Genomic DNA, 136307 nt, shown 5'->3' with positions numbered 1-136307 from the left:
TCCAAATATAAATTCCTTAGTTTTTGGCTATCTACAGGTTGAGGCACTCCATAAGATGGACGATTCTTACTTTGGGGAGGGTTTAACTCTACTTGGTGAAAGGTTTGTAAGGGAAAATTTATTACTTCTTGTTTTACTTTCTTGTCTGTTTAGTAAATTGTGTGGTTAACTCATTTAAAATTTATGTTTTTCCTCCAATATATTTTAGCCTTTTGCCTTGTCTCTGTTCATGTACTTTCTTAATTGTTGATTTTTAAATGTCTTGTGCTTTTAACATTTAAAGGAGAAATGATGCTAATCTCGTAATTTTTATATTCTTCTATAGGCTGTTCCAAGTAACGTGGTTGGAGAATACTGGTTTCATATATGACCGAAATAATTTAAGCAAAGTTTGTGCTCCACCTCTTTTCCTTATGTAATTTTTTTCATCCTTATATTTGTTGATTTATTAATTCTGAATTCATTATGGAAGCATAACGGGCAAATTAAATTCTAGTAAAAGCTAAAAACTTATGTAAGATATTCCTCTTAATCAGAATTGGCTTAATTCTGAAGCATAATGCAGAGCTGAAAGTTGAATATCAGATGAAGTATGATGTGAACGAAGTTAGCTGAGCATGTGCAGTCTACTATATGCATGTGTGGGTCAAAGTCTTCTGCGTGCATTTCCAATTGATAAATTTATGCTTCTCAGGACACAGCATGGGAGTATTGGGGGCCAATAAAGACTTGATGGATAAGCAGTAGTTTTAGGATTGCATCTGAAATCTATAGTTATGTGACATCATCAATTTGGTTGCCAGAAGACTGATATAGGATTAACCCAGGCATCTTGGTGATGCTTTTGATTAGGAACTATTGTATATTGGGGACATATTTGTACTTTGGCTTAGACGATATATTTTGGTAGGGAGGCGGAGAAGTGGGAGAATGGATAAGGGTGGACATTGGAAGGAGGAAAATGGGAAGTTGATTATCACTTTCTCTTCTTGTTGGTATAGTGGGAAAGGAAGGGGATGGATGATGTGTTTCCATCTGGGCCCACCATGTTCCATCCAGTTGCAGCAAAAATAGGAGGAAAGCAGGAGATAAAATGACATGAATAAGTGGTTTGAATGGTGTCAAGGTAATCGCTATGAATAGTTACAAGATACTTTTTCATCCTTCCCAACAAAAGTTTGTATAAGAAAAACAACCCCTTCCTCATTTTTTTTCTAATTTTTTTTTTCCATCCTTCCTATTCATTCCTCTTACTTTTCTAGCCCCCCTACCAAAAAGACCCTAAAATTGGAGGTGTTTCAGGCATCTTTTAGATGTTCAGCTGGTATATCCATTAAGATTGCATTGCCTGATCATGCTGGTGTGATGAGATATAGCAACCCTCTATTCCGATAAGATTTGTTCTCTCCTTGGGTTAACATGAATAATTTTGGTTCTTTTCCGGATGGTTTAATTGTGAAAATCACAACCTACCATCTTGAAAAATTGATGTCTTCTACATTGCAATTTCTTCTGTGGTGATATTGATTTGCTGTCTAAAAGTAGAAAGTGTGATCCATTTCTTTATCTATATTGGATTAATAATACTTATAAAAAAATCTATATTGGATTAATGTCATTCCATACCACTAACATTTTAAATGTCGCCTTTTCTTGCAATGCTCTTTTTGACTAAGGTGCATGCTTTTTGGTGTGCCCATTGATATTGATAGTCCAGATCTGTAACAAGCTTTATACTTTTATGGTTAATGCAGTTTGAGAAATTTACTCATCAAATGCAAGATGGTTGGGGTCTGGCAACTGATGGAGAGGTCTTGTTTGGAAGTGATGGGACTTCAACATTGTATCTTATCGACCCTCAATCATTTAAAGGTTTCTCTTCTATACATCATTTAATGTCAATTCCATTTCTTCAAACCCCCCCTCCCACACCCCCCCGCCCCTGCCCCCACCCCAAAATAAAAAATAAAATAAAATAAAAGAAATGGGTTTAGGATGGGACTTCCAACATTGTATCTTATTGACCCTCAATCATTTAAAGGTTTCTCTTCTATACATCATTTAATGTCAATTCCATTTCTTCAAACCCCCCCTCCCCACCCCCACCCTGCCCCCACCCCCAAAATAAAAATAAAATAAAATAAAATAAAAGAAATGGGTGAGTGTATTGATTACAAACCTTCAGTTTTTCACTCCCTTCCATGAACTTATTTATTCCTCCAAAATGTGGTGGTAGATTTTTGTTCAATTGTAGCTTTCTTTTTTTTTTTTTTCATTCAAGAAATTTATGCTTAATACTACTGAATTTAATTTGATTTCTTTAATACAGTCATAGGAAAAAAAAAGGTCATATATAATGGTCATGAAGTACACAACCTTAACGAACTGGAGTTTATAGATAAAGAAGTTTGGGCGAATGTTTGGCAGGTATGTCCTTGCACATCAATTGACCATGAACATTTTTTTCTGTACTGTTTGGGGGCTTTTTCGTAGTGGAGATTGTTGTGCATATTTAAGTGGGTATTGGCATGATAATTGGTTGGGGGCATAGGAACTTTCACAGAAAAGTGGTGTTCGTTTGATCAGAAGCTGTTCTAAGCTACAATAACAATACAGTATATGAAGGCCCCTGCTACTGTTATCTCCTATATTTGGAATGTGAGATGCTCCTCCCTTTCCAGAAGCATCTTTGACCATTTAAACCCTGTTTCCTTGCATGGACCAAGGTGCAACTTCTCATTGCAATATATTTTTATGGATATCATGTTTGCACTACCGTGGTTTTCTGAGTGGATTTCATTGAAGCTTCAGATACTTAGCTACCACTGGCTTCGTGATCCACAATGCACATAATACCCTTGCTCGTGAGATTAAATTACATTCTTGGCACGAAAAGTTTATTGTTTGTCTTGTATTACCTTGTGACTTCATATTCTTATGTGTAGACTGATTGCATTGCTAGAGTTTCACCTGAGGATGGTACTGTGCTTGGATGGATTCTCCTTCAAACTTTAAGGTTTTGCTTTGCAACTCCGTGCCTTTTTGATGAAGTGGCTGATGTTTATACTGAAGAATTAGATAAATTAACCTATATTTTTTTTTCTAAAAAGTTGCACTTCTTTTTCTTTTTTTTTTTTTCTTCATACAGGGGAAAATTGGTAGCAGCTGGGAATCATGTAAGCATTTGAAAAAAAAAAAATAAATAAATCTAAAAGGCTTTGTTTTTATCAAAAAACTACCTTAACTATTATAGTGTGGCTTGTGATGATATAATTTAGGCCGTGTTTGGTTCCTTGAAAGAAAGGAAGAAACTGCTTAAAATGGCTTCCCTTTTAAGTGTTTTCTTTTGCTTCCTTTCGTTCTTTCTTAGAACCAAATGTTTATTTGAAAAAAATCATTGTTTCTTTCGCTTGCCTAACCTAATTCATTTATTTGAAAATCTTAATCCTTCTAGGGTATTGATGTTTTGAATGGCATAGCTTGGGATAGTGAGGAGAAGCGTATTTTTGGTAAGCTCCCATATTTAACATGCCTTTTCTAAAAGTATACGTCTTGCATGTGGCCTATGTCCTGTTTGAGAAATTCGATGCTTCATTAGCAATCGGGATAGGGAGCTAACCAAGGTAGACTGATTTTATGACCAAATTAGCCCCCCACGTTTTCCCAGATTTGTGTGATCCTAAATAATTATGTTTTAAACTGGCTATTTGTAGTTAGATTGCTGACTGTACAGGAATGGTGATAGGAGGTAACACAAATCTTTGGCAGAACTCATTATTGAAAATTGACTTGCAACGTGAGGGTGTCTAAGAGTTTATATGCATGTATTAAGATTATACTTAAGCTAAGTGCTACACTTAGCATCGTAAAATATTACCACGCTCAGCAGCCGACATTCATGGTGGCCCGGTAGGTCGACCGCCGTGACTCAACCAAAAAGTTACAACCCATTTGATCTCATACTCAACGAATTGCGTCAAATCCTATACTCGACGTGGTGGCTAGCTTTGATACCAAATGATACAAGCTTTGAGTAGAACTTACACCTTGAAAACCGGCTTGTAAGGGGAGGGTTTCTATAAAAGCTTATATACACATGGTTAAGATTGTACTTAATCATGTGAAACACTTAGGATCGTAACATGAGGGCTTTGGAACATATTTTGCATCCTTCTAAGTTCACTTTTCTTCTTCTATTAATCAATTCTACTCACAAATAATAATATTCTTTAATTTCTCTCCTTTGCAATTCTTCCATATCTAGCGGTTTTTCTCTCTTTGCAATTTCATTCATGCGCGGATAGATATGAACAGAACCTGCTCTGAAGTCAAGTACTTTCGAAAGAATAATGATGCATCTAATAAGACTTGTTTTAGACCATATCTTGGGATTATGGTTCTGAATTATTCACCTACCTGTATCTGAATAATATTTTCTTTTGTTGCAGTAACCGGAAAACTGTGGCCAAAGCTTTATGAGATCCAGTTGGATCCAGCAAAGAAACAATATACAAGCGGATACATCGAGCAGTTTTGCTTGCGGAAGCCAGTCCATTTTGCAAAGCCATAGCCAAATACTGGAAGGTCTTCTTGACATGCTACTTCTGAACTTCTTAAAGATCCTGCAATTTTGAATAGATATGGAGCATTTCTTCTATAAATTTCATCAATGTTCAGGAAATTTGTACAGGAAACAGAAGCCATTTAGGGGAAGAGGGCATTGTTTGGAACGAATTACAGTAGTAGTAAAAAGGGTGTAACTGATCTTTTTGAGAGAATTATTTGGGTGATCACAAACAACTATACTGAAAAAGGATTCCAATTAGGGGAAGAAAAAAAAATTTCGTCATGAGGGTCAGTTGATTCAACCGATAAAGTTTCATATTGATCTTAAAAGTAGAATTCGTCCTATAGATTTGTTTAGGGATCTCAATCCGTAATTGCATAGGTCCAAGCAGACCTGAGTTTATTATTGGTCGTTGATAGAAGATTATTTCCTTCTTAATGACCAATAATTCACCAATTGTACTAAAATTTTATATTTTTGGTTTTTCCTAATTTTTGTTTTATTGTTCTTTTGGGTTTTTGAATACAAAGATTTTCTTGAAACCGGGTTACAAGAAATTATTTTAACTCAGTCTATTTAATTCAAAAGATATGAGAATCACATGTTTTATTATAAATATATTTGAGAATTACATCCATTGTATACATACTGAGTTGAAGAAAAATTCGGATTTAATTTGGAAAAAAATTGTGCCTCTGAGAATGAGTGGGGGTAAGTTTGCTCTCGACATTGGTTTCTTTTAAAGCTCAAAGGTTCGAGTGTTGATTGGCTCTGTAAAGTAATTAAACAAAAACAAAAGAGAGAACACTAAAGAATGAAGACACGCGGTTCTATTAATTACATCTAATCACTTTGTATATAAATGAAATTATTTATCTCTAAGAGTTAGCTCAATTGGTTGAGGTCACGCTTAATAAAGCGGAGGTTACTAGTTTATATTCTCCTCCTCTTATTGTGTGAACATGTAAAAAAAAAACAAACTACATGCAAATAAAAATTATTAAAATAGTTTTCTTTCTTATTATATCTTCAATAATAAGTAAGAGAATTAGAGAATTAGTACATAATAATAATAATAATAATAAGTAAGACTGTAAGAGAAAAAGATGGGTGGACGTGGATGAAATGAAATTCTTGAATATTTGGAATAAATTTAAAAGAAGTCTTGAAGCCTGGCCCATTGAAGTCCATCTTTCTCTGGTGGAACCAAAGTAATAGGGCCCAATGGCCCCCAATTTATTTCAAAATGGTTGTATACTTTGTAATTTGTATTAACTTCTCCACAGTTCGAAATTGCGGGCTCCTCCCTCGGTAGCCTCACTAGCACTGCCTGCGCCAAAACAAGGCTGTAGTAGTAAGCAAGTTTCACATCTTCATATCCTTTTCATTATGCGTTCTCTTACTTTGTTTCCCTTTAAATAATTGTTGGTTGGGGTGACTGGTTTTTGTAAGATATTATGTCTAACACGTGTTCGATGAATGGTCAAAATGAAGTTCTAGCGCTTATAGGTTGAGGCTGGATTTGGGTTTGGGTCCTAAAGGTTGTTTTTAACTATATATATAAAGGACGGCTGAATCATAATGGTGTACAAATATTTACAGAAGCTTGTCCATGGTGCAAAGTGTTTAGAAACCAAGCAAAATGGAGCTTTGTATGTGAAGGTGATGCTATATCACTGTTCAGAAGTATCCCATCAAGAGCCTTTACCTTGTGATTGGTATGAGAAGACATTCCCAAAGATAGCGAAATTGAGCCACTTGTTGAGAAATGTGGATTGGGTTGATGGGGGGCTGGTTGATGTCAGTGATAATTCGATTTTCTTTGATGGCCAAATTGAACAAAAAATGAAAACTTTCAAGTCCCTGGCTAGGATCTTTATTGGGTCTCCTTCAGTTCAGCAAACGGTTCAAAAAAATGTGACGGCCTTTTCGGCCGCGAGTACCAACTGCAGCCCGTTTGTTTGTTTCAGTTCACCGAGTGAAAGAGAGCCTATGATTGTGAATTCACTTACCCATGTGTCCAACTTTCTGAACATTTCCGCACAGCAAAGAAAGCTGGTTCGTCACACGGTATGCCCCCAGGTCACCCAACAGCGGATATGGACAGGTGCACTTGAGGAGATCCTAAATGGATTGAAATACGAGTTGGATTTGTTATCTTGTCGATGCTCTAGCAAAGGGATCAAAATGGGTCAGCAGATAGTTTCTAGCTGTCTAAAATTCTTGGCTGACACAGCCATTTCCTCTGACCATGACTCCACTTCATGGATGCGGCTTGTGCCTGTAAAAGTTGTTGACTCGTCTGCTTCACATAAGTGGGAAGATGTTCTTGAGATGTTCACTGACCTCATTGAGTGTTTGAAAAGTGAAAGGGAATTGTGTTTTCTTGTGGCGAAGCTTGAGATCATGAAAGAGGGATTGTCTCAAATCAGGGATGTATTGATTGATAAAAGTATTGGATACAAGGAAGCTCGACATCAAGAAAGCCTAGTACACAAGAAGCTCTCTAAGACGTTGGGTTACTCATCCAAGTGCTTGTTTACACTTCTATTATACTACCTCTATGGACAAGTTAGAGATATTGAAGTGGATCTATGTGGTGGAATTTATAGCATTGGTGAGAATAGGTTTTGCTTATGCATGGGAAGAATTTTGACTACAAAAGAGGATAAGAGTGTCTGGAGTGGGGTGAGGCAGTTGGACAGGGCTCTTGGGCTTTTCAAGTTTGTGTGGGAAGCCGCAGGCATGAAAGGAATTCTGGAGCTCCAAGGCCATTTATGGTGTGTTGGGGCTGAAGGCAGAATGCTTACATATAGAGGAAATATGTTCTTTGTACATGGGATCAGTGTTTGACCAAAAAGTACCTAATCAAAGAATGTTCAAATTTGAAAGCTATTTGATGGTGATTATACACTACATGCAAGTCACTTCCAGGTACTTTCTCAAGCTACTTCACTCTATATATTACTCATTTCAAATGAGTTGAAATGGAGCAATTCATGTATCTTTTAACTAGGACGAATTTTGCAAAATTTATTGCCGTTATGTTATTCTGAATCTGCCCTCTCTTTCCTTGAGCGTTTCAACTTGTAGTACTAGCTACAGAGTATTGCACAGGGTTTCCTCATATAAGGTTTCCGAAAAAGAAATGGTACTGGGTTTCCTCATAATCTGCCCTCGGTCCTTACAGGAGGGATGCTAAAGTTCTTTAAGGGGGATGGAGCTCAATCGTAGTCATTGATTTTTGGTGGAGGAAGAGTTGGTGTTGCAGCCTATTGATGATATTGACTGAAAAAAACCAAGCTTGTTTTGTGGTGCTATATATGATATGATACTATTGTGCGGGGAAACAAAAACAAAATCTTAACGGCAAAATGTATTTTAAATGAAATGGAGAGGATCATATTCCATCTTCCCCGAATGGTCCAAAGCCGGATTCTCATACTGTACTTGAAAAAGGCTCCTCTGCTTGATAGGTTGGTTCCAAACCTCAAATCTTCAGAAGTGTTTCTTGCAGTAACGAAAATGTACCAACTTTAAAATTAATGTCTTCTCAGCCTCAGGGGCCAGGGGTCTTTAAATTTCAGCTTTGCACCACATTTTTCCTTTGTACATTATAGACGTTAAAATGGCACACTCATGGAACAATGGATATGAACAAGCTAACGGTGCAAATGAGTTATTTCAAAATAACTTGGTAAATTAATGCCGACTCTAGAATTTTAAAATTGGTTCACCCCATCACCAAAAGAAAATCATTTTTAACTACAATGGTCAAAATATATTCACTTCAATATACCTTTAGCATTTACACAAATAAATCTTTTTAACTTGTTGTCCATTCAATCCAATAAAAACTAAGTTGGAAAAAAATCGTTTGTAAGTATTAGTTGCAATCTCATATGTAAATAGAATGATCTAACTTTTACTACAAGTCCTTTACAAATTTGATGTGGCAGTTCATAATTAGTAAAATGATTAAACAAAAAGTCTGACTTGTTAATTGTTATATAAGTTCGTAAGAAGATTGTGTAATTGACAACTTGAATTGGACTCAAACCATGTTGGATAAAAGATAATTAACCCCTTTTTCTACTACAATACTATCCTAACATGGATGTAGAAGTCTCTAGCTCTGATTGTTCATATTTTAAAGGCTTCTTTTGTTATTTTTGATTTTTGGCTTTGTTTTTACTTCTAAAAAAAAAATATTAATAAAAATTCAAACGCAAAAAGCTCTTAAAAACACAGAAACAAAGCCCAAAATATATTTACACAAGTGAATCCTACAGATATCAATCCGCCAAAAAATCGTTCACTGTGAAGATATACATGCATGATGCATGGCTTCCCTCAACAAATCAATTCTACGACTTTAAGATCTCAAAATGTGATTAGCTTAAATGAAGGAAATAGAGAAAGACACAAAGATTAAGGTGGTTCGGCATATAACCTACATCCACACACTAAAACCTCAATAGGCTACATATTTTCTTGATTATATGATCTTAGTACACAGCTCTATTTATTGAGTTTTACATGTGATTTGAAATATTTGAAATACAAAGATATTCCTTAAATCAAGATTAACAAATATTATATAAATCTTTTGATGTAGGGAATACAAAATCAACATCTATTCTAAAGGATTTATATCCTTAACATGCCCTCGCAAGATGAACGGTCCGTTAGCGATCGTTGATCTTGATCATATCGAGTGGCTAGAGTTGATGACGCCTGGTTTGAAATATTGGCTACTCTTGAACTTGAACTTTGGCAACTGTGGCTGGGATTTGAACATCGGCAACTTTTGTCTGGAATTTTGACATCGGCAACTTTTGACTGTCGCCGGAATGAGCCAAGTATGGGCTTGAAATGGGCCACAATGCGACAAAACATCTACCTCTTTGGGCTTTTTTGTTTTTTTTTTTTTAACTCACAGATTTTTTTTTCACGAAGAGAAGCTTCTTCCTCTCTTTTTTTTTCTTTCTTTTTCGACCTTTCCCTTTTTTTTTTTTGGGAAGCAATGGATCTCATAGATCATTTTCTTCTTTAATACATGTTAAAATCAGAGAGAAAATGATTAGTGGAGAAAAATGAATTAAAGAAAAAAAGAAAATTGTAATCCAGGATCTAACAATTAGCGTTAGCCTGTTAGCTCCGATCGCCCTTTCCCCTTTTTTTTGGGCAAGCATGGATCTCATAGATTGTTTTCTTCTCTGATACATGTTAAAATCAGAGAGAAAACGATTAGAGGAGAAAAAAGAATTAAAGAAAAAAAGAAAATTACAATTTAAGATCTAACAATTGGCGTTAGCCTGTTAGCTCTGATACCATATAAGATCTCAAAATGTGGAATAATATAAAATGAAGGAAATAGAGAAAAATAAAAAGATTAAGATGCTTTGGCATATAGCCTACATCCACACACTAAAGCATCAATAGGCTACATATTTCCTTGATTATATGATCTTAGTACATAACTCTATTGATAGAGTTTTACATGTGATTTGAAATATTTCAAATATAAATATATCCATTAAATTAGAATTAACAAATATTATATAAATCCCTTGGCGTAGGGAATACAAAATCAACATCAATCCTTAACAATATTATATATCCTTAACAGTAGCCTACAAAAGCTTAAGCTCTTTCCGCCGGCCGTTTCATGCAGCTCACAGCCTCCATTACCATAATCACCTCCCTCCAATCATGTCCTTGAGCGATAGTATCAGCAGAAAGCTCTTTAAGCATACCTCATTCTTAGGACTTCCATTATGGGTTTTGATTATACTCAGCGCATTCTTCGTTGTTCTCATTCTGATCTTCATATCTCTCTGCTTCATCTGTCGTCGTCGTCGCCGGAAATCCTACAAAGACAACTACATTTGCTTACCAAATCCTATCCCCTGCAAGCCTCGTCGTTACGACAGTTACAGCATGTCGTCCCTCGATAGGAGGCTACTTCCACGTAACATATACGAGGCTGAGATGAGCCATGGGAGGAGGTCTTCGGAAGGTCATATAGCTGGGACAACAACTCAACAGCATTTTATTGTGACTGATGACGTGGAATCAATTCTTAGGTACTTGCCAGTGGCCAAGGATGTTTGGAGGGGGAGCAAGTTTAGTCTAAAGGAGATTGAGATGGCGACGAACAGCTTGGCAAAAGAAAATTTGATCGGAAGTGGGGATTATGGGGTTGTTTATCGTGGCATTTTGTTGGATAATACGCGAGTGGCAGTGAAGAAGCTAGTGCGCGGCAGGTACTTACCCAGTTGTTGTTGTTGATGATAATTGATTGATTCTATGAACACTAATAAATTAGTTGATTTACAAGTTTACAGTTAATGTGAATGTTAAGCTACTAAAACAGAATAAAGACTTAATTATGTATATTATTCGTTGTTCTGCTTTTCAGTTTAACATTTGTTGATCTTGGAGAAAGCGTGTAGACTAAGAGGCAGAGTTGGTTTGTGGGAGTTACAGAAAAACTGAACTAAAATGACAATAAGGTGTTAAAATGGATCCTGAATAAATATGTATCTTGTAATTAACTTCTATGTTAGTTTATTTCTGTGTTCTTCAAGACATGGTACGTACCAAAACTACACAAGAAACATACTTCAGAATCCTGATTCCTATACCATCTCTTCCTGCCCTTCTTGCTCTTCGGTTCAATTGAAATTCAAATAAAGCAAACATGACTGCCACACAGATCCAAATTGTAAGACCCCTAATGTATGGAGGCCTTGCCTGTTGGGTTAGACTTGGATGCAGATTTGTTCAGTTCATAATTTTGATGCTGAAAATGATTTGGACTATAACAGATACAGCCTGAAACAGATTAAAGTATAAATAGGTTTCCAAGGAGCTATATGCTCAGAGTCTTCAACCAAATGTTATTTGTGAATCTTAGTTAACCATATAATTAGTAATATCTTTCAATGAAACTAATAACCATCAGTTGCCAAGCTGAGGACTTCATAGCAGAAGTGGAGGCATTTGGGCAAGTTAGGCACAAGAATCTGGTCAAGCTGCTTGGATACTGTATTGAAGGAGCCTACAGGTATCAAGTATTTTATTTTTTATTTATTTATTTTTGAACTCTAGTATTCTGAGATTCTTTTTGAAATTATTAACAGATTTAGATATTCAAGCACTTAATGTTGCTTTCCTTTCTGTTAGGATGCTTGTATATGAGTATGTAGATAATGGTAATCTGTACCAGTGGCTTCATGGAAGCCCGGAAATCAGTCCTCTAACATGGAGTATAAGGAAAAATATTATCCAAGGAATTGCAAAAGGGTGAGATGTCATATCCTAGATCTTTGATATATCTTACTTTAGTCTTTGTTATGAGTTTGTTGTCATATAAGCTGAAAAGGACCTGCTTCTGCAGATTGGCCTATCTTCATGAGGACCTTGAACCAAACGTTCTTCATGGATGCCTAAAATCTAGCAATATACTGTTTGATCAGCAATGGAATCCGAAGATAACCGATTTTGGCCTTGCTAAGCTTTTTGATCCAGAGTGGAGTCACCTAATTATGGAAACTTTAGGGTCAGTTTCTTTGCCCAGTGAATTCTTCATGATTGTTCATTTTTCTTGAATATCAAGACACATGAATGTGAAAATGGTGCTTTTCTTTATTTTTTAAGTGATTAATGTTAAAATTGCCAAAGCCTCCAGTTATGTAGCTCCAGAATCTCCTTCAACTGATGCATTCACCGAGGAGACTGATGTTTATAGCTTCGGGATACTTGTAATGGAGATCGTCTCTGGATTGATCCCAGTAGATAGCCGTCAACCCCAAGTACAGCTACCTAACTTTGGAAGCTGCTTTTCTTATAATTTTTTTACATGCAATAGCAATTTTTGTTTTTCATTTTTTTCCAAGCCCTTCTCATTTTCTAGATTATGAATATGTTGGGATTTTTGAATTGCAGCCATATTTGATTGAGTGGTTTAAGTCCGCGGTTGCGAATCGTGAAATTTCTTGTGTGGTGGATCCTAAGTTGCCAGAAATGCCTTCTTCAAAGGCACTCAAACGGATTATTTTGGTTGCTCTTCACTGTGTAGATCCTAACATAAATCATAGGCCTAAAATGGGAGATGTGGTTCACATGCTTGAGCAATGTGACATGCTACTCAATAATGTAAGAACAATCTGTTTCCTCTGAAACTCATGTCCTTATTTTTTCTTCTGACAATTCCAATTTCCCTGTTTTTATATCAAGGATTGCCGGATTAGGAGAGAAACTTCTAGCCATGATCACCCAGAAGAAAGTTTGGTTGCTGCTAACAGAACAAACAGAGGTGAAGGCAGCAAGAAATCACTACCAGCACTAAATGATGTTGGAAACGAAAGCACAAATCATGAAGGTCAATGAGTTGAAGGTACTGCTTTTTCGAGACAAGTATCACGATCGTATTTCCTCAGTTCATAAGCTTCAACCATAAAATATTTGTTCATTTTGAATTACCTTTTTACCAAGATAAATCCTCATAATAGAAGGCACTCCTGATCATTTATAAATGAATTGGGAATTTTTGCTCTAATCCAGTTTTATGAATTTATAATGTTAATTGTAGCCATAGATGATTAGTTGGTGTATTTTTCGTATTCCTCCATAATCCTATTGCAAAAACTATCCATAATTAATGTTTCTTAATTGCAAAACCCAGTGTACATGACGCCATTGTTCTTTCTCTTGTATGTTTTTCAGACTGGCTGTAGACTGTAGTAGTGAAGTATTTCTGGATCCATAAAGTTTCTGTTTATTTAGAATAATACAGAAATTGTAACAGAATCTGTTAATTTCACGCTTTTTGATAACGCAAGAAAGGCAAACAGGCATCAGAGCATTATTCCAAAAACGCTTCTGTTTTTTCTTGGAGCAATTACACCAGAGTAAACAGGTTTCGTTTAGGCAAGTGCTCCAATCCAGATGCTTCACCATTGCAGGGAGGACACTAAGCATAAGTTGAATAAATGTTATGAAAGCTCATTTGATGCTACTTTTCTGATAGAGCCAATTAAGATCTGCAAATCAGGCATTATCACTTTCTACATTTCTCGTTTCTCATTCACATACCTTTTGTGACTTGTTTAGGATATGTGCATGTTCTACCTTGATATTCAGGGAATTTCCTTTTGGGCAAGTATATTATGGGAAGTTGTGGAACATGGGTATCATAAGCTGCTTGGTTTGTATATTGCAATCAGTTTCTTGGCTTGCACTCACACACACATAGATGATAGATGACCTGCTGTCTGTATGAGAAAAAGGCTTACACATTTTCAACTTTCATTTCCTTTTAACTTGCTTGGATGTAGAACAAGGAACAAAGCTCAAATAAGAATAAAAATAGGAAAATCACTTTCATTTGATTCTTTTTTTTTTTTTTTTTTTTTTTTAGAACCGAGTTATTTCCAAATTTATTACAATCTTAGACGAAGGCATTAGGCAGTGGTAGCAGAACATGCCTTCAACTGAACATGTTCAATGGGCAGCTTATCCTCAGGAAAGTGACAAACAACACCTTTTTGCTCAGGCAACAAATTGCACGGCTTAGGAGTCACATTGCTTGTCACCCCTGCAATATTAGAACAGTTCCATTGTAATGCCTTAGGCGTCTGAGACAAAGTAATATTAACATTAGAAATGCATATTCCTGTAAAAACATCATTAGTGATTCCATCAAATTTTGCTGAAACATTAACATTCTCTGCCACCACATCTCTATAATTAATTCCATGAATCTCTGGAAGGGCTTTTGGATCGAATCCATTGTCAGGGTGCTTGTTATAATCACCCGATATCCAGAAAACATATTTGGTTGTCTTCATGGTCAATCTTCTCACATATATGTCCTTCACAAAACCTCCTCTGCCAATAGCAGTCTTGATTCTAAGACCTGCTTCCATATTAAAGGCTGTGATGTCTTCAATTCTAACATCTTGAATTCCACCAGACATTTCACTGCCTAGAGAAATGATAGCATTGTCGGGTGAAATGCAAGTAAGTCTTCTGATGACAAGCTGCTTTGAGGGCATTCCAAATCTGATTCCATATTGATCATAGCCACTTTTCACGAAAATGCAGTCATCCCCTGGTTCTATGAAGCAGTCCTCAATACGAGTGTTTGTGCATGAATCTGGAAAAACAAAGCCAAAAAACAGAAGTAATACATAGAGCTCAGATTGTTTCATTTGCATTAATCTGTGAAATTGACATGTTCTGATGAGTATCAATGAGAGCAGTTAGTCCAAGAGGCAAACAAACCTGGCTGTATCCCATGAGTGTTAGGAGAGTCAATTGGTGCAAGGATCGTCAGCCCTTGGATTAGTATATCACTGCAATCAGAGCCACAAGAATATGAGACTATGATCATTTGTGCATTAGAGATAAACTTAATAGAAGAAGCATGCTCAAACCTGCTATATACTGGATGGACAAACGAGTATGGAGAGTTGATTAGTATAAGATTAGATATCTGGATTTGATTAGAGTACATAAGCTCGATCATGCATGGTCGGGTCACATTCAATAATCCGCCACTAGGATACTTTGTCCACCAAGTTGCACCCTGCCCATCAATTGTGCCATTGTTGCCTAATGGTTCATTCAGATGGTCAACCAAAATGATGATATATAATAACATGTAATTCTGAAAAATCAATGGGTGGGATCAATTTGTAATTACCGGTGATTACGACGTCTGTGAGATTTGTACCAAAAATAAGACTAGTGAACCGTCTAATTGTTGTCCCATAAGAAGGAAGTGGAGGAAGTTGAGGAAATTCTGATTCATCCTATCCATTTGATCGTGCAAGTGATATACATTATATATAGTATCAGAAATAATATAATCAACGAAGATATAGCGATGTGGGACAAAAGTCATACTAACCGTAGATCCGAGAAGAAGAGCATCCTTGTGGAGAAAAAGAGTGAAATGGCTTGTGAGATTAAAGCTCCCAGTTAACCATTTTCCCGGAGGAACAATAAGCAGTGCCCCACCATCTGATGCATGCTTGCTGAGGCTATCAATTGCGGCCTTGAAAGCTTTGGTGTTTGATGTTTTTCCATCACCGACCGCTCCAAATTCCGTCAAAACAGCGCTGTGCTTTCGACAATTTATTGCCGGATATTGCAAGGTGGACGAAAGCTTAACCGTACATTCTGCCACTCCCAATATAAGAATTGCTGAGATGGTCTGGATAAGCTGCTCATCAAAGAAAATCCTTTAAATTCTTCCTTGTAAGACAATCACTCAAATCACACAAGTAAAAGTAGCTAGAATTAAATATATCTAAAAAGTCAAAAATGTTTTACCAGGCAAACCCCAAACACCCAACAGAGCTTTATATATATATTAAAACCCAAAGACCCATCACAAACAAGTTTTGTATACATACAAAAGTTAATTAAGACCGAAAGACCCATGATCAGAAATCAGCAAAAGCAGTCTGTTTTGTGAGATTAACAAGATTCGAACCATATTATTCATCAGAAAAACAGAGCATCGAGGGAAACCATACATGGGATGTTCGAAATCTCAGACACGGCTCCATGGTCTGAGGAGAATACTTACAACTGTTTTGCATTGCAGATCGGAGAGGGAATTTATAGTCTGAGATGAATATGGATAATCGACGTCAACTCTTTTCTTCATCCAATGAGAATCAACTAAACGCGTTGAACGTTTCAAACATGCCAATAGCCGTGAAGTCAAGTAAATACAAGTGGCAAGATTAGCGGAAAATAAGTGGGTGAGAAATTAAGACGCCAAAAGATTTAGTACATAAAAATTCATTAGCGTCACATAAAAGGAAAAAAACAAAAAAAACTTTTCTTAATTCTCTAAAAAGTCTTCAACATCTTATTAACTATATTTTTATTTATATTATTAAAAGGGAGAAAAATTTTGAAAAAAAAAAAAAAAAACATGTGAAAAAAAATAGAAAAGAAATTTGGAAAAAGAAAAAAAAGAACATGCGAGAGTAAAAGTAGAAAAAGATTTGAAAAAAAGAAAAAACAGATAAGCGAGACAAAAAAAAAATAAAACGGCTCCCTTAAAAAGTATTGCTACATTTAACATTTTTTTTTAACTCTTCTAATCAAATATTTTTTTTACTTTTTTTTTTTTTTTGCTAATTTAATGTAGGGTTTTTATAAACATTTGAAGAATAATTTTAAATAAAAGTACCATTTGACTTTTCTATTGTGAATGATCTTAAACTTGTGTTAAGAAGTTTAAAAAGTAATTTTAATACATAATTGTAACTAATAAAAATATTAGTAAAAAGTTATTTCTAATTTTCTAGTCTCTCTTCCTGAAGTCGCTGCCCTCTTTCTCTAAGAAGCTAAGTCAAAAGAGACATTAAAGTGCGATGAAAGGAGAACCACAAAATCAACAAAGAACAAAGCCACGCTTGACTTGAGAAATACAAGTCATCCTTCCACACTACAATTAAATAGCACCAAAAAAAAAAAAAAAAGCAATTTTTCTTTTTCTTTTTTCCCAAGCCCTTGTCATATTCTAGATTATGAACATGTTTGGATTTTTGCACTGCTTGAGCAATGTGACATGCTCCTCAATAATGCAAGAACAATATTCTGTTTCTTCTGAAACTGATCATGTCCTTATTTTTTGTTCTTCAATTCTGACAATCTAGGGTAGAAACTTGTAGCCATAATCACCTAGAAGAAAATCACAACCAGTACTAAATAATGTTGGAATTAAAAGCACTAATCATGAAGGTCAATGGGGTTGAAGGTACTGCTTTTTCGAGACAAGTATCACGATCGATGATAATATATATTTCCTCAGTTCACAGGCTTAAGCCTTAAAATATTTGTTCATTTTGAATTACCCTTTTTACCAAAATAAATCTTCATAATATTCCATGTACATCATTTATAAATGAATTGGAAATTTTTGCTCTAATCAAGTTTTATGAATTTATAATGTTAATTGTGGCTCTAGTTTATTATATTGGAGTAGGTGCATTTTCTACCTTGATATTCAGAACACTTTCTTCACTTTTCAGTCACAAAAAATTTGAAACTCTTTTCTTCTTCATATCATATCAATCAATTCTTATTATAATTCAAACAAAACATAAATAAGAAACTTAAACATTTCCCTTTCTCTAGCTTGGTTGTAGAAAAAGGAACATCACTAAAAGAAGAACAAAAATTGGTTCCATTTTTTAGAGAACCGAATTATTTGAAACACAAAGTTCCAAGTACATTACAGTACTCTTACACAGGCATTAGGCACCAGTAGTAGAACAAGTCTTCAACTGAATATCATCAATGGGCAATCGATTCACGGGGAAGGGACAAATAACACTTTTTTTCACGGGCAACAAACTACATGGCTGAGGAGTCACATTGCTTGTCACCCCTGCAATATTAGTGCAGTTCCATTGCAATTCCTTTGGCTTGGCAGTCAAAGTAATAGTCGCATTAGAAATGCATATTCCTGTAAAAGGATCATTATCGATTCCATCAAGTCTTGCTGCATAAGTAACATTCTCCGCCACCACGTCTCTATAATTAATTCCTTCAATATGTGGAATGGCATTTGGATCGAATCCAGCGTCAGGGTGTTGACTATAAGCGCCTGACATCCAAAAAACATACTTCATTGTCTTGAAGTTCATTCTTCTCGCGTAGATGTCCTTCACATAACCTCCTCTTCCCCTAGCTGTCTTGATTCTAATACCTGACTGTGTTTCAATGGCTGTGATGTCTTCAGCTCTAACATCTTGAATTCCACCAGACATTTCACTGCCTAGAGCAATGGTAGCACTATCAGGGGAAATGCAAGTAAGCCTTCTGATGACAAGCTGCTTTGTGGGCATTCCATATTTTATTCCATATTGATCCCAACCACTTTTCACAGCAATGCAATCATCCCCCGATACTATAAAGCAGTCCTCAATACGAGTGTTTGTGCATGAATCTGGAAAACAAAGCCCCCCAAAAAAGAAGATAAAGTAAAATATGGGCTCAGATTATATAGTTTGTATTAATGGAATGGACATCCTCATTGCACGTGATTTGAATTAACAATTAGTCCAAGAGAAAAACAAACCTGGGTCTACCCCATCAGTGTTAGGAGAGTCAATTGGCGCAAGAATCGTCAGCCATTGGATTAGTACATTACTGCAATCAGAGCCACAAAAATATGAGAAGATCTTGCTAGGTGCTATGATGATCATGTGTGCAATAAGATAAAACTTAATATATAAAAGGAGCATGCATGCTCAAACCTGCTATATATCGGATGGACAAACCACGATGGAGAGTTGATTAGTGTAAGATTAGATATCTGGATTTGATTAGAGTGCATAAGCTCAATCATGTATGGTCGGGTCACATTCAAGAATCCGCCGCTACGGTACTTCTTCCACCAAGTTGCACCTTGGCCGTCAATCGTGCCATTGTTGCCTAATGGTTCATTCAGATGGTCAACCAAAATGATGATATATGCTAAACATGTAATTCTGAAAGGAAAAATCAATCTGTAATTACCGGTGATTACGACATCTGTGAGATTTGTACCAAAAATAAGACTACTGAACCGTCCACCAGGTGCATCCCTTCCTGTCCCATAAGAAGGCAGTGGAGGAATTTGAGGCCATTCTGACTCATCCTGTCCATTTGATCATCCACGTACCCATATGGTGAGTGATAGTATGAGAAACACAGAAGATCCATCTCCAGCATAAAAACTAATCATTTCAAGTAACTGAATAATACCCACATGACATTCCCACGGTAGACAAAATTTATGGTTACCTGAGATGCAAGAATGACAGCACCCTTCTGGAGAAAAAGAGTGAAATGGCTGCTTGTGATATTAAAGCTCCCAGTTAACCATTTTCCGGGAGGTACAATCAGCTGCGCCCCACCATCCGATGCATACTTGCTCAGGCTCTGAATTGCAGCCTTGAAAGCCTTGGTGTTTGATGTTTTTCCATCGCCAACCGCTCCAAAATCCGTCAAAACCGCGCTGTGCTTTCGACAGTTTATTGCCCGGTACTGCAAGGAAACCATAGCTGGTTTGCATTCTGCGGTTCTTAAACTTAGTACTCCCAATACAAGAATTGTTGAGATGGTCTGAATAACCTGTTTTCAAAAGAAAACCAGTTTTTGTGTCGACTTTAAATTCCTTTTTGTAAGACAATCATAGAAGCAAATGCTAGAAAATAAATCCAAAAAGTTAAAAAAATGTTTTACTGTACAGAAAACAGATCTTTTATTTATCTAATTAAAACCCAACGAAAACAAAAAAGAAGTTTGTAAACAACTTATATTAAAACCAACAAGTTTAATTTATATACAAAAGCTAGAAATTAAGTAGTCTGTTTGTGAGCGTCCAGGGAAACCATACATGGAATGTTCTGAATCTTAGACACGGCTCCATGGTCTGAGAAGAGAATATTTAAAGTTGTGTTTGCATTGAAGAACGAGGAGGGAATTTATAGAGATGTGACGGAACCTACATTTGGAAATTGGAAGCTTTTCTGCTCAAATGTTGGAGATAAAAATGGATGATTGTTGGGAACTGTTTTCTTCGACTGTTTTCTACATCCATTGAGAATTAACTAACTTCTTGAATGTTTCAAACATGCCAAATATAGCGGTGAAGTTAAGTAAATAGAAGTGGTGTATGAGAATAAACATGTTAACACATGTAGGTGTTGTTGAGTATGGTTTTTAAACTAACTAGCATATAACACGCACTATAAGCAAGTTACTATTCTTTGCTATAAAGAACTAAAGACGAAGGTGAAGGAAGCTCTAGTGGCCCCAAGGATAAGGAGAAAAGAAAACCAGTCGATTCATATTATTTTTTAGCTAATTTTGTTTGGGTCTGTTGTTGGAAAGTCTAACCATCTTTAACTTTGTTTCCTTTAACCTATTTCCCATATTACTTCGAAAAATAAAATAAAATTCAGTGGAGCATGATCATCGAAAAACATGCTCAATTGACATTGGTAAAAATGAAGCCGAGTAAGCCTTCGAAGCAATGAAGCCAAGTTCAAGCAACCTTAAAGGGCCTTCTCAAATTTACAAACATGATGAGAAAAATTAGGATGGAGACAAAGCCCGACAGTTGAACCATGTATACGGACTTACAAAGTACAACATGCAAAAAAAAAAAAAAAAAAGTACTAGGTTTTTTATTTTTTTTATAGCAAATCTCAATGTCAAAACATATAATTTGGGTTGTAATTGAGAGTAGTTGACTTAGAGTTGAGTCTCGTTTGAAATCAGAATTGAATGTATTCCCATAATATCAAATCTCACAATGTATTCTAACATTTCCTCAAGCTTAAGGTAGAAGATTCTTGAAGCTTGAGTTTAATTTTTCTTCTTCTCTTTATCTTTATTTATTTATTTTATTTTTATTTTTTTCGAGATGGCATGGTCGACGGCAATGACGGTAGACAGTCGGCAACGATGATTGGAGATGCACCTTAAATAAAATTATCAAAAGAGGGTCAACTATGAATCAAAATGAAAACCAACAAAATGCTGAAAATGAGGCCAACTATGGGCCTGGGTTTTTAATCAATACCACATAGGCCAAAAGTTGTGCAAACAATGAGCTGAAATGAGAGCCAACTGTGGGCTAAAAAAAGCCTAAACTTTAAACAATGCCACAAAGGCCAAGCAAAAATGGGCCAATTATAGGCAAATAAATGAGAGTTGATGTAGGTTGAAAGGGGCCTGAATTTTTAACAATACCACAATGGCCAAAAAAAAATGCTAAAAGATGGGCAATTTGACCTCTATTTTTTCACCAAATTTTTTCCCTCTTTTTTTTTTTTTTTTTGATATTTGTTGTAGATATTGCTATGACAAAGTATTGGATGCAGCAGCATGATAAACCTATGTATGAGGTTTGTGATTTCATAGAGCTCCTTGAATTGACAGGCTTTAAGGTGCCACGACAACCTTTACCGACTCCAAAACATGTCGACCATCACAACCGCTGCCCTGCAATATTCACCCAGCAATATTCGTTGATTGGTGGGGTGGGAGATGGGCATTCGATCATGAGCAAACTTCAACACACCAGCCGCTTGACAAAACTAGTACACAAGCCAGAAAAGGAACCAAGATACTAGATAATGGGCCCTTAAAAGAAGTTAACACGTACACTCTAATATCATGTGAAAATTAAAGACAAAACAACGAAAAAATAAATAAAATAAAATAAAATCCACACCGGTGTTAGCCTATACCTTTGATACCATGAAATAAAACATAATAAAATGCAGAAAAATAAATAGAGACAAAAGGTTTTGTGCAGTTCAGTCTATTACTTAGGTCTATATGATAAAACCCAAAAAGTTACATTTTGTTTTTATTCCTTAATAAATTTACAGTACAAATGGTTCATAGGAAGGTGGAGAGAATACAAATGATATGGGAGATCAAATCAAATCAGAATTAAATATTAATGTATCTAATTTTATTTTATTATAATCAATTACAATCAATCTTAATATATTCCCATAATATTAAATCTCATAATATTTCCTCCTTGTCATAAGTTGCTTGGCTTGTACATTGCAACCAGTTTCTTGGCTTTGCACCCGCGCGCATGGATGGTAGATGACCTGCTGTCAGCAGGAGAAACAATGCTCATCAAAGCCCTCTTTCTCTCTCTCTCATTTTTTTCATTTATCCCAAAAAAAAAGTCAAACTCATTTCTTCATGTTACCAAACAACTTTCTTTACTTTTCTCTCATAAAATAAATTAAAACTCATTTCAACTTTATATCACATCAATCAATTCTTATTACTAGTCAAACAAAACAAAAAAAACAAAGAACATCCCTAAATGAAGAACAAAAATTGGTTCAATTTTTTAGAGAACCGATGGAGTTATTTGAAACACAAAATTCCAAGTACATTACACTCTAACACGAAGGCATTAGGCACCACCAGTAGAACAAGTCTTCAACTGAATGTCATCAATGGGCAATCGATCCTCGGGGAAGGGACAAACAACACCTTTTTTCACAGGCAACAAACCACATGGCTTAGGAGTCACATTGCTTGTCACCCCTGTAATATTAGTGCAGTTCCATTGCAATTCCTTTGGCTTGGCAGTCAAAGTAATAGTCGCATTAGAAATGCATATTCCTGTAAAAGGATCTTTAGCGATTCCATCAAGTTTTGCTGCATAAGTAACATTCTCTGCCACCACGTCTCTATAATTAATTCCTTCAATATGTGGAATGGCATTTGGATCGAATCCATTGTCAAGGTGCAGAGTGTAAGCCCATGTCATCCAGAAAACATACTTCATTGTCTTGAAGTTCATTCTTCTCGCGTAGATGTCCTTCACATAACCTCCGCTTCCCCTAGCTGTCTTGATTCTAATACCTGACTGCGTAAAAACTGCTGTGATGTCTTCAACTCTAACATTTTGAATTCCACCAGACATTTCACTGCCTAGAGCAATGGCAGCACTGTTAGGGGAAACGCATATAAGCCTTCTTATGACAAGGTTCTTTGTGGGCATTCCATATTCATCCCAACCACTTTTCACCGCAATGCAGTCATCCCCTGAGACTATTAAGCAGTCCTCAATACGAGTGTTTGTGCATGAATCTGGAAAACAAAGCCCCACAAATTAAAACAAGTAAAACAATAGGCTCAGATTGTATAGTTTGCAATATTAATCCCTGGTTGAGGCATCCTTATTGAATGGGATCTGGATTCAATAATTCAAGAGGCAAACAAACCTGGGTTTATCCCATCAGTGTTAGGAGAGTCAATTGGCGCAAAGATCGTCAACCCTTGGATTAGTATATCACTGCAATTAGAAACACAAAAATATGAGACCATGATCGTGTGTGCATTAAGATCAACTTAATTATATTAATATATAAAAGGAGCATGCATGCTCAAACCTGCTATATACTGGATGGACAAACCACGATGGAGAGTCGAATAGTGTAATATTAGATATGTGGATTTGATTAGAGTGCATAAGCTCAATCAATAATGGTCGGGTCACATTCAGGAATCCGCCACTTCGATACTTTTCCACCAAGTTTTACCCTGGCCGTCAATCGTGCCATCGTTGCCTAATCATACATTCAAACGAAGAACACGGTCAACCAAAACGATCATAATTTCATGTAACTCTAAAAAATCAATGGCTCAAATCAATCTGTATGTAATTACCGGTGATCACGACGTCTGTGAGATTTGTACCAAAAATAAGACTGCTAAACCGTCCACCATTTGCATCCCTTCCGCTCCCATAAGAAGGCAATGCAGGAAGAAGAGGCCATTATGACTCATCCTGTCCATTTGATCATGCATGTACATGGCCAGTGATAGTATCAGATCTCCAACATAAAGAAAATAATCATATGTATGTTCTAAAATCACTTTTCTTAGACCTTTTTGCTTAGAACCCAAGAAACAGAACTAAAGTTAAGAGCAACAAAATGAAAGTGAATAATACCCATAGATTACAGTAGGCAAAAGTTATGCTTACATGAGATGCAAGAATGACAGAGTGGTTGTGGAGAAAAAGAGTGAAGTGGCTGGTGAGATTAAAGCTCCCAGCTAACCATTTTCCGGGAGGTACAATTAGCTCTGCCCCACCATCTGACGCATACTTGCTGAGGCTATCAATTGCAGCCTTGAAAGCTTTGGTGTTTGATGTTTTTCTATCACCGACCGCTCCAAATTCCGTCAAAACCACGCTGTGCTTTCGACAACTTATTGCCCGGTACTGCAAGGTGGACGAAAACTTAACTCTACATTCTGCGACCCGTAAATTTAGCATTCCCAATATAAGAATTGCTGAGATGGTCTGGATAACCTGTTTTCAAAGAAAACTGGTTTCGTAAATTTAAAACCGAAGGGAAAAAAGAAGTTCGTAAACAACTTAATGAAAACCAAAATATCGATATCAGATTAATCATGTATATTATTCATCAGAAAAACAGAGCATCGAGGGAAACCGTACATGGGATGTTCTGAAACTTAGACACGGCTCCATGGTTTGAGAAGAGAATATTTAACATTGTTTTGCGTTGTAGAACGAGGGGGGAATTTATAGGGACATGTGGGACCAATTGTCGGAGATAAATGTGGGTAATTGACGCTAACTGTTTTCTTCATCCATTGAGGATTAACTAACTTTTTGAATATTGCAAACTTTGGTGCCGCATAACATCACCAAGTGGGAAACTATCAACCTTAATTCATCCCCATTTTCTCTTCTATTAGAATTAATAGTACGGGCAACGATCTCATTTGTAACCATGCTTTTTTGTTTGTATTTGCTCAAGAGAAAAAAACTTCTTGAATGTTTCAAAACATGCCATATAAAGGGTGAAGTCAGGTAAGTAAAAGTGGCATTTGAGAATAAACATGTTTAAACACATGCAGGTGGTGAGTATGGCTTTACGAGTACTTCTAAATACTCTTGTTTTTTCTCACTTTCATACCGCTAAAGTTATATGGTAGTGCTTAAAAACTCTTGAATTTTTTTCCTTAAGATACACGGGATGATGGACACTACCATATCAGTCCAATTGTATATGATTGAGATAAAAGATATATATGTAGCATTTACTCATGGCTTCTATTTCTCCAAACCTTTATTCGCATGTTTACATATGTTTATGTAACATCCTGGTCACATATTAGGAAGAAGAATTGCACACACAGAGTGAGTGGTTTATAATAGATGCTCATGAGTGTTAAGTCTCACATATTGCTTATTTACTATGTGAAACTAAGCTTTATAAATCTTAGGAAGTTTCAAATTGACTAGACTTTTTAGGATGATAGCGCAAATATGGTTAGCACTTTATGTGGGTCATTACAAATGGCATCTAAGTCACCTAATAATGCCATGTGGTACTGTCACCATTGCATGACGTGGTCCTGGTGAGAATGTAGGGGCTTTTAAGGGAAGAGTTTGTAACTCTCTGATCCCATATTGGGAAGAGTAGTTGTCCATATAGAGTAACACTTTGGTCCCATATTGAGAAGATGAATTGCCCACATAGAGACAGTGAGTAGTTTATAAAATATTTTTATGTGTGCTAAGTCTCACATTACTTACTTACTAGTTGAATGCCTAAACGAAGGCGAATTAGGTAATTGCCTAGGCCCTCAATAAAATAAGGCCCCAAATAGTAATAATATAAGAGAAATGATAAAATTCATTCTTTTAACCATTTCCATGTAGTGAATACATGAATCCACTATTGAATTTGTGTGGCACCTACATGCCTCATAGTATAATTCGGTTTTCTTTTATAAAAAACAATTTAAGGACCCAATTATGACAAAAAAAAAAAGAGGTTAGTCAATACTCTTTAATTAAGGCCGGCCCCAATTATGATAAAAAATAGGGAAAAATATAAAAAAGCCCCACAAACTACCAGCCGTTTTCGATTTAGCCCCCTAATGTTCCAAAAGTGATAAAGTAGCCCCCCAAACTACCAAATTATTGCATTTTGGCCACTCCGTTAGTCAAAACCGTCAGTTTGGACGGAAACTGCAAAACGACGTCGTTTGTTATGGGTAAGTTACTACAATGCCCTTTTGAGAAAAATATAAAAAAGCCCCCCAAACTACCAGCCGTTTTCATTTTAGCCCCCTAATGTTCAGAAAGTGATAAAGTAGCCCCCTAACTACCAAACAGTTGCAATTTGGCTACTCTGTTAGTCATTACTGTCAAATATGATGGAAAATTCAAAACTACGTCGTTTTGACAATGGTAAGTTACTAAAGTGCCCTTTTAGAAAAAAAAATCATATTAAAACAAGCACGCTAAATGGCGCCGTTTTGCTTGAAATTAGGGTTTCCTTACACTTACCAAAACGACGCCGTTTTGATAAGTGTTAGGAATAAAAAGAAAAAACCTTAGACACCACGTAGAAAAAACCCCCAACCCCAGTTTATCTCTCTCCCCCAAACCGCCGACCACCACATCGTTCTATCTCCGGCAACCTTCTTCCTCAAGTGAAAAAAACGCAACGCCCCTCTCTCTCTTTCTCTCAAAACGACTGCCCCTGCCACCACCATCCATCACCGCCGGCCACACCATCCACTAGCTACGAAGCGCCACTGAAAAATTCTTACCCATTGTAGAAATCAAACAAAAAAATCACGTTCGTAGATAAACAACACCGATCCGACAGCTATACCATGAAATACAATAAAAAGATTGAGGTATGGGTAAGATTTACAGGCTGTCGGAGATAGACGACGTGGTGGCCGGCGGTTTTGGGGAGAAAGATAAACTGGGGTTGGGGGTTTTTTCGTGGGTCACCTGCGTGGGGTCTAGGGTTTTTTCTTTTAATTCCTAACACTTACCAAAGTGGCATCATTTTGGTAAGTGTAAGGAAACCCTAATTTCAAGCAAAACGGCGCCGTTTTGCTTGCTTGTTTTAATATGATATTTTTTTTTCCAAAAATGGCATTTTGGTAACTTATCATTGCCAAAACGATGTAGTTTTAAATTTTTCATCATATTTGACGGTAATGAATAATGGAGTGGCCAAATTGCAATTGTTTGGTAGTTTGGGGGCTAGTTTATCACTTTCTGAATATTAAGGGGCTAAAATGAAAACGACTGGTAGTTTGGGGGGCTTTTTTATATTTTTCCCAAAAGGGCATTGTAGTAACTTACCTGTAACAAACGACGTCGTTTTGCAGTTTCCGTCCAAACTGACGGTTTTGACTAACGGAGTGGCCAAAATGCAATAGTTTGGTAGTTTAGGGGGCTACTTTATCACTTTTGGAACATTAGGGGGCTAAATCGAAAACGGCTGGTAGTTTGGGGGGCTTTTTTATATTTTTCCCTAAAAAATAATTACAAAGAATTGAATCTCAAGATATTGAGACGTTAGGGGGAAAAAAATGGAAAGTCATATTAATGACACCCTAAAGCAATAACTAAACTCATAATTTCACCTAAACTTAAAGCTAACACGTGTCTAAGTTCGTTCATTAAAATTATTTTTAGAATAAAGTAAATTTTGTTTTTTACAAATTAAATTCGACTTAAAAGAACTATATGTAGCTCAACACAAAATATGGCAAATGTTGAAATTAAATGTCTTGTAGCAAAGACGAATTTTGCATGTCGTTTAAAAAAAAATTAAAGGAAAAAGGCGAAAGGAATGATTAAAATTAAAAATTTAAATATAAAAAGGGTTGCTTAAATTTGCCGCCTTAGGTATCAAAATCTATCGAACCGGTCCTAATAATAATAAAGATGTGGTTAACATTTTTCCTAATCTTTACAATTTATATACAAGAATACATGCACAACGATCTTTATGGAATAGAAATCTCATGAATGTCCATATTCCTTGGTTGGGGATTCCTTGCTTCTATGTTGTCTATGATATGTCTATATTTCTTTCCTTTTTAGGTGTCGGTGGTAAGAGAGGAGGAGATAACAGGATTTGTCTCAATATGGCCCCTGAAGCTCAATGCAGTTGCAGTAGATTTAAGATAAGTGTCACATAAAAGGGTCGGAGGGTGAGCGAAAAAGACACCAAACTCACTCAAAAATTTTTGCAACCAAAGGATGGGGCCATTTTTGTAGCTATTTTTGTTTAGGCTTGTTGTTGGGAGCCCATCCCTTTTGGAATTTTGTTTTCTTGTAACCGGTTTCCCATGTTAGTTAGGAATTTATATAAATTCCCTAAGTTTAAAAGCAAATTGAAGAATTTAAAAGAAGAATGGATTGTAGGTACCTAGCTTATGGGGGTGTATAAAGAGAAGGATCGGAAGAAATATAGAATTAAGAGACAAAAGCAAACAATTTATCATATGACAAAAAGAAAAACAATTTATCAGGGTGCTGAGTGTAAGCCACTGTCATCCAGAAAACATAGTTGCTCTGCATTCTGCGGTTTGGGAACTTAGCATTCCCAATAGAAGAATTGCTGAGGTGGTCCGGATGACCTGTTTATCAAAGAACATCAGTTTTTGTGTCCTTCTTATGAGACAAACACAGAAGCGAAAGCTAGAAATAAATCTAAAAAGTCAAAAATGTTTTACCAGGCCAACAGTAAATAGAGCTTTTATTTATTTATATTAAAACCCAAAGACTCATCATATCACAAACAAGTTTTGTATATATACAAAAGCTAGAAACCATTGTATTAATTAAGACCAAATGACCCATATCTGAAATCAGCAAAAGCAGTCTGTACGTTTTGTGAGATTAACCGGATCGAAACATGCATATTATTCATCAGAAAAACTGAGCGTCGGGCGAAACCATACATGTTCTATTTCTCCAAACCCTTCTTTTATTAGAAACAAAGTTCATTTGACCCAATATTTTCAAAGAACAAACATATTAATTCCAAAGATAAATTTACAAATACATAAGTCTCTCCGTCACAAAAAGGCACTAGGTAGTAGAACAAGTCTTCAACTGAATATCATCAATGGGCAATCGATCCTCGGGGAAGGGACAAATAACACCTTTTTTCACGGGCAATAAACTACATGGCTGAGGAGTCACATTGCTTGTCACCCCTGCAATATTAGTGCAGTTCCATTGCAATTCCTTTGGATCGGCAGTCAAAGTAATAGTCGCATTAGAAATGCATATTCCTTTAAAAGGATCATTATCGATTCCATCAAGTCTTGCTGCATAAGTAACATTCTCCGCCACCACGTCTCTATAATTAATTCCTTGAATCTGTGGAATGGCATTTGGATCGAATCCATCGTCAGCGTGTTGACTATAAGCGCCTGACATCCAGAAAACATACTTCATTGTCTTGAAGTTCATTCTTCTCGCGTAGATGTTCTTCACATAAGCTCCTCTTCCCTTAGCTGTCTTGATTCTAATACCTGACTGCGTTTCAATAGCTGTAATATCTTCAGCTCTAACATCTTCAATTCCACCAGACATCTCACTACCTAGAGCAATGGTAGCACTGTCGGGGGAAATGCAAGTAAGCCTTCTGATGATTAGCTGTTTTGTGGGCATTCCAAATTTGATTCCATATTGATCCCAACCACTTTTCACCGCAATGCAGTCATCCCCTGAGACTATGAAGCAATCCTCAATACGAGTGTTTGTGCACGAATCTGGAAAACAAAGCCAAAAAAAAAAAAAAAACAGAAGTAAAACATAGGCTCATATTATTGTATAGTTTTTATTAATAGAATATACGTGCATCTTCGTTGCACAGGATCTGAATTAATTAAGTAATTTTCCTAGTGATCCGATTGTGATATGTATCAATTAGAACAATTAGTCTAAGTGGCAAACAAACCTGGGTTTATCCCATCAGTGTTAGGAGAGTCAATTGGCGCAAGGATCGTCAGCTGTTGGACCAATATGTCACTGCAATCAGAGCCACAAAAATATGAGATGATATATAGGTGCCATGATCATGTGTGCATTAAGATAAACTAAGGCTCGATTTGTTTTGACGTAAAATATTTTTGAAAAACTATTTTTTGTATTTTCACATGGTTGGTGCCACTGAAAATAAGCTTCTTTAGTTTTGGAAAATGATTTCCGTTTCGTAAACCACTTTCCGAGTTGAGTTTCTCCTTCTCAAACCGTCACACCATCACTAGTAATAGACCACCGTCAGAACTCAAATGTTTATGTCAAATTTTTAATTATTTATATTCATATTTTTATGTTGTGAATAAAAATTGATTGTTATAGATTAATACGATCGAATGAAAATATAGAAAGTAGTTGTGATTTTCCTTACGTGCCAAACGCCAAAAATACATTTTACACCAAAATAAATGGAGCCTTAATTAACATACAAAAGGAGCATGCTCAAACCTGCTATATACTGGATGGACATTCCACGATGGAGAGTTGATTAGTGTAATATTAGATATGTGGATTTGATTAGAGTACATAAGCTCAATCAAATATGGTCGGGTGACATTCAAGAATCCACCACTACGAAACTTTGTCCACCAAGTTGCACCCTGGCCATCAATCGTGCCATTGTGGCCTATAATTGATACATTCAAATGAAGACAAAGGGTCAACCAAAATGATCATACTTGCACATAATTCTGATAAATCAATGGGTCATGTAGTCAATCTGTAATAATTACCGGTGATTACGACGTCTGTGAGATTTGTACCAAAAATAAGACTGCTGAACCGTCCACCAATGGCATCCCTTCCTCTCCCATAAGAAGGCAGTGGAGGAATTTGAGGCCATTCTGACTCATCCTGTCCATTTGATCATCCATGTACATGGCAAGTAATAGTATCATAAACACAGAAGATCCATCTCCGGCTAGCATAAAAAAATATTCATTGTCTACTGTACTGTAGACAAAGTTTATGGCTACCTGAGATGCAAGAATGACAGCACCCTTTTGGAGAAAAAGAGTGAAATGACTGTTTGTGATATTGAAGCTCCCAGTTAACCATTTTCCGGGAGGTACAATCAGCTGCGCACCATCCGATTCATGCTTGCTCAGGCTCTGGATTGCAGCCTTGAAAGCCTTGGTGTTTGATGTTTTTCCATCGCCAACCGCTCCAAAATCCGTCAAAACCGCGCTGTGCTTTCGACAGTTTATTGCCCGGTACTTCAAGGAAACCTTAGCTGCTGTGCATTCTGCGGTTTGGGAACTTAGCATTCCCAATACAAGAATTGCTGAGATGGTCCGGATGACCTGTTTATCAATGAAAATAACATGTCGACTTTAAATTCCTTCTTATAAGTTAATAACAGAACCAAAAGTCAAAAGTCAAAATTCCTTCTTAAGACCCTCATTTGTAATTCCCTTCCCTCTTCTCCTTTATTTGAATTTTTTTTTTAAAAAAATTAAAAATTAATTAATTAAAAATGTTTTTCCTAAACTTTCAAAAGTTACAATAATATCACTCCCAAAACTACACAACATTTTTATAACTTGACTCATTATGTTAGAGTTTTTTTGTTAAATCCAATGGAAAATGGAACACATGTACTCAAAAACAAGCAAAAAAAAAAAAAAAAATTATCTAAGAGCATAATTGTATTGTCACAAATTTCATGGAGCTAGCCGGTATGATGGACATTTTACGTCGTCTATGTCTTGGTAACTTGATGCGCTTGCCGTCTAACATTTGGGACTAACTGAAAATGATAAGTAGTGTGCGAGAGACATTGTAATTCTTTTGAAAAATTGGAATGAAAATTGCAAATTGAATAGTAAATTGAAAAGATAATTAAGCATAATTTTCCTTTGTGAGTTTCTACCCATAATCTAGCCCTAAAAAAATGATATATCAAATGGTAAACATAGGAACCAGAACAATTATTCATCAGAAATACTGAGCGTCGAGGGAAACCATACATGGGATGTTTTGAAACTTAGACAAGGCTCCATGTCTGAGAAGGCACAAAGAAATTGTTTTGCATTGTAGAACGAGGTAGGGGGAGTATTTATAGAGACGTGTTGGTTATAAGTCTATAGACAAAATAGAGATTTTCGGCTACCTCAAGCGCCAGATATCTGACCTTTTTTTAAAAAAAAAAAAATTGAAGAAGAGAGATATTAAAGGGGAATCTAAATTTGAGATATTACCACTAAATTTGAGGTATTAGCACCAAATTTAGGATGATCGAATCCCTTTTAGATAATATCATCCCTAAAGAATTAACCTTCTACTCCTAGGTTTTAGTTTTGAATCCAAAAATAAGTTTTGAGACATTAGAATCTAAATATTAACTCATAAAAATTTAACCAAAAATTTTTTTTATTATTATTATTATTTTTTTAATATTTGTCCTACGCTAGTTTGGCAGCCGCATAGCAGGACTCCTATAGATATATACTTAATTGACGCCAACAGTTGTTAATTCTTCATCCATTAATTGATTAGAATCTACCAATTTGGTACATACGTTGAATGTTTCAAACATGGTTGGTTGTAACAGAAAGGAAGATATATAGCAAAAAGAATAACAGAGGTTGAGAAAACTCCCTTCATTTTGTCCAATTTTATCAAAAAAAAAAAAACATATTTCAAACATAAATTTTTCCAAATACATGGTTAATTGCGATCTCACAAGAGGGTATGAGTGGTAGCAAAACAAGTCTTCAACTGAATATCATCGATGGGCAGCCGATCCTCGGGGAAGGGACAATCAACACCTTCTTTCTCAGACAACAAACTACATGGCTGAGGAGTCACATTGCCTGTCACTCCCACAATATTAGTACAGTTCCATTGCAATTTCTTTGGCTTCACAGTCAATGTAATAGTTGCATTAGAAATGCATATTCCTGTAAAAGGATCATTCGCGATTCCATCAAGTCTTGCTGCATAAGTAACATTCTCTGCCACCACGTCTCTATAATTAATTCCTTGAATATGTGGAATGGCATTTGGATCGAATCCACCGTCAGGGTGTTGACTATAAGCGCCTGTCATCCAAAAAACATACTTCATTGTCTTGAAGGTCATTCTTCTAGCATATATGTCTTTCACAAAAGCTCCTCTTCCGATGGCAGTCTTGATCCTGACACCTGATTCCGTATCAATGGCTGTGATGTCTTCAGCTCTAACGTCTTGAATTCCACCAGACATTTCACTGCCTAGAGCAACGGTAGCACTGTCAGGGGAAATGCATGTAAGCCTTCTGATGATTAGGTGCTTTGTGGGCATTCCAAATTTGATTCCATATTCATCCCAACCACTTTTCACAGCAATGCAATCATCCCCTGAGACTATGAAGCAATCCTCAATACGAGTGTTTGTGCACGAATCTGGAAAACAAAGCAAAAGAAAACAGAACATGGGCTCAGGTGGTATGACAAAAATAGTTCTACCACTCCATTTTGGATAATTTGTAAGTGGATCGAGGTCGAAGAAGTCTCATTGTATAATCTTTTAATTAACAATATTAACATGATCGATCGTATGATGACATGAAAGAAAATTTTTCATCCGAAAATTATGCTTATTCCTCTTACACAGACATTTCTTTTTAAACCTTCAAATTAATTATATTACGACTTTTAATATTTAATTTGTTCCAATTATCATAGAAGTTAGGCTTCGCAAGAGAGCATTCCTAGCAGCCTCACCAAATTTTACCTATATGTACAAATTCTAGCTCTAATTGAAGTTAATACTTAAATTGTCCTTCTATGTATCACATTTATCTTGGTCATTTTAAATAAAAAATTTGTACGTACATGCCCCATTTTAAAGTCAAAATTTAATGAATGGTAAAAATTGCAATAAAATGATAGTTTAAAGGCTAGGGTCAAATGTCGAAAGTTCAGAAATGTACGTACGTCTTTGTTGTGTGTGAGAGTACTAGTGGGGAAATGGGAAAATTAGAACGACAAAGAGCTGATCAACTCATTGAAAAGGTTGTACTACATATAATATAAATATATATAATGCAGTTGTTAAGTAGGTGGGTAGGTATTATTAAGAAGCCTAACTAATAGTGTGTATTATTTGGTATACAGGGAATAGTCCGGAGTTGGTTTGTTTAATTTCTTTAGGTAAAATTCGAACCCAACTTTAATCTATATATATATATATATATCGATCATCCAAGTGGCAAACAAACCTGGGTCTATTCCATCAGTGTTAGGAGAGTCAACTGGCGCAAGGATTGTCAGCCCTTGGATTAATACATTACTGTAATCAGAACCACAAAAATAGAAGATCAATTAAGTGTGCATTAAGATAAACTTAATGAAAGAAGCATATGCTCAAACCTGCTGTACACCGGATGGACAAACCACGAAGGAGAGTTGATTAGTGTAAGATTAGATATCTGGATTTGATTAGAGTACATAAGCTCGATCATGTATGGCCGGGTCACTTTCAACTCATCATTGCGAAACTTTTCCCACCAAAATGCACCTTGCCCATCAATCGTGCCATTGTTACCTAATTAAATGGTACATTCAAATGGATCGAGCCCCTTAGACATGGTCAATTAACCAAAATAATTATCAAAAATCAATGTGTCATTAAATCAAATATACAATTATCATAAATAATTACCGGTGATTACGACGTCGGTGAGATTTGTACCAAATATGAGACTGCTGAACCGTCCATCAGCTGCATCCCTTCCCCTCCCGTAAGAAGGTAATACAGGAAGAAGAGGCCATTCTGACTCCATATCCTGGATCCAATATAATATTTGATCACGCACGTATGTGACAAGTGATAGCATCATAAAAAATTAAAAATTAAATATGAGAGGGAATTAATTAACCATATTGTAACCAAATATTGCACAACATTATATATATATATATATATATATATATGATGGGAATCATAGGATTAAATTAGTTGCCGGCCTACATGCATGAAATCCAAGAAGGTTAATTTGTGGTATTCTAACTCCACGTAAGAAAACTTAATTAGCTTCTATTACGGAAAGAAAAAGAAAAATATTCAACGTCTAATTTCAATTCCTTGACTTTAGGTTCAGATCATTTGGTCAGAGAGCTAGTAACAATTACCAAAAGTTGGTGTTATATATCTTTCATGAAAAGTCGGCTTTCACTTTCATGCATGGCTATCATGCTATAGAGAGCTGCTACGCGTCCCGAAAGTTTTCCCGAATTGAGGTTCCCGACTGACGTGGCGTTGGTAAAACAAACTACAGTTAAGTTACTATTATTAAAAAAAAAAAAAAAAAAAGAAATAGACCTATCCCCTTCGGCCCCAAAAGAAAAAATTTCTCTCCCCAACACCACAGGTCTGCTCTCTCTCCCCCACCCTCACGCATTTGGCTTCCGACAAGGCCCACGCCCACGCCGACCCACTGCACCAGATTGGAGCTGACGTCCACCATCCGGTGCTTCTCTCCCCACGCTCCTCTCTCTCTCGGCGACACCCGCAGTTGACAAGAGGGATTTTTTATTTTTTTTTTATTTTTTTTTATTTTTATTTTTTTTCAGCTGGTACTTCTCACAGATCTGCAGTACTCTTTATTTCCTGTGGAGCCAATGAATTCCTTTTAGAGATTATTTTGCACCAACCTTGATGCTGCTGGTGTTGGGTAGACAGAACTGTGCTGTGCTGTGCGTGATTTTTGGGAGAGAGAGAGAAGCATGCTGAAGGTGAAGGGGATAGCATGCGTGGGTGGGGTGGGTGAGTGGGTTTACTTTTTATTAAAAAAAACAAAAACAAAAAAACTTAACTGTAGTTTACTTAACTACAGCCACGTCAGTCGGGAACTTAAATTCTGGAAAATTTTCCGGATCTCTAGCATTTCTCCATGCTATAATGCCTCTGGCTAATTTCTTGGCCAATACATGAGAGCATTTTGTTACAATTCATGGGTTCGATCTAGTTAAGTCTAATTTTAGGTATCTTCTCTTTGTAATTAAACTGGTTTTTAAAAATAAATTATGCCCAAATTTTGTATAATTTGGTATCAAATTATACGAAAGGGGGCGACCTATGGGCTAAATTAAAATACTGATAAGTGAGTAGAGCTACCTAAAAGAGAAAGGGCTACTATCGATAAAATTAGAGTCGATAGAGTGAACTGTCATGAAAGTCGTTTGCGAAACGTGATGGTATGTTACGATCATGTGTTCCACATGGGTTTATTAATTTTAACCATATGAATATATGCTTTTAGCACCCTTCCCTTTAATTAAGCCAGCTTTCAATCGTGAATTCTATCCAAAATTTTAAGGGAAAGGATATGTAACTCAAATTTGTAGTGACTTTACTAAATAGAGGTTCATCTCTGGCCGGCATAAAGAAAAATTGCTACACATACCTGAGATGCAAGAATGACAGCATCCTTCTGGAGAAAAAGAGTGAAGTGGCTGGTGAGATTAAAGCTCCCAGTTAACCATTTTCCGGGAGGTACAATCAGCTGCGACCCACCATCTGATGCATACTTGCTGAGGCTATCAATTGCGGCCTTGAAAGCCTTGGTGTTTGATGTTTTTCCATCGCCGACCGCTCCAAATTCCGTCAAAACCGCGCTGTGCTTTCGACAATTTATTGCCGAGTAATGCAAGGTGGACGAAACCTTAACTCTACATTCCGCGACTCGTAAACTCAGTATTCCCAATATAAGAATTGCTGGGATTGTCCGAATAACCTGTTTATCAAAGAAAATCAATTTTCGTATCGACTTTAAATTCCTTTCTTAACAGTCAATAATTAACAGAAGTAAAACTTTAAAACGTTTTACCCAAAAAGAAAAGAAAATACTGCTTTTATTTACTTATTTATTTATTAATAAAGGGAAAAAAAAAAAATCAAAGAAAGACGTACAACAAGATTACCTATAGAAACCGCTGTTTTAGAAAAGTTTGCGTTGGAGTACTTGAAAAACGGGTTTATAGCTTGTCTGTCTAGATCATTTCTTTGATCTTAGTGGGTTTCGGTCGTTGCTGGGCTCTCACATCTTCTTATTTCTTAGCAATTTTCTTTGAGATATACTGGTGTTTACGATAGATTAAGGTTGTTTGAGAGCTGGTTTCATACCACTAAGGAGCAAAAACAGTCTGTTTTTGTGAGATTCAACCCAGAATCTAGCCCTAAAAAAATGATATATATACCAAACGAAAAACGCAGAAAACAGAAGCAGAATATTAATGATAAGAAAAATCGAGCATGGAGATCGAGAAATTAATTAAACGTACATGGGATGTTGTGAATCTTCGACACGGCTCCATGGTCTGCGAAGAGAAATTTTTATAATGGTTTTAAATTGCAGAACAAGGCGCGAATTTATAGGGAATTCACGACGGAACGTAATAATGGAAGGATATCAGGTCAAATCTTGGTGATGAATGTAGATGACAGACTCAATTGGTTTGTCGACGAATCTTTCACAGAAGCCATACATGGCGGAGAAGTAACGTCAACGGTAAAAGTGTCGTGTGAGAACAGCTAGCGCAGTATATGGTAAATGTGGGCGCCCATGCATGTATCTCTTCGCTTTTCCACGTCATCTTTATTCTTTATTAGTAATTGGAATCAAATTAATTAAGGTGATCTCACATTTGCGTCGTTAATTGCCCACGTACATTGACACGGATTCGTGGTGGTGCTTGCTTGCTCCAATCAAATATTTTAAGGTTTCAATTACTATATATTAAGACTCATAATCTCATCATTTTTACTGGTTGAAGAATATTTTCAATGACACGTACGCATATGCACCATTGTGCTTGATTGATGGGGGATTATCCTTCGAAGGAGGATCCAAACACTAACAACTCACTGGATAAATATGCAATTAGTTTACTTGGTTGTTGGGGAATTTGATGCTCTTTTGACCTTTTAACGATGAACTGTATCACTTTAGAATTTAGGCACATCCTCATTTCTATTAGGTCAAGTAATTAGGTATATGTCGTTTATTTCTTTTAGTGAACAAGCTAGTGCTTGTCAATTATCATACCCAGTAGAAAAGGATAATGATCATTTACTTGCAGTAGAACAATTGGTGCAGAAAAGCTTATCTGCTGGGTGAACCAATTATAGCACGATATTAATTGACTCCCGTATTCATTGATTAACTTATTATATATATGGTGACATATATATATAATCCTTCCCCTCATTTTTTTTTTTCTTTTCATTAATGTCTTTGTGCTTTTTTGGTATGTGACAACACACACTAATTAAGTTGGTCCTCCACATTCTTTCTTCTTCTTTTAAATTTTTTTTTTCTTTAAATGTTAAATAATATATACCTCAGCATATATAACTAAAGGTACGTACAATAGTTTTTTCAAAAGGATCTCTACATACATGCTTACTAATTATAATGGTTATGTATTTTAGAGTTGTATGTAAAATGACTGACTAAAAACATTAAATTTAGAGAATCCATTGTGATGCGCCTATAATTAATACCAAATCTTTTCGTAGATGGTTTGATTTTCAATATTGGAGGCATGCATCATCAATATTGTGCTCATGATCCCATCCTTTCCATTCTCCTCACTGAAAGAGCAGTACTGCATACGTAGCCGTGTAAAAGTTGTTAGGCAGGAGGCTGAGAAAACATTAGGAGTCACGTGTATACAGCTCGTGAAAAGCATGGTTGATCGATAGCTTTACTCGTACGAAAATCTCAATTCTCGATCTTATTCAAGAGAGCTCAAAAAATTGGTACAAACTGTACGTTAAGATGATAACTATCTACCAACCACCCCTCTATTCCATAAATCACGCCTAGCTAATATTACGGCTCCATATATGCATGTTTCATGTATAGTACTGGTCAATCTCCTCCCATGACTTGCACGACACCCATGTTTTATGTAAAGAGTAGCATGCAGCTTAAAAGTGTAAGTACATTAAATTTATGCAAGTCTTTTCCCTTTTCCCTTTCTTTGTACTTACATGCATCTAAGTATGAAAAGCCTTTCTGCATGCCTTAATTTTTTGGATATGTTTAGGATTGTGTTTGAAGAGCTTGAAAGTGTTTTTAATACTCAAAAAGTCTGTTTGGAAGAAAAAATACTCGTTTGGTAAAAGAATTAAAAGCGTTTTTAAGGGTCCACAAAGCCTAAAAATTGTCAAAATACACTTTTGACAAAAGCTTAAAAATAAAGCTTTTGCCCAAAAACGTTTTTTTGACTTAAAAGCTCTATTTTTCAAACGCAATATCGAACAGGCTCTAACACTCTGTATTTTGGCCAATATATATGTATAATATAGAGCAATTCTGTAGCATACTAGGGGCCTATTTGCGTGTGTGTTTGAAGGGCATAAAAATGTTTTTGACACTCAAAAAGTCTGTTTGAATAAAAATATATATATATATTGAAAGCGCTTTTAAGAGTCCAAACAGCCCAAAAATGATCAAAACACATTTTTAGCAAAAGCTTAAAAATGAAGTTTTTATAAAAAAAAAAAAATACTTTTTTGACTTAAATTATTTCTCAAACGCAATCTCAAACATGTTAGTTAACACCCAAATGTTTTGTGGACTCCCATCCGGGCCATCCCACTATAACTATATATGATCCAAGTACTTACAAAAAATAGGCAATCATATTGTTGCTTATGGGCCTCCATTATCCAAATTTGTACGAACCCAAGATGTGTGTGAGAAGGCCCCTCTTACCCCGAACAAGGAGCCCATCTAAAGGGCTGGGTATTATATGGGCCTCTTAAAAACCCAAATTTAGCCACCACAAATAATTGCGAAAAACATGAAGCATATGGAAACATATAAAAACTCACAATAAATCAAGGAAAGGTTCTAGACATTCTTTTTATAAAATTATGAGAAAATGTGAAAAGGACATACCCAATACTGTGGAATTGATATGGGTAAGTAATTATACTATAAAAAAATCCTATTAAATTTGTACCCAAAAACAATCCATCAAATGGCATTAAAGCAAATAAATTAAGAAAAGAGTGATGGCATTGTTTTCGATCATTTGCACAGTGTTCCCATATGAATATTTTATTCTTAAGAAATCTAGAAACAGAAGATATATGTGGCCTGTGACTCTCCGTGCATTTAGAGCATTTCGGGCAATAGTTGTTAGAGCATTTTCAATGGAAAAGTTAAATGTTACTTTTATTTAAAATGACTCTTCAAATGTTTAAAAAAATTTATACTTTGGATGAGCTAAAAGAAAATGTAAAATAAATATTTGATTAGAAGAGCTAAAAAAAAAATGGCTAAATGTAGCAGCATTTTTTAAAAGGGTTATTTTATTTTTCATTGTTTCTCTCACTTATTTTCTCTTTTTTTCAAATATTTTCCTACTTTTTCTTTACATGTTCTCTTTTTTTCAAATATATATATATATATGAAATCATTCGTAAAAACAAATACATACGAGTAACATTCACCGTACAAAAAGAAATACATAACATTTTCGAGTGTTTTATTTTTAGGTGCCTCCGATAGTTTCCACAATAGCTGAGGATGAATGTATTTCGGTGAAGATGAACCAGAGAAAGAAAGAAAAAGAGGGGAGAGAAAGAATAATAAAACAAGAAAATAAGACTGTTTGGAAATCTTATTATATAATTACTAAAATATGTTATATATAGTAAACTTTCAAATATAAAGTTTATGTAGCACTTGTAAGAAAAATTTATAGTTTACAAGCACCACTGGAGCAAGGAAAAAAGTGAAAAGAGCTAAGTTTAATTAAAAAAACTAGTTTACACTTACTTGGAGATGCTTTAACCCTCCACTCTTCGAACGCTAAATCCAGAACAAACACTGCGCTCGACTACAGTCCACGCTACACACACGCAATACTCTGATAGCACTTCACGTAGGACTCATCGTGCACGTCTGCCTAACCCACGTTATCTGGCCGTAGAGATGGTTAAGGAGAAGCAACGTAAAAATCATTGGCAGAAGGTTATGCAATAGTGGAGTTGTAGCTGTTATCTCATGTTGTTTGTAGTCTCACGTTACTAGACGTGGATAGTTATCTTGTGTGGGTGGGTTTCCTTGTATTTACGTGGGTAATTATCTTTTCTTAAGCTTAATATAAGTCAAGTGATTAAGGAGAGGAGGGTATCTAAATTGTAATCAGACATTTGTCTTTGTGATTTTCTCTTACCCTGAGTGGAGACTTGTGGTAATCTTCCGCCCGCCCTAAGTGACGAGTTGTGGTCTCTGCTCTCAAATCTCATCTCATTCTCTACTCAAAACCAGGTTCCTATCATACTCTCTCTTTCTGACCTTTTTTGCAAAGTCTCAAGGCTTGGTCCAAGTGCTGCCATGGCGGTTGGACTCTCCGCCGCAACCCTCAAACCCTTCCGTCTCTTCCAGCACTCCCTCCTCCAAAAACCCTCACCCCTCTTCACCTCCTTGGCTCTCCGCCATAGCCAAGTCCACAAAACCCGAAGAAAAACATGTTTCACAGTCTTTGTAATCATGGAGGACCAAAAACGAAATTCCCAGTTGGAGAATCTCAAAGAGGAAGACCCTGGTCGTGGTGGTATGAATTCTCAGATCCCATCCACACGTGTGGCAGAGAGGTTGGCCAGGAAGAGATCCGAGAGGTTTCACTTATCTGGTCGCCGCTGTTATGTCTAGCTTGGGTATTACTTCCATGGCTGTCATGGCTGTTTATTACAGATTTTCTTGGCAAATGGAGGTACTCTCGCTCTCTCTCTCTCTCTGCCCCTCTCTCAAAGCTAGCATATCTTTGTGTATTTATATGTAATGGAAATTGGATTTTGTTCTGGTATAAGGTGGAGAGGTGCCCTTGTCTGAAATGTTTGGTACATTTGCTCTCTCTGTGGGTGCTGCAGTAAGTTCCCATTTTATCTTTTCTTTCTAAGAAAAATTGGATAGTTGGATGATTTTGGTGCCGAAATGAAGTGGGTAATCAATTTGATTTTCAGGTGGGTATTGAGTTTTGGGCAAGATGGGCTCACAAAGCTCTCTGGCATGCTTCTTTATGGCATATGCACGAGGTTTGTTTTCAATCAATCTGTCGCTCTCTCTGTCTGTAGAATCAGTTTTGAACCAAACCAGGACGAATTCTGCGACCTTGAACTCTTGTTTTTCCTATTTGCAGTCCCACCATCGACCAAGAGACGGTCCGTTCGAGCTCAACGATGTTTTCGCTGTAACCAACGCTGTCCCAGCTATTGCTCTCCTCGCCTATAGTCTCTTCCACAAGGGCCTCGTTCCTGGCCTGTGTTTCGGCGCTGTAAGCCTCTCTCTTTCTTTCTCTCTCGTTATCTTTCTGAATCTGACTTTAATATTATCTATCAACGGTTTAATAATATAATTACGTTCATCCCGTAAAGAGAAATCTCAAATAATACTTAAATTACTGGGGATCCTCAAAAGATTTTTTGTGAGACGAAAATGACCCCATGATTTTCTCATATTAACGTAACGTATTTGACTTGGAGCAGGGTCTTGGAATTACGGTGTTTGGCATGGCATACATGTTCGTCCACGATGGATTGGTTCACGAAAGATTCCCAGTGGGTCCCATCGCCAACGTGCCCTACTTTAGAAAGGTCGCTGCGGCTCACCAGATTCCTCCAAAACAAAATATTTGCGTAGGATGTGTTTGGCAAAAGGCATGGCCAGCTTAGATACTGTTTAAAACTTTTATCTGATGTGAAATTATATTATTATCCTTAATTTGTTTCTCCCAAATCATAGCCGGAACCAAGACATGGGCGCCGGTCTTCCACCTTCACCAACCTCGTCTTCGTCCTCCTCACTCTTTGCTGCCGTAGACATGGGCACCAACTCCTTCGAGCTCCTCATTGTCCATGCCAACACATCCGGCAAATTCCTCACTCTCGGCCACCTCAAAGAATCTGTCGTCCTTGGCCTCAGCTCCGCCCCAACAACCCCACTTGCCCTCCAAACCCTCCAAGGCTTCCAAGCAATCTTATCCTCTCACCATGTCATTCCCAACCATATTCACTGTGTTGCTACTTTAGCAACACGCGAGGCAGCTAATAGAAATGAGTTTGTTTGGTGTGTCAAGGAAAAGACTGGTCTTGAAGTTGAGGTGTTGTCTGGTGAGGAGGAAGCCCGGCTTGTGTACCTGGGTGTGCTTCAATTCCTGTCAGTTTTTGGGAAATCGGTGTTGGTTATAGATATTGGAGGTGGGTCTACTGAGTTCGTTGTTGGAAAGGAAGGGAAAGTTAGTTTTGGGGCTTCATTGAAGTTGGGGCATGTGAATTTGACTGACAAGTTTGTGAAACATGGCCTTGTTGGGCAAATGAGGGAGTATGTTAGATTAGTTATACGAGAATCTGGGGTGGTAGAGAAAATCAAGGAGTGTGGATTTGAGATGGTGGATTTGAGACGTTGAGCAAACAAAAAGCGTGAGATTTAATTTCTGTGGAAAAATTGCAGAGAGAGAGGGGCAATATGGTAAAAACTATGACAAATGTTGAGGAAAAAAACTGGTCAATGGTCAGACACTAAACAGTGTTTGGGCTTAGGCTTTTAATCTTTTTTTTTTTTTTTAATGGTTTTTTCTGCAACAGAATCTAACGGTTAAGATTTCGTTTGATTTTTGATGTTTTGCTGCAGCTCCATCACTCGGACAAGTTCAATGGTCTGCCATACGGTTTGTTTTTGGGACCTAAGGTAGGATAGTCTTTCTTTTAGAACGGCGTAGTTTTTGTTTGTGATTAGTTTCCCCCGGTGTCAGGTGTGTGAATTTTGTAGCTACTTTTTGTGGTGCAGGAACTGGAGGAAGTGAGAGGCCTGGAAGAGTTTGAAAAGGAGATAAATAGGAGAAGCAAATCATATATATAACGGTGTATGATTATCAACGGGACCCCGTTTTGTAGCAAAATGATCAGAATAGCACTACAAAAAAACAATTTTTTCCTCACTAGAGTTTTCTGACGTGTCAGGATGTCTGACACGTCAGAAAAATTTTCTAACGTGGCGTTTTTTTTTTTTTTTTAAAAGGGAACATACCATGCTCATTCATTGATAAAAATCGCGAGCATAAAGCTCTTACAAACAGAGCAAAAATCTCTGAAGTAAATCATAACCGAAGTTAAAGATACAGTCATTAACAAGACAACAACAGACCAAATCAACCATAACAAAAGCATCCGCTAACCTATGACTAATTATCAAGTTTAAAAATCAGATCTGTATCAAACAGATACCATCTATTTTCTGACGTGGCGTTTCTGACGCGCGTTGATTGTCAGAAGCATAGGTGACAGGAAAAAAAAATTTCCTGACGAACCAGTGGGTAAACGTCAAAATTTTCTAACGTTCTACTGTCTCACACGTCAGAAAATTAAAATATTAAATAAAAAATTAATTAATTTTTTTTTTTCATTTTTTTGGGAATTTTTTTTTTTGAATTAAAAATTTATTAATTAAAATTTTTTTTTTTTTTGGAATTCTTCTGCACGACAGCTCCCTCACGCTGCCGTGCAGATCTATGTTTCTCAACACAGCTGCACCATGGTGCAGAGATGGTGCACGTCCATGCTCTTCTTCTTCCTCGATCTTCTTCTTCTTCTCTTTTTTTTTTTTTTTGTTTTTTGCTTCTCTTCTTCTTCTCTTCTCCCTTTCTTTTTCTTCTTCTCTTCTCCTTTTCTTTTTGTTCTCCTTCTGCCTAATTTCTTCGATCTGTCAGGGAGAGAGTGTGGGAAAAATAAATGAGGAGGGAAGAATAAAAAGAGGAAAAAGGTGGAGGGAAAATAAGAAGAGAGAAAAATTTCAAAATTTCGGCCTTCTTTTTTTTTTTTCCTGGCGAGCAATATTTAGCACGTCAGAAAATTTTCTGATGCGCCAGAAATTTCTGACGCGCCGGTTTGGCGCATCAGAATTTTCTGACGTGGCAAAAATCATGTACTGTTTGCCACGTCAGAAAATAGCAATTTTTTTGTAGTGTAGATGTAATTAAGTAGAGTGATGAAATATATATCAATGGTTTTGAAGCCCTTTATTACTGTTGTAATTGTACAAGGACAGGAAAATAAGTAAAAATGATGAAACAGTAAATTGGGGAAACTTTTAACGAATTTTATCCGTCTTGTGTGTTTTATCCCAGTCTCATATGGTTGAACAACTTGTGGCTTCGAGTTTGTATTTAGTTGTTTTGTACAAATCAAATCCCAAACTAGTAGAGTGTGTTTCTTAACGTTGGATAAAAACTAGAAAAATTGGATAGTCGGCCACCGGGCCCCAAGGCCAACCCTTTTTTTTTTTTTTTTTTTTTTTTTTAACTTGGCCCTTGGGGGTGGCTTTCGGCCACCCCATGGCCCTTGGGGGGGTTCGGCCACCCCAGACCAGCTGGTCTGGGGTGGCAGAAGCCACTACTTGCCCCAAATGGGGTGGCTAAGCCACCCCCAAGGCTCTTGGGGGTGGCTTGGCCACCCCCATAGAAAGAAAAGAAGGGGGTGGCTGGTCACCCCCTTCTTTTCTTTTCTTTTCTTTTTTTTTTTTCTTAATTTTTTTATTAATTTTTTTTTTAATTTAAAATAATATAATATTATTATTTTTATTAGTGGGATATGTGTCTCATTTGTGACTATATGATTTCTGAGATGAAATCTTAGCCATGAACTGAATATTCTCTAGTCCATTATGGACTGGAGACAATCCTGTTCCAGGATTATATATGTTACTTTATAATAAGTTAATCAATGCATAAGGGAGTCAATTAATATCGGGCTATAAATGGTTCAGCAGATAAGCTTTTCTTTCGATCACTGACAGCTAGAAAGTGCAACAATGTTGTCAAAATTATAAATGCCTGTCTTCAGATTCTTATGTAATTGTTTGAGTAATAGTTTTCAACTTTCAATGAGGTATAAAGTATGAGAATAATTGTCCCAAAGTGGTAGCTTAATTGGCTGTGAACCATGCCTTATGAAGCAGAGATCATTAGTTCGAATCCCTCATTCCCCTTCCCTTGTGTAAACATGTAAAAGAAATAAAAAGTATGAGAATAACTTCTCTAAGGACATTGCATAAATCAAGTTCTTTGTGCCCTCCAATAACCAAAAGACACATCAGCATGTTACACAAAATACCATAAGAACGAAAACACAAGATCAAACCCCATTTTCCCATTCAATCAAAAACAAGAACCCACAAAGTCATTGCCCTCACTCTCCTCCCTCCTCCATTCTGGTCAACCCCTAAGCGATTCCCTCGTCCACTTTCAGTTGTCATGTACTGATCCTAGTCACCTTCATTTTTCATGGCAACATTCATCCTACGCGCAGAGATATTTGGTATCCAAATTCATGACTAGGTCAAAAACACTAAGAACTTGCAGTGATGGTCCTAGAATTTCAGCCCAAGAAGTTCTCTCAACAGCTATGAAAATTTCATCCCAACCTCTGTCATCTCCTAAGCCCACCAATCAAACAAATCGAGTTATGTAACCTCAGCTCAAATTAATCAACTCCGAGAACACCCATTTCTTGTTTGGAGAGCAAGAAAGTGAAGGAAAATGAGAAAAAAGTTGAGAGAGAAAAAGACAAAGACAAAGAGTTAGAGAAGATACTTTAAGGAGTTACAGGAGAGGCGGAGGAATAGGGAGGAGAGGCAATGGCTCTTTGCCGATCGAATGGGAAAAGGAAGGGTTGCCAATTGCATGGAGAAAGAGGGAGTTTGATCTTGTGTTTTCGTTCTTATGGTATTTTGTGTAATATTGCGCTGTGTCTTTTGTTTATTGGAGGGCACAAAATGCCTGATTTATACCAAGTCTTTATAGAAGTTATTCTCATAAAGTATATTACCAGTTGTCCTCTCTCCTGAAGAAAACTATTCTTTTCTACCGGCAGCCTATGGAGGAGGGAGCTACGGCTCCCTCCTTCCATCCCTTCTCCCTTACTTCTTTTTTTTTTTTTTTCCTACCTCTACAAAGGTCTTTTTTGCCTATTCAGAGGTCATATCCGCCTCTTCAGAGGTCATATCCGCCTTTTTGGAGGTCTTATCTTTGTCTAGAAGAACCATCAGCCCAACCTCCACCATCAGTCGTTCGGTTTCAACCTTCCTTCGTTGTCCTCGACCCTAGATCCGCAACCTTTCTGAAGATTTTGAATTTGATTTTCTTAAAATTAAATCTTTCATTTTCAGGAAGCTTAAGCCATAGACGCGCCCTTCCACCATGATCCTGGGTCCCTCTGCTTTCAACTGCCACCAGCGGACCACCACGCGCCAGCGCGTGGCACACACGCACCCGAAAGTGGATCTCACTCTCTGGCGCGTGTCCCGCACGCGCCGATGCATGTTGTGTTCCTCCGCGACTCCACACTGTTTCTAGTCGTTTTCTGGTGTTCCCCGACATCTCTCTGGCAAGCTTCGTAGGCGCATGTCGTCATGCGCCTCGCTGAGCTCCTTCATGCCTCCGCCTTCGCTTATGATGCTGCTTTTTTTAGTCTTAGATTTTCCCTGCTTTCTTGTAATATTGTTGTTTTTTGTGTTTCTGTGCTGGATTTTTTTTTTTGTAGGCTTTGAATCGTTCCTCATCAGTGGTTTCTTTGCTGTGGTTATCCTTCGGGTGTGCTGCAACAGTTCTCTGGGTTGTACCATTTATGGTGCAACTTTACAAACCACCTCTTTTGGTGACCAGGTTTCTTGGTTGTTCTAAGAAGCAATAGGACCACATCATTTATTTGATGCATTCTCTTTTCAAATCCGTGGCTCGACTGAAGTTTAGAGATTTGATTCGAGAATTTGATTCAAAATTGATGAATATCATACATTGAACAAAAAGACCAAACAACAAGATTTTTTTTATAAAAATTTTTTTTTCCTATGTGCCCAACTGACTATATTCAAGATATACCAATTGCATTTATAATTAGTAAGATTGGAAGTTCAATTATTCTGCAGGTAAAACGAAGATTAAATGTATTTTTCGATCTCCATAATGGACCACCAATTATATGTTAGACAAAACACAAGTACAATAAGATGGGAATAATTAAGAACCAGCAACAATATTCAAATTAATCTAAGATTAATGTTTTGTGGACTCCCATCCGGGCCATCCCACTAAAACTATATATGCTCCAAGTGCTTACAAAAAATAGGCAATCATATTATTAAGCTTATGGGCCTCAGGAATCCAAATTTTTACGAGCCCAAGACGTGTGTGAGAACTGAGAAGGCCCCTCTTACCCGAACAAGAAGCCCATCTAAAGGGCCGAGTATTATATAGGCCTCTTAAAAACCCAAATTTAGTCAACACATATAATTGCGAAAAACATGAAAGGCAGCACCCATTATTGGCACCCCCGGCCCACCACCGGGTCAAACCGGTATGTGCGCGGAAGTGGACAGGTGTCAACACTGGTCGGCATTGCTTTTGACACGCATCCAATAACGGTGCCCAAAGTTGGGCCAATCCGTGTAGGATGCAATTAATCACATCTCCGAAAAGGCCCCTCCCCTCGTAAACTAGGGAGTTTTGAGGATTAGCTCGAAGCTACGTGTCAGTTTAGAAGAGCGAGTAAGTTGTGGCTAAAACCCAAACCGGAGCTGACGCTGTCTTTTTTAGCATTCTGCGATGTGATTCGCTGTCCTCACCTTCGCAATCCTGCGACGGACCATCAGCCTCACATTCTTTACTCCCAACCTGACATGTGTTGCTGTTCCTTGTCCACACGTCAACCTCCACTTTACCTACCTTCAACCTTACTTCCTTCTTAAACTACGAAAATATCACTCCCAACATAATTTGAATTTTCAGCCATTTGTTTTTTGAATTTTTTTAGTTTATATGAAATTTACATGTGTTTAAGTAGTAGGTAGGTAATTTGTCCGAAACCTATTAAAATATGTAAATTTCATGGGTTATTTTGTAATTATTGTTTGAATTACTAGCAATCAATCGACTAAAGTAAGTTTTATATGAATAAGATTTGGCTCGACAACAAAATCCATTCAACAAATAATTATAGATCACACTTAAGTCTAGATATGATTTGGCTTAAATAAGTGTAGCTATGACCTACCTAAAAGTGGACTGAAACCCACTTGGAGACCCATCTTGAAAGTCAAGAGAATATGATATTTGGAGTTATTGTTAAACTTGTAAATCATGCTTAATTAGTAAAGTTTGCTGTTAGCAAATAAACTCTAAAACATAATAAAAATAAATAAATAACTTGTTTTTATTAATTAATCTATATTCCAAAAATATTATATATTATTTGATTGCATCAAAAGAAAAAGAAAACTCTGTAAATAATAATTTGATGAAGACTTCAGCGCAAAATAATAAATTGATTTTTATTTTCTGCGCGGACATGGCAAATTAGAATTCTTGTTATTAGGTTCGATTATTTGGATAGTTTAATAATATAAAATTTTAATTTCACGCTAAAAAGGCCCTAGTCATTGATCGGGATTAAAAAAAAGTTGTTTATAAAAATCCACAATAAATCAAGGAAAGGACATACCCAATACTGTGGAATTGATATGGGTAAGTAATACTATAAAAAAATCCTATTAAATTTGTACCTAAAAACAATCCATCAAATGGCATTAAAGCAAATAAAGTAAAGAGTGATGGCATCTGTTTTCGATCTTTTGCACAGTGTTTCCATATGAATATTTTATTCGTGAGAAATCTAGAAACAGAAGATGTGGCCTCCGACTCTCCGTGCATTTAACCCTCCACTCTTCGAAAGCTAAACCCAGAACAAACACCGCGCTCCGCTACAGTCCACGCTATACACAAACACACACACGCGATACTCTTACCTTTTTGGCAAAGTCTCAAGGCTTGGTCCAAGTGCTGCCATGGCGGTTGGACTCTCCGCCGCAACCCCCAAACCCTTCCGTCTCTTCCAGCACTCCCTCCTCCAAAAACCCTCACCCCTCTTCACCTCCTTGGCCCTCCGCCATAGCCAAATCCACAAAACCCGAAGAAAAACATGTTTCACTGTCTTTGTAATCATGGAGGACCAAAAACGAAATTCCCAGTTGGAGAATCTCAAAGAGGAAGACCCTGGTCCTGGTGGTATGAATTCTCAGATCCCATCCACACGTGCGGCAGAGAGGTTGGCCAGGAAGAGATCCGAGAGGTTCACTTATCTGGTCGCCGCTGTTATGTCTAGCTTGGGTATTACTTCCATGGCTGTCATGGCTGTTTATTACAGATTTTCTTGGCAAATGGAGGTACTCTCGCTCTAACTCTCTCTCTCTGCCCCTCTCTCAAAGCAGCTAGCATATCTTTGTGTATTTATATGTAATGGAAATTGGATTTTGTTCTGGTATAGGGTGGAGAGGTGCCCTTGTCTGAAATGTTTGGTACATTTGCTCTCTCTGTGGGTGCTGCGGTAAGTTCCCATTTTATCTTTTCTTTCTAAGAAAATTTGGATAGTTGGATAATTTTGGTGCTGATATGAAGTGGGTAATCAATTTGATTTTCAGGTGGGTATGGAGTTTTGGGCTAGATGGGCTCACAAAGCTCTCTGGCACGCTTCTTTATGGCATATGCACGAGGTTTGTTTTCAACCAATACCTCTAGACTCTATATAATCTGTCTCTCTCTCTGCTCTCTCTGTCTGTAGAATCAGTTTTCAACCAAACCAGAACGAATTCTGCGACCTTAAACTCTTTTGTTTTTTCTATTTGCAGTCCCACCATCGACCAAGAGACGGTCCCTTCGAGCTCAACGATGTTTTCGCTGTAACCAACGCTGTCCCAGCTATTGCTCTCCTCGCCTATGGTTTCTTCCACAAGGGCCTCGTTCCTGGCCTGTGTTTCGGCGCTGTAAGTCGTCTCTCTTTCTTTCTTTCTCTCTCTCTCTCTCTCTCTCGTTATCTTTCTGAATCTGACTTTAATATTATCTATTAACGGTTTAATAATATAATTACGTTCATCCCCGTAAAGAGAAATCTCAAATAAGGATTTCGGCTTATATGCTATAATTAAAATAATTGTACAAATATTATACTTTAATTAAGGATTAAGATTAAATTTTTTAAATTTTTTTTATTTTTTCATTTTTATTAATTTTTTTTTAAAGTAAGTTAATTTTAAGATTCAATCTTAACTATTTAATAACAACATTAAAAATAATTCTTAAAAATAATACTTAAATCACTGGGGATCTTCAAAAGATTTTTTGTGAGACGAAAATGACCCCATGATTTTCTCATATTAACGTAACGTATTTGACTTGGAGCAGGGGCTTGGAATTACGGTGTTTGGCATGGCGTACATGTTCGTGCACGATGGATTGGTGCACAAAAGATTCCCAGTGGGTCCCATCGCCAACGTGCCCTACTTTAGAAAGGTCGCTGCGGCTCACCAGGTTCCTCCAAAACAAAATATTTGCTTAATCTTTTTTTTTTTTTTTTTAATGGTTTTTTGTGCAACAGAATCTAACGGTCAAGATTTCGTTTGATTTTTGATGTTTTGTTGCAGCTCCATCACTCGGACAAGTTCGATGGTGTGCCATACGGTTTGTTTTTGGGACCTAAGGTAGGATAGGCTTTCTTTTAAAACGGTGTAGTTTTTGTTTGTAATTAGGTTCCTCACGGTGTCAGGTGTGTTAATTTATTTTTGCGGCGACTTTTTGTGGTGCAGGAACTGGAGGAAGTGGGAGGCCTGGAAGAGTTGGAAAAGGAGATAAATAGGAGAAGCAAATCATATATATAACGGTGTATGATTATCAACGGGACCCCGTTTTGTAGCAAAATGATCAGAGTAGATGTAAGTAGAGTGATGAAATATATATCAATGGTTTTGAAGCCCTTATTACTGTAGTTGTAATTGTACAAGGACAGGAAAATAAGTAAAAATGATGAAACAGTCAATTGAGGAAACTTTAAACGATTTTTATCCATCTTGTGTTGTGTGTTTTATCCCAGTCTCATATATATGGTTGAACAACTTGTGGCTTCGAGTTTGTATTTAGTTGTTTTGTACAAATCAAATCCCGAAGTAGTAGAATGAGTGTGTTTCTTAACGTTGTCTCTGTCTCACCTTCAATTTCTTTTCCAATTTTTCTAATTTTGCCAACGGTTAAATAAAGCAAAAGAAAATGTGATAGCAGGTGGGGATTACGGGGATGTGGTTCGATATATAAGCTCACAAAGTTATAATTTGGGGTTGTAATTGTAGTTTAACCTTTAAAAATGCACCGGTTGCCTGTGTTTTGAAAACACATAATTTAAAATGCAATCCCAAATGATGCACTTTTTACAATTTTGGACTTTAAAATTAGATTTGACTCCTATTAAAATTAAATTTAATTAGCCTCTCATATTAATTCATACTTTGGCATGGTAAATCTTGGTTCTGTCCGGATGGAAACCAATAATGCTATGTTAGGACGTTCCTTTTGGCTTTTTCTTTAAGTTCTAAGAAGAAACAAAAATTGTCAAATTACATTAGTTAAGAGTTAAGACTTAAGAGCCAAAGACAAATTTTTTTTTTTTTTTTGTCATGTCCGTAAAAGAGGAGGGAGATGAATTCGAACTAATGATCTCTGCTTCATTAGACGCCGTAATCCATGTCAATTGAGTTACCTCTTGGAGACGCCAGAGACAATTTATGTAGGTGGAAATGTCTATGAATCTTTGAAACCTTGAGTTCAATTGTGGGTTGCATAAATCGTAGAGGACAAAGTTCAATCTAATCAAGACAATTTTATGCCTAAAGTATGGAGGACATGCAGTTTTTTTCTTCTTTCTAAATTGAGTTGGAATAATTTCCTCTAATTTAAGTTTAAAATGCATATGAGAATCACTTATATTTTTAATTTTCTCATGCATTTTTAATAGAGCATGCAATTTTCACATGCATTTGTAGAAAAATTCCTTGTACCTAATTTAGAGTGAAACTTTATTCAATCATGGTGAATTTAATTCTGAATTTGTTTAAAGAGATAGTGAGTCAGTGACAAATTAAACATATTGCTTGATGATCTCAAAAATAAGTTTAGGACCCAAAGCCTTTAGCCCAATCAACACAGAGGCTTACCGACTAGAAATAATAAAAAGCCTAGTAGCCTCCTACCTACATATTATAACTCTACAATTACAGGTTCACCACGTGGCCGTTAAACCAGGGTAACCATCCCAAATAAAATAAGAGTTTCTTCTACTCTAAAATTCTTTGTATTCTACTTTCTTTCTTTTTTTCAACAAATAATTTTCTTCTCCAGAACAGTCAGTCAACTCCAATCTAATAATTTTCTTCATGTCTTATAAATGCCCGCTATCCAGTCCGATCGTACAAAAATCGCATTGCGCATAATTAAGAAAATTATAGATTAGTTGGGTTAAGATAGGAGTCCGGTTGAAAAAAAAAAAAAAAATGGAGTTAGGTTGAAAGTTTGAAAATAAAGAGAATAATGGAAATTAATGAGAAAGTAGGGGAAGTTCGTCGAATGATAGGAATCCAATTTGTTAACCTCCTCCCTATAGCTATGGGGCTGACTCAACCACCTCATCCTGGTGGACCGTCCATTTTATTTAGATAGGTGTAACGTCTACGTGTGGATTACATATAGCACTCCCATTGGGGGAGCTCCTCCAACTTTCTTCTCCAATAAAAACACAGCAACCATAGTGGTTCGTGCACTTCACTTTAGAGCCAAATGCTCAGTGGGGTTTGAAATGTGTCGACATTTGAGGAAATGTCCCACGTAGTTATATCATTTAATTTATCTAAAGCAGGTCAGAAAATTAACATGATCATCCTGTTGGGGAGATTAATTAAAAATAATCATTGATTAATTCATCCAATGCAATATAATTGCTTCCGACATCAACATGCACTTTTTATAGTAAACTTTATATTGGGGTATTGATTTTGACCTCAACCCAAAATTTTGCTTCAAGATTAGATGGCAACGTGGAGTACCTACCGTCCAATATATATTCTCGACCATGTTCTTTGAAGAGTCAGCAATCAATTGATTAAAATAGAATATATACCTGTCATTGAACAAGATAATGTTTGTGTTTGTGTTTGTATACACATTTTCATGATTAATTGGATTCAAGCTTGATGCTAGAGCACTTGTCATTTGCCATTTGCCAATAACAAGGAGTTTGACCTTTTTTTCTAATTATTCTTTTTTTTTGTTTGTTTGAGTTATGCTATTATATATTATAACTTGCCGACATACATCATTATGTGATTTGAGTCACGTTAACCACTATTATTTTTAAACCCTTCAATGACATGCTAATATATGTCAATATGTTATAAAAGGTTATAGATCTATTATTTTTTCCCTGAACTAGGAGTGATTTTTTTTTTTTTTTCTCTGTTTATATTAGAGCAGGATTTGAATTTGGTTCAAGGCTTTAAGCCAACAAGATATATTTTTTTCCTGTGTTTCTTTTTCTTCTATTTGAGCATCCTAGGCTTCTTATATAATTTTTTTTTTTTTTTTTTTTTTTAAAAAAAAGGAAATCCAGCAACACACTAAATTTTCACATATTCTAGCTGTGCTGTGTTTTAAGTAACTAAAACTTTTAATTTTTAAAGTAACTAATATAAAAAAAAAAAAAATCACTTAAAATCAATCATAGACTCATAGTAGTCTTGCCAACAAAAAAAAAAAAATCATAGTAATATCTATAAAAATCTAGTGTGAATACTAAAATTACTGTTTTAGGAGTGTCTGAGTCACCGCGTACGTGGCATTATGAAATTGGCATCTCTTTTGATAATTAGTTATTTGTTTGTAAATTCTTCAACGTGGGCACTGGGCACTGCAAGACAGCGGATTTTCACCACCGCCCAAAAACATTTATACCGACAACGACTCAATTATATGGAGCTTGGACCCATATCGGTCATTTGGTCTCCCACTTTATGCTTTTAGACGCTGTGCATTTTGACCAACCACAAAACATAGAATAAAGGCAAAAGTAGTGGGATTTTTCAAGTAACAGCACATTCCTAAAACTTTCTTCTTCTGTTCATGTTTAGCCTATGTGAATCCAGCCTCCATGGGTCATATTTAAGGCCTTCAATTACCCACTAGCTACAATTTACATGGGCCAACACATATTTAAGTTGGCCCATGAAATTGTGAGACGATTGGTGTACTCAAATTCTTTGGGCTTATTAGTCCCATCTTCCCCAAGGCCTTCAAGTCTAAATACAATCTAATATGTAATCAAAAAGCCTGCATGGCTTGCCTGTCGAAGGAGATATCGTTAGAGGGCTCGACAACCTGTCAAAATGAACGGGCTAGGAAAAGGCATGTTGGTCAGGTCGAAGGTTATATGTGTTAGAGGGCTCAACAACCTATCAAAATGAACGGGCTACGAAAAGCCATGTTGGTTTGGTCCAAGGTTAGGCCTAGCCCAATACTAGGATGCACATATATCTCAAAGGAACACACTATAGTCGATCTCTACCGTTCACCAGGTTAGATGCCAGCTTTACCCATGCCAAAACCTCCCCCGATATTCACGCCCTCAACTGCTTGACCTCAATAACATTTGATTCTCTTAATTGAATTCAAGCAGGAGACTCTCAATTCTCAAACCTTAGCAAGGGAAGGTGGGAACGACCAGCCCATATAAAGAGTGTAAGACCGGCCTTTATCAGGCACACAATCATTTCTTAGACTCTTACTTTATCAATTTGTCTTTCTTCTTATTCATTTTGACTTAATCATCATGGGTGGTTCCGCTAGATTTTCAATGGACCTCTCTCACTATCTGTTATATTTGTTGCTTTCTTTCGGTGCAAGTGCGTGTAGTGACTATATCAACAAGCACTCTTGTTTTTTTCTCAACCTTGGAATTTTGCACTGTCATCTAAATAATAGGTATACAACGTAAGTACACTACAAAAAATTCTCATCAAATCAAAATGAATATATTTAAAATCATTTCATTCATTAAATCATTATATATATATATATATATATATGAACAAATACTTATCAAAAATATATATATATATATATATATATATATGAACAAATTAGGTTAGGAGGCCCAATTGGATACCCTAGTCAAAACTAGGCCCAGTTCAGTCCATCACAACATCTTCTTCCCTAACTGGGCTTAATAAATAGAGTCATCTTTTCCACCCATAACCCAACCGAACCAGCTCTGATAGCTGTCTCTTGCCCGGGAAAATCCCTCCCAATGAATTTCCCGGCACTGTTTCCGTCAAACTCCCTTAATTTTCTCGAGAAAACGAAGCCCCATTTTCAGGTACGTCGCAGTAGGACTCCGCTCCGGTCCACAACTAATCACGTTGGAGCATCTGTCCAAGTCTCGAGTGGAACCAATGGCATAAGAACAGTCTCAAAGAAATGTACGGACAAGGAAAATGAAAACCGGGGGCCGTTCAGATTGAAGAATGGTGGAAAGGGTTGGATTCACTTCGTGGGTGTTGGAGGTTGTGGGTTATCTGCGCTGGCCATGCTAGCACTCAAACAAGTAAGCTCTTTTCCAAAACGCTACTGTATGTTTGGTGGCTTAAATCACTGCTTATCCCGAAGCTTAAACTGATAACAAATGGTGAATTTCATCATTGAATTAATATATTTTAACATTGCTTTCGACAAAAACTTCCTTCAATAAGTGATACAATCACGTGAGTTTAATTAGTAGTCTAACATAAAAAAGTGAAAATAAACTAAAAAAATTAAAGGAAAATGAAAATGAAACAGAAGAAGAGAATCTTATATGGGGTTTTTTTGTTAACAGTTAACGTTGTGTGTGTTTTTCCAACATGACGAGCTCAACGTGACAAGGCCTTGTAGTTATATAATGAGATTGAAAACAAATGGATTTATACTCTGTTTGGTTACCCAGAAAAAAAAATGGAGGAATGTGAAGGAGGATAAGATTTTGTCTCTCATGTTTTTTTTGTTTTCATATTCTTGAATAGTTCAACTTAACTAAGGCATAGAATCGTTTTGGGTTTAGTGCAAAGTAAAACCCTTGGTGCTGGATAATGAAAGCTTAAAGATTGAAAATGTTATTTCCAATCATATAGATAAAAAAAAAAAAAAAAAAAAGGTTCATTTTTTACCTTATCTCCTACATTTTTTCAGCAACCAAATAAATTATAAAGCTTATTCAAAAGATTTTCTCCTTAGAAACCAAATTGATGGTTACATTGTCATAAAGCTTACAATGCTGATAGGGTTTAAACTAATGCTGTTGACTGTTGTTAATCCAAGGTGTTACAATTGAATAATTCTTAGGTTTTGAATGTTAATGGGGTGATTTGGTTATAGGGTTTTGAGGTTAGTGGCTCAGATATTGAATGGAGCAGCTACATGGATGGCCTACAAGAGGCCGGTGCCAATTTGCATATTGGTCATTCAGTGTCGAATTTGAAAGGGATTAAGGGGTCAAGATTACCTGATGCAATGGTTGTTTCAAGTGCTATTCCTCAAGACAACGTGGAGATTTTGCATGCAAACGCTGCTGGAGTACCTGTGTGAGTACATCAATATGTGTCAACTTTGTCATTTTTTTGCTACCAATTCTGGAATTACTTTTCCTGTTTTTCAATATATGAACTTTTGGCAATACCTTTGCTCCGCTTTTGAAAGGAAAATTGCCTTGAATTTTGTTAGAATATATAAAATTACTTCCAAGTTTAAGATAGTATTGTGTCGGCTGGTAATTTCTACTGTTTGATATATGAATATAGTACATTGTTTACTCTACTTGATTTTCTCCTAACAACTTGTTGTTTCAGATACAAGCGTGATTATTGGCTGGCAAGGCTAACAGAGAGCTACAATCTTATTGCTGTTAGTGGTAGTCATGGTAATAATATAGGCTATCATTCTTACTGATTGTAATTCATACAGACTTCTCTAAAATTGATGCTGTAGCTCGGGTTTACATTTCAACTAGAACTTTGAATAGTTGTTCTCTGATCTAACTACAGCGTAAAATATGAAGCATTGCTTTGCCAATTATTCGTAGATGTAGAACCATAGATTGTCTTGTATTATTGAATTAACCAAGTTATGAAGATCAGGTTAAAGATTTTTTTTTTTTTGTACTACTCTAATTGGGGTCCATTGTAGTGATTATGAAATCTTTGGAACTGTCAATTATAGTTTTAGAGTTTCTTCTTCTTCTTTTTCATTTGTAAATTTACAATGTGCCCAATGGTATTTTTAACAGTTGAAGTTCAGCCAATTGAGTTGATTAGATTGAAACTTGCCTGTCTCAATTAAGTGGTAGTACTAGCTTGTTTGAATTTTCAACGATAATTTTCATATCACAAATATGTTGCGATGGCACAACTTGCATCCTTTCTTTTGCTTGAGTACATACTTCAGATAGTGAAATCTCTTTGGAAAGAAATCAAGTTAGAACATTCTATCTTATTTTCAATTTTGTAAGTTACCATCCTTTATAATCTTTAATTTCCCTTGAAATATTTGAAATAAATCATTTAATGGTTTATGCAGGGAAGAGTACAACAGCAAGTATGTTGGCTTATGTTTTGAAAGCAATGGACGATGATGTTACAGCTGTAGTTGGAGCACATGTGCCACAGGTACCATTGTACTTTGAGCAGCTTGGCAGAAAAGCTGAATTTTACAAATGTAGTGTATAAGGCTTCTTTACTTCTTTAGTTATATGCTCAGATTAATTCTCCTAATGGTTTCTCCTTTTCATTAAACTTTACATTTTCAAATAGAACTTACTTATTTGGCTTGTTTTATGTAGTTGATTCACTTCTCTTGATATCAATAGATGTTGGAAATAATTGAAGCTATCCTTTGCAGTTTCCAGGAGGAAATATTATCTCAGGTTGTGGTCAAAATTTTGTGCTGGAGGTATCTTTTTCACTTGATGTTCAGAATGGAATTCAATTTGTTTGATTATGCGTATGAGAATGTTAATAGCAATGAATTTCTTGTAAGCATATTTTGTTTTCTATGAATTGATCAAGAATTTGTTTCACAGCTTCTAACAAACAAATATACTGGAATCAATTCTTCATTTGTCAAATAATGTCAGATAGTTTTGTAATCACAGAGCAATTTATTGATGAAAATGATTGGTTCTTTATTCTCAGTACTAGATCCCAGTCCATATTTATGTGTAGAGACTGCTGATGCTGATTAGTGTTTTTTTTTTTTTTTTTTTTTCTGCTGTTCTGTTTGTGGACAATTGCACCTTTATGCTCATGCACTTCATGTTCAGGATAGGCTGATGAATATGATGGTTGTTTTTTGGGACTATCTCCTTCCATAGCTGTGGTAACTAATCTGGATTGGGAGCATGTTGATACCTTTCAAGATGAGGTATGTTGATTAATAAGCTTTTCATGCATGCAACTTAAATTGTAAGACTGTTTATTTGGGGGCCTAGTCTAGACTGATTGAATCTTTACTCTCAAAATTAGGAGGCGGTTAAATCTACTTTCAGGAGGTTCCTGAAACAAATCAAGGTGGGTGGACATCTAATAGTATGTGGGGACAGGTATCCATCACCCACTTATCTTTTTTAGGATATTATCTTTGCCACTAAGTCTCTATTTGTGGCACCAATAGATTTATTTTTCATTTCTCCTTGCATTTATATAATTCTTGTTGTGTGTTATTGGGCTTGTATAGGGGTGTTTGGACAGATAGTCTGTTAAAGCAAAGAAAAATTCACAAATAATGCTGATAATCACTGTACAAAAGTTTGACGCATCCAACATACATTTTTGTTCATCACCTTGAGCACCTAAGTTAAAAGTTCTTGATTCTTTGAATAATTACGTGTAAGAAACAAGAATGTGTGAACGATAAATAGGTGATTTACATTGTTGCTTCACATGGATGATATGAGTCACTAATTGTGATATCACCCTTGTTTAAAGATTAATACATAGCATCTCACCACAATGCAGTGACTCCCATTACCATTAACCATTTAAGGCAAACACTATTAACTCAATATTTCCACCTCAGTGACAGAATAGAAAGTAAACACTCAAATCTTTGCTCACATTCATATTGTGTAACACCAATGCTGTATTAGAAGTTCATGAATGCCATTTATATTATTTATCTTTCATAGGTTTTAATTCAGGAATTTTCTTGGACACAAACAGTCCAGGTGCATGTTCTTTGCTAGATCACAGAAGGCAAGCAACAGGATCAGAGTATTCCAGTGGTGTGATGTCGGTTCCAAATTTGGAGCCATGTGATAATTATTATAAAACGACGACTTATGGAATCTCAAGTCTTAATGATTGGCATGCATCTTCAGTTCATTCCAACTTTCACGGTGGTAGTGACTACACACTGGTAGGTTTCAATTTTATCTGGAAATCTCTGGTTTCCCCTGCAGTAGAGCCATCCCATTTATAGAGAGCTAAACTATATATCCATTCTATTTGTATTTGGCCTTTGGAAAGCATGTGCCAATGTTCTGACACAAGATTAGTCATGTAATTTAACATTCTTAAAGATTGACATGTGCCACCAAAATTTAGATTTCTGAATTTGCTAAAATTTCTTTGAGATCTTTGAATGGTGCCTGGCAGATTGGAAAAGCCAATGAGTTCTAATTCAAATTGCAATTCCTTGCCCTTGATCTAAATTATATGGCTCTTAATTTTAAGATGGCTTTTCTGCAATATTGGTGTTTCAGCTTGCATTAATACAATTCTATGTCCCCCTATGCTTCTGTTTTATCATGATATTGCAGTAATTAGTTATTACTGATGTTGAGTATGTTTAGATTATATCTTTTGCATGATCTTGTGATTTACTCCCTCTGCTAGAACCACATCCAAATTAATAAATTCATTTCTGTCGATTGTGTAGATTGGCTTTTTAATAGTGGAAATTTACTAAAAGTGATACATTCATCAATTTAAACTAATACTTGATCAACTACAGTGCCATAGGGGGTATCGGGTGGCAGACATCCGTCTACAGATTACAGGAATTCATAATGTCCTCAATTCATTAGCAGTAAGTAAAATTTTTACCGAGTTTTACTGTTTTGCTTCATTTTCAAAAGCTGCAATTTCTCTTTCTATTCATATGGAGTGATAAACTTTTTTTTCTTCATTAGCAATAGCTTTTTTCTAATGTCAGCCTGTAGTATGAGTTTATTGGATGAAATTTGATTATTAAGATTGGAAATATTAGAAGTTGATGTATTTTTACTATGCTTCACTTGTAGTTTATTGGGTCATTGGTCTTTTTAGTTTCTCATAAATTTTGCAACTCTCCTAATTCTTGGTCTGTCAACTATCAGGTTATTTCCACAGTGGTAGCGCTTTTCAGTGACAGAATGCAATTTTCTGAGTTAATCGATCATTTAAGGTCACACTTAAAAAGTTTCACTGGTGTTTCTAGGCGTTTTGAGATGGTCGATACAATTTACGGGTGCCATATATATGATGATTATGCACACCATCCAACAGAAATTCGTGCAGTTCTTCAAGCAGCACGTCAAAGGTTCCCATTTAAGGCTCTTTTGGTCGTATTCCAACCTCATACTTACAGGTACTGACCTCACATAGAATGGGGACAAATACGATTTACAACTCCTTTCAATGTGGCACCTTTATTATATGACCGATGTTACGTTGTAAGACGAATTTATGCAGCTTTTGTTCTTTTGTAGTCGTCTAGCAGCATTGAAAGATGAATTTGCCACTGCACTCAGTGATGCAGATCAAGTTGTGGTTACAGCGGTACATGCATTTAAGTCCATAACCTTTGTAGTTTACAGATGTTAGGGCAACTAACATTTTGATTTATGGTCAGGTTTATGCCGCCAGAGAGACAAATGTTTGGAATGTGAGTGGCAGGGATTTAGCTGCTTCTATTATCGGCCCACCATCTGAATATATCTCTTCTTTGGTAATACCCATATCCTACCTTTCAAAATCCACAAATGAGACTATCTGCATATGTGATGGTTACTTTTCTTTGGAGTGCATGATGTTGGAATGTTGGCATTCCTCTAATGTAGGGCTAAATGAGCAATTGCTGTGCTCAGAAATGTATATAACAATTTAGTCAATAGAAAAAAAGAAAAAAAAAAAAAATCCTTAAGTTTATGAGAAAATGTTATAGAGATATATTTTAAATTAGATGGAAAAACTTTATTTCCAGTTGGTCGCTTATGAAGGTTTCTAGTGTCTCCTGAGTCTTGACATCGGCTTAAAAACTTTGCAAATAGCTTCATCTTATTAAAAATGATTCCTTTTTTTTTTTTTTTCAAAAAATAAAAAGTAAAAATTCCAGGCTTTAAGTTTTTATTACAAAGATGCAACTATGCAAGAAGCAACTATGTTATATTAATTGGGATTTCATTGAGAAGATTATTTCTTTACATATGAACTTTTATTTGTGGTCCATACGTTCCTTTGGTGGCTTTGTAGGAGGACGTTGTTGATATGTTAGTGCTTCAGATATCCAAGGACTTTCATCGCCAAATTGTTGTGTTGACCCTTGGAGCAGGCAATCAATCTATATAGCATACTTTGGATTTTCTATCACTACTTCTAATTCAATTTTACTAAACTTTTCCAATTGTTATAATTGTTGAAACAAACAGGTGATATTACTACTGTAGGCCCCAAAGTGTTCCACAAATTGCAACAGAAATTACAAGTAAACTTGTAAGGTTCTATGTGGCAGCTGCTTGTGCATTACTTGATTGAGAATATGAGATTTCAGACCTTTCATAGCTCAGAATCACCAAAAAGAGATTCCCAAGATGAGGATGAACCGTATTACTTCCTGAACATAAAGAGTTCGATATATCTTGTCACTGATTAGATGATGTAGATTAGAGTGCTTGGAATTTCATGAAGAAGACCCATGCAGATGTAAGTGTGGAGGCACCCCGAGGACTCGTGCAGCTTGGCGTGCTTGAACATATTGGTGCTTTGGCAAGAAACAACTCTCCTTCTGTGACTACATATTCTATGGGAAGGTGAAATCGATGGCTGGCAAATTACCCTACTGGTAATGAGAGTTTCTTCTGTGGATTTGGATGGAGGTGAAACTAATGAAGAAGAAAGTTGATGAATTTGCGTTTCCAATTTTTGTGGTATTATGTATTATGTTCCAATTTACAGGAAAAACATAGATGCTTCGTTGTATTTAATAGGTTTGCAAATGTGAAATCAATAATATTACGCATCTTACGTTTCTTCTTTTTAATTTCTACTACTATTCAGTATCTGCCACACAATTCAAGTAGCTAAAACTGAGTATCATGAGGCCAACCAGTGTGTCTGAGTCATAAAAACACGACCCTCAGAGTCTCATGTACATGCATGCACGAACTAGCTAGTTTGATGAAATGAAGAATCAAACATATGATCAACCATATTAATTCTATATCTGATATCTCATACTGATTTACACTATTTTAAGAAATCGATGCTAGCATACTAGCATAAAATCTGAGTTTAAAATACTCAAACACTATGATTAAGTAGATACACAGAACGGTTACAAATGGTCAATTGCCACAAACTATTTATATCTCAGTTAACTATAGTACACCTAGTTTCAAATGGTAACTGAATCGGCTGTAAATCAAGTTTTATGAAGCAGTGGTAGTTCCTGAACATGTTGGAATGCCAGAAGAAGTTGCAATCAGCATTGAAACTGAGTTGAGCTGATCTTAGACTAAAACTTGCAGACCCCATTCCTAAAACTAAAACTAGAAATCCAGCATTCGAAAGAAGAAACATTGAATCATCAAATCATCAAATTGAAGAAATACAAACTTTTGTGATCCACTTTAAACAACCTCTTACATTCTCCTCGTCTTGCATGAGTAGTGCAGCTAAGACATGACCCCATAACCTCATTCACGATAACCCATATAACCTCAAACTTAAAGCATAAACCCCTACCAGGTTCAACTTCTACCCTCCCAAGCCAAGAAAAATTCCAAGTTTCAGTCAGATTTTCAGAGTCAGATAACAAGTATGGAGTCAGTGGATACAGTCAGGGGCTGCAAATGATTGATTTCCACAAACTATTTATATCAGTTGATTTTGATCCACCTAAAAAGACAGGGCAAGAAGTTTCTAACATCAGATAAGCTCAAATAACAATGATGGGCACCACAAAAGTAGGCACAAATTTTCCAATTTCACAGCGTTCACAAGACAAATAGCAACTTTTGTTATAATTGAGTAAATACAGAAAATTCATCCTCAGAAGAACCAACATGTTGTCATAAAAAAAGCAACCAAATGCAGTTGAGCAGATCTTAACTAGACACCACTCCTAAAAGCTAATACTACTAGAAATCTAGCAAATCAAACAAAGAAACAAATCAGCAAAATGAAGAAAGAGAAGACAAACTTCACTGACCCCACTGTACACTACACAGCTAATTCTTACTTTCCTCCCGAAACAATCTCGGCTGCTGCTAAAGCCACCAGAAGCAAAACACTCGAACTAGCATAACCTTAAACCCATATACCTTAGCGTGCTTTCACTCTCTTAGCCTCCAAAAAAGGAGAAAAAGCCACGCTTCTTAGGCTCCTCCTCCACCATCACAGCTTTCATGCTATCCTGCTCAACAAGCCTCCAAGCCGCCTGCTCGAAAGCCAATCCGGCCAATGTGGGTGGCTTATTCAACACAAGCGGGTACCCTCTGTTGGTGCTCCTTATCACCTCCGAGTCCTCCGGAATCACACCCAACAACGCCAAACCCAACATCTCCTGCACATCCAGTACCGACATCATATCCTCGCCTTTGATCATGTCGGTCCGAACCCGGTTCACGATCATCTTGATGTCCCTAATTCCGTCACATTCCAACAACCCAGTGACCCTATCGGCATCTCGCAAGCTCGTGATGTCCGGCGTGGTCACAAGGACCGCCTCATTGGCCGGAGTGATGGCTGTGATGAACCCGGCATCGATTCCGGCTGGACAGTCGATTAGAATGAAATCCGGGGAACCCTCTTGGCGAGCTTTCAAGGCGTCGACGAGCCAAACCAGGGCCTTTCCGCCGAAGCCAATGGGGAGCTTGGAGCGGGGCTTGGAAATGCAGAGGAGTTCGAAGTTGGACCAGCGCTTGTCGCGGACGAGGGCCTGGTCGAGACGGCAATCGCCGTTGAGGACCTCCATCACGGTGTAGTTGACGCGGTTCTCGAGGCCGAGGAGGAGGTCGAGGTTGCGGAGGCCGACGTCGGCATCGATGGCGACAACGGAGAAGCCGAGACGGGCGAGGGAGAGACCGACGTTAGCGGTGGTGGTGGTCTTGCCAACGCCGCCTTTTCCAGAGGTAATGACGACGACGCGGGGGGTGTCGCCGGCCAGTTGGGGCTTTCGATTGTATTGGAGGAGGGCGTGTATTTTATGGGCGGGTTTTTTGGGGGGTTTGAGGGTTTTGGGGTTTAAGGGTTTTGAGAATGGTGGGGTGAAGTGGAGGAAGCGGTGGTGGTGGTGGTGGTGGTGGAGAGAGAGCATTGCTCTATATAGAGAAACAGAGGAGAAGGGGTTTTAGGGGAAGAGGAGGAGGAACACCATTTTTGGGGCAAAATGATAAAATGACAATTGTTTAGCGGTGAGAATCGAGCGATTGGTGGGTGTATTAGGGGCCGGGGGGATCCAACTAGTACTAGTAGAAGCCCTACATCTGAGCTTCCTCCATTGTTGAGGTTCCCTTTTTTCTTTTTCTTTTTTATGTGTGATCTAAGATATTTTATTGATGGAAAAATATTTTTAAAAAATTTACTAAATTCTCGTTGTTTATTTGAAACTCTAAAAATGTTCTTAATAATATTTTGGAAAAAAAATGTTACAAATGTTTATGAAATACCAATTTTTATCCAGTCGCTCCTTAAAGTATAAATTTTATAAATTTGTTTCCTTTAATAACAAAAAACAAAAAAAGAACATTTAAACATATACATAAGCTTTTGCAGCTAATTGACTAGAAGAGGGTGAACTTTTGGTTGGGGGGGGGGTCGAGGTTATTAGATTGGATCGGCCGGATCATGATCCTCTCAATTTTAAATAAAATAGAAATAGAGTCATTTTATAGTCAATATTATATTTCAAATCTTTTTTTTTTTAGTGGAGGTTCCACATTTCTAAAGATGTATAGATTGTCACGTGATGAATATATTACTATATCATCATTTTTTAAATGATATGACATCATATAAATCATTAGATGTAACAACAATAAATTTTAACCATAAAATTGCTACTCTCGGAGAGGATCATGTTTTAATATGACCAACCCCCTCTCACCTCATATGACCAATTCCCTCTCACAAATTGAGGTTATGGTGTATTTGAGATTGTGATTTTGCAAGAATAATTTGTGTTTTTAAAAGATATCGCCTTGGCATTGCAATTTAAAAAGCACTTAATTTAAAATAATAAAAAAAATGTGCGATTTCAATAAGCAGACTAGGGGGTGCTTATTTGAAAAAACGCGAATTTAAACCAAAATCATGAATTCACAAAACAAATATTTAATAAAACAGTATTTTTTAACATGTTTTACCAAACGCCTTTACGATTTTAAAAAGTAATGATTTTGAAAACCCTATTTTTAAAAACGCTATTTTTAAAATTGCAATTATTGAAATCGCAATTTTAAACAGACCCTTAGTTTGACTACTCGTAAAAGAAAAAAAAAATTGTTAATTATTTTTTATTTTTTATATTAATGTGCATAGTTTTTTTTATTTTAATTTTTTATTAAAGGAAATACATGTTGCCTTCTCATTTGGTATGACGGGATTGCATTGTTATAAATTTAATGAAAGGCATACGTAATGATCTATTTGATAGCGGTTCTAACATTAATGAGTAAATTGATAAAATTTAAATATTAAAGGTGCAATTTGATAAAGAGCGATACCATTGGAAGCATTTTTACCTAATATTTTTTTCAATATTTTTTTTTAATATTTTTTTCAATATGATTTCACTAGAAACAATCTAAACAAAAAATTGAATGGAAACGATCACATCTCACGACCAAAAAACCCTTATGAAAACATATATATGGTCACATTTGTTAATGAATTATTTTCTAAAGTTAAAGATATTAACAAATAATCTAAAATACAAAACAAAACTCAATGTTTTTTATCTTTATATCACACTGCAAGAAAACGGATGCAGCATTGAAAGGGCAAGAGAGTGAAGTATAGATTTTATTAAAGAGATGAAAATGGCTTCTGCTTTGTGATTGTGAAGAACTATTTTTTACCCGGGACCGGGAAGATCTTTTCTCTTTTCTCTTTTTACCTGAAAAATGTTTTCTATTGGATTTATATTTTCTGAATGAATACCCTAAAAATTACAAAAACCGTTGATCAAAAACTATTTTGGTCCACGTAAAAAAGAGGTAACCCAATCTCACGGATCCCATTGCTTCCGATGTGGGACCAACACAACAATTCTGATCCATTTACGTGTCAAGACAGAACCGGTGACGCACACTTTTGTCTGTCCCAATCGTAGACACCAAGAAAAGAAAAGTCAAATTTTCTACATTTACCTTACCTTTTCCATCATCTTGTCCTCACAAAGGCAGACGTGTCTGCATCTGATTTGCGCTTCATACGATTACCCTTCACCTCTACCATGTGATCGGTTATATTATCTCTCTCACTCTCGAAATTTTTCACTTTCTTTTCCTACCCAAATACGTTTCTCTGGATCCATACTCTCCAAAACTCCAAACCCTATTATAACCTCTTCGTTCTTTCGATACTTCTCATTCCAACGTAGAAAGCTTTCACCCCACTTCTCTATCAGTGCCTTTCCAACCAGGTTTCTACTTTTTGCTTCCTTTTTTTTTTTTTTTTTTTTTTTTTAATAATTGAAATTTGGTGTACTTTATTTTTGTATATGATTTGGATTTAATTATTGGCTTCTGGTTTGGATTTTGTGTGGTTTGGATAAATGGGTTTTTGGATCTGATTCTAAGTTCTGTTTGAAGTGGTTTATTTGTTGGGAATTGATCTTTCTGTATCTGGATCGAGTAGATCACAGGGTTGCAGTTATGCGCTTTTACTGAACTAGCAATTTTATTCAATGATTTAGGAGATTAAGTTGTACAGTTTAGGGTTCTAGTGAATTTACCTTCTATTTTTGTGTGAAAATGCGAATCATTTATATGAAACATAATTTTTTATTTATTTATTTTTACTTTGATTTCTAACAAAATGAGAAATTTAACTGTGTAAATTAGTTGAAGTTGGTCCAATTGAGTTGTAATTTTTGTTTTCTTGCATGCAAATAATTATTTGAATGAGAATTAATTGCAAATTTAGTTTTTTTTTTATGCAATACAGAACTAAATGAACCATTAGGGTTTTCGGTTTAGTTAGGTATTTGAATGAGAATTAAGATGATGTGTTGTCAGGTAGAGGTTGATTATGGTGCGTCCTGCCTTAGGTTATAGTGGATCTCTTTCTAGGGTTTCTTCATTTCGGTTAGAAGTTCTTAATGATCTGTTGGGATTTGGATGGTTATGGAGGTGGGGATCATGTAGTTGACTTCGTTCATCTCTGTATGTGTTTTGTGCATGCATCTTTTGCTTTGTATATTTTTGCCAGAAGATTCCTCACTTTACCATTTGTATGATGTGCAAGTTTCTTTTCTTTTTGAGTTTTTGCATGCATGTTATTTTGTTTTAGAAATTTGTAATTTGGATCACCAGTGCTCACTTGGAGATGCTCACTTGGAGTTGATAGTCATCATGGTTGTCAATTTATCTTTGGGTTTCTTATATGAGTTATAGTTAGTTTGTGGACAATCTTATTGACACTTTCATGTGCAATTTATCTCCTTTAGGAAGTTTCAGTGATTGAGCCTTTTTTGTGGTTTGTTGTTGTAACAGTCAATAAACTGCAACTAGCGTGGTGTTCACAGTTGTTATGCGTACATGTGTGTTTACAATGTCCAGTGGTCTTTGCTATCTTAGTCTGACTTACATGCTTAGTCTTCATCTGCATTGCAGTAGGGAAGGCATGTGAGAGCTGTTTGAACCAGACTGTATTTGTTGCTTCAAAAAGTTACACCGGTTTTGTGGTTCTCTGGGTGCGAAGAATGGGTAAATGCAAGGGTTGTGGGAAATTAGGAAGAATGGTGCCAAGGGACGGATCTTTAAGCGCTTATGACTCTGCTCTTCTGTTGTCTCCTATTGTTTCTGTTTGGGACTGCATTGTTCGTAAAATGAGGTATTCTTACAGACCTGAGTGGGTGTAGTTATCAAGGTTGTCACACTATATTAGTTCTTCATACTGTGTCCTATTAGAATTTACTTAGTATTAAAGAGAAAAAGAAAAGAAAAGAAAGGGAAAGAACAGTTATAGGGAAATGTATAGATTTTGAGGAGTTCACTTGAATAGAAGTGGATTAAAGGCAACTGAGTAGGCTGTTAGTTTTAATGGATAGCATGGGATGTAATAAAGTGCAATCTGTCATGAGAAAAGGGAAAAAGAAGCAGGTGAAAGATGAAGTCGATCGTATGAAACAGGCTGAGAAGAAAAAGAGGCGCTTGGAGAAAGCCCTTGCTACTTCTGCAGCCATCATTTCTGAACTAGAAAAGAAGAAACAGAAAAAGAAAGAAGAACAACAGAGGCTTGATGAAGAGGGTGCTGCCATCGCTGAGGCTGTTGCTCTGCATGTCTTACTTGGTGAAGACTCAGATGATTCATGTAAGATTGTTCTAAACAAAGATGAGGGGTTCAACACTTGGGACTGTCCTCACAATATTGACCTCTTTGTGAGTGGAAGTAGAGCTGGCTTTCCTTACTCGGATTCTGCCAAGCACTCATTTGAAGGAATTGGGTGGGTCTCTAATGCTTATAGATCTGGATGCAACTGGGGTGGCTTGGAGAGCGGTGACTGGTCATTCTCATCTGGACCTTTTGCAAGGGAGGATCTTCCTGCCTCCTATTTTGAGGAAGCAGGTTGGGAGGCTACAGGATTCTCTGCTGGTCTTATTGCAGCACAGGCTGTTTCATCCCTACAGATTGCAGAGGATGCTCATGAAGACACAATTGTCCTGAATGGAATGCTAAGAGGGTAGAATCGTCAGTTTAAGTCATATCATTACTTGCAGGAGTGATCGTATGAGTTAATTAATATTTTGTATATATATTTCATGAATGTATCCTTTGTTATTCATAAGATGCGCGTTTTGCTTCCTGAATCTTGAACCAATGTGAAGTGTCATCATACCCTCTGTCATGTTCAATTGTTTTTATCATCTTGTTTCAAATAGGATGTCGAGGATGCAAGTTTTCCCATGGAGTTGGCTAAAATCACTCTTGAGACATCATAGACTCATCATCATGTTCTGGCTGTGCAGTGATTCCTTTAATGTATTGGAGTACTACAGTTCCATCATGATATTAGATATTTTTTGTGTTGGTTTACAAATCTTATATATTCACTACAGACTCATTTTAATTCTGTTAAGCTTTTCGAATTATTAGATCAATTAATGGGTACGACTTAATTTTTTTTTTTAATTTTAATTTCCATTAATTTGAGAATACTTCTTAAATTTTTGGATTTGTGATAGGTTTTATGGATGAATATATATGGGTGCTTGGCTGGCTGTTATTTGATTAGAAATGCTAGAAGTTATACTTTTATCTTATTTTATTAACATGGTACGGTTAATCAGCTCCTAGATTGGTTTTTATTTAAAAAAAAAAAAAAAGAAACCCGAAAGTTAATTGACTGTCAAATCAACAAAGTGAGACGGATAAAGTGTACTTCATAAAATCATCACTGAATTGATGTTGAAGGCAAGGCTTGGGAAAAGAGGAAGAAGAAATAAAGGTCAGTCGAATTGTGTCATGTTTTTGTAACAGAATGGTTTGTGAAATGGGCTGTGTTGCCAAGGTAGTAGTAGAATCTTGAAATGCTTCATTCACGTGGCCCTCACAGTCATGGAGTATGTTGTATACCCAACCGCAATCTTTCTCTTAAGCCTATTTCATTCTGCTCGAAGACACATCTACCCACCAAAAATCTGAAAATTGATTGGAAATGGGCTGGAAAAAGAGGATAAAACTTTTTATAAGGTGGTTTTTATTACATAAAAATGAGAGTAATTTGGAGTGTTTTATAAACATTTTGTTGGGCTGGCAACATTTGTTTATTTAATTAAACTTTTTTGATTAAAAAAGTGTTATAATGTGACAAAGGTCAAAATAATTAAATATATCGAGTCCACCACAATGTATATTAAACTGCCATTGAAGCACACGACAGAGAGTGAAAAGTGATGCCCCAATCAATTCAACATCCCTGCGCTGCTCCCTGAGATTGGCTTGCGTAAGAACTTAAAAGGACATACCCAAGCCAAGAAAACATTGGATTACAGAAACTATATCCTTACATCGTAGGTCTATATCTATAGTTGCAAACTAACAAAAGGCATGCTACACAAAGAACCTTGCCCGCCCCAAGCACCATACGATCTTCAGGACTGCATGGAGATCAATCAATCTTGTCAATATAATGCTAAAAAAAATAAAAAAACGCTATAAGGCGGATAATCTTCTAGATGTGCTTTAGTTCTTTGGGAGCATCAATGTGAAGATTTTAGTTGATCAACAAATGCTAATTTTACATTGATACAGAATGAATAACATGTAAATGGCCCTTCCATGGTTCCAACTGGTACACACAAGAAGATGCTTTTGGAATATAGACCTCACACATCATGTAGAGATGACCGTGAATTTTGCCGGAGAGGTGATTGTTGCTGCCGACGTCTATCCTCATCCTGATTCTCAATTTCTGAGCTACTAGACGGTTTTGCACCGGTAGTAACAAGGTTTTTAAACCACGTACCTTGAAATCTAGGAGTGCCTCTGTTTGAATTTCCCGGGGACTCAGGAGAACCCCCGGCATTATTAGCAACTCCCAAAAGGAAACGGTAAGCCACTTTGCTTGCTGATACTATCTCTGTCTTGGCTTGTCTCAACTGCAATGACAACCACAAAAATATCAGAACTCATTCTACCATTTTTTCTTCACCCTTTCAAAAGACTTGAACGTAAGAGGTACCCACACACCACTTACCACTAGGGCCAAAGCCCAAGTCATAGAGAATGCTTAATTGCACCAAAGCCAAGCTAAAAAGAAGGTATAGGTTTAACCAAAAATGAGAAAATAAAAAGATCCACATTTCCCACAATGAGATATCTGCTACATTTTTCACAACAATGTAGAATTTATTTTTGAGTCTTCACATAATTATATAAAATGTCCAAGCAGTCCTTTTTTTTTAAAAAAAAAAAAAAAAAAAAAAAAAAGATGAGAAAAAAGATAAGATTTATAACACCTCAGGGAAGTAAAAGGTAACTAGAACTCTGAGCAATACTTGAATGGTATCATTATCAAGTAATGTACCAAAAACATACATTGCTAGGTCCACTGAAACCTAAGCTGAATAACTCATGCCAAAAAACAGCTTGTTAGTGTAAAATCATAAATGATATCTGTGATTATGAAGGACCTATAGCAATTTAAAACAACAACCCATCCATTAAAATAAACAACTACAAAGGTAGAGATACTATTCCAGCAGATTTTGACAGTAGCATATTAAAGAACAGTCTCTCTCACCCGTAGAGCTGTATTTCCTGCAACTTCCATGGCAGCATCACCAGCATTGGCAAAACGATTAACCCAGCCTGTTACAAAAGCTATAAGAATATGCCTTTCCTAGTAATTTGCAGAAGTAATCATGCTCTTCTTTAAAGGGGTGTCTTTGTATACTTCCTGTGTATTTGAGTTGCGCCCATTTGCGCTTTTCAATGATATTCTTACTTATTTATCAAAAAAAAGTAATCATGCTCTTTTGAAATACAAAGACACACAGAAAAAAGCACTCAGGTCATAAATCCATAACCCAACTAACTTCTCTTTTGAACCTATATGCCTTCTCACTGCCCCCACCACCAGCCTTTTAAAGGAGAAACCAAAATAATAAGCAAACACTAAATTTATATTTTAATGCATTGACTTAGTTCGTTTACATTGCTTCTGTGATATAACAGTTTGTCATGACTAAAAAAATAAGTAATGCAAACTCCCGCATGAACAAGCACGCAGATAGAGAAATTTTCCATATAAGTTTACTATGAAAATTCAAGTACATATGCCAGCTTTGATGGAAATTAAAGCACTATCAATGTACTTTCTAAGTCAAGTAAAATGAAAGATATTGGAATGAAAAAAGTAACACAACCGAAACACTTCAGTCCCATATTAGGAAGATGAGTAGTTTACATAGAGTGAATAGTTTATAAAGACACTCATAGGTGCTAAGTCCTACATTGGTTCCTTGTTAAGTAAGATTGGGCTTTACAAGTGATTTTAAAAAAATTCAAAATTGACTAGTCATTTTAGAGTAATAACGCAAATATGTCTAGTACTTGTTCTAAGTCATTACAAATGGTATCGAAACTTAGTAACATCATGTGATACTGGAACACTATATGGTATGGCTTTGACGCAGACGTTAAAAATTTAAAGAGGCCGGGGTTGGGGGAGGGGAAATCCTAGTCCCATATTGGGAAGGTGAGTAGCTCATATAGAATATGTGGTTTATAAAGACACTCATGGGTGCTAAGTCCCACATTGGTTCCTTAATAGGTGAGATTATGTTTTATAAGTGATTCTAAGGAAGCTCCATATTAACTAGTCCTTTTGAAGTGATAGCGCAAATGTGGCTCGTGCTTTCTTGGATCGTTACAACTTTTCACACCTAAAATAGGTTGCTGCAAAAATATGGACACAACATTATACGAACAAGCCTAAATGGTATCATAGTAACACCATGTGGTACTAGAGTACTGCATGACATAGCCCTAACGAAGACGTTAAGAATTTAAAGGGGGAAGATTGTAATCCCAGTTCCATATTAGGAAAATGAGTAGCTCACATAGAATTTGTGATTTATAAAAACACCCATGTGTGATAAGACTCACATTGGTTCCTTACTATGTCTATGTCATATGTAAGACTTGGCTTTATAAATGATTCTAAGAAATCTCCAAATTGGCTAGTTATTTTGGAGTGATAAAGCATACGTAGCTAACATTTTCCGTGAATTGTTACAACTTTTCAGACCTAAAATAGGTCGATGCATAATTATGGACGCAACATGATGCGAACAAGCCCACATGGCAAACTTACTGTATAAATGGATGCACTTATAGCAGTACATGAGAACAGCTAAAGGAATATTTTTGCATGAATCAAGTAAACCTAATTCCGGCTGCCAAGGGTTGCCGACAGGAGTCCTGTTCAACACGTCTAAACTATTTAAACATCTATTCAGAAACCACGAAAGTGTCTGGTGTACCTTCTAGATGTATTTTAGTCATAAAGTCCTTTTCAAGAAAATTGAGGTGTTTTATGATGATCAGGACGTGCTTTTGAGAGAAGACCTTTTCCTAAAAAGCCCATCCTATAGAAAATACTAACTGGGCAATGACACACCCAATAGAAATAAAGAGAGGCAGCTTTCTGAATTTCCTTCTTGGAAAACTGAAAACTTGGCACTTAAATGCAGTGAAATTTTATTTTTATCCCAGTTTAACCATATTTCCAGTTTTGTTCCAAAACTATTCTTCCAAATCTCATCATTTCATAATTTATGAGAAAGGAATTGCAGAAACCTACCCAGAAACAGGAGTTTCAACTAATTTACCGTTCTCTCAACCATCCTGTGAGAAAGCATCTAAAATAATCCATGTTATTGACTATCCAATTTGATTAAAATTGGGTTTTTGTAATCCTAGATACTCATGGATGGGTATGCTATAAATAAAGCTGATTAGTTATATATGTCTCTGCAATACCTCACCAATGTGGATTAGAAATAAGTGATCTATGTTCCTTAAGCATGAAAGAGTCTTTGGGACCATTTTTTTTGTGATTAACAGATAGGGTTCTTAGAAAGTGGTTCAATATTATAACCATTGTAGGAGACAACTCAAAATTGCAGGTTTTCAATCAGGAGGAAGGGATAAAGACAAGGGAAGGTGTTTACGACAAAAGAGGAAAGAAAAAAGTGAAACTGGCTGATGGGCATTCACCAAAAACCTGTTTTAGGCGGAAGTTATTGGAAAAGTTCATCTTAAAAAGACCATCTTCAGGAAGAAATACTCATCCTCAATCGTCAAACCAAACACAACCCATGTTCCTCCTCCAGACGCTAACCAAATCAAGCAAAATGAAAAAAGAAAAAAAGGAGCATATCAACATAGCAAGTCACTGAATGAAAGAAGGTCATCAACGCAGGCATAGCTCAAGTAAGATATACCCCCTATTTAGCATTTACATTGAAAAGCAAAAAACCATTGCTCTGCATAGGCCAAAGGAGCAGTAGATATAAGTCAAACATATTAGTCAAGTAAGCCCTAAGTCGCACAACATAAGGATTTGAACTTGAGACAGCTAGTAAATATCATAATCCAGGATGACATTTACCTGGAAGCTTTGGCACTTCAAGTCTTTCGCAGAACTCATCACAGAAGTGATTGCAGTTTTTTGCTAACAAGTCATACGAATTCCCAGGCCACTCTCTACTCAGTTCCCTCAAGATCTGATTTACCTTGAAGATTGAAGAGTTTGTTTCTCCAAGAACAACAGATTCACGATATGTATACATTGGATTCTTTCCAGAAGGGCAACTGAAAACTCCAGTTCCTTGTTCACAGTACCCAAATGACCATTCTTCATCTCCATAAACCTATTATATGTAAACATAAAGGATCCAATCACCTCTACAAACATTTCTAGTCATTATAACTAGGGAAAAAAACTAAGGTTAATATATCATAAAAACAGATGCTGAAGAAATATACATGATGACAAAATGCCAATAAAATGGGAAAAAGGAAAGAAAGACATTGAAGATGAATGACACAGTTGTTAACATGTATGATAAGAGGCATATAATGAAGGCATTGCATGCTCACTAAAGTATAACTGATGATCTCTAGAATCTCAAACAGTTATTTCCCCAAAGATGAATTCAAGATATTTCTTTACACGGTAAATAAGAATGGTTTGCTGATGATTGTGAAAGAGTTTTCTTGGCAGTCAAGGCTTAAGGTTCCTATTGGCTCCGATTGTTAGGTTATTCTTGAGCTATATGGCACTTTTTCATGTGATGCATGCACACTCACTGAATCCAACATTCGAAATTGAGCCTAAAGGAGATTGAAATTATTGAAAAGATACACAATATGTCCTCAGACTTTTTTTTCTAAGAATATTTGAGGAGCAAGAGGTAGGCTAATAGGTAAAGGCATTTAAAGATGCTTTCACAGCCAAGTAGATGTGTACAACTGCATCTCTTTACTCAAATGCAAGCTTTTATTGGGCCTATCAGCGTGTTAATTACGAACCAAGTATTTAGACTGAGAAACACTTACCCCATTTTCATCATCAGCGTCACGCCAAGTATCATAGGTCGGTGAAACCAAAACCCTAGATCCCGGCTTAATCAATCAATATACATAAATCTCACCACACCGTACATATACATCCAGATAGTTGGACTTACGGATTTAATCTAACATGCTATCCAAGACCAAGAATCTCACACAACAAAGCCAAATTTCCAAGAACCAAATCTCAAACCCCCAAGATCCATCACAGCATCATATAATACGGTAACCAAGCTATAAACAAATTCAGACATGCATATATATATATATATATATATATAGCGAGAGAGAGAGGGAGGGAGAGACCTGAACAGCGCTGTGGAAAATACCACCGAGGCCAATACCGTCCTTGAAGATCTTGTTGATGTGAAGAATGGTGTTATTGGTCTTGTCCGATCCACTATTCGTCACGTCGTATATGTGCAGTATCACCTGCGTCATCTCCCTCTTCTTCTTCTTCTTCTTCTTCTTCTTCACAAAAACCCTAGCCCTCCCCTCTCCCTCTCCCTCTCCCTCTCTCTCTCTCTCTCTCTGAATACTCGCTTTCTCTCCCTATCTCTGTAAAGAATGAAAAAACTCAATTCAAGAACCGCAACGCAACAGCGCCCTATTTTCACTTTCTTCCATTTCGTCTGCCTCTCTCCATGTTTCAATTTTGATTTTGAATATTCACTATCGCCTCGATATGCTCTCACGTTTTTGGTAAAAAATTATATTTCAAATTTTGTGTCTCACACTCTCATCTCATTATTTGATAATTAAATATTTAAATATTTAAATGATTTAATTTAAAAAGTAAACTTTTCAGAATTTCCGTAACTAATCGGTATAACATGTCCGGGCTACCGGCCAGTTCTTTTTTTCCTTTTTTCTTTTATAGAGTAATGGCGAGGGTGGGGGTGGCGGCCGGGGGAAATGATGAGTAGGATTCGATTTTCTGGATAAGATGGCCCCACTTGGTGACGCAATCAATTATTAACGGAGGCACTGAGAGCACCAACAGCTGTGAGGAGAGGCTTGATGACGATTATGCCCTTGCTCAATGATGTCCTCCAATGGAGTTAAATCGAAGGATTAACCCGCCAAAGAAGGAGTGGGCGTCACATGGTAGCTAAAGTTAATGGCATATGATAAGCAAAGTTAATTATATTCCCCACTCTGTCAATGTGTTGATGAATGATGGGTCTCCCTCCAACACCTTTTTAGTGGTGTCCATGTTCAAATCTAGATAGATCTTTTTTTTTTTTAAATAATAATAATAATAATAATACTAATTTAATGAATTAGAAGATTGGCCACAGATTGTTCTGTCAGACGTCGTATGTGTTTGAATGTTTTAAGTATTTTTTTTTTTTAAAAAAAAAAAAAACAAGGGTGTTCCAAAAACTGTTTTAACGTTGGATGCTTAAATTTATTGTTTTTCTTGGGAAAAAAAAAAAAAAAGTTTAAAGAAGTGTTTCTCGCACCTATTTCATTAGGTGATTGCCCCCTTATGCCCTAAGAATATCAAGGCGTTAATGTGCACAGTCATAACACAAGCCAAAGTCTTGAATGCATAGAATGTACATATTTTCACCAAATAAATACTTTTTTTTTTAAAAAAAAAAAAAAAGAAAGTAAATACATAATTAAGGAAGGGTGATGACTAAATAGATGTGATAATGTGAATCGGCAGTGGGTGAAAGATGAAGAAGATAATAATATTAAGTGAAGTCCACTCATCTTTAGTGGAGAGGTCCCTCCCCCACTTGCTTGCTGTCATCCAGACTGGAATAGCTGCGGCCACACCAAATGCATGCACTTCGTTGGTACAGCTGCTAGAGCACATATCCATATATATCATGTCCAGTTAGACTAGGGCCCTGAGGTTCCTCAGCTAGCTATGAATAAAGCCCAAGAAGTTACTAGTGACTCAATAAATACAACCAAAACCACAGGAAAATATAAAGAACAAAAAAGAGGGAAGGAAGGGTCACGGGTTTGAGTCAGATAATCAGATAATGGGCAACAATCGATTCGAGGGAAGGAAGAACAAGAACATGGAATGCTTCCACTTTTCAAAGGAGAAGTGAACAAGAGCTATGAAGCATCTTTTATGATGGAATCTATCAGCCTGCCATAGAAATTAGAAACGACCCTTATGGGTGCAGAGACACCAGCTTTCTTTCCAGCGAGCAAGATAACCCTACTGACGTGTGTGCAAGGACTCTTGGGATCCTAGAAAATTCTTGCAAACATTATATATAAAATGGAAAAACGTAAAGAAGATCAAACTTCATAGCCTAACAGGCAATAAGAAGTGCTCCAGAATGACTCAAAGCTGAAGCAAAACCATTCAAACCAATCCAGGATGGATAGCACCTCTTTGTCCTTCAAAAGTTTCAATATCAAAGAATTTTCAGTTTGAGAGCATGTGTTGTTCCTATGATTGATCAGTGTTTAAAGGAAATCACTTGTATGTTTACCAACAACTATTCCAATCAATGCATAACTTAGTATAGAACTTGATGATAATATCGTCCATCCGTGACAAGATAATTGAAGTTTTGTCTTTAACATAGATAATTCTCTATCATATCACCTATGACTTAAATAGCACTAGAAAGTAATCATTTTGTTAAATTACCACTTACCTCAAAAGTTTAAGTTAAAATCAAACTCCCATTCTTTGCTCATTCTGATACAATGTTAAATTATTACTTATCCAAAAACTTTAAGCTGGTAGGACCACTTTTAATTATTGAATTAATATTTTAACACATTTCGTTTTTGAATATCTAAAATGAAGACAGTTGATTAACATGTATAGGAATATCCAGGGTTACAGTAAATAAGATAGGTTCCAACATTGCACCCCCATTGCTGTGATGGTCCCATTTCTAGTTGCCACTCCATTCTGGAGAGATGGATCCAAATATAACAGCACCCAAACCAGAATGACCATCAATTTTTGTGGAACAATCCAACATGACATCAGGCCATGGATTGACACTCAAAAAACATAAGTGTAGAAGAGGGGAGCCAGGATTCACTCACCATATCAAACAATTTAATGACAAAACAAATGTATCTTAGTACACACAACAGTTACTGCTGTATCTATTTAGTGGCACACAACAATAATACAGAGAGCTTATTACAACCTCTTGAAATGACTGAACGAGTAATCCGGAACTGTCTAAGAAACCTGTTATATTCCATAAGAAAATCAAAATAGAGGATTTTATGCAATCTCAAAGAAAAATGAGAAAGGGTAAGTAGTAACAGAAGGAAAAATTAGAGATGAGTACCTCTAAGATGTGTTTCAGTGGTAGTTTTAAGAATTATACTGGCAACCTTGAGATTGCTTATACTGTAGGACAATTATTTGCAGGATGAGTCTAAAGCTATCTGCCTTCATTAGTCATCAACTGGGAAAAAACTTTGGTTGTAGATAAGTCTGAATTATAATTCCCGTCTTCTCCCTCCCTTCTTATGTTATTAGATGGAATATGGGGAACACTTCCAGGTGTTGGGGGCTCTGGCCCATTAATATTGCTGGCTTCATGTGGTTCTCTTTGCTGTCCAGTTTCCTGAAGCTGAAGTGCATATTCCAGATTCCATAATACATCACCCATGGTTGGCCTATCAACACCATACTCGGCCAAACATTTCTCTGCTGTTTCTCCGAATTTCTTTAAAGAGCTTGGTCTAATCCGTCCAACAAGATGTGGATCAATAATTTGCTCGAGCATGCCCTTATTCTGCCATTGCATTGCCCATTCAGCTAAATTCACCTGCTCTCTAGCAAGCAATGGATCAACAGCAGGTCTAGCACAAAGAACTTCACAAAGCACAACCCCAAATGAATAAACATCTGACTTATCTGTAAGCTGCTGCCTCCGGAAATACTCAGGATCAAGATAACCAAAACTACCCTTTACACCAGTACTTACATGGGTTTCATCGAGACATGGGCCAGATCTTGAAAGACCAAAATCGGCGACCTTGGCCACATAATTCTCATCAAGTAAAATATTGGTCGACTTAATGTCACGATGGATAATTCCTTCTGCTGAACCTGTATGAAGGTAATGAAGACCTCTTGCTGAGGCAATGCATATTTCAAGTCGCTGCTTCCAAGTCAAAGGTGGGAGCCCTGAACCATACAAGTGACTTTTCAATGGTCCTTTTTCCATGTATTCATACACTAGGATCATTTCCGACTGTTCTTCACAATATCCAACAAGAGAAACAAGATGGCGGTGACGAATTTTGGACAGAACTGTTATTTCAGTCTGGAATTCTGGAAGGCCCTGCCTGGATCCGGGCACACCTCTCTTCACAGCAACCTTTGTATTGTCTCTAAGAACCCCCTTGAAGACCATGCCAAATCCACCAGAACCTATGATTAGATTCTGGTCAAAATTGTTTGTTGCCAATTGTAAATCAGCAAAAGGGATTCTCAAGGCAAAATATCCATTTGGGCCAGGAGATGCATAGGCTGTCCCTTCAGACATTCTACTGTGTGAACTGCCTCCATATACACGCAATGGTGTCCACCCCACACTTTCTGCAGGCCTTGGTTTTGGTTTCTTCTTCCTGCATTTCATAGCAAGCAGCAGTGCAAGCAGTAACAAACATAAACCAACAAAACTGCCAATAATTGAACCCACTACAACCCAAATATTCTTCTTCTTAGGGCTAGTTTCCTCGCTCTCAATATTTTCTATCTTCATAATCTCTGCCCCATTCAGAATAGCATTCATTGTCAGAGTATTGCTCAGAACAGAAGGACCAACACTGACTTGCACAACCCCGGGATCAACTGAATCCACAACAAAATCAACATAGACTGGAGATGCAAGCACGCGAAATGTAAGTGTTGATAAATCGAGATCCCCATAAGCAAGGTATTCATTGATATATACATTAAAGTACAGCGAGTTTAACACACGACTAACAAAATCACAGAAATGCAATCGAACCAAGTATCGAGCACTGCCTGAAGCCACTGGAAAATTCCAAGTGATATTAAACGTTTGATAGCTCGAGTTTTCCCTATTCATTTCTTGGGCAGTCATATACACATTATCAGGCGCAATATCTCGACTTGCACCTCCAGCCTCATACTTTGGTGGGTAATTAGTGTTTGCACGCCTCGCGGCGGATTTCAGAAGAAGATAATCATCATCAGGGATCCAAGTCCTCCAAAGGGTATCATTAAAAGGAGTCAATTTTGAACCTCCAACATTAATCCTATAAATAGTCTCCAAGACCTGTGAAGAAAGATTCTTGTACACTTGACTTCCAGCAGCACCAATTAACTTAACTCCCTCGTCCATTATAAGGTCCCCAGGAGCCGTAAAAACTTCGATTGCATTAACGAATCCGAAACCCGAAACATTTACAGGAGTGAACACAATTTCAACCACATTTCTATCTACTTTTAATATATACTCTCTAAGGACAGTATTAGTACTATTCAATTGCAAGTCTCTCAGAATCAAAACCCCATTAACCAAAACACTAAAACGCGCTGAATTTAAATGAAAACCTTGAGCTACAAAGGGCGAGAAATGGAAACGTACCAAGTGAGTCCCATTTTTCTTGATGTTGAATTTGTACCCTGAACTGCTGGTGAAAACTCTGGCTGTATGGTACAAAGCGGGTAACTCTGAAGGAGGGTTTTGGTTCTTGAGCGAAATGGAGTGGCCTGGTGAGAGAAAAGCCGAACCGGGTTTGGCTGAATCAGCGAGAAAGAGTCGGTTGTAGAGGGAAATGTTGGTGGGTGAGCCACAGTTGAGGAGGTAGTTGTCTGTGGGAGTAAAAGAGGTTGAGAAGGAGAAGGAGACGAGAGAAACAAGAATTGTAGGGAGGAAGAGGTTTTTGGTCACCATATTAAGGAGGTTCTTTGGGGCTGGTTGAAGAGGTTCAAGATTTGGAGCTCATGGGAGTGACGGTGTGGACTTGGAGCTGGAAGTGAGAGAGACCGGACTTGGACTTGGAAGTTTATAGCGTTTTCCTTTCCGGTATTGGGTATTAAATTCAGTGTCTCTGGTGGCGTTCATATGGTTGCAGAATGTTGGGTGTGATTTTGAAACCTTTTTACTTACTCTGAAGTCTGAACTAGTTAGTGTAAGGGATATTTTTTAATCTTATTTTATATTAGTTAATATAGTGTGTTTTAAATTATTATTATTTTTAATATTAATCACTTGTTAAAAAAAAAAAAACCACTTAAAATATGTGATATCAACTACTATAAAATGAGTCGATATGTATTTAATGGAGTTTAAATCGTACCTAGAACGCTCAAACACTTTTTGAGGCCACCTCAATTCTACTATTCACCGGTCCAATGCACATAAATAAGTATGAAAAATAATTATACTCTTTTAACAAAAAAAATATATATATTATTCTTGCAAATCCTACACTCACCCTACAACATAGAATGAAGCCTTGTTTTTTGAATCAAAGTTCTATAAATTTTATACAAATTAATGTAATAGTTCATGTGATATTTATCCCTTCATTTACTAAAATGTAAATTATCATATGGCAATTCACATAATATTTATCACGCTTATAAGCTAAAGTAATAATTCGTAAAAATTATACTAATTTTTATAAAATATGAACTGTTACGTGAATTTAAATAAAAGTATCATCATTTGCTTTGTGAGGCTATGTTTATAGCATGTTCTTATCTTATGACCGCATATTATGGCATAGATACTTGACAGATGGGATCAAAACATTGCCTACCGTTCTTATAATTTTTGATTCCTCAATCATTGCCCGACCATTATTAGAAATAGAGCTGCTTTGTCAAAGCTCCTTACTGGATTCAACTATGGGGTTTAAGGGTTCCAGCACTATAACCTGTGATGACATCATAAGACTATCTCCAGAAGGTGAGCTGGCAGTAGAAATCTGCTGCATATTATTTTTATTTTTGGTTCCCGGATGGAAATGAATGTCTATCACTTTATATCTCTTTAATGCCTCCTCCACATGCTTGAAAAAGCTTCCAGCACTCGTCTCACATTTGGCATTTTGCTGCGGTGGTGGACCAAATCTTGTTGAAATTTTTGCTTAGCTTGGTGGGTGCCCGTCATTTTCATGTGATCTTTAAATAAACAGGTTGACACCTATACAATATGACATCAACTTTCCCTTAAGGTATTGTGAAATAATAAAGAAAACAGAGCCCTAAATAGCAATGTCAACAAATTGGAGACACTGTCCAATGGTGTGACTTTCATGTTGAAAAAGACTACATCATTGGGGACGTCACGCAAGTCTTGCTGTCTTTACACTATGTGTGATTCCTAAACAATTTTAATAAGAAATTAATAAGATAGAGATAAAAAATATGACTTGTTTAATTCGCGAATCTAACACAATTATCAAGTTATAATTAATTAAATGAATCAAGTTGAAGTTAATCTATATAATTGTAGACTCATGTTTTGACATGCAAATATAAATTGCCACCTCATTCATAGATATGTGTGTAAAATATAATTGGAAGAATAATTAATTATGATGGGTTTGGAATTATGTTCAATGAACCTTTTGTTAAGCTTGGTTTTTTGGGCCAAACGAATAAATTTATTTATATATTATAAATTGGTGGCTTTTTGGATACACCTCTATAATTGAAAAGTAATGGCTAAAAACCTAAGCCGTGAACTTAATGTCATAGAAAACATTATGAAAGTAGAATATGCCAAAAAATAAAAAAATAAATAAAAGGAAAAAGAAGAAGAAGAAGTATCTTCATCATTCTTATATGATAAGGTTAAATTACTATTTGTTCTATACCAGGAATAGTTGATTGAAATTATAAATAAACTATAGAATTGATGTCTGAATTCAGAGTCTTGGACCACGCTTTTATATTATATTAAATTATTATTCTTTTGTTTAAAATTTTAAATTAATAAAAAAAGAAAGAATTTATTTATTTTTCCTTATTCACGAAGATTCCATTAATTAAATATATTTGCCTTCAAAGAGTAGCTTAATCTTCTAGAGACATGCTTAATGAAGTGAAAGTTATTAGTTCGAATCTTTCATCTCTATTTTTCTGTGGACATGTTAAAAAAAAAAAAAAAATCCATTTTGTTTTTTCTCCATGATTTTGTAAAAGATGTTATATTATTTGTAGCGTTTTTTACAAGGAAAAAAAAAAAAAAGGATATGCTATTGCTAATCCACCACCACGACGTCGTTTGAAAAGCTGAACTCTTCAGCGTTTAAGAAATACGGTGTAGGTTCTCGACCCAAGTCAGCGTGTTTCCCTGATATTCCATCTTCTTTCCCGCAGGCCTCTTGGATCGTACCCAACTCGTTCGAATTCGACTCAGTACCCGGGACCTCACCCATCGACGACGTCTTAACAACGAAACATACAAAGCGTAAGTCTTTATGTTTCTTAATTTTATTTTTTTCTTATTTCACTATTTTTTGTAGGGTTTTGTATTGGATAGCGCCAAGAATTTTCCTTTTAGACTATAGTTTAATCTATTTCTCCCATTGATCCTTAGATGAGTTTCTGTACTTAGTTATCGCTACTTTTTCTTTTCTTCTGTGCAATCATGTTTTGTGGATTTGACGTTAAATGTCAATTGCATTATTTGTGATTGGGTATTAATTCCAAAAGTTGTGGATAGTTCTGGGTATCGATTAGATACTGTCTAAGTGATACTTTAGCTGCCATTTATGGTTGTATTTTTCGCATCTTCGTATATGGGTACGTTGAACGGAAATTGTAGTGCTATGCTTTGAGATATAGTAGTGGAACCAAGTTGGAAATCCACCATATATATATATATTTAGTTTATGTACTAAAGGCAACTATCTTTGCTGTTTCAACTACTTGATAGCAGTATTGAACATGGGTTAGTGATATCTTTTCTGTTGGTGGTATTTGGTTTTGATTGTGGAATAATGGTGGGCTGAAAAAGGAGGAATTGTTGATGCAATCTGAAAATATATTGTTTGACCACAATTGATGTGTCTGAAGGAATAGAGCTCTAACTATCTTGTAAAATCTGTTTACATGCAGGTACATGCAAACTGTTAAGCTCTAAATTCCAGGAGGTTTCATTTGCTTTGTGGACTGGATCTCCAATTATCATAATTTTCCTTTTGCCGTGTCATGGTAGATTCCAATGTCCTAATTATATGTACGAAAGTTTTAAAGATGTGTGTACTGGAAATCTGAACCACGTCTCATCTATACAAACAAATGTTGATGCTTCTTTTTGCTCTTTTAGATTTGTTTCCCCTTTTAACCATTAATTGCTGGCAGCTGGTGTGCAATTGCTGCACTGAATGAATCAGCCACGTCTTACTGCTAAATGGTCTCTGGTTTAGCCTATGTAGTTTCAGAACTTTGGTTAATGTGAGTGTTGTGTTTCTGAGAATTGCACTTAGCTATGAGTATTTGTTGGTTGAATACTTGTATGATGATGTAGGACTGAGTGTTAGTTGTTCCCCATCAGGTGACTACCCATGCCAAAATCAGAATGTTGTCGTTATGTTTTACCATCTAAACTAGATCTTGTTTGGGACTTTTGCTAATATATCCCAGAGGTTGAAACTTAATGTGTTGAAATACATCTAGTAATCTCGAATATTTTTATATAAATTTTGATGGGTTTCCCGTTGCTAATTGTTTAGATTGTCTACTTGCATCCTTGCGTCTGTGGAAAAGGATTCTCTCCATTTCAAATTCCCTCAATTTCCTCCATTTAGCGCATTTTGAAGGGTAATGCATTTAATGCACTACCATCATTAAAACTTTTGGACAACACTACCCTTCAAAATGCACTAAATGGAGGAAATGAAGGGGATTTAAAATGGAAAGGATCCTTTTCCTGCGTCTATGGGGTGCTTATGCATTATCTTGTCAGGTTGAAGATGCTCTCAGTATATTTGTGGAGCTCTTAAGTTAGGAGAAGCTCTGAACTAAGTATCAGTTGTCTTGTCTAGGTGTTAAACATTGACAGTTTATGACGCAAAGAAACAGTTTTTTTCATTGGATTTGCTTTGAAAGTGAAATTATTTGTTTGAATCCTACAGAAGTTTAAAATGATTGTCATAATGCAAGCTTGATAAATGTAGGTGTAGTCGTGTAGATTCATTAGATCTTTCCTATCTACTGTGATATAGGGCTCATTGCTCTTATTCAAATGGCACTTCCCCTATAAGAATGAGATGGAGGGTGAGATTGTGGGTTCAAGATCCATTAGATGCTAGTGTCATTATTCATTAAAAAAAAAAACCCTAATGTAATCTATCGGTGCATTCCAGATTTTTGAATTTGGTGTTATGACTAAATGCAGGATCCTAATGGTTTTATGGACGAGAAGTGTGAAAACAGGCTTTACATCGGTAACCTTGATTTGAGAATAACAGAGTAAGGAAAATCTCTGGACTTTGTATACGTTGCACTAGTCCTTTGACTGAGAATATCTGTTTTTTGTCTCTGCTTTATTGAAATTTATGGATCTTTTTTTTTTTCTTGTCATCCAGGGCTTCTCTGATTAAGATGTTTTCGCCCTTTGGAAAGATTGTATCTGAAGACTTCCTGTGGCATACTCGCGGCCCAAAACGCGGAGAGCCACGGGGCTTTGCTTTCATCCAGTACAGCACTAAAGAGGTAAGTTGTTTGCTTTTGATCATTTTGCTTTCAAGCAATTCCTGATTTCCACCATTAAAGTGAGCACGCAGGAAGCAAAATTGGCCAAGGAGAAGATGCATGGAAAATTAGCATGTGGCCGCCCGTTGGTTGTCCGTCTTGCTAGTGAGAAATACTTGGTGGAAACGGCAGAGAAGTCTTCCAAAGGAGCGGGTGAGTCAAACAAGACCAGCCTTTCTGGTAGCAGTTCAGGACAGATGAATCGAAGTGCTAAAATAGCTGCAATCAAGAATAAATTAAAAGCTTTAGGGGAGGAGAGCTCTAGTGCAAAGAAGCAGAAGCTAGCTGAAAGCATCTCATGCACTGAAAGTCTGGATAACTGTTCCGATTGAGAGAGTTCTGCAAAACCGCTTTATGTGATTTTGCAACTATTAGCATGATGCTGAAATTAAAACGATTTCAGAATTTCATATTGATGTTCTATGGTGCTGAAATAGTGAATGAAATGATTTTTGACCAATTCTGCCAGTTGTGTGGGATTAAAAAGCAATGGTGAAATTGAGTAGTGAATAGCATGCCTATTACCTGAATTAAAAAAATGAAAGTAAAAGAAGAAGAAGATATTGAGTAGTTATTTTCACCTCAGGTAAAAGTTATTTTCTTCTCGTTACATGAACTTCACTAGAGTTACTCTAGCATGACATAGATGTCAAGTTTAATAATTTTATTTCATTAATTGTTCTTGGCTATATCCAATTACAATTTTCAAAAAGTGCAAATGTTGTCATCAAGGGGCAGCTCAATTGGTTGTGAACCATGCATCATAAAGCGAAAATTATTAATTCGAATCTCCTTCTCTCTTATCTTGTATGGATATGTAGAAAGAAAGAAAAAAATAAAAATAAAGGCATAAATAGTTTATTGTAAGTAATTTTCAAAAAGAGTAAATAGTACTTCCATCAAATGCTTAAAGAATAACACTTTAAGCCGATTAATCTCATAAATAACGGGATTTGGCTGGATCGTTGTGATAACCAAATTTATCGAAGAGGTATAGTTGCAGAGGATAGCAACAGTGGAAAAAAAAAGAAAAAAAAAAGTGAAAGGATGGAGAATACTTACAAAAAAAGAAAAAAAGAAAAAAGAAAAAAGAAAGGAATGGAGAAAGCTGCTGTCAACAAGTACGCATTTGAGTCAGCCCAGTTATTCCACCATTTAAAAACTTGCTCTGTAGGGCCACCGAGTCCTCTCTCTCTCCCTCTCTCTCAGCAGCCTAGGCAGAGGAGACATAGACCATCAATGGCGGCCCACCTTCTCTCCCTCCGCACTCCCCACTTCTACTTCCAACGGTCGGATTTGTCTTCCCGCCAAGTCCCAACCAGACCCTTAACGACCTGTACATTTACTTCAGTGCCTTATGATCCTTCGTCGTCGTCAACATCATCTTCAAGCAGTGCAAATAGAACCCAAACCTTTCTCTATCTTCCTTTAATCACCGAAAGACCCAACTCGACTCGGTCCGTGACGGCTCGGTCGCACTTGAATCTCCCTCTCGTTTCTCCTAATGACCACTGGGGTACCTGGACCGCTCTCTTCGCCACCGGTGCTTTCGGTCTCTGGTAAACCGCACCCCCTCTCTCTGTCTCTCATTTTTTTCATGCTCTGCTTGGTTGATGAGAAAGCTGAAGCAAAGTAGTAGAAAGGACAAGTAAATGGGGGCTAGCTAGACTGTGTCGTGATTTGTTGGATCAAATAATGAAATCCCAGATTCCAAGTTTCAGTTATTTCCTGCCATTTCACAGCACCCGAATGAGGAAAGGAAAGTTCGTGGAAAAGGAAATCATTTTTTTTTACTAATGTTTGTAGTGGTTGCAAATAAGGAAAATTGCGAGAATCCCTTAAATCAAGTTATTAGGTGCCGATCCGGGGAGGCTCTCTCTCTCTCTCTCTTTTGCGAAAGAGATCTGTTGTTTAAAATTTTAGTTACTGTTACATTGTCTTTGCAATAATAAAAGAGCATTTGAGGTTTTGATTTTCTTGACTAGTTAAATTCATAGTGAATCAATAAACACAACTAAGAAAGAAAAACTCATGTATACATTTTTCGTTGGAACTGAAGGTCGGAGAAGACCAAGATCGGAAGTACATTGAGTGGTGCTTTAACGAGCACTTTGATAGCACTTGCAGCAAGTAATTTGGGGATTATTGCGAATGAAGCTTCCGCATATTCAGTTGTGTTGGAGTTTCTGCTCCCAATGGCTGTACCATTGCTGTTGTTTAGAGCAGATTTGCGCCGCGTGATAAAGTCGACTGGGACACTTCTCTTGGCTTTCTTGATAGGCTCAGGTAATATTTGTTGATATCAGAGTGTGCAATATAGTGTATTTTTTTCTATTAATTTGTTATTTATACATCACTCCCTGCTTTTTAATTTTTGATTGTTTTTTGAAATGTTATGATGTGATAGGATTGGCAAATAGGCTGCGATCTGTTTGCAGAAGTAGGAGTATTACTGCCATTCAACTTATCATCTCAAATAATGGAATAACAATATGCTGCTTGTTACTTCACCTCAATTAGCTCTTGCTCTGCGTTATCTTCGGTTTTCTAAAGGACTTTCAGATAAATTTGTTGCTTAGTTGTTACTTTTCAGTTTATAAAACCAACCTTTTTAATTCTATTGTAAAGTTTTGAAGGTTAATTAAAATTGTATATTTTCAGAATAGGTATAAAAGATAGAGATGAACATAGATTGTCCTCCTTTGTACTTCAATCCAATGCCTCCTGCTTTTTCTTCTTATTATTTTCTAACATGTAAGTCCCTTCAAGTTCATGATTGGTTTCTTTAATTATGCTCTCATGGTTCCGTAATAATTTTGTTCTTGTATTTCTTGTAAGATCTATAAAATACCTCATCTGATATGGGAAGAAATGAACCATGCAACCATGCCCTGTCAAAATTACCTCTCTGAAGCCCATGGTTCACTCTTTGCGGCCAAAACAGATTACTCTGTATCTATTTGTGGGTTGGTCTCTGTACATTTCTTATTCCAGGATTTTAGAGCACCGTGGTACTTTTGATTTGGCTATATTAAGAATATTAGTTGATTAATTACTTGTTTAGGCAACTATTCTGTGCGTTACTTTTGGTTTTACTCGCTCTCTGCTTTGGAGTCTTACTGTCAGTATGTTTTCTCTTTTGTCATATGATAGTTGCAACAACAGTTGGAACAGCGGTGGCATATGCGTTAGTTCCAATGCGATCACTTGGTCAAGATAGTTGGAAAATAGCAGCTGCACTCATGGGCAGACATATTGGTGGAGGTAATTTGCATTTCAATTTGTAGAGTCATGTAGATATTTGAAACCAGTTTCGATGCATTTGTTGTTTCTCACTAAGATATATCTATGGGTTAAATACTAAATTAGTCTCTGGGATTTTATTACTTTATTTTTTTCTTCCTAGGGTTTCTTTTTTATCACAGGAGGTCCCTGTAGTTTTGATAATAGACTAAGTTAGTCTTCCGTCAGTTGACCATTAGTTGACTTAACGGAATTCCACGTGGACCAATCAAATGTTGATACGTGGCACCTACTTAATTTTTTTTTTAAAAAAAAGTATTTTCGAAAAAAAAAAAAACTGGGGGTGGCTCAAATGGCCAAGGGCCCCCAGTTTTTTTGTTTTTTCGAAAATACATTTTTTTTTTAATTAAAAAAAAATTAAGTAGGTGTCACATGTCAACATTTGATTGGTCCAAGTAGAATTCCGTTAAGTCAACTAACGGTAAACTGACAAAGAGCTAACTTGGTCTATTATCAAAACCAGAGGGACCTCCTGTGATAAAAATGAAATCCTAAAGGGAAAAAAATAAAATAATGAAACCCCATGAACTAATTTAGTATTTAACCCTATATCTATTTAGTTGTGATATTCTCTTGGTATTCTCGTTTTCATTCCCAAGTTCCTGTCACGACTGATACTTTGTTTTTGTCTTTTGAGATGTTGTGCAGCTGTCAATTATGTTGCCATTGCTGAAGCCCTTGGTGTTTCTCCATCAGTTTTAGCTGCTGGACTAGCTGCGGATAACGTTATTTGTGCAGTATATTTTACGACGTTGTTTGCATTAGCTTCTAAGATACCCCCTGAGACATCAAAGTCAACCAATGGTGAGCAAAACCATACACTGCTATGTTACATTAATTTTCTGTTCTGTCATGGTGGCAGAGTTGTTGGTTCAACTCCCTTATACTCGATCTGTGTACTTTAAACCCACAAAATTCCTTTTAACCTTTATTGTACTCAACACTTTTGACATATGACATTGCAATCAATCCCCCATTTTTGTCGAAGTTTGCAAAGCCTGCCAGAGATTTCTTCTTGTAAGAACAAGGTGGCGGTTGAGGTTGTTGGTTGAAATCTCATTGATCACATGCATAACTTATCAATAAAAAAATTAAAAAAAATAAAAAAATAAAAAATGCAAAGTTAAGTATTATGTTCTCTCTTTATATTGAGTTTACATAATCAAATATAGAAGTAGCAGGTAAATGCAAATTATGTAGTTGTACTACCACAACAGTAGCATGTAACAGAAGCTGGAATTTTCGCAGATGTTGCAATGGATGTGGAATCGGAGCCTGGCAACAAACTGCCTGTGCTACAAATGGCTACTGCACTTGCTGTATCATTTGCCATCTGCAAGGCTGGCGCTTTTCTCACAAAATATTTTGGAATTCAAGGGGGCAGCCTCCCAGCCATAACGGCTATTGTTGTTATTCTAGCAACTGCATTTCCAAAGCAGTGTGGTTATCTTGCACCATCTGGAGAGGCTATGGCTTTGATATTAATGCAGGTGAATTTACCAAATTAGTCGGTTTTCAGAATTGTGAACTGCTCTTATAGTTGAAAATTTTCCCTTCATTTTCACTTTTTCTTATTAGGAAAATATTGTCTTTTATATATCCCTGGTTAAGTACCAAAATCTTGAGCTGATAAAAAAGAATTGATTTAATTATTTAATTAATATTCTAAGCACTTAGTGAATTAATATGTTTTCTTGTTTTCTCGATAAACAGGTATTTTTTGCTGTGATTGGTGCTAGTGGGAACATATGGAGTGTCATAAACACGGCACCTAGTATTTTTCTGTTTGCTCTTGTCCAAATAGCAATCCATCTTGCTGTGATTCTCGGACTGGGAAGGCTCTTTCGCATCGATCTGAAGTTGTTACTCCTGGCGTCAAATGCCAACGTCGGAGGTCCTACGACGGCATGTGGGATGGCCACAGCAAAAGGATGGACTTCTTTGGTTGTTCCTGGCATTCTTGCAGGCATCTTTGGAATTGCTATTGCAACTTTTCTCGGCATTGCATTTGGTGTGACAGTCTTAAAGTTCATGTAATTTTTTCTATTTTCAACGCCAAAACTGGTGCATATGTGTAACCAACCAATAAGAGAAGCAACATACTTGGAAATATTCAGTTGGGAGTTTAGAGCAAAACCCACTGTTAATATCTCCTTGTTCAAGTTCAACATCCTAGTGAGATCATGGATATATGATTAAAGATTCGGCTTAAATGCTGTAAGAAGATTATAATTTTTTCATCGGTCCAAATGTAACTGTAAGGTTCATGCAACTAGTTTGGATTACATTATATAAAGGGGAAGCACCACATCCAATCTACTAGCACAATAGATTTCAAGGTTGACTTACCACCTGCACAAATACCACAAATTGGGTCCTCACCACGTCAGCATTGTCGTTGAAGCAAAATCCAACGGCAGGGAGAAGATAAATTCATTCATAAATAAGAGATAAAACACGCACTCTAACCTCGTAAAATTCTCTCCCTGACTGATCAGTGACCACAGACCATTACTCCATTAATGGCGTTAATGCTCACCCACTTCTCTCCATCACCACCAATCCCGTCGCTCCACCTCTCACCTCTTTCTTCCCGCCTTAACAACCTCACAATGATCTGTTCCCCGAACTCTCAAAGGACGGCAATAACTACACTTCTCCCACCGTTGATTTTACCCAAGAACCGTAATTTGACTTCATCCGTGAATCAAATTAGGTCACAGCTGAGGTATCCTATCATCTCTCCGGACGACCACTGGGGCACGTGGACTGCTCTCTTTGCCACTGGTGCTTTTGGTCTCTGGTACTGGCTCTGCTTCCCTCACATCTATGCCTTTTGAGTGCGTGTGTGCAGTGTGTGCCTGTGTGTTTGGTATGGAGGGAAGGGAAGAAGTTCTTCTTTTGACGTTTTGGATTTCCTCTGTTTGGGACTTGCAACTACAAACATTTCACTTTGTCGGCTTTCTTTGGTAATGAAGGAAACAATATATTGTGGACATGTTTTGTTGAATAATTAAGAACAAACCAACATAGATTTAGGCACAACAAATGTTACCGTGGTTTTGATCTTTAATAAAAGTGGAAGCACAGTAAAAAGCTTGTATCTTTTGTGCAAGATTCTTGAGTAGCATTTTGTAAAAAAGTTGCTTCTTAGAATGTTGTTTGTTTGTTTTTGTTCCCTGTTTCTAAATCAAGAATGACAATGGTTGTTGTTTTTCAGACCAAACGAGGCAGTCTGAAAATCACACCTCTTTTTCTTTTCCTTTCTGACTCTCAAAACAGAAAACTTCTCTTTCATTTCTGTTTATTCACGTTTTGTGTGGGCATTTTCCTGGTTTACTTAAAAGAGGGAAAATGACGTGTATGTGTTTTTGGGATGGAAGGTCTGAGAAGACCAAGATTGGGAGCATGGTGAGTGCTGCCCTGGTGAGCACTTTGGTTGGCCTTGCAGCAAGTAATATAGGCATTATTCCTTACGAAGCGCCGGCGTATTCAATTGTCTTGGAGTTTATGCTTCCCTTAACTGTTCCATTGCTGTTGTTTAGAGCAGACCTGCGCAGCGTGATACGGTCCACTGGGACATTGCTTTTGGCTTTCTTGCTTGGGTCAGGTGTTGGACTTGGCATCATAAATCTTCTTCTCCATTCTGCTAAATCTATTTATAGATGTTGTCTTTGTTAGTATCTAAATGTTAAAATATTAATTGGATTGTTTCAGTAATACATTAGATCACCTTAAGCTTAGTTTCCATGTATCATTATTATTAATGATGATTAAAAGATGCTTATAGAGTTTATATCTGTTGTTCATACTCAATTCCAGAATCGACCAATACATAGAGCTGAATGCTTGCATATTATCACGGTAACAGGAATGTGCATTTCTTTAAAGAATAGATTATGTAATCAACCTTTCTATGGTACTCATTTTTCTAGAAATAACTGCTAATAGGCCTCAGTAACTTTTGTTTACTTTTGTCTGTGACAGTTGCAACTATAGTTGGCACTGTTGTGGCATTTCTGGTGGTGCCTATGCGGTCACTTGGACAAGATAATTGGAAGATAGCCGCTGCTCTCATGGGTAGTTATATTGGTGGATGTAAGTTGTGAGGAAATGTTATTGAGTGTTGCTTCTGATTTGAGCTCTTGTAACAGAAGTAAGGAGATATACTGGCATTTGCAGTGATAGAAATCATAATTATCCAGAATGCTCTTAGTTGATGTGAGTTTGCTAACAGCATCATATCATCAATTAGCTCTGTGGTACTTTGACTTATGTGTTGCTCTATGTGATGTTATATGAAGTGGAACGAACTCTCCATATTGATTTTAAATGGGTGTTTTTGGGGAAGGAAATATTGTTGATCCCATTGATCTTCGAAGAACTGGTATACATTTATTAGCCAGTTCTTTCAGGTATATTTTGGGATTTCTCCTGCCACAGAACTGGTTGTAGCAATGTCTGAAAACATCAGTTAGAGATGTAAATATTGCCAACAAAATTAGTTGTGGATGCAGAATTCACTTTGATGTGGCTAAACCCTGCTGAATTATTATCTAAAGAATATTACAGGATAGGGGGTTTTATTCTTGAATATTTAAGGCAATTAAAGTATATGTGATAAGACTCTGGACTTAGCTACTTTGCGGCTTCCTTGTCCTGTGAGATTTGCTTCCGCTTTTGTTGCATTGAGTTTTGAGAAAATTTTACTTACTTGGATTAAAAGATATTAGGACCTGTTTCTTTGGATTTTCTATTTCTAAGTTTAGTACTTCCTCTTTAGTGCCCTGAGTGTTCTTTTTCAACATATGCACGTTTCTACCAAGTCCAGTACCATAACTGAATAACTGATAGGTTATCTTTTTCTTTTTTCTTTTTTTTTTTTTTAATTACTGTAGCTGTTAATTACATAGCGATTTCAGAGGCTCTTGGCGTTTCTCCATCAGTTTTGGCAGCAGGAGTAGCTGCAGATAATGTCATTTGTGCTATCTATTTTGTGTCATTGTTTGCATTGGCTTCTAAAATACCTCCCGAGGCTTCAACATCAGTTAATGGTATGTAGTAGTTAGCCTTGATATCAGATGATTTAGGGTAAAATATCATGTGGTTAAATATCATTGTATTGTAAGATAAGAATTTATGATTTTGTCAATTAGTCTATATCTTGTTATGTTTTGAGCATTTGTGCTTTCTATTACATGTTATCTAAGTATTTCAAATAAGTTGTATAATCAGCTTAATATTGATCTTGAAAGATATAATAACACCCAATGTGCATAATCTTGTTAACATATCCTGAAAGTCTTTGGCAGATGTTGCTATGGATATGGAGTCCAATTCTGGAGGCAAGCTCCCTGTGCTACAGGCTGCAACAGCTATTGCTACATCCTTTCTGATATGTAAGACTTCAACTTTTCTAACAAGCATATACGGAATTCAAGGAGGCAATCTTCCAGCAATAACTGCCACTGTTGTCATCTTAGCAACTCTTTTCCCAACACAATTTGGTTACCTTGCTCCTGCTGGTGATGCTATTGCCCAGGTTTTGATGCAGGTAATTAAAATATTTCCAGTTCAGTCAATTTACATCATATGAAAATGCTCCTCTGATATGGGGTTATTACTTTATTGCTATGCGTGCTTATTTAGGTATATTTGTGGGTTTGTGGTTCTGTTGTACTTAACATTTGCTTCCTGCGCACATGCATAGACATGTAGACAGATATGTACCTATGCATGCACACATCTTTTCTGAGTTTCAAATTGGAGATATATATATTCTTGTGTAGCGAATCATGATAACTGTGGAAAGCAGCAGAAAGAATTAAACCTTCTGAACTTTCAGGTTACAAAACTAATTCTTTTTATTTGTTTACCAGACTAGTATAATCTTAATTAGTCAAGTCAATATCCTGAAAAATGTGTTTGTGCCACCCTCAATTAATTTGTTGACTCTTTCAAAGTTTCTACATGTTATCACGTCATCTTCTTTCTGTTTTCCTCCACATCTTCTGAAGTACTGATATTGGTTCAAATTACTCCAAATCCTAGTAAATTCTTTATAATCCAGTCAGATTATTGAATCTAATACATATTCACCACCCATGTTGATTGTTCTTCTGAATACTGACCTATCCTGAACACTTTTGGGCAACACTTTCTGACCACGCTAATAAAAGAAAACCTTGTTTGCTAAGGAATCCTAAAATTGATCCTAACACCATCCATGAGACATGTTGTTACTCAAGGTGCTTTGCTGAGCACAGGTATTTTTTGCTGTGGTGGGTGCTAGCGGGAGCATATGGAATGTCATCAATACAGCACCTAGTATTTTCATGTTTGCTCTGGTTCAAGTCAGCGTTCATCTTGCTGTGGTCCTTGGACTTGGAAAGCTTTTTCGCTTCGACTTGAAGCTGTTACTTTTGGCATCAAATGCCAATATTGGAGGCCCTACAACAGCATGTGGGATGGCCACAGCCAAGGGATGGGGTTCATTGGTCGTTCCTGCAATTCTGGCAGGCATTTTTGGAATTGCGATTGCAACTTTTCTTGGGATTGGTTTTGGATTAACAGTCCTCAAACACATGTAGACAATTTCCGAATATCAGAACTCTACTATTTGTTGTGCATGCTTGTAGTTGTCAATGGTCACAGTTTTCCTTGATATATGTCTTGGTGTATATAGGTGAAGCATCAAATGTATAAGAAGGAGAAGAAAGCATTAAAAGTACATAAAAAAAGGCTCAAATCCTAGAACTGAAGAAGAGGATATGTTTTCCCCTTTCCTTTGTTGTGTTACTGCGTTGACATAGCATCCAACTTGCTTCATTCCACACCTTTGTTTTCCATCATATGCTGTCAAATCAATCCTAGATCTGTTCAACATCACATATGGAAGCTGCATTATCAGGAAACAATTTGCAGAGTCAAAATTCTGTTGATGTGAAATAAAGATTAAAGAATTCCAATTAGTAAGTTTATATTCTGATTTTTTGTTATTCAGATCTTTTTTATTAGATTTTGGCAACGATTAATGTGTCTGCCTGCATATGCACGCACGAAATCACATAAATTTCAGAAGAGATTATTATAATTTTTCTGCATCCTGCATCACTTAAATTTGGCATGTCAATTTGTAATTTGTACTTCCTGTACTATACTTGAGCTAATAGTCCACTGTACTTGCATCCAGGAAAGGAAGAAAAAGAAATGTCAACTGTACGTACAATACTAACCTTGTGTATTAGATCTATGATTCATATGAGATAATGTTAAAAGACTTGAAATCATACTAAAAAAAAAAAATCGTACTTTGGTTTCATATTGAGAAAATGAGTAGTGTACGTAATAACTCAACTTTTTCTGCGCTTACTTCAAAAGGACAAGTCAATTGAAACTTTTATAAAATCATTAAAGTTTAGGTTCATCTATTAAATAAGTAATGTGAGCCTTAACACCTATGAGCCATGAATGTGTTTATATACTAACTCTATACATGTAGACTACTCATATTTTCAATGTGAAATTGAGGTGTTAAAATCTTACCACGTGGTGTTATTAAGTGTATATGATACCATTCATAACGACCCAAAAAAGTACTAGCTATATCTACACTATCACCCCTAATGGTCATTTGGGGTGCATGGTAACATAAATGTGATTAATGTTTTTCCTAAATCGTTACATTTAATATGTTGAAAATTCTTATTTTAGTATTTGTCTCATTTTCTATCCAAATATTCGTTTTACGAGTTCTGGAGATAACACGAGAATTAACACTAGTATAATCGGTTGGGGACCATATGAAGGGAATTTAGCTTAGTGCAGTACACCCATTTAATTTATTTGATGATTATGCATTCACACACTTCTTTCTTCTTCTTCTTCTTCTTCTTCATCATTTTTTTAAAAAAATAAATAAATAAATAAATAAATAAATAAATAAATACCGTTGTAACGTGTCATTTATTCTTCTTCAATGAGAAGAATTCTGGATAGACAAAATATTGAGAATTAATCCAACAGATCGAAGCAGTCTCATTTTGAGTATATATATGACTTCGAAGGACTATTCAAATATCATAGATTTGTGTAAGATGAACTTCATTAACACACATGGTGGTGAAAATATTAATGTGCATGAATCATGCTGTTTCTTAGTGCACATACGTAGAATTGACGTCGACTTATCAGAAAAATTATTGAATATTATGACGTAATCTGAATTTCACCCGCTACATCACCTATAAATTGTTTGGAAGCTGCTTCATTCTATCAATTATGCGCTGAGTGAGAGACAAAGCTGGGAAGAAGAATAGAAGATGAATATGAAGACAGTCTTAATAAGGATGACTTTCCTTGCGGTGTTTGTATGGTGGCTCATGGTTTGGGTTTTGTTGCCAACAAAGAGATACAGGAATCGATGGACTCCCGTGCTAGACAGCAAGCTCAATTCAACATACTTTGGAAAACAAGGTTAATTGCCTTTAATTATGTCTTCTTCTTTTTTCTTTTTTAATTCCGTCAATCTAGCTAGCTTACTGTACGTTTTGGAGTGGATTTTTCTTAGAATTATGCTAAAAATCTACATCATTGTACGTACAGGGACAAATCTACTGCTTTTTACATTTCCCATGATGTTCATAGCAGCTTTGGGCTGTGTTTATCTCCATGTTGAGAACAAATCAGAGAATATTAACTCCAAAAGGTTACAATATATAATTAATATCTATTGAAATTATTGTCCAACTATATTACTGACATTAATTAATTTGACGCATATATATGCTTTTAACTTATTGCATGCAGTAGTAGTAGTAGTGTTGTTACAAGGCGCCATCGTTTGGCCTTTTGGAGACGCCCGGTGCTTGTGATGGCCCCTCTGGGAATCGTTACTGCAGTGGAGCTTGCTTTTGCAGCCATGTTTGTTGCACTCTTAATCTGGTCTCTGTCCAATTACTTATATGTCAGCTTTGGTCACCTCCATATGCATAAAGCAGGGGAGAAAGTGTATGTATATATACAGCAGGGTCTACATCTCCCATCTCCATTTAATTTTCATCAGTCCAAGATCGATGAAGCTTGGTTTGAAAGTAGATAATTGGAAGATATATGGTTATAAAAAGAAGAAAAAAATCATCTTTAATTTCTTAGACGTTTTTCTTAATCCTAATGAGGCAGGCGCGCATGCAGCTGCAGCCTTAATTTATTAATTTTAAGAAAATTGGGGTTAATGGTGGCAGGTGGGAAGCAAAGTTTCGAAGTGTATCACTGAGACTCGGGTATGTTGGAAACATTTGCTGGGCATTTCTCTTCTTTCCTGTAACTCGAGGGTCTTCAATATTGCCACTGGTTGGGCTCACATCTGAGTCCAGCATCAAGTACCATATATGGCTCGGTCATCTTTCAATGGTTCTCTTTGCCTCACATGCCATAGGTTTCATCATCTACTGGGCTATAACTCATCAAATGTCTCAGGTACTATTTAATTATCTTTTAATCAACTCATTATTTAAGCACTTAATCGTGATTATGATGTGTCTTTATTTATCTTTTAAGTCATTGCATGTTGTGTTTTGTAAGATATAGGCCAAGAAGGTATCTTTTGTCTCTTTGTTTTTGGAATAGAATTATCTTGTCTTTCCTGTTTGACAGCGGAGAGGGATCGATGTGATCGTAGATTCCTTGTTGCTTTCTCTTGTCCCTCCATTTCTTTTCTTATCTTTAGAAGGCACGGGACAAGGAACTAGCTAGCATAGGATATCTATCACAGATTCGCAAATCTATCCTTCATTAGTTATCAATTGTTAGATGGAAGATCCTGAAATTTCGGATTTAGACTCCAATTAAGAGCTAATTAGCTGTCTCCATTTAATTACCAAACAAAGAGTTATCAAATTAATCGCCACAAATATAAGTCAACCAACTTCAAAGACACTCAATAAAGAAAACTTGCGCCACAAATTATTCTTGCATCAAACCCTTAATTGTACATTTAAAACCCAATTTGCAGCTAGCAATGGTAAATGACACTTACTTCGCACGCACTTCAATGGCTCCGGAACCTCTAACCTTCTTCTATGTGGATCACTGTCACGAACGAACCTCGTCCACTTCGAAACTGAAACTCGATCTGGTGACTTTTAAAATGTTAAGAAGAAACCAAGAGAAGGTTTTGATCTGTTTAGGTTCCAAATTAAGGAAGAATAAACCTCTTTCAAACAACTGAGAAACTGTCTTATTCCCCTATGGCCGGAAGTCATGATATGAGATGCTTAAATAGAAAGGTCAAAGTCGGTGAAAAATAAAACATGTGGCAATTAAGCACAGCCGAGGCCATTCAAGATTAAATGGCCCGCGCGTGCGTGTACGTGTTTGTGTGGAAGAAGAAGAAAGATGTCTCATACGTACATTGGCAATATTATAATGCAGATGCTTGAGTGGAGCCAAGATTGGGTGCCAAATGTAGCTGGGGAGATTGCAATTGTATTTGCGATGGCAATGTGGGTGACAAGCTTTCCACGTGTTAGGCGAAAGATGTTTGAGGTTTTCTTCTATACCCACCATCTCTACACACTCTATATCTTCTTCTATGTGTTGCATGTTGGCGTAGCCTACTTCTGCATGATCCTTCCTGGGATCTTCCTCTTCATTGTCGATCGATTCTTAAGGTTCCTACAGTCGAGAGAAAGGGTTAGATTGCTCTCCGCACGCCTTTTACCTTGTCAAACTGTTGAGCTAAGCTTCTCCAAGAGCCCAGGTAAAGCATGCTGTAACAATTAATTAATGGTTAGTTTACTTAATTAAAAAAATAGCATATTTTCTAAAATTACATTTTTATTTTTATTTTTTATTTTTTATTTTTAAAACAATCACAGGATTGAATTACAATCCCACGAGTACGTTGTTTATCAACGTGCCAAGCATTTCCAAGCTTCAATGGCACCCTTTTACAGTGACATCCAACTGCAAAATGGAGCCAGAAAAGCTCAGCATTGTTATAAAGCGCGGGGGAAGTTGGTCTCAAAAGCTTTTCCAACAACTTTCTTCCTCTGTGGAACATCTCAAAGTTTCTGTTGAAGGACCTTATGGTCCTACTACTTCATCTCATCTTCTGAGGTCAGTGTTAAATCATCTAAGGCCTACATATGACTTAATTTGAATTGCATGCATGCTTTCTCGTTTAATCTGATTGGTTTTTGTCTGGCGCTAGGCATGAGTCCCTGGTGATGGTGAGTGGAGGAAGTGGGATTACTCCTTTCATCTCCATAATTCGCGAGATCATTTGCCAAACCCAAAATGAAAACTCAAACATCCCGCGAGTTCTTCTCATTTGTGCCTTCAAGAACTCGGCGGATCTCACCATGCTAGACCTCTTGCTTCCCATCTCTGACACACCCATTTCCACAAAAATGCAGTTGCAAATAGAAGCCTATGTCACTAGAGAGAATGAGCAGCCCTCAGCAGACGCCCAAAAGCTCATCCAAACCATATGGTTTAAGCCACACCCATCAGACTCGCCTATTTCCCCTGCTCTAGGCCCGAATAACTGGTTATGGCTTGGTGCAATAATCTCATCCTCATTTCTCATGTTCCTTCTCATTCTGGGTATTGCCACCCGTTACTACATTTACCCTATAAGAGAAGAAAACACCAGTACTGGGACTTACAATTTCTCCTTCACCTCTCTATGGGACATGTTTTTAGTTTGCACCTGCATTTTAGTAGCTTCTAGTGCAACCTTCCTTTGGTGCAAGAAACAAAACTCCATGCAAGGGAAGCAAATCCAAGACTTGGAAGTGCCAACACCAACAACTTCATCAGGGTCTAATTGGATTTATGTGGCGGATGGGGAGCTTGAGAGCCTTCCCCATCAGTCCCTTGTTAAAGCCGCCAAGGTGCATTTTGGTGCAAGGCCTGATCTTAAGAGTAAGTCAATGATATGTATGGTTGACCTAATTATGATTAATTAGTATGCTTGGAAATTAAGGTAATGTATAGTTATTGTCTGTTTTGGTTGGCAATATTGCAGAAATTATTTTGGAGTGCGAAGGATCAGATGTTGGAGTCTTAGTCTGTGGCCCAAGGCAGATGCGGCATGCGGTTGCCAATATTTGTTCATCTGGTTTGGCAGAAAATCTGCAGTTGGAGTCCATCAGCTTCAATTGGTGATGCTTTTGAAAGGGGGAAATGCTTATGGGAAACTCTCTTTGTATATATTTATGTTGTAAAATATATATCCTATTTGTATCAAACTATCTAATGTGAAATTACTATATAAGCATGATACTTTTCCTTTATATACAGAGAAATGCTACTAAGCAAACGAGAGTATTGAGAAACAGATCCAATATAAATCACTCAAATTTTGGTATGCATTCATAAAATTAATTACAACCTAAACTTCGGGGACAGTTTGGGATCTTATGTTCTAACTTGTCCTTATTCGGACATGACAAATCTTAAAGAATTTTACACATTCCTTTATCAAAAGATGAAACAATAACATTGAAGAATGGCAATTTGTAAACATAATAAAAGATGAAACATTTGTGCTATTAACCTTCATTTCAGAACTGCGCATACTTAATTAATGTTTCCTAAGGACTACTGATGTAGCGACCCAGATTTTCATGTCTCTTATTTATGAGATATTAATTTGATAAATAGATTATTCTAATATTTTATATTAGGTGTAATATTAATTATTGAGGAAATTATGAGTTTATATGGATGAGTATAACTTTTATACGGCTGTGGCAGAAAACCCTGGTTTTGTGCCCTTCAATCACAAGCTGACACCTCAGCTTAGCACACAATAAGAAAATAAACATAGCTACACCTGGTTATTGATTTAAAATATTAATTAATATTTAAAAAAAAAAAAAAATTGAAAAGCCCAAGTGGAGGTCACCCCAGGCCCAAGGGAGGTGGGGGGCAGCTCGCTGCCACCCCCGGCACCATAGGGGGTGTCTCACATGGCGACCCTGTGGCCTGTGGTGGCCCGCGCGGCCACCCTATGGCCATGGGATGGCCATTGGGGTGGTTGGTGAGCTACCCCGTGGGCTGGGGCTAGCAGCATGGGCCACTCAAATCTTAAAGCATTTTACACATTGATGGACCCAAGGTCCAGCCGACCCATCGCTCTAGGGCCCACTAGCCCGATAAAAAGGGCCAATGGATTAAAGCTCCCAAAAAGAGAAAAAGATCCAATAACACTCTGTTTTTGCCACACAAAATCCCTCAATTTTTTTTTTTTTCTAAGCCAAAAAAAAAAAGTTACATAGGGATCATTCCCATTCAAGATCTGAAAGGAAGAGAGAACGGGAAACCAGTCGATAATGCTTTCGAACACAAGATTGGAAGCGGCCTATCTAATTTCACAATGTGTACTACAAATAAAGCAAATAATAAACGAAAATGAATATGCTGGCAGAACAGCAGGTACTTCACCAGAGACAGAAGCAGATGAGAGACACGTAATCCCTCATCTGCGATCAACAAGTATTGCTTCCTTTATTTCCAGCATGAAATTCGGGACCTAGAGGCAGGTGAAGGGAGAGTGGGATATTCTATTGCAAGAGAGGAGTCAATAGAAAAATGATATGTGGTAAACCGTTAACTGATGATGTATTATAAAGGAGAGAGATGTAAGCTATTGGTAAAAATTATCTTCGTCTTCTCCTCCAATCCACCCTCATTTATTTCTCTAAAATTTTCTAATTGGTTTAAGCAACGAAACTATTTTCATCGGCACATCCAACAAATTCTTTTGCTAATTCTTTCTTTATTTTGTAGGCATTCTCGATCGGTATATGGCATACGGTGAACTCTATCAACACGCACATTTCTATTTCAATAAATAAAAAATAAAGTACTTTAGATGTGACAGAATTTGATTCAAATCTAGCTAGCAGGTGAGAGAGAGAGAGAAAAAAAAAAATAAATAAATAAATAAATCAAGTAATGGACACACTCTACTCTTGCATATGACAATTACATTGGAAGGAACACTAAAGCCATATACATGGTCCTGTTACTTGGAAAGCAAAAATGCCACTTCGTTGCCTCCCAAAATAAAAGTAAACTAATTAATTTCTTTATTCATGAATCCATGTGATATCTATTGATACAATTACCTGATTAACAAAATGATTAAACCCACGTGCAAATGGACGTGAGTTATGCTCCTTTTACCGTAAGTTTGTTCTACTTAATCCATGATTATATTTATTTAACATTCTTGCTATATAAGGTACCAAAGAAACCAGGAGTCTTGGGACAGACAGAACAGGGGAAATGGATTCAAGTGAAGGAATGAAGCACGTTCGATTAGCATTAAGGATGTTTCTGATGATAGTTTTGATTGGGTACATAATGGTTTGGATCATGATGCCCACAAACACATTTTATTTGCACTGGTTGCCTCATATCCATGCAAAAACAGATTCAACTTACTTCGGAAACCAAGGTTTCTACTCAAAATTATGAACCATGTAGGAGTGTTTTTTGTTTTTGTTAAATATTTCAGACTTATAAGCTTTTCCTGTTTTGGTGATAAAGGTGCAAATACACTTATTTACACATTCCCCATCCTATTCATAGCCACTTTGGGCTGTCTCTACCTTCATTTGGGAAAGAAATATGTTGATTATGATACTGAAGGGTACGGGGTTCTACTTTTTTATGTTGTTGCTATTTTTCAATTTTTTTTTTTTTTTCCCAGTCATTTGATCAATCAACGATCTTTTGTTCTTAGGAATGTGGAGAATTCTGGTCTGGCATCATGGAAAAGACCAGTCCTAGTGAAAGGCCCTCTTGGAATTGTTTCTTGGATAGAGCTACCCTTTTTAACCATGTTTATTGCAATGTTGGTCTGGTCCTTCTCTTCGTACTTACATGGTATGTTTGCTAATGTCACCCAACAGGCAGCGCACGAGGGAGAGCACGTGTAAGACTTCTATTCTAAGCTTACCTTTTTCTTTTATCATGAATTCTAAGAGTGAGTTTGGCTCTGCGATTTAGTGGGTTTCAAAAGAAAATCGCCAGAGAAACAGAGCGTTTGGGATTGCGTTTTAAATTAATGAAAGGTGATGATTTGGCAGGTGGGAAGCTAAGTTGGAAAGTTCAGGACTCATTCTAGGCCTTGTTGGGAACATCTGTTTAGGCTTTCTCTTCTTTCCGATAACAAGAGGATCATTCAGTTTTGCAGCTCATGGGCCTCACATCAGAGGCAAGTATCAAGTATCGCATCTGGCTCGCCCATATTGTGATGACACTCTTTACGGCACACGGCTTAAGTTACATTGTGTTTTGGGCCAAGACACATCAAATTTCACAGATGCTCAAATGGGGCAAGATTGGCATTTCAAATGTGGCTGGAGAAGTAGCTCTGCTATCGGGAATACTCATGTGGGCGACAAGCTTCAGTGGCATAAGGCAAAAGCTTTTCGAGCTCTTTTTCTATACTCATCATCTCTACGTTATCTTCGTTGTCTTCTTTGTGCTTCATGTGGAGTTCTCCTATTCTTGCATCATGCTTCCGGGGTTCTACCTCTTCTTAATTGATAGGTTCTTACGATTCTTACAATCCCAGCAACGAGTTTGCTTGGTTTCGGCTCGCATTTTACCCTGTGAAGCTGTTGAGTTGAACTTCTCCAAGAACCCAGGTGAAGAATGTAGTCATTTTATGCTCTTTTTCTGTTAATTTTATACTCAAGAAACATTTAAGCTGTCATACGATCTTTATTTTGGCGATTTTGGTGCCAGGGTTGAGCTATACTCCAACAAGCTCTGTGTTCATATATGTGCCTAGCATTTCCAAGCTGCAATGGCACCCTTTTAGCATCACCTCCAGCAGCAAAATGGATCTTGACAAGCTTAGTGTCGTCATTAAAAGTAACGGAAGCTGGTCACAGAAAATGTATCAGATGTTATCATCATCCCCCTCACCCAAGGATCGCATGGAGGTCTCCATTGAAGCACCCTATGGACCTCCTTCAACTCATTTTCTAAAGGGGTGTGTATTTTTTTTTTTTTTTTTAAAAAAAAAAGACAATTTTCTTAGTGTCTTCACTGTCTTAGATTTAAAAACCCATTGTGGACATGTGTGGTGCAGCATGACATGCTAGTAATGGTGAGTGGAGGAAGCGGCATCACTCCCTTCATCTCCATCATTCGGGAGCTCCTCTTTAGGTCCAACACTAAAGGAGGCAAGAATCCACCACGGGTTCTTCTTATATGTGCTTTCAAGAAGTCTCTGGATCTTACCATGCTACAACTTCTCTTCCCAGTTTCAGGCACCAACCTTGACACTTCTTGCTTGCAATTGCAAATTGAAGCCTACGTGACAGGAGAGAAAGAACCCACAACAGATGACCAAAAGCTCCTCCAAACCATTTGGTTCAAGCCCAATGCATTAGACGCACCAATTTCTGCAGTTCTAGGCACAAATAACTGGCTCTGGCTTGCCGCGATAATCACGTCTTCTTTTGTCGTTTTCCTCCTACTCATCGGCATTCTTACGCGCTGTTATATATACCCAGTTGACCATAACTCCTATATGATTTACTCATACTCTTTGAGATCTGCTCTAAACATGTTATTCCTGTGTGTGTCAATAGCAGTGAAGGCCACTGCAGCTTTTCTTTGCAACAAAAAACAGAATGGCAAGGAATTGAGGCAGATCCAGAACATGGATGTGCCAACACCAATGAAATCGCCAGGCTCATGGTTTCACAATGAAGATAGAGAGTTGGAAAGCCTTCCCCATCAGTCTTTTGTCCAAACCACAAAGATCCACCATGGCGAAAGACCTAATCTGAAAAGTAAGTTATTTATCTCCCACGGTGGCTCTATCCTCGACCCCCAGAATTTTGTTTTAGAGATTCTACATGGATGATTTTCACCCAAATTTTTATTTCAGTTATAGATGATATTCAAGCCATCTTCTGGCCTCTATGCACACTTCAATTCGCCAACTCTTTATTTGCCCACATCATTTTGTATATTTCCGAATCTGAAGTATTTTCGAGCCAAATTATGTGTCACAGTGCCTGAAATCTGTGCGTTGATGTTTCGTGCAGAAATACTATTGGAGTGTAAAGGATCAAGCATTGGAGTTCTTGTCAGTGGCCCAAAAAAGATGAGGCAGGAAGTTGCTGCTATCTGTTCCTCTGGTTTGGCGAATAACCTACATTTCGACTCTATCAGCTTTAGTTGGTAGCTTGAATGAAAGCTTTGTGTTTTTCCACAGATTCAAAGCAAGCCACACTTAAAATTGTTGGGTCTTCAAAATATGTAGACTTCTTTTAGTCATGACCCACTAAAAGTTGCTCCACTGGGGAGATTTTCTTATCTTCTGTATATTTGTATATGAAGTTAGAAACGTTAGAAGATCAAAGAAAACTTTCACGATCAAGTACTACAATTCCAGAGACCTTTATCTATTGTCCAAACTGGGATAAAACTGTCTACAAGACCCCACTTCTCAGAAATCTAACCAAACTGGGAGTTTATGTGAAAAATAATCATGCAAGGACTACATTCAATTAAGAAATTGTTGAAGCTACTATCCTGCGCCAAAACAAACAAACAAATAAATAAAAACAAAAGAGAGTAGCAAGGAGCATAGAGAACCGAGCACATTAACTAGGAATCTTAAAAACCTTGAATTCAGGCACGAAATTATTTTCACTAATCATATATATCTTTATGGGCTCAAACGGGTTACAATAGCCAGTGTTCGGCAGAAGGAAAATACCCCAAAAGGAGAAAAAAAGGAACATGTCATAATAAGTTGAAGGTAACATCAGGCCTACTACAAAATCTTGCAAAGGGAATCAGAAAGGTCATTTCCACAAGGCCGTTAGCAAGAAAATCGGCGGAAATGAGATGGTTTCCACCAAGGAAAAAGAAGAAAATGTTTAACATGTTAATTTGTTAAACAATCTCTTATCTAACTGCCAATTTATCCAAGCGGGAAGAAAGGCATACCAATTCAAAGTCACAAATGTTCTCTCTTTCTTGAGTTAGGCATCTTGTGTTCTAAATGAGTTCGAGCTGGAATCAAATAGCCCACCATGATTGTATCGTAAATGACCTTTATCTTCATTGACTCTCCTAGGTACATCCCTAAGCCTTCTATCAATACCCCTATCATAGTCATCATAATTGTGAGAGTTTTGTGACACAAGACAATCTTCTGCACCATACCGAAAACGCCGAACGACACCATTCTTACCATAACGCCTCACTGGATGTATTATTTCGTATCTACCACCATGTTTCCTTCTATCATTATCACTACATCCTCTACCTGTGCTATCCATATCAACAAATCTTCCAGGACGTATCATGGGTTCAAAGTAATCATCTGAATCCAATCCTTGAGGGGAATGCACGGGATCAAACCTTTGGCTTTGTTGGAAAGTCCTCACAGAAAATCTCCTGCCCTTGAAATGATCTACAGACTCAATTTGATCACCGAACCATCTGGAATTACGCTGTGGGGAGAAGCGACGTCTTGGAGGGGACATGAACCCTGCTTCATTGTCTGCTGAAAAAATGGGCTTCTGAAGGGGCAATCTCACCCTTTCCATTCCAGCCTCAAATCTATGATCTGGAGATTGGCTTCTATGATGCCTTGAACCTTCACTTCGTTCCCTTGGCAACAACCATTCAACAGGAGAGCGACTTCTGGATCTAGACCGAGATTTCCTGTAGGGTTGAGTATAATGAAGAGGTCGCCCTTTACTAGGGGATGAAATGCTATGTTCTCCCTTTGCCATATGATAAGGCACACGATAAGAATAGTCTCTGGAGCCATCCAGCACAGGCCTGTGGTACTCCTCCCTTGGGCCTCGACTAACCCCCCCCACTGGATATCTCTGAAACTTTCTATCAGAACTTATTTCTCTTACAGGTGCCATTCCTCTACGAATACCATAAGCATCTGCCCTATCAGATGGCGATCTCCTTCTAGGTGAGGGCTGATAGACCCGGTTATCAACTCTCGCAACCCATACCGCTCCTGACATTGTACAGTCTGAAGTCATCACATAACCACAGCTCTCAACAGCACTTTTTGGTCTCGGGCGTCCAGAGCCATATGAATCAAAATATGTAGGCGATTCACGGTGTTTTGAATCCCAATAGCCAGTTGAAGGACTAATTAACCGACCAACTGTTGGGACTTTCACATGCAAAGCAGATTTTTCCCTTCCAATGGAATGGTCAGTAGTATCATCCATTTCAGCTCGAGTACATGAATCAAAATTATCAGATCTGAAACATCATAAAAATTGTGAGATAAGCAAATAGAAAGGTCAAAAGTGCATTCTAGAAATAAGTTAAGGGAAGCATCAAATTTACCTGCTCCTCTGCACAAATTCAGAATCCTTCTCGGATATCTTTGGTTCAACTAGTTCTAGAGGACAATTTTTTTCATTAAGCCCATCCATGCAGTCATCAGGAATTTTCCTCATCGTGCTGCCCTCAGTTACTCCCACAGTCAATTTGTCAGATATTTTATGACCCAATGGCGAGTTATCAACTCCAGATTTTGTCTCAGACCTCACTAAAGGCTCTTTTACGGCATCCGCTGTGGCAAAATGTCCTGTTCTTTCAATAAGAGTATCAGATCCTAGACTTGATCCCTGCTGAACTTCTACATTCTTCTCAGTATTCCGCACAAAAGATCTTTCTTCCCTGCATCCAATGCCAACTTGCACTTTTTCATACGTCAGGTAATCCACATCATCAACATCTGATGTATCCATGTTATGGGAGTAATTGTTCACAAATTCCAGTTCCCCATAAGCGCCCTCATTTTCCTTGCAGCAATGTACATTCAACTCCCTTAACTCCCCATCCTCATACTCGGACCCAACATGCAATGAAGAATTAACTCCTGCATTATGAGGCACAGAAGCAATATCAGCTTGACCCTTTGCATCCTTAGTCACCACAGATTGGCCTGATACATGAATATCTTTGCAGTGGGATTCAGAATAGTGAGCATCCACTTCCGCTGCTCTAATAACAGGCTTGATTTCAAGGGGAACTGGTTCTAATGGGAGACAAATGTCGACACTTGTCATCTCTTCAGGAGTATTCTCATCATCATGCAAACCAGATGCTGTGCCAGTATCCGTGCCATCTCCTTTTTGAATAGCACCGTCAATCTTGTAAGTAGTCCTCTCTGAAACCGGTGCATAAGTTAAAGCAACATCAGATTCCTTGGCAATAACACTGTCAAGAGATATATTACCATTCTTCTCAGACGCCCCTGTGTATGTGATGGTATCATCTGATCCATGGAATGGATCAACGTTTACATCCATGTTGACAACCTCAGTGGGAGCTTTTGTGACGGCAACATCATAGGTTGAAGATTCTAAAGCATTACAAGTTGTAGTTGTAACACATTTATCATGGATTCTGTCAAGGCCAGAGCACGCTTGCAATTCATGTTCCTCTCCATTTGATCTGTCTGATCCAAGGGAAAAGACTCTCAAGTCTACAGGTATATTAATATCACCATGATCATCAGATGAGACAACTCCACCCACAGTAGACTGCACTGCACCTTCAATGTCATGTTTAATATCCATAGTTTCCCTCTGTAACTCACAACCTTCGAAAACCTGTAGCTTCTCACTCTGCTTACTATCAGATATATTTTCTACAACATTTTTTTGAGGATGAACATCATAAGGTTTCTCCCAAGCATCCATTGAAACATTAAGGTCCCAGTGTAACCGTTCGTCTCGCGAAGAAACAAAATTTTCAGTTGTTTTGCCATCATTGTCACTAGGAAGATTTTCCACCGTATTGTCCTGTAAAGACGAGCCATCCATTCCATCTTCATGTGAGGAAATATTGACTGTTTCCAAGGATGCAGTAGTTTCTGCCAGAGCTATTGCAGAAGTTGATGTTTCAGTTCTATCCTGAGTTGATTTTTCCACAACCAGATTCCCCCCAGCATGATCAGTATCATCCACCATGCGGTTGTTGCAGGCAATAGCTGCAAGCATCTCAATGCCCGAGAAGTCCTCAGTGTGACCAAGCTTTTCACTTATCACCTCTGAAATTTTTCCACTACCAACTCCAACACCACCATTCACATCAGTTGCCATAAGTGTTTCAGATATGTCAAGATGAGGAGACGACAACCGAGCTGGTGGTGGTGGTGGAGATCGAAACGGAAATCTCCTCTTCTTAATTGGTACATGCTCTATATTCTCTCTGAATCGCCGTCCAAGAACAGCAACACCAACCTGCCTCACAGAAAACTAGAAGTTTAGAAATAATGATAATGAATGACAGCACTTCTACAAATAAGCATTCAAATACCAAAGAAACGATGTATAAATAAATTTGCAATATCAACCTTTTCAGACTCGGAGACAGTTGTGTCATCTGCCCTTCTGGTCGTCTTATCCGCTATGTCCAGAACTGGTTTCCTGGGACGCCTTGGTGCACTCCTAGACCCTTTTGAGACCCTCTTCCAAGACAAATCAGCATTCAAAAAATTAGCAAGTTCTAGGCCAACTGTGCTCATCATGCTTGCAGATACAGATGGTCTGCCCACCACAAAATATCTACTAGAAACTGCAAAACTCCTGTTGCAGCTGCAGAACTCTAATCTGTCAAAAGAAGAAAAGAAGAAAAAAATGCCCAATTATATTCAAAGACACCAGTACCTCAAAGTTAACATGCCTGATGACGACGACTTGATTATATACCGAAATCAGTCTCTATATGGAGCTGAACTGGTTTCTAGTCGCCTCCAATTACTAATTTTTGTCAGTAATATGCAATTTATACAATAATCATCAAGATCTCATGGTTTTTTGTTTTGTTTTTTTCAAATTGTCCAAATATGAGCCTTGTGAAAACAAATGATAGAAACTTACTGTTGATTTGGGTTCCCTTCCACTTGACAAACCACCTCACCTGCAAAATGGTTCATATACACAGATGAGCAACAAACGCAGTACTATAACACAGAATACAATACAAAAAGGGTTCGATTCATAAGAAATAGGTAATCGGACCCCATCAACAAAATTGTTGTTTTCAGCTCAAGAGCAATATATGAAGGAGCTTTGAAGAGGGGAATTCTACACATGATCAGCTCAAGAATGGAAGAGCATCCCCGAAATCAGAGATCCTCATTGCTAAACGCTAAACAAGAAAATAGCGGTTGGAAAGCTTCGTACCGGTGCGCACAGCACAAAAAAAAAGCTCGAGAGAGCGATAGAGCGAGAGCCGAGCAGCCGGAGGGCTCAGGAAGAGGCACCGTTGTGTGTCTTAGAAATGGGATGGAGATTAGTAAATTACCGGGTATTTGAATGATTTTGGAAGACTATAATATTTTTGTATTTAAACCACGAGCCAAGAGGAAGGTTACCAAAGTGACAGCCGAAATTTCGGCTTGTGCAGCGATTTCAAAGTCAATGGTCAAATTACAAATACTGATCCCAATTCATTAGTTTTAAATATTCAAAAAAGATAGGGCCACTAAAATAAATGCTAAAACTCCGTAAATTCTAAACAAAAAAAAGAAAAAAGTTAAAAGTTGCTAGAGTGCGAGTTTAAAACAATTTTCTTTTCTTTCTTTTTTTTTTTATAAAAATTAAAAAACAACAACAAAAAGAAAAGAAAAAAAAAAGGTTTTCATGGTGTGGTCTTTTGCTATTTCATATTTCTATTTTTTAGCATCCCTTTTTTTTCTGAGCTATTTTGATTTTGGGGCATCTCATTCTTTCCCTTATTCTCAGAAATTATATATGTTTGTCAATAAGGTGTTTTTTCTTTAGTCTAAAAAAGGTGTTTTGATGTTTCGTAATGGTAAAAAATTGTTTTTTTTTTTTTAGTGTTTTATGTTTTAAATAATGTTTAATCTTTGCTTTAACCAAAAAAAAAGAGAACGAGAAAAAAAAAATTAACAAATGAAACTAATAATTTCATTTGCAAATAAATAATGTCAAACTTATTTATCACGTATTTTAAGTTTAAGTGGGACAAAGATTCTCTCATGAAATGACGTTGATCATATTATGTTTCAAGTGACTTTTATGTAATTCACATGAAAAGCCACTTAAATTCGTAGCCAAGGGTTTTCGTTTAAATAGAAATGCAGTCGAAAAAAATAATGTACAACTTGGGGATGAATGATGATCATCAAATAAAATAAGAGTCAATCCCAATGAACAGCCGTTTCTTATTTTCCAAGTTTTCAACTTTAGAGGCTTACAGCCTGTCATCAACTCCAATAGCAACAGGGTATGGTGGTGGTGGTGGGGGAAAAACAAATTAAAAAAAAATGAAGTTTCCTGACTCCCCGCCACATTACCCATTATTCCACGGAAGGAACCCCGCCCTCACCAAAGGCGGCCCCACAAAACCCCAAAAGTCAAAAGATTCCAAAACCTTTTGTCAACCAAATTGCCAAATTGCATCTCAGCCTTCCACGTCAGTGTCTCTATTATGCACCCAAACACTCATCAACGGCTTAATTACTGGAGAGGTGGCCCACCACCTACTCTTGCTCCCCCTCACAAACTCCCTTTTCGCGTCGGCGAGCCGACAAAGGCGTGTAATTGCTTTGTTTGGGGTCCCTGATAGCAACAGGCTCCCTCTTAAAGTTAAAGTCTTTTTCTTTTTGAGCCCCTGGGCCCTTTTCCTAATATTCTTGGGCCCTTTAACAAAATAAATAATATGTCATTTTCGACACCCCCACTTCACCTCCTGAAATTGAATCCTGATATTTCATTAAAATCTAGGAACATTTTGGAAGGGGTGTGCATAGGACGGACAGCACAAGGCGAAATGCAGAAGATATGCAAAGATAAGGAACCACGTGCGTCAGCCATGAACAATTGAGCATTTCAGAGCTGATTCCAGAAATACCCAAACAACTAAACACTAGCGCATCAAATTCTAAAGATACATCAAATGTATTCAAAATGAACAATGCTAATCAATGAGCACATAAACACTGCCCACATCAACCCAATAAAACAATATACTCAATCAAAATAAAGGAGCAAATTATCAAACATTTAGTGCACCAAAAGAATCCAATATCTCAGATAACTCCAAAACTTCTATCAGGTTAGATATAACGCATATCAATATACTTCCTGCATCTAAATGCAACCGCATCCATCTTTATGTAGAATCAAGACCAATAGAAAAGTTGAAGAACAGTCAATAATTTACACCAATTTGGACAATTTAGTCCTAATTATAGTTTGGAACAAGAGCTCTTAACAAGATTGACCGACAACCAGCTGCCATATCATAAACAATATGATTACCTTCAAGGGAAGCATGCCTGGAGTCTTAATAAGATTTTGCAAAAATGGCTACTTCCTCCGCAGGATTGCCAGTCATCAAGCATGTTTTAATCCCTTGAGGCTGCTCAAAGGGAAAACACCTAATGGTTGCCCCCGTCTCTTCTTTCACTTTTAACTCGTCTTCATCACTGTACCATTAATTATAGCATGACATTATATTTGCAATTTTATGTGTCTCAGTTGTATGTTACAACATACTTGATATACAAGTCCTCAAAAGATACAAAACGAAAAAAATACCTAGCTGACCAAGGACCCCTTGCCCATTTGCCCTGGGAAATTGCGACTTTGAGTTCATCATACGAGCTTACATCTACAATATTACTGCACATTTTTTTAAAAATAAAAAATAAAAAAAAAGTCATCGTCAGTTTGCGTCTGTGTGTGTCTGCAAATGTGTGCATACTGCATATGTGCATCAATCACATTTAAAAACAACGAAACAACTCAGTCAGATAATGTCAAGGAAAGTGCGAGATCCAAGCTATTGGTCAATAAGTACAGAAATAATACCCCTGCATAAGAGTTTCGTATAATAGGAAGCTAGGTGATGATAGTTATAACTTAAAAGTTTACATAAATGAGAGTATCCTATTCTGTGAACATAGTGGTATTCAGACTGCTCAAAAAAAACATAGATAAGTGTGTGCATGTGCCCGCACACTTGCATGTGTGTCTACACAGATACATCTGCAGTCAATAATCTTCGTCCCTTGCACATGATATGCCATTGTTAGTTCATCACATTTTAATTCCAAAAGGCAAATTCATATGGATGACCACAATGAAGAACAGACCTCACCCATTTTATATATTTGACAAAGAAGTTAACTTCAGCATACAAAGTAATAAATATTAGATCAAAAGTATGCACCTGTCCCGAAATAAAGTTGCTTGTCCCAAAAGAGATGCCTGGATCTCGCCCAATTTGTCTTTTACATAAGCTGCTAAAATTGAAGGTTCCATAGAGATTCCAAACACTTTCCCCTGCTTTCCGGGAATATCTCTCCTAGATATAACCACACTTCCACTGGAAACATCACGAGGACCAATCTCAATCCTTAGAGGGACTCCCTATAAAATAAAATTGTTATTAGGGTAATTAATAGTAATACATCTTCAGTTAATCATTTTTCTTCATTAAAAAGAAAATGGTAGATAGCAACGGTCAGCACCAGCTATAATGAATGTCCAAGTAGGTATATAAGCACCTAAAAGCTACAATGAAGACCCAGTACAAGAGCAAGATTAGGTTACATTTGGATCTTATCACAATTGGATATAATGCTGGCCTAAAAAATTATGTTCAAGTCTCTTGAAATTTATAAGAGGCATCAAGATACCCATTCAATCAAATTTCCACAGAGGGCATAGATAATGAGAATATGGTTTCTTCAACTTATGCCAAAAATTTACTAGGATAAATTCATAATTCCATACAATAATAATTAGGCAGAAGCAGCAAGCCAGAACCCAAAGAGTTGAAATTTATATTTGATATCCTAGAAAAAGGACAAACCTTCATCTCCCAGAAATTGAATTTCCATCCTGGGGTTCTTTGGTCCGAGTCATCAAGTTTAACTTTAAACCCTGCAGTTTGCAGAAGATCCTTTACAGATGATGCGGCATTTAGAACTCCAGTTTTGTCATCATCCTTCTTCCAAATTGGTATAATTACCACCTGGAAGCATGTAATCCACATTTTAAGAAGTAAATATCAGAGCAAGAATTAGGAGAGAAAAAATAGCAAATGTAGGTTCGACTAGGCACCCGATCTTATGAGAAACTAGAACATCAACAATCAAAACCAAATGATCAAATGAAGTTGACAAAAAAAAAATCAAACTACTGAGCTCAGAAAGTGGGGTGAATCTATAAGGAATTTGCACCCACACCTGTACGTCACAGCTAATTAGCTTTTTCATGTGCATGTATATTATCAAGTGATTATTCTCAGGATTGCAGACAGCGACTACACATGGAATTATGTATACATTGATGTTAATAAAATGAAATAATAATTACGGCAAAATAGATCGATTACGACATCTAGGAATGGAAAATAAAATAAACTGTCTAGAGAGAAATATAGCTTTCTTTCATTATCATCGTTGCGCTTTAAATGGCTGGTGCTATTTATGAGATGTCAGGCCCCAGTAGATGAGGTAGCTATTTTGGAATTGAATTAATTGAACCATAACTCTGCTAGGAATGGGTCTACATAGACTTTTAAGGTATTCCTGTGTGGGACTCCTCCCAAGTCCCAACTAAATATTGAAGTATATCTTTTGATAAGTAATCAAAATATCATTAAATACATAAGGCACCCCAGGTACATAGAAAGTATACAAGAAAAAACATCTAGCTAGTATCAGCAAAAATAACAAGAAAATTATGATAACTAATCACCAAAAAGGAGAAACATATGTCCAAAAATACAGAGTATTGAAAAATAAAGACTTAAGTCTCCTCCAATGTCCTCTCAAGGTCCTCAAAACTTATGTTATTCTTTTTCCTCCATAAACACCACAAAATGCACAAAGGACCACATAGCAACACTCTGAGTACTGCCAACAGTCCACCAACAAGTATACAAGCCGACTACTCATCTAAGCATAACCCAAGACAGCCCAAATCGACTGAAAAAAACATTGCACATGGCAAAACAACCTCACGAAGGAGAAGAAAATGGTCCACAGACTTTCCATTCCTTTTACACAAGTAACACCCATCGACCACAATGATGTGTTGCTTCCTGAGGTAATTCAAAAGGTAAGGACCTACCACAACTTGTCTTCAACTTCCCGTCTAACTCTAGCTAAATACAACACCCTGAAAAACAAGGCAAAAACATTCAACCCCAATCATGAGCCACTCTAATAAAGCTTACGTTCTACTAAATAGAACCACCAAAAAGCTTCAAGAGAGCTGCAATAGAAGCAAGAGCGCTTTAGTAAAGCTTATGTTCCACTTAGCTTTAATTGTATTTTCCAACTGAATTCACAACTAACTCAAACTTCTATCAAGAAAAACAAGTCCCTCCGTACAACTAATCATTGCTGTCTTGAATTAGGCATCAATGCATTAGGCATCAATGCATTCATGAAAGATAAACTTACAAGACCGCAAATTACATACCTGATCAAGAGAAAAGTAAAATGAACTACATTCTGTAATAATAATATTCTAGGAGTAAAAATGGTTCTCAAGTAAGATGATAGATCCATTTCTTTCTGCAACAATGAATCCAAATTAGACGCCTCATAAATTGGACTAGAATGATTAAGATGGATTCTCTATCAGACTATGGCATGTGATGAAGTCTCTTCGTAATAATTTATAGGCTCTTTTACCAAACAAAGAAACTTCCAGGCTTATATCATAAGAATGATTCTGCTTCATTCCCTCGATTAGCTTAAGATTAAGGAAATCTTAAAATTTGAAATTCATCTCAACCAATGCCAACAACATTAGGCAGAAGATATATGATTAAGAAACAACTAGAAGGTATTCAAATGTACCTGTATAGGTGCAAGCCTTGGAGGAAGCATTAACCCTGCATCATCTCCATGGGTCATGATAATACCACCAACAAAACGGGTACTAACTGCCCATGATGTTTGCCATACATGTAGCCTTTGTCCGTTTTCATCTGTGAACTATATAAGCAAATATTTTGATAAGTACCATCTCCACGGAGATCAAGAAAGATCGTCGTTGATTGAAAAATCCAAACAAATGATAATATAAGTTAATTCTTAAAAAGTACATGACGAGAGTAAATCTTAAGAAGTACATAAGTACCATACATGCCCATATAGTCCAACATGCATACAGTCACAATGGAATTCATCAATATGTTAAGTGGCATTGCAACTCAATCAAAATAACAAAAGCAACAAGAGAAGCCAAAATAATATTGAAAAAACGTCTTCAAAACGCAAGCATTGATTCTTTTAAATGCACTAAAATAATGAAAGATTCTAACTTAATAGAGAACCCAAATAAACTCATTGTAATCTGCAACATTTATGTGTTCACTAATTTCTGAAGTTACCTTAACACATATGCCTTACTAAGTAAAACGCACGCAAGCACACTCAGGCTCAAAATATGTTGATAGGGAAATTGGAAACAGAAATCATACAAACTCAGACATGTCGAAAATTCCAATAAACTAAGAATTGCAATAGCATGTCAGGCACCTGGGTTCCAAAAGCACGAGAGAAGTTCTGCCCGAGATTATGGCTGGTTCCAGCCTGTAATGCCTTGCGATCACCCATCATGGCTTCAATTGTATAGGTCCTTGAAGCACCAGCAAATGTTTCAACTCTAGATTTTCGACCTGCAATAACAGGTATTGCAGCTTGCTCATAAGCAAATTTTGTATAGACGTTAATCATCTGTATAGCCTGCAGTTCAGAAGCCCCAATTACTTAAATGAAAACAATTCTTTGATAAAACTATCAAAGACATAATTATGTAGTCTATAGGTAAATAAGATGAAAACCTCATTTTCTGCCTCTTCTGGAGTGGCATGAGCAGTATGCCCCTCCTGCCAGAGAAATTCAAGAGTCCTCACAAATGGTTTTGTTCGCATCTCCCATCTTGTGACATTCGCCCACTAAACCAAATCAATTGTACCAAAGAAGAAACATTATTATGTAAACGCCCACGAATAGCTGGAGGCACTTTGAATCATATGAACATAGTTGTACCTGGTTAACCATGAGAGGAAGATCACGGTAGCTATGAATCCATTGAGTGAACATGTGATTTACTATGGTTTCACTTGTAGGTCGAACCTGCCAGAGCCTCAGGGAGTGCAACAATCAAAGCTAAACCTTAGGTTATAGTCTTTCAAGGACTTAAAAAATCACATGTTTCACTTCATTTATAATAGTATAAGCATGGTAAAGAGGTTTATGTGTCCTGAATGATGATACTATGACAGAAATGCAATCACCAAGCGGCTGAAGAGGTGTACGTACCACAAGTTTTTCTTCTAGTTCCTTTCCTCCCCCGATAGTCACAAGAGCTAATTCTGGACTAAAACCCTCAACATGGCTGGCTTCTTTCTCTATAAATGAGTATGGTATAAACTGCAACAAGGATCAAGATGCAAGTATCAATCACGTGAGCTAGTTCCAAATTGAGGTCCAGAGCATACAATAAAGTTACCAAGGCTTTATATAGAGGTAGCCCCTTTCTCATTGTAAATTTTCTGGGTTCATTGGGTTAACATTCAGTGTAAATTCACTGGGTTCATTAAAAGGCACTCTAATTTTCAAAATGATCAATCAGATCAGAGGTAGCCCCTTTCTTAGTGTAAAGTTTCTGTTTGCATGCAGTAGCAAAATGCGTCTATAAGTATGAGGCGCCAACAAGTTATGGTATAATACCAGTTCCAACAGTACAACCTCAATCAACCAACAGATTTACTAAAGGGGAATTTCATTGGGGTCATTTCATCCCCACAAATTGTATCCTTCATTAAGATAGTTATTTTATTAGGAAGCCCCTTTCTCAGTGTAAAGTTTCAGTTTGCATGCAGTAGCAAAATGCGTCTATAAGTATGAGGCGCCAACAAGTTATGGTATAATACCAGTTCCAACAGTACAACCTCAATCAACCAACAGATTTACTGAAGGGGAATTTCATTGGGGTCATTTCATCCCCACAAATTGTATCCTTCATTAAGATAGCTATTTTATTAGGAAGCACGGAACATTGATAGCTCATTTCCATGTCAACAGAAAGAAAGTTTCCCTTGTATCTATTTTATCAGATTCCAGTGCAATTCATGCGTCATACAATTCACCAAGTAATCCAGCTTAGTTGAATCTATTCAAACTCCACACCCCTGATCAAATTGGAGTAAATTCACATCTTATGCTGAATACAGACAGGCATGGCATAATCTAGCAGCAATCAAATGGTTAACTCGATTAACAAAGTCAGGTTCTTGAAATTTGATGCGCTTATTATGAAAGTGAATATGTTCCGAGAGTGGAAAAGACCCCCCATTGTAATTTCCCAGTTCCTTTGTATTGATCAGGAAAAAAAAAAGGGAATATAATCCACTTCAAGAACGTCACTTTCTCTCATTTGCTCGCAAATTTCAAAGTAAGCAAAAAGCGGTTGGAAACGAATCTAACAATCAATCACATACGAAGGAGCGAGTAAAGTATGGCAAGTGATCATTCTTCAGAGCCACACACCTGCGGGAAATACATGTTACTGTGACCGGTCTCCTTGAACTTAACGTTCAGGTACTCCTGAAAACAGCAATCAAAGGCGCACTTTCAAAAGCAATCGAAGCACTTGAAAACTCAAAAACTTTTGTTTTGGGCAAATGCAAAGGTACCTGAATGGCCTCCCAAATGGCGTAGCCGTAGGGGCGAATAACCATGGTGCCGCGGACGGGACCGTAGTCGGCGAGCTCAGCGTTGGCAATGATATCCAGGTACCAAGCGTTGAAGTCCTGTGACCGAGGCGTTATCACTCGCTCCTGGCTGTTCGCTCCGCTCTTCGACTTCTCATCCGCCCGCTCCTCCGTCGTCGCCGTGCCCTGCGCCGAGAACCTGGCGGCGGCTAACGTCGATGGCGGGAGCTGGCGAATGCTTCGCCGCCGGAGAAACGCCGGAGAGCGCCTGAGGGAGTTGGCGGTGGCGGAAGAGAATAGAGACGACGTGAGAGAAGGGAGCCTCAGACACACCACCATTTTCCAGTGTTCGCTCGCTCTTTTGGGGCTTTGTCAAAGCTAGCGTAACTTTGCAAGGTCTCTACGAGCGAATAGAGAGGAAGATGAGGTTTTTGAGACTAGAGTGGGTCACAGTGTGGTGGCTGTGTACCGCAGGAGGAGATGGTGGCAAGCCGGGCTGTAGGGGTTCAGGAGTTGGCTTGTTTTGGCCTTCTAGAAAGAAGGTGGACTTTGAATTCGACTTTTAAAAGGTCCATTTTCTATCTTCGTTACAGAATCAGGCCCATTTCTGTTAACCTGGAAAGCCCAAATTCCAAGCCCAGGTTTCAAGCTGTAAATAAATAATTCTCAGCCCTTGATCTCAACTTCATCATGTGTCTTATAATTTGTGGTCCCTAAGGGCTAGCTCAATCAGTTGTGAACCACACCTCATGAAGCGAAGATACTAGTTCGAATCCTCCATCCCCCTTCCCTTGTGAGGACATGTCAAAAAAAAAATTATAATTTGTGAAATTATGTGGAATTTAAGTACTAATGAACGATTAAAGTCACCAAAACCCAACAACTATGTTTGCTTCGTTACAATCGTTCATCCAATCAATAGAAGATACAAAGATGAGGGAAGAAAAGGAGAATAAAGAGCCAAGTTCTAAGAAAATATCCGTTCTTGGTTTACACACTAAAAAACAGTGAAGTTCTGCACAAGGCAACATTCTAGCATTAACAAGCAGGTAAGAAAAGAGTCTCCATTACAATCCTAAACAACATATTCTTGCCACATAACTGCCATTCTAAACAAGGGAAATCAGTTTAATGCCTTGGCAAGTCTGGAGTCTCCATCAACTTAAAGTTGATCAAGTCGTAGTCTTTCCAGAGTGTGGAATAACGGGGTGATTTTGGGGTCATGCAAGGAGGTAGTGGAGAGGCGGCAGGCTTGCCTGACAACAGCCCATGCTTCCAAGAAGATCCTCCTCCATCTTCAATCAGCTGCTCAGCCATCTCTTCCAATTCAAGGTGGTACTTCTTCAGGGAGTTTTCAGGCTGAAAATGAATATATACAGAGGGGGAGTATTTTTGTTAAAGAATCTTAAAACACACAAAAAAGACAGAAATTTTTCTTAAACAGAGATAATGCAAACTGACCTTTAACTTTCTTGACATTGATGGTGCACGTGGAGTTGCCAAGCATTTGGAAAGATCTAAAACATAAAATAATTAAATGTCTATGCAAAACAACAACATAATAATAATAATAGATGCATGTGTATATGTGTGCAAATTTGATATTACCATTGTCTAGTCCAACTGTCTTCAGAAATTCATCCAAGTCCATAGACTTGGTCTGTGCTTTAATACACTCTTGGTGATTGTGCAGAAATCGCTCTTCAGCAATAGCACTGACATGATGAAGTGGTTCCTCTGCCACAACACCGAGCTTCAGGTTAAGATTCTTGTTTGTTGCCTCCCCATTCAGATGTGCCTTGCCAGAGTTTGAAATGTCAGAAAGCGCTTTCCTGCTACCCGTCTGCAACTTCGCTGAGGCTCTAGAGATGCTTGTCTTTTTGTTTGTATCATTTCTCATTTTAGAGGCACCAGAATGTTCATCAATAAAAGTGACTTTCTTTGAAGTTTGCTTTTTCGGTGCCTGATTTAGAACATGCTTCTCTGAGTTCGATAAATCACTAAGCGGTTTCCTTGCACCAAGCCCTCCTTTCCTCTCTGCTTTTTGGACATTTGTCTTTCCCCCAACAGAAGCACCTGCCATAGATATCACAAGGTTAGACTAAAACAGCCCTAGTGATTAGTGGAGAGCAATGAGTAATTTAAACATTGCACAGAAAGCATAGTTAGCGTACCATTGCAGTGAACATTAAAGTTCTGATCATGAATCAGACGACCAGCTTGCATCGCCATTCTTGATTTTTGTGGTCAATGGAAAGATTCACTTGCTTGGCTTTCTAAGAGAACAGAAATTCACCTTTAGACTTTCTTTAAGGTAGAACAAGTGCTATATAATAAAAACTAATTTTTCTGAAATTGTAGTAACTATTATATCACCAAATGCTTCCCTATATTTGTACAAAATGATAGAGAAATAGAGGCTAGAATTCAATGACATTTTTCTCTAACATTCCTAATTCAATGCCAGATATTGGTCACATAAGAACAAAATTAATATAATGGACAAGTGCTCAAACGGAGATAATAAATGCTAAACAATGTGCAAGACCAGAAAAAACAATACCTGGACTTTCTTTTTTTGTTTTCTATTGAGTAAAATATATTCGGAAGTAAAATAAAAGGCGCAGTTCAGGTACACAAAAGAACAACAATGTTTATTCTGAGTCAGAATCTTGTAAATTCACCAAACCTCAATTTCGAAACAAAATTCAAAGAAATATTCCTCAAAAAAGAAAAGCAAGTTCTCTCAACTACTTCATCAAGAACCCTCTATCAGGACACGGTGAAAACCGGAACGAAATAGAAAAGAGAACATTGTTAACTCTTATATTCTCTTGGCTAGAATGGGAGGGTCCTCAGAAAAAATCAAATCAAATCAAAGACTTAAATATATGGTTTGCTTTTCATATATTTTCTTCTCCTACTCTTCTTCGCAGCCAAACAAAGCAAGATTAATTTCTCGTTTTTCCAAATTTCGTTTTGAGTGCATGGAACCCAAATGTTCGGCAAAAGAAAAGCCCTAATCATGAGAACACAAAAAGAAAGCCTATTTGAGAATTTAAAAAATATAAATCTCCTCATTTTCATTCATAAGCCTCAAGATCCTCTACATTTCAAAACCCCACATTTTGAGGTTTCGCAAAACACTTACCCTCTGGTTGGTTGTCAAGAAAAAAGGGGAAAAAAACAAAGATAACAGGGCAGAACAGTTAAATTGGACCCTCAAATGAAACCATACAAGTCAATATTTAATTTCCTCAACTTCCTGACCATTTCTCATCAACCAAACAGGCTAATCATTCAAACACTATTTGAGTTTCAATCAGATCGGAGAGAAAAAGAACTGAGAAGGAGAACTCACAGAGTGATTTCAAGAATGAAATATTTCTTGCTTTAATTTTTGGATTTTCTCTGAGTTTCTCGTCAATTTTCTCGCTTCTTCCCTGCGAATCCTGTGTTTCTTGTATTCAATTTTTTAAATTGGATCATTCGAATTTGGCTGGTCACGGAAATAGAGGGCAACGGGTTCCAACGGTAACAATTTTGATCTTTTACGTTATTGCCCCCCGTTGAAACAGATAGTTACGGATATGACCTGTACATCTATGGGGTCACAAGCAACAACGTATCATCATTTTATCTTTCTTTTCTTTTCTTTTCTTTTCTTTTTTTGATAAAAGATTCATCTCATATCATTTTATCTTTCTTTATTGACTTTTAAAAACACAATAATGGTTTGAAGATAAAAATAAAAAATAAAAAATAGAGAAATGATATAATTTATTCATTTTCTAATCATCTTTTAGTGAGAAAAAATATAAAATAAAATAAAATATTAAAATGAATCATTACTTTATACGAAATTACTAATCTCGACTCTATAGGTATAGGTCAATTGGTCAAGTGGGTCAATAACATTCCAAACAAAAAAAATAATGTTAAAAATTACATTTTTATTTTATAATTATCTTACAATATTGACATAACAATATCAATCAACTATTTGATCAATCTTTGTTAAAAAAATAATAATAACAATGATTGGTTTGAACTAACATGTCAATATTATGAGTTAGTTATAAGATAAAAAAAAATGATTAATAGCATTACTTCAAATGGTTAATTTTTCTACTCTAATTAATTTCATTGTATACCAAAAATATTATTTTAGCATTAATATGCTAGAGAATCTTTGTGTTAATGTATTGTAGTTTGATAAAGTGCTCTAATGCGACGTAAAGGTAAAAAAATAAAAAAGTATTTTTAGAAATATTTTATGTTTTGAGTTGTTCGTTAATGTATTTATCTTGATGAGAGAAAACGAACTACCGAAAACAAAATACAAACAAACATTGCCTTAAAGTTAAAATTGGAATGAGATTTCTTGGGCAAAGCAACCCAAGAGCTATCTTTTGATATGGAAGGAAGAAGTTGTTCAAGAGGATATGTGAAGCCTTTCAAATCCAATGAAAACAAATATGTAAAAGAGTAGAAATGCCAAATATATAAATGTAGAAAGGCAATTGAAGAAGCTTGTTTATCCCATTCATGGTATAGTAACCTTAATAATTGGTATGCTATTTTAGTGGTTTATAAAACATGGGAGACTGTTCAAATGGCAAAATTGTTATTCTGTAAACAGTTGATATCCATAGATATTGTTGGTTTTTTATGCTCTACGAAAATGACCCATTTGAACATTCAACCTTTTTCTTGCTTCTATAAAGTAGACTTTGAAATGTACAACAATTTTTATTAAAAAAAGAAAAAGAAAAAGAATTGAATCTCTTCTATAAATGGTCAATGAGGCTTTCAAGTGGAATTTCCTAGTGCACCAATCTTCATATCATTAAGCGTCTATTAATTTGTATGGCTTGAGAATTAGTCCGAAGATTTGCGCTAATTCTGAGCCACGCGTAGACTAATTAAATATTAGCAGTTGGTTTGGATGAAGAACAAGTGTGCATTTCCCCGCCACAGGTCTTATAGGCTATACATTTCAAAATAAGGGTCTTTAGTCTTTACACATGGTCCAACCATGAAAGCATCGGCTTTGTTTGCTTTACTTTTCTTTTTCTTTTTCTTTTTTTCTTTCAAAATAAATGCATCAACAAATAATCAAAAACACAAAATTACTTAAAATTACTTTTACTTTAATGTTATATCATAATATTTTTTCAAAAAAAAAAAAAAAAACACCTTTAAAAAAAAGATTAACAAACAAAGCCCTCAGACAAAAGCGAAACTAAAAGTTTATGTCGGGTTCATGTTGCGTTTGCGGGTCATGTCAAAAATTATCTGTTATTATATTGCGTGTCGAGTTCGGGTCATATTGAACTTTAGTTAATTAAATGGGTCAAACTCGTTAACCCTAACTCTTTAATTTCATGCTGGGTTCGTGTTGGATTCACAAGATCAAAAATTGACAGTCCTATTTATAATGGAAAATTAATCTCACAAAACCAAATATTTAAGGGTTTTTATTTCTCATTTTAAAGAATTTTATGTGTTTTGAAATGGTAAAAGTAGCTGAAATCCCTAACCTAGTGATGGAATTGAGGGGTGGCCGGAGTAGGCCATGGCCCCGCCAACACAAGGAAAAAAAAAATGTAAGGTAAAAAAAAAAGTTTATAACGTAATTTTTTTTTTTTTTGGGGCCTATTGACCCCTACTCATACCAAATTCTGCCTCCGTCCTTGCCCTCACCCATAAACATCCACGAATGTTCACATTATAGAGTGAATTGAACTTCAAACCACCTAAAGAAGTGGGGCACCATTACCATTAAGCTACAAGGTTATTCGTTTTTGAACACTTGCTTAAGCAACCATTATTCAGATTATGACATTTTTAGTCATTTTGTCAAAATATTCAGGTAATGCCGCCATGCAATTTGCAAACATAGGACATAGCCGCATACAATATAAAAGGGTATTCTAGTAACTACCCCAACACTTCTATCATCATTAGTTACTTTCCTCCTTGGGTTTAGGTAGATCCTAAGAGCATTTAGATTGGCGACTTAAATTAAATAAAATATTATTTTAGTTGATTCCGTAACAAAAAAACCTCTTCATTCCACTAGCCGCCAAGGAATTGACTAGCTCATACAATTCTCAACCTCTTCATTTCAATAATGTATTAACAAAATAATATGGTTCTCTCTTATGTGTAAATAGTGAAAATAAATAAAGAAATATTATTTTAAATAGAATAGTAAAAATGAAAGCTAAAATACTTAGGGTATGTTTGAAATTACGTTTGAAAAACTTAAAAGTGTTTTTAACACTCAAAAAGTCGGTTAAAAAAAAAAAGGTACTCATTTGGTAAAAAAATTAAAAGCGTTTTTAAAGGTAAAAAAAAAACTTAAAAATGACTAAAACACACTTTTGACAAAAGCTTAAAAATGAAACTTTTACCCAAAAACCATTTTGACTTAAAAATTTTATTTTTCAAACACAAACTCAAATAAACTCTTAATGAAATCTGTGAAATTGTGGTATTTAACTAAATTTTAACTAAGCCATATGTGAAATTGAATGCTCAAATAAACGAGAAGTTTCCATTAATCCACACCCACCAACTTCTTTTCACTATACCCAATAAGGGACTAGGAGTCTAGGACCACTAGGTCATTTAGGTCCCTCCTAACTAATGGATAATGTTCAAGGAATACTTGATAATTTCAAAAAAAATGTTTTTCCAATTATTTTTAGAATTGTAAAAAAAACAGCAAAAAAAAAAAAAAAAACCTTCAAACAATATTTTCAATTAATTTTTTTTTTAATTTTATCAAAATAATATTTTACCCGAAAATAGGTTTGTTGACTTTGATTTCACTACGTCATTTCAGGGGAGGAGCCCTCTGTCTCATTACTTGGGTCTCGGGAGTGGAAATGTCTAATAAAGTGGTTCGTACAAGTGCGCACTAAGTTAAAAATAATATCTATCATTATTCATTTTTATTTTTGTACTAAAAATGGATATAAAATATAATAATTATATATAATTAATTATGTTGATATGGAAGATAGAATTTTGTGTAGACTAATTTATAAATATTAAATAAATAAATAAATAAAAAATATATCATCCTCCTTAATGTTTCAAACATCACCGTTATATGAATTTCGTCAAAATTGTAAGAAAAGAAAAATGAAGGCGAACAAAAATTAGATTGATGTGGTGTAATTATTATTGTAATAGAAGAAAATGCAGATTGGTGGTTGTTGATGTCACATTGTCACTGCATTGAAAAGATAATAAGCTAATAAGCGTAGAAATTAACTAGAAAGAAGATTAGAAATAATTTGGTTTATTGGTGGGTTTGAAAAGAAATATGGTGAAATTAATAAAGGGTTTTGACTTTATTAATCCGACTTCCTTTTTTCTGCTGTAAACAAAACAACGGGCTTCCCCTTCCATCTCATCTTACTTTTGGGTGACACATAAATATTTGTGAATTGTGATCATCTATTCACCCCCATCAAGTCCAACAGTGTCTGCTGGACATTATTGATTTATTGTTCTACTCTATCCATTTTTTTTTTTTTTACCTCATTGAATGTGGTTCTTTTTGTCAGGGAGGGGGGGAAGAGAAGAAGGAGGAGTTGATAGGCCCCAGCCTAATAGAGAAAGATTCCATTGCCATCTGTGAATTGGCATGATGATAAAGCCCCCAATTACTTCCCATTTTTATTATGCATTTATGTTTCTCCACCACAGAAAGATTTGTCATTGCCATCTGCCATGATTATAAATCCTCAAATCACTTCCCATTTCATTGTGCATTTATGTTTCACCAAAAACGTAATGCATAATTTCCCCATTTACTTCCTTTAGCATCAGTGAATAATTGCTACGACTGACATCTTTATTATATATATATATATATATAACTTTTTTATTTTTATCAACTATATAGATAGCAACTTTCATGTTTAGGATATATATATATATATGGCGTATTGATAAGGTAAAGGAGATGTATAGAAGGAAGTGGAAGGAGTGAAAAGGTACTAGCTAGTGCGGTTAGGAGGTCGCATATGTTGTTGATATAGAAATTGGTGTGGTTAGGTAGCAGATTTTTTGAGGTGGTTCACGAAACTTTTATCATACTTCTCTCCTCCTATTTATCTTCTACTGCCCATCATTACCTTCCAACACTACCATTCGTTTCCAACATCTCAGCAAAAACAACTGTAAATGGAAAAGGAATAAGGGAAAAATAGAAAAACATAAAACTTGGGTAGGGACAGTCCAATGAAAGCCTAATTAGGACAACAAAGTTACTGCAGTAAAACCCTAAATTCTTTTTTTTAATATGTCAAATGAATTGTTTAAGATAGCGGTTTGTTAGGATCAATTGATTGGAGAATATGCCTAAAACAGTACTTAATGCACCAAGGTCGTCACAGAGCACTTAACTCTCCATCAAGGCCAACAATTTAATTAGATTTTCAAGTATATATATATATATAAAAAAAAGAAAAAGAAAAGAGAAAGGTAAAATTGCGACGGAAGAAACATCTTTGTTGCTATTACCTAAATTGAAACAAGAAGTTGTTTTTCAGTTTCCTCCTCCATCCCACTTGTTTTGTTTTCACACAGAGAGGAAAACGGTACATTCGCCGGGGCGTTGACAAAATTGAAGGAGCATATACTTTCCGTTAACGTAAGTAAACAATTGGAACAAGAAAGCGTTGGGCAACAAACTTAACATTGCATGTGGACGCTCCGATCTTAACACGTGCAAGTGAAGCTCAAACCATCCCCCAATCAAATAACTTGAAAAGAAAAACAGCCCCAATGAGAGACATCGACGCGCAGCAAATGCAATCCAGGAATAACGAAAGAAAAAGTAAATCCCAACCAAAAAAACCAAAATATAATCCATCCATCCAGTGGAGTGGAGCCCTCCATTGTTATTTGTTGGCGATCCATATACACCACTAAAAGTCAGCTCATATACACACCAAACACCTACTACTTTCACTGGCGCACACAACACAGCCAAATGATAAACAAAGAAATGCAGCGCACTAGAATTTTGTGGGAATCCAAACACTCTTTTAAATTTATTGTTTCCGTTTTGGTGGGCTTTTTTTTTTTTTTTTCCTTTTCCTTTTATCCTTTTTCTCTCCATTTTTTTCTCAGGAAAACGTTAACAACATACCAATGGAGTAACAATTATAATAATAATAATTATAACATTAGAAAGAGAAAAGTCGAAAAAAAAGAGTGAAGTTAACGCCAAGCAGATGCGACGGTGAGGGCCCGGCCCATCCATCCAAAGCTAACCCCTCCGTTTTCTTCGCTAACCGTGAAATCCGGTTTGACTCGGTTCGGGTTTCCAACTCCATTGAGTCGCGCCCTCATCGCCTCCGCCACGTTTCGGCCCAGCGGCCTCAACTGGAACCCTGCCATGCCCATCCGGGCCCGCCACTTCCCGAAAACCTCGCACCTCTCCACGCGGTCCCTCCCCTCACACGCCACCGAGTTCCCCAGCCTCCGACTCAGTCCCTCCTCCACCTTCACTCTGTTCGGGCTATCCCTCGGCACCGTCGCCTCCATCGAGTCAAACAACGCTCCGTAGTACGCGCTCGTCTCCGCCACCCGCGCCAGGAACGGCGCCGTGTTGGCGTTCATTTCTTGCTCCACCAGGGTCACCACGCGCGGCTCCATCGCCTTTACTCGCCGGAGCAGTTCGTCCCGAGGATTCTCCGTCGACACGCTCTCGTCCGGCATTCTGCACAGCTTGAAAGCGAAATTCACCGCCAGTGGTTCGTCAAGGTCACAGCCCAGGGACTCCCGGGTCAGCTCACTGAGTTTCTGACTCTCCGCCATCTTGAACGCGAAGGAAACCCCGACACTATCCGCTAGACGACTCAGCATCTCACCCACAATCCCCAGCCTCTCTCTCGCCCCATCACTATCTGAAACCGCCGTGATCTTCACGAAGAACGGCTTACCCTTCTGACGCGCCGAGAGCGCGTGCAAGAGATTCACATACTGACCACCTTGCCCGACATCGAAATCGATCACGTGAATTCTGTTGCCGCTCTCGGACTCATCCTCTAATGCCGCATCCAGAATTGCGAGGTTGGCGGCCATGAAACCGAGCTTGAAGCAGGGCGACATCTCGTAGAGGAGCTGGGTCGCCTCAGCGTGTTCCTTGTGGAAAAGCTCGGCGACAGGGGGTGGGTTTTCAGACGGATTCATGCGCGATTTCAGCGTGGCGACCATGTAACTCATCAGCCTCTCCTCAGAACTCCCTTTGTGGTTGGAAGAGAACTGGGCCAGGCGCGTGAGGATCTCCGCCGCGGCGTCGTTTCTGCCTTCCGAAATGTTGGTCGCAGCCTCCATTAGCGATTGCTTTAAGCAGGTGGACCCAGGCGAAGGTACCGAGGAGTTGGACGAGGTCGACGACGACGTCGAGGAAGTGGGGGAGGGCGAAATGGGTTTCTGGGTCGGACTAATCAAGTTCTGGATGGTCTCGGACCACTCACTATTAGTGCTGGTGATCACTGAAACGGCGTCGCCTTCGTCGCCGTTCTCATCGTCGTCGTCCAATAACTGTTTCTCCAATTCCTGGAGCCGATGATTCATCATCTTCTGCTCCGATAAATCCTGGGCGGACGACAAAAGTCTGTCTTGGGGAACCGTGCTGTTTATGAGCGTCGTCGTCATCGTCGTTGTATTCATGTAGGGAACGCCGGGTAAGGTTGAAATAGTTGCAGTATTGTGTTGCGGAACAATTCTAGAATTTCCGATGGCATCAATTGGTTGAGGCCGAAACTGTTGCTGGTGGTGTTGTTGTATGATGGGGAGGCCGTAACGTTGTTGTTGTTGTTGTAGCTGCTGCTGCTGCGACGATAGCAACAAAGAAGATGCTTCTGGAGAACTGGTAAGACAGGTGGGGTTGCTGGTGGAAAAATCAATGGGGGATAAAGTGGATATAGGGGAGGAGTGGTGGTAATTCCTCCGGGGCTTGACGGAGCGGAGAAAAAGACTATTGAGCGGTGGTGGATTCTGGAACTGCGGGGTTCGGAAATCGGCCAGAGTTCGCTTCCCGATTAGGCTGGACGCTGCGGCTTGCTGGCGAGCGATCTGGATGGATGGGTCCGTAAGGAGACCCGGAAGCTGGGATCGGTAGCCCTGCTGTGGATGCTGAGGCTGGTTCGTCATGGTGGTGGATCGGCCGCTGAAGAAGTCGGGGGCCCCGCCGGCGGTGAACCCCGATGCCATCTTCTCCTTCTCCTCTCCTCTCACGTGATTGGAGAAGAGTTTTCGTCTGTGGGGGGAGTGAGAAAGAGAGAGACAGAGACAGAGTTAAAGGAGTTGGTGTTTGAGGAAACGCATGGGACAAAGAGAGAAAGAGAGAGTTTCTTTCTTAGCGGATTTGATGAATTGGATTCTTTTTTATGATTATAACGGAGAGGTGAAGGCCTGAGAGGGGGGGGGGGGGTGTGGGGCTTCCAAGTTCCAACTAGCAATTAGCTCTCTGATTTTGCAGTGAGTAATGTAAACGTGTGCCGCATAGAGACCGACTATGTATGCTGCCATGACATATTCGCCGTTGGATTCCCTTGTGATCTGAAATGCTGTGATCTTTTCGCAAAGTAAACGGCGATTAATTGAGTAAAACGTACTCCTTGATGACGCAATACGTTTAGCTCCTTGAAAACCCCGGTTGTAAACGAACGCACGCTTTCCTTCGGCGCATGAATGGCGCGGACCGATTCGGATTTGGAGAACGCACTTCTTCGGGCCCTATCCGGATGGGGAGTGCCTTACACGCGCCCTTTGAGGGATGCGGGGCAAAGGTTTCCAAATTGATCTTTATTCGGCAGGGATCACCTCACGGGGCTGTCACGAAGGTTTCGAGAAAGCTTCACCAAAAAACCCACGAATGCAATCCAGAGCAGCACGAAAGCGACCATTTCAACCAATAGGAATGGGCTTTGGAACAACTTTACATGACACTCCCGTGAGTTTGAAACTTCCTTGAACTGGTTCCCTGATTCGAAATTCCAATAGCTGGTTTAGTGGTTTTTCAATGACGGACGTTAACCGGTTGATTCCGGTGGGTTTACCGACACGAGCCGGTGGGGGTGACTTTACGTCTGAGTAGAGAATTTCAAAACCTGAAAGTTGTCTACGTTGGCCTTGCCCCAACCATTAAAAAATATATATACCTCCGACACGCAAAACAAATTGAAATACAACTGTTTAAGGTAAAAGAATCACACATCCCTGTTGGCAGTTGCTTCAAATTAACGTTAAAAAAAAACTTATGGGCCTACGATGAAATGACACGAATGCCATTTACCCAACAATTTACCTTAATAGTCATTTTTAGGAATTGGTCTGTTTGGATCGATATCCAAACACAAGTCTTTTTTCATGATCCATCTGAAAAATGCAAGATATAGTTTGATGAAGAATCATGTAGTCAGAGTTGGTCAAGATTATTGAAACTTATTTTATTTCATAATCACGTAATATACCTCAAGAGGTAAGAAACCGAATAAGATGTTGGATTTTGATTGGGGGAAGAGAATTTTGTTTTGGCTTCATCTTTGATGGCTGTTGATAAGGATATTGGTAACGAATATTGAGAAAAAGAAAAATTCCACCAGCTTGATGGGGCAATCTCAGTATTCTCCAATTCGCAATACACTGGGACCTTTTTTTTTTAATTATTATTTATAAACAACTCAAAATATAAAATATTCAAAATTATTTTTATATTTATGTTACATAAGAAGCCCCAACGGGGCTCACCTGCCCGAATAAAAGAGTAGACAGTCTATGTCCGATACATGCTTGAACAAGTGGATTATATAAACGCTCTATCACATTTACTGTCCGAATGGCCAAAAATTTATATAACAAGATTATTAGAATCTCTGCCCATTTTCAGGGAAAAAAAAAATCAAAACATATTAACATATATATACCATAAACATCCATAAACGGATTGAGAGTCACAGCTTGAAATTGTGTAATGTGAGATGGATGGAGCATTGGATGGCATGTAAAAAGAAAGAATAATAAATATGGTGGATCTAGAAAGATGGTGGTGAATCTTGCTTCCTCTTGGCCAAGTAAAGAAAAAAAAGATTTATGTACGTTCTTCATTCATTCCCATCCTTGGTGCCACGTGTACTTGTAGAAAAAGTAGAGACGTGAATGTAGTTGATTGAATGCTTGATCAAGAAACAGCCGACGGATATAAATACAAGTAGGTGGCACTGCAAATACTTATAAGATGGTGGTAGCTTTAAGGCCATTCATTTTCTGTTTTAATGCATATTAATTTATTTCATTTTTTAATATCTATTTAGATATTATTACTACATTTTTTTTATTATTATTACATTTAGAATTTTAAAATTATTTTTGTCACTTACTACTAAGCCCTTATCCTTGTTAAATCTCGCCCTTAAATTTTATAGATAAAAAGAATCCTTGCATTTATGATTGGTTTTATTCCGAACCTTCCTCTTTAGTAAAGATAAAGATATATTACACAGTAATCATACATATCAGTATACTACACAAATATTTTATAAATATTTTACAAAGTTGATGTAGCATGGTCTAGTAATTCTTGAATTTTTATTTATTTTTTATGAAACAATGGCTAATCCAAGGACTACTAGACCATGCAACATCAATTGTGTAGAATATTTATGAAATTTTTGTGTGTTATGTAGCATCACTAAGCTGATGCAGCAATGTTCATTGCCTTTTTTTTTTTTTTTTCTTCTTCTTCTTAACAAGAGTTGGTGGACATTGTCACATCAATCTAGTAGGATGTAGAATAGAATAAAGGTGTAGTATATAACATTACACTAAGAAAAAGAGTAATGCTATATATTATACCTCAATTCCACTGGACTAGTGTAACAATGTTCACTAGTCTTTGGTTTTTTTTTTTTTTAGCAAAGGCTAATCTAATAGTTAATGGGAACTGTCACATCAGCAGCTCAATGAAATATGAGTAGAATGATGATATAATATTTATCATTACATTAAAAGAAAATATAACCAATTTATGGATTTTTTTGGTTATTTGAAACTTTTCTAAATAAGTAATGCTACATATTATACCTCATTCCACTTTTACCCATTTAAGTTGATGTGACAATACTTATTCACTCTTAATTCTTTTTCATAAAGACTAATTAAATGGGTGACGAGTATGATTACATTAAACCAATAAAATAGAGCTAAGACGATGGTATAACCGTCTACTAAACAAAACAAGGATGAAATAAAAGTGTAATATGTGGCAAATACTCTTATAAATAAGGAGGGGAGATAATAATGGCATAAATTAGAGAGAAGAGGGAGGCTCCACTAATATAGGAGTAGAGATAGGGGGGATGCATGTGCTACCTATACCAATCATTCCTTGTTAGTGATGTGCATGTGAATAAGTTCTGTCAAGGTAAACTTGGCCATATATGAATAGTTGCAAATATAGTATAATTAAAGCACAAACATATTTACTTTTATTTAAGCCTCAAATAATTGGATTTTATTAAGAGTTGCCAAAAGGTAACAACTTTGGGTTTACGTATTCTTGGTCCCCCAAAAAACATTACATAGTTAGTCATAGTCACACTTATTTTCCCATACATTTTCAGACATTTGTTAACTAATCAATCGTGGGTCATTAAATTTGATATCAAGAGAGTTTAAAAATAATTTAACCATTTCTTTTAGTTAATTATCTTCCCACTCCCATGAGTTGACCCTATGAACTTTCATATATATATATATATATATATATAGACCCTAATTTCAAAATTCATCGGAAAAAAAAGTGATACTCTTAAGCATTAGCCCATGTTGCATGCTTCTTCAGTTCTTTGTGTTTTCTTTTGAATCGTTCTTCAATACTTCTTATGGGAAGAGCTTGGAGTTGTTTAATGGTAGGGCATAGCTATAGCCATGCATGACGTCAAGTTCATGTCTCTCGCACGAGATTTGCCCTTGGCTAGGTGTCACTTGCTGAAGGGGTATGGTCCTGACCAATCGTGATATTGACTTTCTTGCTTGGTGTGAAGACGTGGCCGTTATCAGGTGTAATGCAGAATTGTACGCTAAA

The 136307-nt window shown here is 37.0% G+C and overlaps 20 protein-coding genes and 3 pseudogenes across 34 annotated transcripts in view; 11 read left to right on the top strand and 12 right to left on the bottom strand.

The window, feature by feature from the left end:
• LOC132177126 (glutaminyl-peptide cyclotransferase) overlaps nt 1-4781 on the top strand; it is a 6938-nt gene extending 2157 nt beyond the window's left edge. The window contains exons 4-11 of one of the 5 annotated variants that reach the window (XM_059589352.1): nt 38-102; nt 326-389; nt 1755-1872; nt 2330-2427; nt 2946-3016; nt 3149-3176; nt 3455-3509; nt 4449-4781. In XM_059589352.1, the coding sequence (XP_059445335.1) occupies nt 38-102; nt 326-389; nt 1755-1872; nt 2330-2427; nt 2946-3016; nt 3149-3176; nt 3455-3509; nt 4449-4570 (621 nt within the window). In that variant the 3' untranslated portion in view covers nt 4571-4781. Of the gene's footprint in view, nt 1-37; nt 103-325; nt 416-1754; nt 1873-2329; nt 2727-2945; nt 3017-3148; nt 3177-3454; nt 3510-4448 lie in introns of those variants that run through there. The other 4 variants (XM_059589360.1, XM_059589364.1, XM_059589372.1 and 1 more) reach the window with 4 other exon arrangements.
• A 1074-nt stretch (nt 4782-5855) lies between these two features.
• On the top strand, nt 5856-8147 carry LOC132166263 (uncharacterized). 3 transcript variants are annotated; one of them, XM_059577070.1, is made up of 2 exons: nt 5856-5921; nt 6170-8147. In XM_059577070.1, exon 2 carries the CDS (start codon nt 6233-6235, stop codon nt 7418-7420), a length of 1188 nt encoding a protein of 395 aa, XP_059433053.1. In that variant the 5' UTR covers nt 5856-5921; nt 6170-6232; the 3' UTR covers nt 7421-8147. The 3 variants fall into 3 exon arrangements, with proteins under 3 accessions (XP_059433053.1, XP_059433038.1, XP_059433045.1); XM_059577055.1 differs by having other exon boundaries at nt 5862-7501; nt 7758-8147; XM_059577062.1 differs by having other exon boundaries at nt 5862-7501; nt 7661-8147.
• Nucleotides 8148-10282: 2135 nt separating this feature from the next.
• LOC132188849 (probable serine/threonine-protein kinase At1g01540) lies at nt 10283-12964 on the top strand. The gene is made up of 7 exons (XM_059603418.1): nt 10283-10836; nt 11538-11639; nt 11759-11878; nt 11973-12134; nt 12264-12387; nt 12521-12730; nt 12812-12964. The coding sequence occupies exons 1-7, from the start codon at nt 10283-10285 to the stop codon at nt 12962-12964; spliced, it is 1425 nt and encodes a 474-aa protein (XP_059459401.1).
• Nucleotides 12965-14001: 1037 nt separating this feature from the next.
• On the bottom strand, nt 14002-16262 carry LOC132177111 (probable polygalacturonase). 2 transcript variants are annotated; one of them, XM_059589333.1, is made up of 6 exons: nt 16173-16262; nt 15489-15803; nt 15282-15390; nt 15013-15190; nt 14861-14931; nt 14002-14732 (listed from the first exon to the last, which is right to left on the bottom strand). In XM_059589333.1, the coding sequence occupies exons 1-6, from the start codon at nt 16251-16253 to the stop codon at nt 14038-14040; spliced, it is 1449 nt and encodes a 482-aa protein (XP_059445316.1). In that variant the 5' UTR covers nt 16254-16262; the 3' UTR covers nt 14002-14037. The 2 variants fall into 2 exon arrangements, with proteins under 2 accessions (XP_059445316.1, XP_059445322.1); XM_059589339.1 differs by having other exon boundaries at nt 16120-16198.
• A 1450-nt stretch (nt 16263-17712) lies between these two features.
• Nucleotides 17713-20021, bottom strand: LOC132166887 (probable polygalacturonase). The gene is made up of 6 exons (XM_059577738.1): nt 19986-20021; nt 19391-19720; nt 19124-19244; nt 18862-19039; nt 18684-18754; nt 17713-18551 (listed from the first exon to the last, which is right to left on the bottom strand). The coding sequence occupies exons 1-6, from the start codon at nt 20016-20018 to the stop codon at nt 17857-17859; spliced, it is 1428 nt and encodes a 475-aa protein (XP_059433721.1). The 5' UTR covers nt 20019-20021; the 3' UTR covers nt 17713-17856.
• A 2520-nt stretch (nt 20022-22541) lies between these two features.
• LOC132188751 (probable polygalacturonase) lies at nt 22542-24899 on the bottom strand (annotated as a pseudogene).
• A 4122-nt stretch (nt 24900-29021) lies between these two features.
• On the bottom strand, nt 29022-31982 carry LOC132167404 (probable polygalacturonase). Its single transcript, XM_059578371.1, has 6 exons — nt 31949-31982; nt 30956-31282; nt 30713-30833; nt 30429-30606; nt 29899-29969; nt 29022-29710 (listed from the first exon to the last, which is right to left on the bottom strand). Exons 1-6 carry the CDS (start codon nt 31979-31981, stop codon nt 29022-29024), a joined length of 1419 nt encoding a protein of 472 aa, XP_059434354.1. The 5' UTR covers nt 31982.
• A 541-nt stretch (nt 31983-32523) lies between these two features.
• LOC132188482 (probable polygalacturonase) lies at nt 32524-37448 on the bottom strand. Its single transcript, XM_059602950.1, has 6 exons — nt 37247-37448; nt 36370-36699; nt 34626-34749; nt 34334-34508; nt 34183-34253; nt 32524-33364 (listed from the first exon to the last, which is right to left on the bottom strand). Exons 1-6 carry the CDS (start codon nt 37277-37279, stop codon nt 32661-32663), a joined length of 1437 nt encoding a protein of 478 aa, XP_059458933.1. The 5' UTR covers nt 37280-37448; the 3' UTR covers nt 32524-32660.
• A 3585-nt stretch (nt 37449-41033) lies between these two features.
• Nucleotides 41034-43971, top strand: LOC132185574 (beta-carotene hydroxylase 2, chloroplastic-like; annotated as a pseudogene).
• A 5695-nt stretch (nt 43972-49666) lies between these two features.
• On the top strand, nt 49667-51871 carry LOC132180030 (beta-carotene hydroxylase 2, chloroplastic-like). The gene is made up of 7 exons (XM_059592879.1): nt 49667-50196; nt 50298-50357; nt 50452-50523; nt 50659-50793; nt 51212-51337; nt 51451-51507; nt 51613-51871. The coding sequence occupies exons 1-7, from the start codon at nt 49819-49821 to the stop codon at nt 51682-51684; spliced, it is 900 nt and encodes a 299-aa protein (XP_059448862.1). The 5' UTR covers nt 49667-49818; the 3' UTR covers nt 51685-51871.
• A 4247-nt stretch (nt 51872-56118) lies between these two features.
• Nucleotides 56119-63169, top strand: LOC132162877 (uncharacterized). 2 transcript variants are annotated; one of them, XM_059573105.1, is made up of 14 exons: nt 56119-56447; nt 57254-57459; nt 57724-57794; nt 58451-58539; nt 58772-58822; nt 59198-59293; nt 59395-59471; nt 60091-60286; nt 60884-60958; nt 61248-61498; nt 61620-61689; nt 61763-61858; nt 62383-62457; nt 62559-63169. In XM_059573105.1, exons 1-14 carry the CDS (start codon nt 56151-56153, stop codon nt 62574-62576), a joined length of 1668 nt encoding a protein of 555 aa, XP_059429088.1. In that variant the 5' UTR covers nt 56119-56150; the 3' UTR covers nt 62577-63169. The 2 variants fall into 2 exon arrangements, with proteins under 2 accessions (XP_059429088.1, XP_059429082.1); XM_059573099.1 differs by having other exon boundaries at nt 62383-62461.
• A 275-nt stretch (nt 63170-63444) lies between these two features.
• LOC132179216 (septum site-determining protein minD homolog, chloroplastic) lies at nt 63445-65630 on the bottom strand. The gene has a single exon (XM_059591889.1). It carries the CDS (start codon nt 65444-65446, stop codon nt 64472-64474), a length of 975 nt encoding a protein of 324 aa, XP_059447872.1. The 5' UTR covers nt 65447-65630; the 3' UTR covers nt 63445-64471.
• Nucleotides 65631-67598: 1968 nt separating this feature from the next.
• Nucleotides 67599-70189, top strand: LOC132179227 (uncharacterized). Its single transcript, XM_059591899.1, has 2 exons — nt 67599-67774; nt 68967-70189. The coding sequence occupies exon 2, from the start codon at nt 69396-69398 to the stop codon at nt 70038-70040; it is 645 nt and encodes a 214-aa protein (XP_059447882.1). The 5' UTR covers nt 67599-67774; nt 68967-69395; the 3' UTR covers nt 70041-70189.
• Nucleotides 70190-71285: 1096 nt separating this feature from the next.
• LOC132186257 (deSI-like protein At4g17486) lies at nt 71286-77265 on the bottom strand. The gene is made up of 5 exons (XM_059600142.1): nt 76744-77265; nt 75473-75734; nt 72599-72666; nt 71681-71954; nt 71286-71453 (listed from the first exon to the last, which is right to left on the bottom strand). Exons 1-4 carry the CDS (start codon nt 76876-76878, stop codon nt 71682-71684), a joined length of 738 nt encoding a protein of 245 aa, XP_059456125.1. The 5' UTR covers nt 76879-77265; the 3' UTR covers nt 71286-71453; nt 71681.
• Nucleotides 77266-79211: 1946 nt separating this feature from the next.
• LOC132185954 (probable receptor-like protein kinase At5g24010) lies at nt 79212-82491 on the bottom strand. Its single transcript, XM_059599778.1, has 2 exons — nt 79728-82491; nt 79212-79624 (listed from the first exon to the last, which is right to left on the bottom strand). The coding sequence occupies exon 1, from the start codon at nt 82314-82316 to the stop codon at nt 79824-79826; it is 2493 nt and encodes an 830-aa protein (XP_059455761.1). The 5' UTR covers nt 82317-82491; the 3' UTR covers nt 79212-79624; nt 79728-79823.
• Nucleotides 82492-84654: 2163 nt separating this feature from the next.
• LOC132188444 (uncharacterized) lies at nt 84655-87593 on the top strand. 3 transcript variants are annotated; one of them, XR_009440887.1, is made up of 5 exons: nt 84655-84845; nt 85496-85616; nt 85742-85834; nt 86778-86851; nt 86968-86982. XR_009440887.1 is itself a non-coding variant. In XM_059602896.1 (3 exons), the coding sequence occupies exons 1-3, from the start codon at nt 86772-86774 to the stop codon at nt 87463-87465; spliced, it is 507 nt and encodes a 168-aa protein (XP_059458879.1). In that variant the 3' UTR covers nt 87466-87593. The 3 variants fall into 3 exon arrangements, 1 of the variants encoding a protein (XP_059458879.1); XR_009440886.1 differs by lacking the exon at nt 85742-85834 and having other exon boundaries at nt 84668-84845; nt 85496-85591; nt 86968-86984; XM_059602896.1 differs by lacking the exons at nt 84655-84845; nt 85496-85616; nt 85742-85834 and adding an exon at nt 87166-87593 and having other exon boundaries at nt 86772-86851; nt 86968-87094.
• Nucleotides 87594-88280: 687 nt separating this feature from the next.
• Nucleotides 88281-92686, top strand: LOC132167516 (uncharacterized). Its single transcript, XM_059578517.1, has 6 exons — nt 88281-88692; nt 89193-89419; nt 90287-90397; nt 91085-91240; nt 91685-91926; nt 92150-92686. The coding sequence occupies exons 1-6, from the start codon at nt 88373-88375 to the stop codon at nt 92471-92473; spliced, it is 1380 nt and encodes a 459-aa protein (XP_059434500.1). The 5' UTR covers nt 88281-88372; the 3' UTR covers nt 92474-92686.
• A 225-nt stretch (nt 92687-92911) lies between these two features.
• Nucleotides 92912-97443, top strand: LOC132182315 (uncharacterized). Of its 3 annotated transcripts, none has more exons than XM_059595527.1 (6): nt 92912-93239; nt 93820-94046; nt 94424-94534; nt 95335-95490; nt 95749-95990; nt 96703-97441. In XM_059595527.1, exons 1-6 carry the CDS (start codon nt 92959-92961, stop codon nt 97024-97026), a joined length of 1341 nt encoding a protein of 446 aa, XP_059451510.1. In that variant the 5' UTR covers nt 92912-92958; the 3' UTR covers nt 97027-97441. The 3 variants fall into 3 exon arrangements, with proteins under 3 accessions (XP_059451510.1, XP_059451522.1, XP_059451519.1); XM_059595536.1 differs by lacking the exon at nt 92912-93239 and adding an exon at nt 93246-93405 and having other exon boundaries at nt 96703-97443; XM_059595539.1 differs by lacking the exon at nt 95335-95490 and having other exon boundaries at nt 96703-97442.
• Nucleotides 97444-98409: 966 nt separating this feature from the next.
• On the top strand, nt 98410-107702 carry LOC132188669 (uncharacterized; annotated as a pseudogene).
• Nucleotides 107703-108094: 392 nt separating this feature from the next.
• On the bottom strand, nt 108095-112800 carry LOC132180933 (uncharacterized). 2 transcript variants are annotated; one of them, XM_059593946.1, is made up of 5 exons: nt 112660-112800; nt 112354-112393; nt 111828-112083; nt 109808-111714; nt 108095-109720 (listed from the first exon to the last, which is right to left on the bottom strand). In XM_059593946.1, exons 3-5 carry the CDS (start codon nt 111999-112001, stop codon nt 108466-108468), a joined length of 3336 nt encoding a protein of 1111 aa, XP_059449929.1. In that variant the 5' UTR covers nt 112002-112083; nt 112354-112393; nt 112660-112800; the 3' UTR covers nt 108095-108465. The 2 variants fall into 2 exon arrangements, with proteins under 2 accessions (XP_059449929.1, XP_059449919.1); XM_059593936.1 differs by lacking the exons at nt 112354-112393; nt 112660-112800 and adding an exon at nt 112141-112329 and having other exon boundaries at nt 111828-112068.
• Nucleotides 112801-114503: 1703 nt separating this feature from the next.
• Nucleotides 114504-121656, bottom strand: LOC132167492 (proline--tRNA ligase, chloroplastic/mitochondrial). Its single transcript, XM_059578487.1, has 11 exons — nt 121169-121656; nt 121023-121079; nt 119793-119903; nt 119520-119606; nt 119312-119425; nt 119007-119213; nt 118323-118460; nt 116321-116482; nt 115676-115875; nt 115042-115125; nt 114504-114929 (listed from the first exon to the last, which is right to left on the bottom strand). The coding sequence occupies exons 1-11, from the start codon at nt 121523-121525 to the stop codon at nt 114788-114790; spliced, it is 1659 nt and encodes a 552-aa protein (XP_059434470.1). The 5' UTR covers nt 121526-121656; the 3' UTR covers nt 114504-114787.
• Nucleotides 121657-122043: 387 nt separating this feature from the next.
• On the bottom strand, nt 122044-124673 carry LOC132167133 (uncharacterized). 2 transcript variants are annotated; one of them, XM_059578035.1, is made up of 5 exons: nt 124548-124673; nt 123361-123462; nt 122795-123262; nt 122648-122703; nt 122044-122545 (listed from the first exon to the last, which is right to left on the bottom strand). In XM_059578035.1, exons 2-5 carry the CDS (start codon nt 123416-123418, stop codon nt 122315-122317), a joined length of 813 nt encoding a protein of 270 aa, XP_059434018.1. In that variant the 5' UTR covers nt 123419-123462; nt 124548-124673; the 3' UTR covers nt 122044-122314. The 2 variants fall into 2 exon arrangements, with proteins under 2 accessions (XP_059434018.1, XP_059434017.1); XM_059578034.1 differs by having other exon boundaries at nt 123361-123458.
• A 5676-nt stretch (nt 124674-130349) lies between these two features.
• LOC132167137 (scarecrow-like protein 8) lies at nt 130350-132602 on the bottom strand. Its single transcript, XM_059578039.1, has one exon. The coding sequence runs from the start codon at nt 132431-132433 to the stop codon at nt 130433-130435; it is 2001 nt and encodes a 666-aa protein (XP_059434022.1). The 5' UTR covers nt 132434-132602; the 3' UTR covers nt 130350-130432.
• Nucleotides 132603-136307: the final 3705 nt, after the last annotated feature.

Source organism: Corylus avellana, chromosome ca1, assembly GCF_901000735.1.
Source record: "Corylus avellana chromosome ca1, CavTom2PMs-1.0".
Taxonomy (NCBI): domain Eukaryota; kingdom Viridiplantae; phylum Streptophyta; class Magnoliopsida; order Fagales; family Betulaceae; genus Corylus; species Corylus avellana.
This window is presented reverse-complemented; position numbering and strand designations above follow the sequence as displayed.

Bases quoted from the DNA above. Each gene is read 5' to 3' on its own strand.
- LOC132166263 (XM_059577055.1), top strand. From the start codon at position 6,149: ATGGTGTACAAATATTTACAGAAGCTTGTCCATGGTGCAAAGTGTTTA.
- LOC132188849 (XM_059603418.1), top strand. From the start codon at position 10,283: ATGTCCTTGAGCGATAGTATCAGCAGAAAGCTCTTTAAGCATACCTCA. The intron at 10,837-11,537 runs GTACTTACCCAG...AATAACCATCAG, and splicing joins AAGAAGCTAGTGCGCGGCAG to TTGCCAAGCTGAGGACTTCA. The intron at 12,135-12,263 runs GTCAGTTTCTTT...CAAAGCCTCCAG, and splicing joins CTAATTATGGAAACTTTAGG to TTATGTAGCTCCAGAATCTC.
- LOC132177111 (XM_059589333.1), bottom strand. From the start codon at position 16,253: ATGAAGAAAAGAGTTGACGTCGATTATCCATATTCATCTCAGACTATA. The intron at 15,391-15,488 runs GTTAGTATGACT...TCAAATGGATAG, and splicing joins CTCTTCTTCTCGGATCTACG to GATGAATCAGAATTTCCTCA. The intron at 15,191-15,281 runs GTAATTACAAAT...ATGAACCATTAG, and splicing joins CACAGACGTCGTAATCACCG to GCAACAATGGCACAATTGAT.
- LOC132166887 (XM_059577738.1), bottom strand. From the start codon at position 20,018: ATGGAGCCGTGTCTAAGATTCAGAACATTCCAT. The intron at 19,245-19,390 runs GTAACCATAAAT...TCAAATGGACAG, and splicing joins CTGTCATTCTTGCATCTCAG to GATGAGTCAGAATGGCCTCA. The intron at 18,755-18,861 runs GTTTGAGCATGC...CTCTGATTGCAG, and splicing joins GTCCATCCGATATATAGCAG to TAATGTACTAATCCAATGGC.
- LOC132167404 (XM_059578371.1), bottom strand. From the start codon at position 31,981: ATGGAGCCTTGTCTAAGTTTCAAAACATCCCAT. The intron at 30,607-30,712 runs GTAATTATTACA...TATCAATTATAG, and splicing joins CACAGACGTCGTAATCACCG to GCCACAATGGCACGATTGAT. The intron at 29,711-29,898 runs GTTTGTTTGCCA...TTTGTTTTCCAG, and splicing joins CACTGATGGGATAAACCCAG to ATTCGTGCACAAACACTCGT.
- LOC132188482 (XM_059602950.1), bottom strand. From the start codon at position 37,279: ATGGAGCCGTGTCGAAGATTCACAACATCCCAT. The intron at 36,700-37,246 runs GTACGTTTAATT...TTTGATAAACAG, and splicing joins GAAGATTCACAACATCCCAT to GTTATTCGGACAATCCCAGC. The intron at 34,750-36,369 runs GTATGTGTAGCA...TATTGGATCCAG, and splicing joins CTGTCATTCTTGCATCTCAG to GATATGGAGTCAGAATGGCC.
- LOC132180030 (XM_059592879.1), top strand. From the start codon at position 49,819: ATGGCGGTTGGACTCTCCGCCGCAACCCCCAAACCCTTCCGTCTCTTC. The intron at 50,358-50,451 runs GTAAGTTCCCAT...TTTGATTTTCAG, and splicing joins CTCTCTCTGTGGGTGCTGCG to GTGGGTATGGAGTTTTGGGC. The intron at 51,338-51,450 runs GTTCCTCCAAAA...GTTTTGTTGCAG, and splicing joins AGGTCGCTGCGGCTCACCAG to CTCCATCACTCGGACAAGTT.
- LOC132162877 (XM_059573099.1), top strand. From the start codon at position 56,151: ATGAATTTCCCGGCACTGTTTCCGTCAAACTCCCTTAATTTTCTCGAG. The intron at 58,540-58,771 runs GTACCATTGTAC...TATCCTTTGCAG, and splicing joins TTGGAGCACATGTGCCACAG to TTTCCAGGAGGAAATATTAT. The intron at 60,959-61,247 runs GTAAGTAAAATT...GTCAACTATCAG, and splicing joins ATGTCCTCAATTCATTAGCA to GTTATTTCCACAGTGGTAGC.
- LOC132179216 (XM_059591889.1), bottom strand. From the start codon at position 65,446: ATGCTCTCTCTCCACCACCACCACCACCACCACCGCTTCCTCCACTTC.
- LOC132179227 (XM_059591899.1), top strand. From the start codon at position 69,396: ATGGATAGCATGGGATGTAATAAAGTGCAATCTGTCATGAGAAAAGGG.
- LOC132186257 (XM_059600142.1), bottom strand. From the start codon at position 76,878: ATGACGCAGGTGATACTGCACATATACGACGTGACGAATAGTGGATCG. The intron at 75,735-76,743 runs GTCTCTCCCTCC...TACATATAATAG, and splicing joins TTTTCCACAGCGCTGTTCAG to GTTTATGGAGATGAAGAATG. The intron at 71,955-72,598 runs GTGAGAGAGACT...TTGTCATTGCAG, and splicing joins CAGGAAATACAGCTCTACGG to TTGAGACAAGCCAAGACAGA.
- LOC132185954 (XM_059599778.1), bottom strand. From the start codon at position 82,316: ATGGTGACCAAAAACCTCTTCCTCCCTACAATTCTTGTTTCTCTCGTC.
- LOC132188444 (XM_059602896.1), top strand. From the start codon at position 86,772: ATGCAGGATCCTAATGGTTTTATGGACGAGAAGTGTGAAAACAGGCTT. The intron at 86,852-86,967 runs GTAAGGAAAATC...CTTGTCATCCAG, and splicing joins CTTGATTTGAGAATAACAGA to GGCTTCTCTGATTAAGATGT. The intron at 87,095-87,165 runs GTAAGTTGTTTG...GTGAGCACGCAG, and splicing joins TCCAGTACAGCACTAAAGAG to GAAGCAAAATTGGCCAAGGA.
- LOC132167516 (XM_059578517.1), top strand. From the start codon at position 88,373: ATGGCGGCCCACCTTCTCTCCCTCCGCACTCCCCACTTCTACTTCCAA. The intron at 90,398-91,084 runs GTAATTTGCATT...GATGTTGTGCAG, and splicing joins GGGCAGACATATTGGTGGAG to CTGTCAATTATGTTGCCATT. The intron at 91,241-91,684 runs GTGAGCAAAACC...GAATTTTCGCAG, and splicing joins GACATCAAAGTCAACCAATG to ATGTTGCAATGGATGTGGAA.
- LOC132182315 (XM_059595527.1), top strand. From the start codon at position 92,959: ATGGCGTTAATGCTCACCCACTTCTCTCCATCACCACCAATCCCGTCG. The intron at 94,047-94,423 runs GTGTTGGACTTG...TGTCTGTGACAG, and splicing joins GGCTTTCTTGCTTGGGTCAG to TTGCAACTATAGTTGGCACT. The intron at 95,991-96,702 runs GTAATTAAAATA...TGCTGAGCACAG, and splicing joins TTGCCCAGGTTTTGATGCAG to GTATTTTTTGCTGTGGTGGG.
- LOC132180933 (XM_059593936.1), bottom strand. The intron at 111,715-111,827 runs GTTGATATTGCA...TCTGTGAGGCAG, and splicing joins CTGTCTCCGAGTCTGAAAAG to GTTGGTGTTGCTGTTCTTGG. The intron at 109,721-109,807 runs GTAAATTTGATG...ATGATGTTTCAG, and splicing joins GAATTTGTGCAGAGGAGCAG to ATCTGATAATTTTGATTCAT.
- LOC132167492 (XM_059578487.1), bottom strand. From the start codon at position 121,525: ATGGTGGTGTGTCTGAGGCTCCCTTCTCTCACGTCGTCTCTATTCTCT. The intron at 119,426-119,519 runs GTACAACTATGT...GATTTGGTTTAG, and splicing joins TTCCTCTCATGGTTAACCAG to TGGGCGAATGTCACAAGATG. The intron at 114,930-115,041 runs GTATTTTTTTCG...TTAATGGTACAG, and splicing joins AGGGGTCCTTGGTCAGCTAG to TGATGAAGACGAGTTAAAAG.
- LOC132167133 (XM_059578035.1), bottom strand. From the start codon at position 123,418: ATGGCGATGCAAGCTGGTCGTCTGATTCATGATCAGAACTTTAATGTT. The intron at 122,704-122,794 runs GTAATATCAAAT...TTTATGTTTTAG, and splicing joins GACAGTTGGACTAGACAATG to ATCTTTCCAAATGCTTGGCA. The intron at 122,546-122,647 runs GTCAGTTTGCAT...ATTCATTTTCAG, and splicing joins CAATGTCAAGAAAGTTAAAG to CCTGAAAACTCCCTGAAGAA.
- LOC132167137 (XM_059578039.1), bottom strand. From the start codon at position 132,433: ATGGCATCGGGGTTCACCGCCGGCGGGGCCCCCGACTTCTTCAGCGGC.